This window comes from Pimephales promelas, chromosome 7 (assembly GCF_988280905.1).
Source record: "Pimephales promelas chromosome 7, fPimPro1.hap1.1, whole genome shotgun sequence".
Taxonomy (NCBI): Eukaryota; Metazoa; Chordata; class Actinopteri; order Cypriniformes; family Leuciscidae; genus Pimephales; species Pimephales promelas.
In genome coordinates, this window is record NC_142775.1 from 15,339,018 (window position 1) to 15,471,379 (window position 132,362).

At 36.7% G+C, this 132,362-nt stretch overlaps 3 protein-coding genes and 1 long non-coding RNA gene across 9 annotated transcripts; 1 reads left to right on the forward strand and 3 right to left on the reverse strand.

The window, feature by feature from the left end:
• Window positions 1-13,031: 13,031 nt before the first annotated feature.
• On the reverse strand, window positions 13,032-23,798 carry LOC120489005 (uncharacterized). The gene is made up of 4 exons (XR_005624681.2): window positions 17,714-23,798; window positions 14,714-14,791; window positions 14,493-14,583; window positions 13,032-14,408 (listed from the first exon to the last, which is right to left on the reverse strand). It is a non-coding gene; the product is annotated as an uncharacterized LOC120489005 (long non-coding RNA).
• Window positions 23,799-25,470: 1,672 nt separating this feature from the next.
• slc49a4 (solute carrier family 49 member 4) lies at window positions 25,471-87,722 on the reverse strand. The gene is made up of 9 exons (XM_039685630.2): window positions 87,265-87,722; window positions 84,433-84,526; window positions 73,240-73,514; window positions 71,236-71,365; window positions 65,147-65,255; window positions 54,200-54,267; window positions 46,371-46,498; window positions 43,254-43,436; window positions 25,471-27,235 (listed from the first exon to the last, which is right to left on the reverse strand). The coding sequence occupies exons 1-9, from the start codon at window positions 87,560-87,562 to the stop codon at window positions 27,120-27,122; spliced, it is 1,401 nt and encodes a 466-aa protein (XP_039541564.1). The 5' UTR covers window positions 87,563-87,722; the 3' UTR covers window positions 25,471-27,119.
• Window positions 87,723-87,762: 40 nt separating this feature from the next.
• Window positions 87,763-103,065, forward strand: hspbap1 (hspb associated protein 1). Of its 6 annotated transcripts, none has more exons than XM_039685635.2 (8): window positions 87,763-87,887; window positions 88,175-88,356; window positions 89,663-89,847; window positions 90,841-90,977; window positions 94,022-94,193; window positions 98,216-98,299; window positions 99,697-99,807; window positions 101,632-103,065. In XM_039685635.2, the coding sequence occupies exons 2-8, from the start codon at window positions 88,176-88,178 to the stop codon at window positions 102,109-102,111; spliced, it is 1,350 nt and encodes a 449-aa protein (XP_039541569.2). In that variant the 5' UTR covers window positions 87,763-87,887; window position 88,175; the 3' UTR covers window positions 102,112-103,065. The 6 variants fall into 6 exon arrangements, with proteins under 6 accessions (XP_039541569.2, XP_039541568.2, XP_039541567.2 ...); XM_039685634.2 differs by having other exon boundaries at window positions 87,834-87,898; XM_039685633.2 differs by lacking the exon at window positions 87,763-87,887 and adding an exon at window positions 87,898-87,993.
• Window positions 102,155-118,861, reverse strand: slc15a2 (solute carrier family 15 member 2). Its single transcript, XM_039685629.2, has 23 exons — window positions 118,755-118,861; window positions 118,190-118,230; window positions 117,603-117,690; window positions 117,347-117,488; window positions 117,172-117,264; window positions 116,952-117,051; window positions 116,535-116,625; window positions 116,328-116,405; window positions 115,976-116,058; window positions 115,785-115,868; window positions 115,591-115,680; window positions 113,361-113,405; window positions 112,854-112,889; window positions 112,270-112,358; window positions 111,902-111,983; window positions 111,674-111,799; window positions 106,764-106,934; window positions 106,628-106,674; window positions 106,342-106,449; window positions 106,145-106,241; window positions 103,845-103,988; window positions 103,663-103,767; window positions 102,155-103,583 (listed from the first exon to the last, which is right to left on the reverse strand). The coding sequence occupies exons 1-23, from the start codon at window positions 118,768-118,770 to the stop codon at window positions 103,377-103,379; spliced, it is 2,163 nt and encodes a 720-aa protein (XP_039541563.2). The 5' UTR covers window positions 118,771-118,861; the 3' UTR covers window positions 102,155-103,376.
• Between the last annotated feature and the right edge of the window lie 13,501 nt (window positions 118,862-132,362).

Consider the following 132,362-nt stretch of genomic DNA (forward strand, 5'->3'; position numbering starts at 1 on the left):
AAAAGTGTATCTGTCCATCATAAAAGTGCATCTATCCATCATAAAAGTGCATCTATCCATCATAAAAGTTCATCTGTCCATCATAAAAGTGCATCTATCCATCATAAAAGTGCATCTATCCATCATAAAAGTGCATCTATCCATCATAAAAGTGCATCTATCCATCATAAAAGTTCATCTGTCCATCATAAAAGTTCATCTGTCCATCATAAAAGTGCATCTATCCATCATAAAAGTGCATCTGTCCATCATAAAAGTGCATCTATCCATCATAAAAGTGCATCTATCCATCATAAAAGTGCTTCTGTCCATCATAAAAGTGCATCTGTCCATCATAAAAGTTAATCTATCCATCATAAAAGTGCATCTATCCATCACATAAGTGCATCTGTCCATCATAAAAGTGCATCTGTCCATCATAAAAGTGCATCTGTCCATCATAAAAGTGCATCTATCAATCATGAAAGTGCATCTGTCCATCATAAAAGTCCGTCTGTCCATCATAAAAGTGCATTTGTCCATCATAAATGTGCATCTATCAATCATAAAAGTGCATCTGTCCATCATAAAAGTGCATCTGTCCATCATAAAAGTGCCTCTGTCCATCATAAATGTGCATAAAATTTCATCTGTCCATCATAAAAGTGCATCTATCCATCATAAAAGTGCATCTATCCATCATAAAGGTGCATCTATCCATCATAAAAGTGCATCTATCCATCATAAAAGTTCATCTGTCCATCATAAAAGTGCATCTATCCATCATAAAAGTTCATCTGTCCATCATAAAAGTTCATCTATCCATCATAAAAGTGCATCTATCCATCATATAAGTGCATCTGTCCATCATAAAAGTGCATCTGTCCATCATAAAAGTGCATCTGTCCATCATAAAAGTGCATTTATCAATCAGAAAAGTGCATCTGCCCATCATAAAAGTGCATCTATCAATCATAAAAGTGCATCTATCCATCATAAAAGTTCATCTGTCCATCATAAAAGTGCATTTATCCATCATAAAAGTGCATCTGTCCATCATAAAAGTTCATCTACCCATCATAAAAGTTAATCTGTCCATCATAAAAGTGCATCTGTCCATCATAAAAGTGCATCTGTCCATCATAAAAGTGCATTTGTCCATCATAAATGTGCATCTATCAATCATAAAAGTGCATCTGTCCATCATAAAAGTGCATCTGTCCATCATAAAAGTGCCTCTGTCCATCATAAATGTGCATCTATCAATCATAAAAGTGCATCTATCAATCATAAAAGTGCATCTGTCCATCATAAAAGTGCCTCTGTCCATCATAAATGTGCATCTGTCCATCATAAAAGTGCGTCTATCCATCATAAAAGTTCATCTGTCCATCATAAAAGTGCATCTATCCATCATAAAAGTTCATCTGTCCATCATAAAAGTGCATCTGTCCATCATAAAAGTGCATCTATTCATCATAAAAGTTCATCTGTCCATCATAAAAGTGCATCTGTCCATCATAAAAGTTCATCTATCCATCATAAAAGTTCATCTGTCTATCATAAAAGTGCATCTGTCCATCATAAAAGTTCATCTATCCATCATAAAAGTTCATCTATCCATCATAAAAGTGCATCTGTCCATCATAAAAGTGCATCTATCCATCATAAAAGTGCATCTGTCCATCATAAAAGTGCATCTGTCCATCATAAAAGTTCATCTATCCATCATAAAAGTGCATCTGTCCATCATAAAAGTGCATCTATCCATCATAAAAGTGCATCTATCCATCATAAAAGTGCATCTGTCCATCATAAAAGTGCATCTGTCCATCATAAAAGTGCATCTATCCATCATAAAAGTGCATCTATCCATCATAAAAGTTCATCTGTCCATCATAAAAGTGCATCTATCCATCATAAAAGTGCATCTATCCATCATAAAAGTGCATCTATCCATCATAAAAGTTCATCTGTCCATCATAAAAGTGCATCTATCCATCATAAAAGTTCATCTGTCCATCATAAAAGTTCATCTGTCCATCATAAAAGTGCATCTATCCATCATAAAAGTGCATCTGTCCATCATAAAAGTGCATCTATCCATCATAAAAGTGCATCTATCCATCATAAAAGTGCTTCTGTCCATCATAAAAGTGCATCTGTCCATCATAAAAGTTAACCTATCCATCATAAAACTGCATCTATCCATCACATAAGTGCATCTGTCCATCATAAAAGTGCATCTGTCCATCATAAAAGTGCATCTATCAATCATAAAAGTGCATCTGTCCATCATAAAAGTGCGTCTGTCCATCATAAAAGTGCATTTGTCCATCATAAAAGTGCATCTATCCATCATAAAAGTGCATCTGCCCATCATAAAAGTGCATCTATCAATCATAAAAGTGCGTCTGTCCATCATAAAAGTGCATCTGTCCATCATAAAAGTGCCTCTGTCCATCATAAATGTGCATAAAATTTCATCTGTCCATCATAAAAGTGCATCTATCCATCATAAAAGTGCATCTATCCATCATAAAGGTGCATCTATCCATCATAAAAGTGCATCTATCCATCATAAAAGTTCATCTGTCCATCATAAAAGTGCATCTATCCATCATAAAAGTTCATCTGTCCATCATAAAAGTGCATCTGTCCATCATAAAAGTGCATCTATCCATCATAAAAGTGCATCTATTCATCATAAAAGTTCATCTGTCCATCATAAAAGTGCATCTGTCCATCATAAAAGTGCATCTATCCATCATAAAAGTGCATCTATTCATCATAAAAGTTCATCTGTCCATCATAAAAGTGCATCTGTCCATCATAAAAGTTCATCTATCCATCATAAAAGTGCATCTATCCATCACATAAGTGCATCTGTCCATCATAAAAGTGCATCTGTCCATCATAAAAGTACATTTGTCCATCATAAAAGTGCATCTCTCCATCATAAAAGTGCATCTGTCCATCATAAAAGTGCATCTATCCATCATAAAAGTTCATCTGTCCATCATAAAAGTGCATCTATCCATCATAAAAGTGCATCTATCCATCATAAAAGTTCATCTGTCCATCATAAAAGTGCATTTATCCATCATAAAAGTGCATCTGTCCATCATAAAAGTGCATCTATCCATCATAAAAGTGCAACCTATCCATCACATAAGTGCATCTGTCCATCATAAAAGTGCATCTATCCATCATAAAAGTTCATCTGTCCATCATAAAAGTGCATCTATCCATCATAAAAGTTCATCTGTCCATCATAAAAGTGCATCTATCAATCATAAAAGTGCATCTATCCATCATAAAAGTGCATCTATCTATCATAAAAGTGCATCTATCCATCATAAAAGTGCATCTATCCATCATAAAAGTTCATCTGTCCATCATAAAAGTGCATCTATCAATCATAAAAGTGCATCTGTCCAACATAAAAGTTCATCTATCCATCATAAAAGTGCATCTATCCATCATAAAAGTGCATCTGTCCATCATAAAAGTGCATCTATCCATCATAAAAGTGCGTCTATCCATCATAAAAGTTCATCTGTCCATCATAAAAGTGCATCTGTCCATCATAAAAGTGCATCTATCCATCATAAAAGTGCATCTGTCCATCATAAAAGTTCATCTATCCATCATAAAAGTGCATCTATCCATCATAAAAGGTCATCTGTCCATCATAAAAGTGCATCTGTCCATCATAAAAGTTCATCTATCCATCATAAAAGTGCATCTATCCATCATAAAAGTGCATCTGTCCATCATAAAAGTGTATCTGTCCATCATAAAAGTGCATCTATCCATCATAAAAGTGCATCTATCCATCATAAAAGTTCATCTGTCCATCATAAAAGTGCATCTATCCATCATAAAAGTGCATCTATCCATCATAAAAGTGCATCTATCCATCATAAAAGTGCATCTATCCATCATAAAAGTTCATCTGTCCATCATAAAAGTTCATCTGTCCATCATAAAAGTGCATCTATCCATCATAAAAGTGCATCTGTCCATCATAAAAGTGCATCTATCCATCATAAAAGTGCATCTATCCATCATAAAAGTGCTTCTGTCCATCATAAAAGTGCATCTGTCCATCATAAAAGTTAATCTATCCATCATAAAAGTGCATCTATCCATCACATAAGTGCATCTGTCCATCATAAAAGTGCATCTGTCCATCATAAAAGTGCATCTGTCCATCATAAAAGTGCATCTATCAATCATGAAAGTGCATCTGTCCATCATAAAAGTCCGTCTGTCCATCATAAAAGTGTATTTGTCCATCATAAATGTGCATCTATCAATCATAAAAGTGCATCTGTCCATCATAAAAGTGCATCTGTCCATCATAAAAGTGCCTCTGTCCATCATAAATGTGCATAAAATTTCATCTGTCCATCATAAAAGTGCATCTATCCATCATAAAAGTGCATCTATCCATCATAAAGGTGCATCTATCCATCATAAAAGTGCATCTATCCATCATAAAAGTTCATCTGTCCATCATAAAAGTGCATCTATCCATCATAAAAGTTCATCTGTCCATCATAAAAGTTCATCTATCCATCATAAAAGTGCATCTATCCATCATATAAGTGCATCTGTCCATCATAAAAGTGCATCTGTCCATCATAAAAGTGCATCTGTCCATCATAAAAGTGCATCTATCAATCAGAAAAGTGCATCTGCCCATCATAAAAGTGCATCTATCAATCATAAAAGTGCATCTATCCATCATAAAAGTTCATCTGTCCATCATAAAAGTGCATTTATCCATCATAAAAGTGCATCTGTCCATCATAAAAGTTCATCTACCCATCATAAAAGTTAATCTGTCCATCATAAAAGTGCATCTGTCCATCATAAAAGTGCATCTGTCCATCATAAAAGTGCATTTGTCCATCATAAATGTGCATCTATCAATCATAAAAGTGCATCTGTCCATCATAAAAGTGCATCTGTCCATCATAAAAGTGCCTCTGTCCATCATAAATGTGCATCTATCAATCATAAAAGTGCATCTATCAATCATAAAAGTGCATCTGTCCATCATAAAAGTGCCTCTGTCCATCATAAATGTGCATCTGTCCATCATAAAAGTGCATCTATCCATCATAAAAGTTCATCTGTCCATCATAAAAGTGCATCTATCCATCATAAAAGTTCATCTGTCCATCATAAAAGTGCATCTGTCCATCATAAAAGTGCATCTATTCATCATAAAAGTTCATCTGTCCATCATAAAAGTGCATCTGTCCATCATAAAAGTTCATCTATCCATCATAAAAGTTCATCTGTCTATCATAAAAGTGCATCTGTCCATCATAAAAGTTCATCTATCCATCATAAAAGTTCATCTATCCATCATAAAAGTGCATCTGTCCATCATAAAAGTGCATCTATCCATCATAAAAGTGCATCTGTCCATCATAAAAGTGCATCTGTCCATCATAAAAGTTCATCTATCCATCATAAAAGTGCATCTGTCCATCATAAAAGTGCATCTATCCATCATAAAAGTGCATCTATCCATCATAAAAGTGCATCTGTCCATCATAAAAGTGCATCTGTCCATCATAAAAGTGCATCTATCCATCATAAAAGTGCATCTATCCATCATAAAAGTTCATCTGTCCATCATAAAAGTGCATCTATCCATCATAAAAGTGCATCTATCCATCATAAAAGTGCATCTATCCATCATAAAAGTTCATCTGTCCATCATAAAAGTGCATCTATCCATCATAAAAGTTCATCTGTCCATCATAAAAGTTCATCTGTCCATCATAAAAGTGCATCTATCCATCATAAAAGTGCATCTGTCCATCATAAAAGTGCATCTATCCATCATAAAAGTGCATCTATCCATCATAAAAGTGCTTCTGTCCATCATAAAAGTGCATCTGTCCATCATAAAAGTTAACCTATCCATCATAAAACTGCATCTATCCATCACATAAGTGCATCTGTCCATCATAAAAGTGCATCTGTCCATCATAAAAGTGCATCTATCAATCATAAAAGTGCATCTGTCCATCATAAAAGTGCGTCTGTCCATCATAAAAGTGCATTTGTCCATCATAAAAGTGCATCTATCAATCATAAAAGTGCGTCTGTCCATCATAAAAGTGCATCTGTCCATCATAAAAGTGCCTCTGTCCATCATAAATGTGCATAAAATTTCATCTGTCCATCATAAAAGTGCATCTATCCATCATAAAAGTGCATCTATCCATCATAAAGGTGCATCTATCCATCATAAAAGTGCATCTATCCATCATAAAAGTTCATCTGTCCATCATAAAAGTGCATCTATCCATCATAAAAGTTCATCTGTCCATCATAAAAGTGCATCTGTCCATCATAAAAGTGCATCTATCCATCATAAAAGTGCATCTATTCATCATAAAAGTTCATCTGTCCATCATAAAAGTGCATCTGTCCATCATAAAAGTGCATCTATCCATCATAAAAGTGCATCTATTCATCATAAAAGTTCATCTGTCCATCATAAAAGTGCATCTGTCCATCATAAAAGTTCATCTATCCATCATAAAAGTGCATCTATCCATCACATAAGTGCATCTGTCCATCATAAAAGTGCATCTGTCCATCATAAAAGTACATTTGTCCATCATAAAAGTGCATCTCTCCATCATAAAAGTGCATCTGTCCATCATAAAAGTGCATCTATCCATCATAAAAGTTCATCTGTCCATCATAAAAGTTCATCTGTCCATCATAAAAGTGCATCTATCCATCATAAAAGTGCATCTATCCATCATAAAAGTTCATCTGTCCATCATAAAAGTGCATTTATCCATCATAAAAGTGCATCTGTCCATCATAAAAGTGCATCTATCCATCATAAAAGTGCAACCTATCCATCACATAAGTGCATCTGTCCATCATAAAAGTGCATCTATCCATCATAAAAGTTCATCTGTCCATCATAAAAGTGCATCCGTTCATCATAAAAGTGCATCTATCCATCATAAAAGTGCATCTATCCATCATAAAAGTGCATCTATCCATCATAAAAGTTCATCTGTCCATCATAAAAGTGCATCTATCAATCATAAAAGTGCATCTGTCCAACATAAAAGTTCATCTATCCATCATAAAAGTGCATCTATCCATCATAAAAGTGCATCTGTCCATCATAAAAGTGCATCTATCCATCATAAAAGTGCGTCTATCCATCATAAAAGTTCATCTGTCCATCATAAAAGTGCATCTGTCCATCATAAAAGTGCATCTATCCATCATAAAAGTGCATCTATCCATCATAAAAGTGCATTTATCCATCATAAAAGTTCATCTGTCCATCATAAAAGTGCATCTATCCATCATAAAAGTTCATCTGTCCATCATAAAAGTTCATCTGTCCATCATAAAAGTGCATCTATCAATCATAAAAGTGCATCTGTCCATCATAAAAGTGCATATATCCATCATAAAAGTGCATCTATCCATCATAAAAGTGCTTCTGTCCATCATAAAAGTTAATCTATCCATCATAAAAGTGCATCTATCCATCATAAAAGTGCGTCTGTCCATCATAAAAGTGCATTTGTCCATCATAAATGTGCATCTATCAATCATAAAAGTGCATCTGTCCATCATAAAAGTGCATCTGTCCATCATAAAAGTGCCTCTGTCCATCATAAATGTGCATAAAAGTTCATCTGTCCATCATAAAAGTGCATCTATCCATCATAAATGTGCATCTATCCATCATAAAGGTGCATCTATCCATCATAAAAGTGCATCTATCCATCATAAAAGTTCTTCTGTCCATCATAAAAGTGCATCTATCCATCATAAAAGTTCATCTGTCCATCATAAAAGTGCATCTGTCCATCATAAAAGTGCATCTATTCATCATAAAAGTTCATCTGTCCATCATAAAAGTGCATCTGTCCATCATAAAAGTGCATCTATCCATCATAAAAGTGCATCTATTCATCATAAAAGTGCATCTGTCCATCATAAAAGTGCATCTGTCCATCATAAAAGTTCATCTATCCATCATAAAAGTGCATCTATCCATCATAAAAGTGCATCTATCCATCATAAAAGTTCATCTATCCATCATAAAAGTGCATCTGTCCATCATAAAAGTGCGTCTGTCCATCATAAAAGTGCATCTATCAATCATAAAAGTTCATCTGTCCATCATAAATGTGCATCTATCAATCATAAAAGTGCATCTGTCCATCATAAAAGTACATTTGTCCATCATAAAAGTGCATCTATTCATCATAAAAGTGCATCTGTCCATCATAAAAGTGCATCTATCCATCATAAAAGTTCATCTGTCCATCATAAAAGTGCATCTATCCATCATAAACATGCATCTATCCATCATAAAAGTTCATCTGTCCATCATAAAAGTGCATCTATCCATCATAAAAGTGCATCTGTCCATCATAAAAGTGCATCTATCCATCATAAAAGTGCATCTATCCATCACATAAGTTCATCTGTCCATCATGAAAGTGCATCTGTTCATCATAAAAGTGCATCTATCCATCATAAAAGTTCATCTGTCCATCATAAAAGTGCATCTGTCCATCATAAAAGTTCATCTATCCATCATAAAAGTTCATCTGTCCATCATAAAAGTGCATCTGTCCATCATAAAAGTTCATCTATCCATCATAAAAGTGCATCTATCCATCATAAAAGTGCATCTATTCATCATAAAAGTGCATCTGTCCATCATAAAAGTGCATCTATCCATCATAAAAGTTCATCTGTCCATCATAAAAGTGCATCTGTCCATCATAAAAGTTCATCTATCCATCATAAAAGTGCATCTATCCATCATAAAAGTGCATCTGTCCATCATAAAAGTGCATCTATCCATCATAAAAGTGCATCTATCCATCATAAAAGTTCATCTGTCCATCATAAAAGTGCATCTATCCATCATAAAAGTGCATCTATCCATCATAAATGTGCATCTATCCATCATAAAAGTGCATCTATCCATCATAAAAGTTCATCTGTCCATCATAAAAGTGCATCTGTCCATCATAAAAGTGCATCTATCCATCATAAAAGTGCATCTGTCCATCATAAAAGTGCATCTATCCATCATAAAAGTGCATCTATCCATCATAAAAGTGCATCTGTCCATCATAAAAGTGCATCTGTCCATCATAAAAGTTAATCTATCCATCATAAAAGTGCATCTGTCCATCATAAAAGTGCATCTGTCCATCATAAAAGTGCATCTGTCCATCATAAAAGTGCATCTGTCCATCATAAAAGTGCATCTATCCATCATAAAAGTGCATCTATCCATCATAAAAGTGCATCTATCCATCATAAAAGTGCATCTGTCCATCATAAAAGTGCATCTGTCCATCATAAAAGTGCGTCTGTCCATCATAAAAGTGCATTTGTCCATCATAAATGTGCATCTATCAATCATAAAAGTGCATCTGTCCATCATAAAAGTGCATCTGTCCATCATAAAAGTGCCTCTGTCCATCATAAATGTGCATAAAAGTTCATCTGTCCATCATAAAAGTGCATCTATCCATCATAAAAGTGCATCTATCCATCATAAAAGTGCATCTATCCATCATAAAAGTTCATCTGTCCATCATAAAAGTGCATCTGTCCATCATAAAAGTGCATCTATTCATCATAAAAGTTCATCTGTCCATCATAAAAGTGCATCTATCCATCATAAAAGTGCATCTATCCATCATAAAAGTGCATCTGTCCATCATAAAAGTGCCTCTGTCCATCATAAATGTGCATAAAAGTTCATCTGTCCATCATAAAAGTGCATCTATCCATCATAAAAGTTCATCTGTCCATCATAAAAGTGCATCTGTCCATCATAAAAGTGCATCTATCCATCATAAAAGTGCATCTATCCATCATAAAAGTGCATCTATCCATCATAAAAGGTCATCTGTCCATCATAAAAGTGCATCTATCCATCATAAAAGTTCATCTGTCCATCATAAAAGTGCATCTGTCCATCATAAAAGTGCATCTATCCATCATAAAAGTGCATCTATCCATCATAAAAGTGCATTTATCCATCATAAAAGTTCATCTGTCCATCATAAAAGTGCATCTATCCATCATAAAAGTTCATCTGTCCATCATAAAAGTTCATCTGTCCATCATAAAAGTGCATCTATCCATCATAAAAGTGCATCTGTCCATCATAAAAGTGCATATATCCATCATAAAAGTGCATCTATCCATCATAAAAGTGCTTCTGTCCATCATAAAAGTGCATCTGTCCATCATAAAAGTTAATCTATCCATCATAAAAGTGCATCTATCCATCACATAAGTGCATCTGACCATCATAAAAGTGCGTCTGTCCATCATAAAAGTGCATTTGTCCATCATAAATGTGCATCTATCAATCATAAAAGTGCATCTGTCCATCATAAAAGTGCATCTGTCCATCATAAAAGTGCCTCTGTCCATCATAAATGTGCATAAAAGTTCATCTGTCCATCATAAAAGTGCATCTATCCATCATAAAAGTGCATCTATCCATCATAAAGGTGCATCTATCCATCATAAAAGTGCATCTATCCATCATAAAAGTTCTTCTGTCCATCATAAAAGTGCATCTATCCATCATAAAAGTTCATCTGTCCATCATAAAAGTGCATCTGTCCATCATAAAAGTGCATCTATTCATCATAAAAGTTCATCTGTCCATCATAAAAGTGCATCTGTCCATCATAAAAGTGCATCTGTCCATCATAAAAGTGCATCTATCCATCATAAAAGTGCATCTATTCATCATAAAAGTGCATCTGTCCATCATAAAAGTGCATCTGTCCATCATAAAAGTTCATCTATCCATCATAAAAGTGCATCTATCCATCACATAAGTGCATCTGTCCATCATAAAAGTGCATCTGTCCATCATAAAAGTGCGTCTGTCCATCATAAAAGTGCATCTATCAATCATAAAAGTTCATCTGTCCATCATAAATGTGCATCTATCAATCATAAAAGTGCATCTGTCCATCATAAAAGTACATTTGTCCATCATAAAAGTGCATCTATTCATCATAAAAGTGCATCTGTCCATCATAAAAGTGCATCTATCCATCATAAAAGTTCATCTGTCCATCATAAAAGTGCATCTATCCATCATAAACGTGCATCTATCCATCATAAAAGTTCATCTGTCCATCATAAAAGTGCATCTATCCATCATAAAAGTGCATCTGTCCATCATAAAAGTGCATCTATCCATCATAAAAGTGCATCTATCCATCACATAAGTTCATCTGTCCATCATGAAAGTGCATCTGTTCATCATAAAAGTGCATCTATCCATCATAAAAGTTCATCTGTCCATCATAAAAGTGCATCTGTCCATCATAAAAGTTCATCTATCCATCATAAAAGTTCATCTGTCCATCATAAAAGTGCATCTGTCCATCATAAAAGTTCATCTATCCATCATAAAAGTGCATCTATCCATCATAAAAGTGCATCTATTCATCATAAAAGTGCATCTGTCCATCATAAAAGTGCATCTATCCATCATAAAAGTTCATCTGTCCATCATAAAAGTGCATCTGTCCATCATAAAAGTTCATCTATCCATCATAAAAGTGCATCTATCCATCATAAAAGTGCATCTGTCCATCATAAAAGTGCATCTATCCATCATAAAAGTGCATCTATCCATCATAAAAGTTCATCTGTCCATCATAAAAGTGCATCTATCCATCATAAAAGTGCATCTATCCATCATAAATGTGCATCTATCCATCATAAAAGTGCATCTATCCATCATAAAAGTTCATCTGTCCATCATAAAAGTGCATCTGTCCATCATAAAAGTGCATCTATCCATCATAAAAGTGCATCTGTCCATCATAAAAGTGCATCTATCCATCATAAAAGTGCATCTATCCATCATAAAAGTGCATCTGTCCATCATAAAAGTGCATCTGTCCATCATAAAAGTGCATCTGTCCATCATAAAAGTGCATCTATCCATCATAAAAGTGCATCTATCAATCATAAAAGTGCATCTGTCCATCATAAAAGTGCGTCTGTCCATCATAAAAGTGCATTTGTCCATCATAAATGTGCATCTATCAATCATAAAAGTGCATCTGTCCATCATAAAAGTGCATCTGTCCATCATAAAAGTGCCTCTGTCCATCATAAATGTGCATAAAAGTTCATCTGTCCATCATAAAAGTGCATCTATCCATCATAAAAGTGCATCTATCCATCATAAAAGTGCATCTATCCATCATAAAAGTTCATCTGTCCATCATAAAAGTGCATCTGTCCATCATAAAAGTGCATCTATTCATCATAAAAGTTCATCTGTCCATCATAAAAGTGCATCTATCCATCATAAAAGTGCATCTATCCATCATAAAAGTGCATCTGTCCATCATAAAAGTGCCTCTGTCCATCATAAATGTGCATAAAAGTTCATCTGTCCATCATAAAAGTGCATCTATCCATCATAAAAGTTCATCTGTCCATCATAAAAGTGCATCTGTCCATCATATAAGTGCATCTATCCATCATAAAAGTGCATCTATCCATCATAAAAGTTCATCTGTCCATCATAAAAGTGCATCTATCCAACATAAAAGTGCATCTATCCATCATAAAAGTGCATCTATCCATCATAAAAGTTCATCTGTCCATCATAAAAGTGCATCTGTCCATCATAAAAGTGCATCTATTCATCATAAAAGTTCATCTGTCCATCATAAAAGTGCATCTATCCATCATAAAAGTGCATCTATCCATCATAAAAGTATGTTAAATAAACCTCACATTACCAGTGAATCCTAATTACATGATGTGATTTTTAATTAATGCATATTTTTTGAACACATTGTATCTTAAAATGTTTTATTTAATTAAAATATCTATGTTATATTTTAATGTGCAACAAGTGAACATTGGGAACAAGCTCAACATGTGCTCAACAATAATTTACATAGCCAGTTATGAAAAATGGAGGATATTTATCAAATCGAAAACTAAAGGAGAAAAACAGACTGCCTATATGTGCTTTTTTGGATATTCAGGGTGGCAACCAATATAGCCAGAAAATACATACATGTGACAATATTTCAGGTGGGGATCATCAACATTTGCTTCTTAGACACCCTAAAGACTGTAAAAATACAAAAGTTAGAAAACATATATCAGAAGGGTCCATAGGACAGGAGATCAAGTGATCCAATGTCACCATTTTTTTTTTTAAATTTTTTAGTGTTTATTTGAGTTTTTATGCACTATACATCATCTAATCAAGACAATCCTCATATCTATCAATTCCTCATGCAAAGACGAAGAGAAAATGGGGTAGATTGTGTCTGTAGGATGTATTGTTCAGATTCTATGTAGGTTTAAAGTTTTCATTTTCCGCAGCCAAAAATCAAGCACGGACACAAAAGATGATACAAAAAATCACATATGGGACACAAATTTGCGCGGGGAACATCAAAATTCATTTTCTAGACACCTTAAGGATTACAAAAAACTAGGTTAAAAAAATATATCTTTCGGGTGCAGGTGAACCCCCCCCCCCCTTCCTACCAGACTAAATGTTTGTTTTATTTTTATTGGAATAACATGCACAGACGAATCATGCACTAACTCAACAGCACAACCTAGAACAGTTTTACTCTGTGTTTGTAATGTCTGCACAAAGGAGACGGGCAGCCGCTCGAAGATCGCTTTTGGAGAAAACTGTTGATTTTATACTCAAAAAAAATGTATTACACCTTAAAAATTAATATTACCTCAGAATGAATTGCATTGTTAGCCCACCCCAAAACTTAAACAAAATAATAATATTAAATGCTGACCAATACTTAATTGTATAATTTTTTTTACATACTAAAAATATAATTTAATAAAACAAGCAAATGTAATTTGTTTTGTCATATAACAGTTATGCATGAATACATTTATATGGACAAATGCAGTGAAACATCTCAATTGTCAGTCAATCGATGAATTAATACATACATTAAATAAATAATTATATTTTATATACTGACAACAATAAGAAACATGACTAAATGAGTAAAACAACCAGCACAATAAATAAATGCATATACAAGTCAACAACACATGAAACAAAGCTTTATTCAAGCTACAAGCATGTATTTACAGCCGCTGAACACCACATCCTACTGCCGACTCAACACAGAGGTACCCATTCTGTGGCTTTATTCTGATGAATTCACCAGAGGGGACTGTGCCTTCGTCCCAGAGCTTGTTGCTGTGCTGCGCTTCACAATCTGAAGCAATAAGGGCAGGTGGAGCGATGGAGGGTCTCATCCATGGCACCACTTCCAGGATTCAGCTCTGGGCTCCTCATCCTCAGTGCTCACACCAGTCTGCAGACATTTCAGATCCTACAAAAATGCACAAACATTATACAAAAGCAGTCTTTTTAACAGCACAATGTCATTTGATTTATGTATTAAAAACAACCTTACTTTATATTTGAGTAAAATCCCTAAAACCTTTTTTTCCCCAACAAGTGCTGCCATCATCTTTCCTTGCAGGTCCTGCTCCACCACAAAAGCTCTGCAGCAAATGCACAGAAATCAAGACTCAGAAAAGTGTTGTAAAGTCTCTACTTGAATTTACAATAATTCAAATAAACTACAACTTAAGATTTAATAGATTTTGTTAGCCATTTCTGTAGTATACTCACTCAAAGCCTTTGATGACAGCATTCAGCATCATGAGCCTCTCCACCGGATAAACACACGCGACGCGTGTTCTTCTGTCCCTGTAACATATAGTCAAGATTCACATTACAAGCTCAACACTGCATTTAGCCTACATGCTGAGGTTGATGTGTTAACTCTCTTTTAATCCAACTTAAATGTTCCTCAATATATAAACACTAATAAGGGACAAATTAAATATATATCATGTTTAGTTACTTTATAGATTTGTTTTTTTTGTCAAATGTAAACCGTGTTGACAAGTGACAACAGTGAATTATCCTACATAATAGCACACATAACGTTACACTCAGATGTATTTTTCATGTTGGGATGTGCTCACCTGCAATACTTATACATTATTTTCCTTCCTGATGTAAACAGACATTTTAAATAAGAATTTAAGATGTATGGTTATGTAAATCCACTTTAGAAACGTTACTTTACATGTACTTACTGGAGCTCCCCTGTTCTAGCTATCCAGAATCCAGAGTTTCAAGAAGATCAGAGAAACTCAAAATTTCGACGAGAAATTAACTTTCTCCAATCTTCTCAAAACTATGGATTCTGATAGAGGGCCATGAGACTTAGACCTGAGTGCAAAAATGGAGGCTGTAGACCCTTTCGGAGCTGAGATATTGAGATCCCACGTAGCATTAATGCCATTGTAAATATCTCAATATCTCAGCTCTGGAAGGGTCTAGAGCCTCCATTTTTGCACTCAGGTCTGAGTCACGTGGCCCTCTATCAGAATCCAGAGTTTCAAGAAGATCAGAGCAACTCAAAATTTCGACCCGGAAAAAACAACAACAGTGGTACCCCTTTCGTTTTTTTTTTTTTTTTTTGTGTGTGCGAAAAAACAAGTTTCTCCAATCTTCTTGAAACTCTGGATTCTGATAGAGGACCATGAGATTTAGACCTGAGTGCAAAAATGGAGGCTCTAGACCCTTCCAGAGCTGAGATATTGAGACATTTATAATGGCATAAATGCTACATGGAATCTCAATATCTCAGCTCTAAAAGGGTCTAGAGCGTCCACTTTTTGCACTCAGGTCTAAGTCTCATGGCCCTCTATCAGAATCCAGAGTTTCAAGAAGATTGGAGAAACTTATTTTTTCGCACAAAAAAAACAACAAAAAAAAAAAAAAAAAAAAAACGAAAGGGGTAGGCTACCACTGTTGTTTTTTTTTTTTCCGGGTCGAAATTTTGAGTTGCTCTGATCTTCTTGAAACTCTGGATTCTGATAGAGGGCCATGAGACTTAGACCTGAGTTAAAAAATGGAGGCTCTAGACCCTTCCAGAGCTGAGATATTGACATCCCACGTAGCATTTATACCATTATAAACATCTCAATATCCCAGCTCTGGAAGGGTCTTGAGCCACCATTTTTGCACTCAGGTCTAAGTCCCATGGCCCTCTATCAGAATCCAGAGTTTCAAGAAGATTGGAGAAACTTATTTTTTCGCACAAAAAAACAAAAACAAAAACGAAAGGGTCGTTTTTTTCGGGTCGAAATTTTGAGTTTCTCCAATCTGTTTGGAGTGAAGTGCTGCCATGCTTCTCTTCAAGAGTTTTATATATATATATATATATATATATATATATATATATAATTACTACAAGCAAAGCTTTACTGGCATTTGATTGGATGACAAACGTCCAATCTCATGGACTGCAGGCTTTAAACTAGGTGAAATGCTCCAGAAGTTAAAAAAAAGGGTCTGACATGTGATGTCCATTGTAATGGACACAGGGTCTGAATGGGTTAAAGAATGGGTGGGTGGCCATAATGGTCAGTGATAAAGGGTCCTTTTTCCTCCCAAGTATTCATATTAATTAATGCCGGAACAGACCAAATGATGTTAAATTACCTCACTAAGCCAATATACTTTGGAGCTAAATGGAACTTCTATTACACAGTTTCACCCCCAAAAATGAATAGGACAAAAAATCAGACCAATATTTCTATTAAAAAAAAAAAATCTTAATTTAATCAGTGTCGGCTTAGCGGGGCATTTTTTTTGCCAAAACTTTACTATGTTGTTTAATCTACTGCCTGATGTCATAAAAGCTCAAACATGCTCTGAAACAAACAAAGGAAAACCTCAACAATGTTTTGACTGGAATATAGGCTATCTCTGGCACAAATTTAGCAGTTTAGCAATTGAATACATCTAAATGGAAAAGTATAACAATGTCATTTCAAAGCAAAAACTTTATTCAAACATTTGTTATTAAGAAAGTTTTTCATCATTTAAGAAAGTTACACTGCCGTGCACAAGAAGAACAAGTGACAGAACTGAATTTTTTTATAGCGCTACAAACATTTCCATCAGGAAACATACGGCAAGCTTTTCTCTTTGTCACTGCGAAACAGAAACTGCTCAGCTTTTTTGTAAGAAAAAAAGCACTCGTAACATGAAACTTTAAAACAGAAGAAAAGGGAGACAGATGACACACCAGTCTCAAAGTATTTTTTTCACTAAATAAAGCAACTTTGTCCATGAACTATCAGAAAATGTGCTGTTAGTTTCACACATGTGATGCTAATGCCTGAAGGGGTTTTTAACATTTGAACGTTTTTTTTTTTTTTTTTATAACATTGCAGCAATAAAATTTGTAATTAGGTAATTTATAAATGAAAAAACGTAATACATTTTTTATAATATTATTGAGTTATTTTTTACACATACCAATTATTACAAAACATTGTCACTCTCTGAGACGAATAAACAGAGCTTGAACTGAACTGAAAATAATAATAATAATAATAATAATAATAATATACTCAGAGAAATGTATTAAATCACTGTATTATTGTAGGTAACATGTGTCTAATAAAATCTAAAACATGTGGTAGCTGAAAGTTTGAAGGGTTACAGTGTAGTCAGTGTAGTAAGTCACTTTGTACAATGAGCTACAATCCTCTGACATTTCTAGCCTTTTCCATTATGATTGAATAGATCAAAGTCATAAGTGCTGACCTGTCTGGCTCCATCGAGCCCATGTAACTGCACAGGTCCCCTTTCTGCAAGCTGCTCTCTCACGTTTATGAGGGAACAAAACAATAATCCAGATGTCCATTAGCCGCACTGTTACACAAAGCTGGTGTGTCAAATCCCAATCTTCAACCTGAAAAAGCTGGATGCACAAAATTAAATCATTTTAAGCCACAAATCTGACCTGTGATGCAGCCTGGAAAGTTTATTTGTCCAGAGGAGAATTTGTTCCCTCCTGAGTCTGTTTTCTTCACCTCTGTTACCTGATGAATTTTGGGTTCCCTTCCACTTTTTCATTTGGCTTGCTTAGTTGGGGTTTCAAGGACATTCATATTCAGTAATATTATCAATTTGACAAAACAGACATTATCGCAAGATAAGAAAACTTGAATTGAATTAAGCTGGAAGACGACTCTATTGTAGAGATGATTTATACCTCGAATTCATGATTCCTCGACACTGATTGAAACAAACTGAATCAACATTGAACTGACTTGAGCTGAGTAACGACACTATTGTCACCTGTACATCTGCAATGAACTGGCCTCATAATTGATTAACTTATAAAAAATTATTAACATAAATTAATAACTTATAGTTATTGAACTGAACTGAATCAACACTCAACTGACTTGAGCTTAAAAATGATTAATTTGTCTTGTTAGATCTGTTTTACAGCAGAATTTGAACTTGTCTCATGTCATGTTTGCATCATGGCATATTTTTTTTGTTTTTTACTACTGTGAAGCTGCTTTGAAAAAGTCTGTATGAAGCACTATATAATGGTGACGACACAGATTATTAAATTGTGTGCATTTTATCACCATGTGTTTCATGGGAATTGAACCCTTGACCTTAGCTTTGTGCTGTTACCTTTGAATATATAATGGTTTAAATATATATTATTACATATTACTTATTACAATAAATAGTAAGTTTGGTTTACACCATTGTAGCCAGCATATGCTATAATATATATTAATTCAACAGCCTGTCGTCAATTATTCCTTACACAGTCACCTAAAGAATTATTAGGAACACCATACTAATACTGTGTTTGACCCACTTCCGCCTTCAGAACTGCCTTAATTCTATGTGGCATTGATTCAACAAGGTGCTGAAAGCATTCTTTAGAAATGTTGGCCCATATTGATAGGATAGCATCTTACAGTTGATGTACATTTGTGGGATGCACATCCAGGGCATGAAGAAAACACCACCACCACCAGCCTGCACAGTGGTAACAAGGCATGATGGATCCGTGTTCTCATTCTGTTAACGTCAAATTCTGACTCTACCATCTGAATGTATCAACAGAAATCGAGACTCATCAGACCAGGCAACATTTTTCCAGTCTTCAACTGTCCAATTTTGGTGAGCTCTTGCAAATTGTAGCCTCCTTTTCCTATTTGTAGTGGAGATGAGTGGTACCCAGTGGGATCTTCTAATGTTGTAGCCCATCCTCCTCAAGGTTGTGCGTGTTGTGGCTTCATAAATGCTTTGCTGCATACCTTGGTTGTAACGAGTGGTTATTTCAGTCAAAGTTGCTCTTCTATCAGCTTGAATCAGTCGGCCCATTCTCCTCTGACCTCTAGCATCAACAAGGCATTTCCGCCCACAGGACTGCCGCATACTGGATGTTTTTCCCTTTTCAAACCATTCTTTGTAAACCCTAGAAATGGTTGTGTGTGAAAATCCCAGTAACTGAGCAGATTGTGAAACACTCAGACCAGCCCATTTTGGCACCAACAACCATGCCCTGCTCAAAATTGCTTAAATCACCTTTCTTTCCCATTCTGACATTCAGTTTGGAGTTCAGGAGATTGTCTTGACCAGGACCACACCCCTAAAAGCATTGAAGCAACTGCCATGTGATTGGTTCCTTCATTAGTAGAGCATGGCCATCAGAGCAGAGGTGTTGTGAGATTAAAATGAGATGAGTGCATGATCAAAGAGTCCGCCACTCTCATGACCACTGCGTTTCCGCTTGCCTGGATCTCTTAATTGCTTGAAGTCTCGAGACATGCTGCTTTGGTTTAGCCACGTCTCCGCACATTAGAGCCGCACAACTGAATCCAAACATGCCGTCTGCTCGTTCCATCTCCCGTCTGGTCTTGGAACGAAAGTGACTCACCTTGATGAGATTCAGCCAAGTAAAGTCCCCATCCAAACATGCTCACTGATTATCATCAAGCTCCATTATGTTTTGTTGGACTTTGCTATTGATTTGCTGGAAGTGGGGGTTCCATGCCTAGCTTCTTATTCAGCAGGCTATCACAGTCAGAGCTGGAGCGAGATGGCTGGTAATGCCTCTGTGACCATGTTGCACACATCCCTGCCAGCCATCTGGTGCTTACTGCAATCATGTATCCTTAAAGTCACTGCAATGCACTGAGAAATCTCTACAGCTTCTCAAAAACAGTCACTTATAAACAAATACATTTTTTGTTATTTGTCTTTATGTGTTATTTCCAACATTGCTTGTATGCATAATTTGTTATGATTTTATTTGCTATTACATTTATGTCTTTTTTTTTAAATAATATTATTTAAAGCTGCATTCCGTAACTTTTTTTGGGTTAAAAATAATTGAAAATATTTTTTTAGTAAGTACATAACCAGCCAGTGTTCAAAACTATTTGCTTGCCTTAGCTCGATTCAAAGCGGTAAGCTTGTAATAATGTTTTTAATTCAGTGGTACTGGTGGATTTCCGGTGGAGATTCGAGCATGTCTTTGCATCATTGCGTCACATCTCTACACATAAAGAAGGAGTCTCGGCTAGTAGGCTATATTGCGTGTGAGGATGCTGGAGGTGGAGATTTATAACCTTTTCTCACAGCACTATATAATATAAATATTATTATATATTATACATAATATAATATATAATATAATTAAACTTATCAATTTGATGGTGGATCCAGAATGGTTCAAATGACAATCACCAGTGACAACTGGAGATTTACCCGTTGTAAAATGCAAAAGACTTTGGACTGAGAGTTTGTAAAAAGAGAGTGCAGTCTGCAACAGGGCCCATGTGAAAACAAGGACAAATATCAGAAGGGCATTAAATGTAGTCATGCAATGCTGATGTTGTTAACATTAACAATTTGAGAAAAAAAGTGTAATTTGCACGATTTCTTTCTTTAGATTTAATCAGCTTGATTTACTGCAATGCTTTTTTTCCCTTAGTTGGTCAGAACAAAAGTAGAGGTTACTTACTTGTTCAGATGACATTTACTGCTGAAAATTCTTATGTTGGTCATACTTCCAAAAAGAACAATCTGTGATTCTGAATGAAAGTATGCACACCGGCGCAGTGACTGGCATTCTCCTCAGAACATTGGATTTATCCTCGCTATACCGTGCCAAGGAACAACCCACATAAAGTTGATAATTCCGCGAATATCTAGATCTAAAGCAACTGAACAAAGTGCTTGTGAAATGCCAGTTCAGAATACTCACAACCAGGAAAATCCTCGTGCATAATTGCCAAGGAGACTGGTGTATATCAATCCATCTGAATGAGGTCTTCTGGTTATTTCCAAATACAAATAGCGTCATGTCACAGGTGATTCTTGAGATTCGCCTTCAAGGGCCGAGGCATATCAATACACAGTCCTACCGTTCGGCTTGTCCCAATCACCCCGTACATTTACAATGTGCATGGACACAGCTCTCACACCCCTGAAACATCAGGGCATGCGAGTTTTGAACTACTTGGACGATTGGCTGGTTCTAGTGTAACGGAGGCCAGCTAGTAGTTGCTGTGCGAGTAAACCTCACTCCCCTGATCTCAATAGGCGCTCTAGCGACAGACGCTAGAGGCTACAGTCTTTAGCCTCCTTGTAAGAGTGCCTGAGTCTCATGCCGGAGACCCGGGTTCGAAGCCCGCTTGGAGCGGGTCGAGTGGGACCCGGGTGTAGGGGTTAAATTGGTGCCGTGACCCGGATGAGAGTGAGGTTTAGGGGGGTGAGTGTAACAGAGGCCAGCTAGTAGTTGCTGTGCGAGTAAACCTCACTCCCCTGATCTCAATAGGCGCTCTAGCGACAGACGCTAGAGGCTGCAGTCTTTAGCCTCCTTGTCAGAGCGCCTGAGTCTCATGCCGGAGACTCGGGTTCGAGGCCCGCTCGGAGTGGGTCGAGTGGGACCCAGGTGTAGGGGTTAAATTGGTGCCGTGACCCGAATGAGAGTGAGGTTTAGGGGGGTGAGTGTAACGGAGGCCAGCTAGTAGTTGCTGTGCGAGTAAACCTCACTCCCCTGATCTCAATAGGCGCTCTAGCGACAGACGCTAGAGGCTGCAGTCTTTAGCCTCCTTGTCAGAGCGCCTGAGTCTCATGCCGGAGACCCAGGTTCGAGGCCCACTCAGAGCGGGTCGAGTGGGACCCGGGTGTAGGGGTTACAATAGCTCTATCACACTGAGAGCTCATAGAACAAAGGACCATATTACTCGAACATCTCAAGAATCTGGGTCTCAAAGTCAATTGGGCGAAAAGTTTGCCGTCTCTCAGTCAGAAAATTTATTTTCTGGGCACAAAACTGGATTTGCTGTCAATGATAGCGCGACTCTCAGCAGAGAGCAGACTGAACATTCAGCGCACCATGAAATCCTTCCGCTGCGGCACTATAGTCCCGCTCAGGTTTCAGAAAATGCAAGGTTCTCAGAAAATAAAATGCTCTCACTGAGAGCAGCACATGTGCCTGGTCACCTGAATCTGGGACCAGACAGACTGTCCAGAAACAATGTCCAGCAGGAGAATGGTCTCTGCCCCCGCAGACGGTCCTATTGCTGTGGGAGACATTCGTCAGAGCGCAGGTAGACCTGTTTGTGTCCAAATAAAACGCTCACTGTCCGAAGTTTTTCTCCAAGAGCAGGGATACACTGGCCCACGTTTGGCCCCACTGCCCACTCTATGCTTTCCCCCCCCGTCTCGCTCCTGCCTCAGGTATTGGAATGGATTAGGGAAAACGGATGTCCAGTGCTACTTGTGGCTCCCCTCTAGAAAAACCAAGCTTGGTTCCCTCTTCTGATGCAGCTGACAAGCACTGCCCCATGGCCAATACCAGTGAGGAAAGACCCCCTCTCTCAGGCCAAGGGCTCGATTTGGCATCCTCTCCCGGAACTGTGGTCCCTACATGCATGGGCCATCAACGGGTACCTGCTAACCTCCCGGAGGGAGTGTTTAACAAGATCACGCCGGCTAGAGCCCCGTCTACTAGACGACTCTATTCCTCAAAATGGTCTGTGTTTTTTGGCTCGTGCAAAGCTCGAGGCTTTTCACCCCCTGACTGAGGGGTTCCGGAAGTTCTCTCCTTCCTTAAAGAGCCACTGGATAAGGGCAGAACCCCATCCACGCTCAAAGGTTTACGTGGCGGCCATAGCAATGTTTTCTAAACCAGCGATTGGCCAGTCACTCAGGGAAAAACGAGCTGGTCATCAAAAACAACTTGGTTACTAACGTAACCTCGGTTCTCCTAGAAGAGGGAGCAAATACTGCATATCTTGTGTGCCTGCAACATGCTCTGGTTCGCTTCGGCAATGAAAAAACTGATTATATCAGCCCATTTAGCTGTATTTATAGGCCCAGGCCATGCCTGTTTCGGCGGGACGTGACCTACTAGGTGCAAAGCGCCCCCATTGGATCTAACGTCATGAGGGGCCTCTCTTGATAGGCTGAGCCGCAAGCCGTCTTGCCTTTGTCTGCATGCTGCCGTCATGCGTTTTACATTAATTCAAAATTTAGGATAATTTTTGGCTTCAATATCTCATGTAAAAAGGGTTTCCCCTAGCGTAAGATATTATGCGGTACTCGTTCCCTCTTCTAGAGAGAACCGAGGTTATGTTAGTAACCGAGAACGTTTTCACACTTTGCTAGGCGTTTGCGAGGACATTTTGTCTAAATCTCTCTGATATTCTGTTCCATCCTTAAATTTTCATTGGATTTTTTTCACCTATTTTATTATCAAATGTGAAAATAAAAGGTTATAATAATAATAATAATTCAAAAAAGCTACTTACATTACTTTTAATATTCAATCTTAAAAAACAATTTTAAACTTCTTTATCCATGTGGATGCTGCACACTGGTGATGGGTGAGGATAGACCCTCTTTATGATTGTACTGTAATAAGCACTCTGGGTGTACAAAGTAGCATAGCCTACATAGTAAAGCGGTCACTGTGATTTTGCCAAGTAAAGCATGGTCCTGGATCAACATTCCTGTCCCAAAATGTAGTCCCTACCCCTAAACCTAACCCTACCCATAACTAAAATCAATTTCCCTAAAATCAGAGGGTAATGAAAGGTGAAGAACACTGATGTTAAAGTACTTCATCCTGGTTCTAAGCCTAAACTTGACATAAACCTGTCCCTAAAATCTGATTGGTTGATTGGAAAGTTGATCACCATAAATGCCTCATTCACTCAACTTGTATTCATTTTATGCTAAACAGGCTAAATATAAGAATTGTAGTTTCTGCAAGGGGTGTGTAAACATAAAGGTGAAGCACAACTGTAACCGGTGAAACTGAACCACCCTATATTTTTGTTTTCTATTTATCATAAGACAAGGTTCATCTGTCGCAGAAGAAGTCCGCTGGGAAACGTTTGCCGGAAACATGAAAGGGCATACAGAGCATGTGAGGACTGAAAACTGCAACAGAAAACAAATCAATGGCTATAAAAGTGTCTCCTAGATTGACAGTGAGCACTGTTTACAACAGAGTGTGCGTCATGTGCTGAAGAACAGGAACCATGGCGGAACAGAGCGCATGGAGGATGGAGGGGGGAGGGGAACAAAGCTAAAATGGATTTTATGAAATTGCTTGTCACTGAATGAAAACACCTGTTTAAGACAATCTTCTCCCAGGATGCCTGTTGCTGCTGTTGTCGACACTGAAAAGTAACACTTGAATCGGAGGCTTTTTTATGTGCTGAAAATTTGACGTGACAAGCTTAAATGATCCTTTTTGGTATTCAGCTATGGTGGGATGAAGAAAGGGATCAATGTTCTTTCAATGCTCTGACAGCAGTGCTGTGAAACAAAAAAGAACTTAAGAAACTTCAATACTTCATTCTTTGAAAGTGGAAAGGGTGAAAAAATAAGGGGTGGGGGTATCTTTAAACTTGGTATTCGTGGTTTTCGTGTCTTTAATATTATTTAGAGATTATAATATTTACTTTAGTTTTTGTAATATATATCCAATATATTTATTATATTTTAAATATTATTATTGTCAAGGTTTTTAAAGCCTAAAATGAACTCATATAAGCCCATCGAAGTTAAACAAGACTTTTAAACTGTTCCATGAAAATTAAACTGTTAATCCAAATTTTTATTAAGAAAAATTAACACTGGCAAAATTCAGATTAGAACAATACTCTATAGGCTTGCAAACAAACCGCAGGTTTTTTGGCTGGTGTACCGCACAATATGCTAAACACATACTTGCTGTGTACGCCCACTCTCAATCCTGGTGTCATCAATGATCTCATGCTTTGAAGGGTGTGGAGCATTGTGAAGCGTCTGCAAAATCCAAAAATATGACCTCATACACATAGATGCCCATGATGTGGAAACAAAAAGTTGGCAGCATTCTCTAATGGCTACAATGCCTTTGTACATGGCTCATGCAATCATAATTTAGAGTCATAAATATTTGTTTTATAACTTATTTTCACACTTTCTCGTTACAGAAGCCAGGTCGACATCTCGATGACAGAGAGGAGAATAAGACACAATTCCATTTCAAAAACATCTTTTTAATAAGGTGCTAAAAATCTTTGACATGTATTTGCACACGGACAGGAACACGTACACCCCATCCTGTGCCACTTACCATTAACATTACAGTGACAGAACAGAGCACAAGCACCGACTGCAGCGTGGCACGCACATCACAGTGGAGAGGAGGACAGGACAAAGGTTACTGTTAATTAAGGCATGTTCACAGGTAAAAGAGAGAACCGTTCTGTACAGAGAAACACGGAAAGTGATTCGCAAGCATTTTCCCAGAGGAGAACCGAACTGTGTGTCCAACGTTCTCAGTTGCAAAGCTGTGGAAATGTGAGGGCTGAAAGAATTCAGCATGTCCATGAAATACTTTTCCTTTCCACTGATAACCGTCAAAACAGTTCCACTAAAGTCAATCCAGCCACCAAATTTCACCTTTCACAGGAAAGATGTACACAACCAATGCGATGAAGTAGTCTAGAATCAGATGGGCTCCATTTTTATGGTGATGCTGAAAAATCCAGGAGAGAACAGACCAGTGGGTTCACGGGTCACACGTCAGGGAGAGGGAATATTGCCCTCGTTGACGCATGAGGTTGTGCCACAAATCACGAAAAGGCTACCTAACATGGCTGTTATTGCTGGTGTTTTGCTGTTCTGGCAGTCAGTAATGCCATGTTAAAACGCTAACAATCCCTTATTGTCAATATTAGTGAATTAATCCCTAAAACGAGTTAATAAATTACATTTAAATGCTCTTAAAACGTAATCAATTGCAAACAATTCTGTAAAAAGGCTCAAAGGCTTGTGCAACAGACACCCATTGTGCGCATGCTACAGATAGAGATGAACACAAATGGCTACCTTAACATGAAAATAGCTCATAAACCATAACCTCAGACATCTTGAGGTAACATGACACAGAATCTGACCAATCGCTGTAAAACGATTAGTTAAACCCCACAGAGGAGGATAATCCTTTGCATAATATGGGCTGATAAGGAAAACGATACGACTTGAGGACCACATCACATGCCACTTATTGACAGACCTATCAAAGGTCAATTAAAGCTTGGATCCCACAGGCTATTTACAAGTGACACTACAGCTCTAAGAGGTCCCAGATCCACAGACGGCCATAGCTCCCACCAGGCGGCTAATTGAGCTTGTCTATAATTATCCTTTACACTCCCATTAGAAGTGGTGAGAGCACTAGAGGAGTCATCACCATGGGGCACTGCCAAATCCACGAGAAGATCCGCTTGGGCTTGCATCTCAACGCAATAAATGTCCTTTATGTTGTGACGGTATATAAACACATCCTTTCCATGGATCGTAAAAAAAAAGGATAAAAAAAAATATAAAAAAGGGGATGCATTCAGAAGGCAAAATGTCAAGGTCAGTATCTACATTTCTTTCCTTCTTAGTCAAGTCTAAGTTCCTACAGTTAGTTATGATGCTTACACAATGCACTGCCATCACTGCTGATCATATATTTCACAATTACAACATCTTTCAAAAGAAAAAGCACTGATCCATTAAAGTGAGCAACATGCTGTGTGTCCTTTCTGTGCTCTCAGCTGGAATACATTGTCCATAAAAAGACCTTCAGTCTTCTTCTGTGGGAAAAAAAAAAAAAAAAACTCACACTGTGTGCTCAGACAGAGACAAAGACGTCCAAATAGAGGCGGTCGTACGATTCCCTGAAGAAAAGGAGGAGCAGGAGACTGAAGATGCAGGATCCTGTCAAACACCAATTCAACCAGGACAGCTCTGAAAAACAAAACAGCAAGGTTGACCGAGGTTAGCGATGATAGTGTGAAGAGCGCTGGATACCACGTACATCAATACATGATAGAACAGACATGAGTTTATCATATGTGATGCGATCTGGGAAAACCCGTCGGATGTCGCGCTGGTACGTTTTCAGTAAAGTCTAACTATAGATTGAATGTCATTTTTTTTTTGGTCAAAATTGGGTTTTTATTAAAATTATTATTCTATAACATCTTGTTTATCATCTCTGAATATATCTTGGTAAAATTCAATAGTTTAGTTCAGAAAAAAAAGCGATTTATAATGACTATGTTTCTCTTTAAAAACATGCATGGCGGAGCGGAGGGGCAAAAAACAATATCTCCCGTTTAGCTTTCCTTCTCTTAACACTACAAAGACAGTTCACCTATCAAAATAAACCACATAACAGAATAATGTCCAGTCCTGGGTGAATTACAATGGCACGCAAGTTTTTATTTATTTATTTTTATCCAGCGTTATCGTGTGGTGTGATGCGGAGCACAAGAGAGCAACAGAGTCTGAAGCTGCTCGCTTAAAAGATCTTGCTCGCCTCTCAATCGTCCAATTTCAAAACTGTAAGCTTTCGAATGATCCCTAATCTATGATGATTACTAAAATATGTGATATGAAAAAAAGGCAATAAATAAAGAGTGCCAGTCGTTCCAGGACGTGACCGTTAATTAAACCGTTTTTTCTCAAAATTCCGTTTCTGAAAATAATTGCGATCAGATAACCACAACTTTTGTTACAGAAAAACGATACAATAAATAAAAACAGATTTGGAAAAAGCTTGAACCCAGCTTTAATAGGGTCTCAAAACCTGTAATATGTCAGATTTGGTATATGGTGGGTTTTCCCAGATCGCATTACATATTTCTGGAAATAGCGGGGGGGGGGTTTTTCGCTTTACTGATTGAAATAAATAAAATAAAAGCAACAATCTTTTTCCCCCATAGCACGGCATTCATTTATAGAAGCTTGTTTCTGCCATAGAATGAAAAATATAAAAGCTAATTGCAACTTTTTGTCTCACAATTCTGCCTTTTTTTCTCACAATTGCGAGTTTAATTCTTGCAATTCTGATATAAAGTCAGAATTGCGAGATATAAAGTCGCAATTGCGTGTTGTAAAGTCAGAAATGCGAGATATAGTCAGAATTGCGTGATATAAAGTCGCAAATGCGTGTTATAAAGTCAGAAATGCGAGATATAAAGTCAGAATTGTGAGATATAAAGTCGCAATTACGTGTTATAAAGTCAGACATGCGAGATATAAAGTCAGAGTTGCGTGATATAAAGTCAGAATTGCGAGATATAAAGTCGCAATTGCGTGTTATAAAGTCAGAAATGTGAGATTTAAACTATTCTGAGGGAATTGCCTGAAAAGTCGCAATTGCGAGTTTATATCTCACAATTCTGAGAAAAGATGTCAGAATTTCGACATATAAATTATGTGTTTTAGTCGCAATTGTTAGAAAAAAGTCAGAATTGTGAGATAAAAAGTCGCACTTGTGTCTTTTTTTCTCCGAATTGCGTCCTTATATCTCGCAATTCTGACTTTATATCTCGCAATTCTGACTTTATAACACGCAATTGTGAGATAAAAAGTCACAATTATTTTTTTCTTTTTATTCAGTGGCGGAAACAAGCTTCCGTATTCATTAAATACAACTATGCTAGGCATATGTTCTTCATGTTTGAAAAAGTATCAGGCAAGTTAACACATAATGTGTTTTTTTTTTTCAGTACCTAAAAAAAAGATATCTAGTGGCATCCAAGGATGACTGTGGTTAATGATGACAGCATTTTGAGCACCGAATACCATACTTCACCGGTAATATACAAAAATAACAGTTGTCGCCACGAACAGTTTTTTCACTCCAATCATTTTCCAAGCTGTGTGGATCCGGAACAGTTTAGTTCTACGCTGTACGGACAGATTACTAAACCAGGCTGTAATGCTATATCTAATTAAGCTCTCTTTTTTTTATTATCATAAACCCAAGGTCCACACCATAAAGTGCAACCGTTGTTGTAACCTACAACAAAGATTATCTGCATGAATATTCCATGTGAGTGAATTATCAAAACAGACCTCAAGACATTTATATGAAGGCACCTGTATGATGATTTCATCACAGGCCTGTGATCACCAACTCCTCTAGGGTCAAACACCATCTCCCTTGTCTTATTGACATTCAGAGCTAGGTGGTTATCCTCACACCAGTCTTTCTTTTTCAATAAACCTAAAATTGCAGTATCATCTGAGAATTTAATGACGCGGTTATAATAATACTGCCTTCTACACTCATCTGTATACAAATTGAAGAAAACCGGTGAACTAACGCAACCCTGAGGGGCTCCTGTACTCAACGTTCTGAATTCAGATGATGTACCATTAACACCAACCCGCTGCCTACGATTGGTCAAAAAAGAATAATACCATTTTATAATAAGTGGATGATCTTTAAAATCATTCAACCTTGCAATTAAGAGATGCGGCTGCAGCATATTGAAAGCTGAAGTAAAATCTACAAATAAAAGACGTGCATACGAGCTAGGATCCTCTAAGTGCTTATTTATCAAATGCGTAATAGCTATAACAGCATGTCAGCATCATCTGTACTTCTATTGCTCCTGTATGCAAATTGAAATGGGTCTGATAGACCACTAACCTCTGTTTTTTACAAAATTAATCATCATTTTCTCAAAACACTTTGTTACTATTGAAGTGAGTGCTACTGGACGATAATCATTATTCTCCCTACAGCTAACCTTTTTTTGGGGGGGGGACAGGGATAATAGTACAACTCTTCCAAATTGAGGGAACTGTATAGATTTCTTTTAGATAGGGTGCCAGGATTCTGCCAGCTCTCTACTGCAAGATTTCAGGATCCTCCCGGAAATATCGTCTGGCCCAGAAGCCTTGTTAGGACAGACATGTGAAAACAATCTCTTAACCATATGCTGGTCAATAATTGTTTTAGGAGAATCTAATAAAGACAAGGCATCCAGTGCAGTTTCCTGCTCCTGTGAGAAGTTTCTTACGTCAAAACTCATTTGTCTTTGCCCCCTCATCTCTCACATTGATAGATCTTTTGGCTGGAGCCATATTTGTCATATATTTCATAGAGTCCAATCATTTTCTGAAGTTCATAGTCAAACAATGGGTCTCAAATGTCTCCCTCTCCTGCCTCCTAGCTTTCCTTAGTTTATAATTCGATTCCTTCTGGCATCTTTCATAGCTACAAGCCCTCCTCTCCTAAAAGCCACTTTTTTCGGTACTATGCACTCTTTAATTTCCTTGGAGATAACACCAGGTGGCCAGGGCGATACTGCAAAATTTGGTATCGGTCTGATACCAAATACATATAGGGACAGTATTGCCGATACCGATACCGATACGATACTTTTTACTTAAAAAAAAATACTTTTGTGTAGGAGAGAGCAGTATGTCATTATTTCTGAGGTGAATGAATGATCAATTCTTTAGGCAATATTTTTTGGTAATGCTAATGCTTTTACAGTCCAGTTACCCATGTAAATACTATATACTTATTTTAGTAACTACAATTACTGGGTAATAACTAGTACTAACCCTGAACCTACCGCTAAACCTACCCCTGTTCCATGTACTTACCTTATATTAGCCAGTACTTTCTAAGTAAGTACACTGTAAGTACTGTACTGTAAAAGGAAGCATTACCTATTTTTTTTTTGAAATGTATTTAAGTGCACACGATAATTAGTTATTAGGCACTGTAGAATGAATGCTTTACAGCCTTTTTAAAAAAAGAAATAATAAAAAAAAGAATAACAAAAATCTCTCCCTTTTTTGACAAGGCTACTTGTAGCTTTGCTGCCTTTTATGTGTGATATGCTTATTTTTTTATTTCTGTGTTCTGTATAGCACTTTGGTCTGTCTGAGCGGCTGTTTAAATGTGCTATATAAATAAATGAACTTGAACTTGAACTTTTTTCTGGTTTTAAAATCAAATGAAATAAAGTTAAATAAAGTGCACACAATTATTACTGAAGAACAAACAAAGAACAAATATACCTGTGCAATTACATTCCCTTAATATCAGCCAGATTTCAGCCTTCGCTGCTCCTCTGCGCGTTGTGTCAGTGAGTCATGTGACGACACAACAACGAATCACAGCAGAGCAGCAGGAGGGGGAGGAGGAGCAAATGGATGTGAAAGCAGCGTTTGCTCAGGATTGTAGAGGTAGAAGACACGAGCAAATTATGGTGAACGAACGTAGATATATTTAGATTAAAATATCGATTCAATTACAGTTGTACAGATCTGATACCAATACCAGTGTTGGCATCGATAGTATCAATATTTAGATCAATCCCCCCACCCCTGTCTAACACATTATCTTTACAGACATTTATATAATCTGTCATAGTCTCTAAAGCCTCCTCCAAGTCCAAACTTTGAAAGTGGTTCCAGCCGGTACAGGAGAAGCATCCTTTTAAGGTTTCAATAGGTGGTTGCAGTGACGTGATTGTGTTGACGCGCGGAATGCAGATGGAGGGCAAGGAGTGAAGAGCGCAATGGACGAGATGGAGGAAAATCCGCACTGTACTACTTTAGACGCTATTACAAGAGAAATATATAAACAGAAAATCGAAACATATGTTGGACGTGATCCTTACGTTATGAAGAGGACCGATTTTCAACTGAATTGAGAGATTTGCCTGCCATCGAGGCTGTAGATATCAGCAACTAACTCGTCTTAAGGGGGTCGCACACCGGGCGCGCAGTGCAGCGCCGCGTCGCGTCGCGCCACGTCTAGAACAATTCACAGGTATCGCACACCGGATGCGCACGTTCTATTCGCACGAGCTCAGTTTTTAATCAACTCCTGGTAGAAGTCAAGAGCTGCAAGATGGGTGAGTTTAAACTGGATGTATTATATATTTTTTTATGTTAAGTGAATAAAATAGCTGATGTTTGAACGTTATTAACCAAGTAAAAGTGTCTATCACCTTGTTAAGTCTGTTATTTTGTTGTAACGTTATCCGTTGTCTAGGCAACTACTTCATTGATTACTCCCTACTCCTTCATACTACTCCCTACTTCATTGATGAGTTTTTCTTCATCCATTTAGCTCCGCTGCTACGCTACAGAAATTACCTGAAGTGTGTTGTGACCTGGTAAATCCAATAGGTGGCTCTACACGACCGTGAATGTAACCACGTGAGGCAAACGTTACATCGCCTATGCATTAATATTTTGCGCTGATGGGTTTAGACTGGTAACGTTACTTAATAATAATAATAACACAGTTAGTGTATGGTTAATATGATAGAGTAGCCTATTGAAAAATTGATTTATTTTAATGTTTGTTTTACATTTTTTTCCCCAATATGACTATTCAAGCTGTTAGGAATTAGGAAAATTAGGAATGTTAAATAGGCTTAAATATATATTGCAGCACAGGGTGAAGTCAGTATGTATTAAAGACGATTTGAGACAAATAAATGCAATTTTAATATAAAACTATGCAAATGGCGCTCTGTGGCGCGGCAGGGTTTTGAACACGGTCCTGAGCCGTAGCTGGGCGGCGCGGACAGACGCCGAATGTCGCCGCCGGTGTGTGTACACACATAGAGAATAATGTGTTCGAATTTTGAAGACATGGCGCTGCGCGACGCGGCGCTGTGCGCCCGGTGTGCGACCCCCTTTACAAACATACATTGACTTTACAAAGTTCGGAAACTGGTACGTTACACAAACAGCCACATAAGTGTATTTAAACACCTGAATAATGTAATTATAAGCCACATAAATAATGTATTAACTCACATTTGACAAAGTGATCACTGCACACATACACACGGGCATTTTCCCATTTGGCTCCTCCTGACCGCAGACGTAAGTTTGCAAGGCATTTTTCCTGGTGTTTTTCTGTCAATTTCTTGTATGTTCCCCCCTTATGAACAACAACTTTGGGCACACGTTAAAAACTCCTCGTGGTTTGATCGATTTGAGCAACCATAAACGACGATTTGAGCAACCATAAACTATATTCCTAAATATAGAAAATCACTTCCTGCCCTCCATCTGCATTTCGCGCCATGGCAACGCAGTGGCGTGAGGTCACGTGAAAACAAGCTATACCATCACTGTTCCACACATATACAGTATTAGTTTGTGGTTTACCGCTTTTAAGCAGGGACTTATACAAAGGAATTAAATGCATTATGATTAGAGGAGCCTAGTGGTGATTTAACTTTAGCTGTATAGGCATTCTTAACAGTGCCATAACATTTGTCCAAGATGTTTTTGCCTCTAGTATTACAGTCTACATATTGATGGAATCCAGGCAACACAGCTTCAAGTGTACAATGATTGAAATCCCATTAAATAAAACAAGGTGCTTCAGGGGTACATCTTAATTGTCTGTGTAGGTTTAGCTGCATTTACAACATTCCCACAAGGTGGAATATTAACAGTACATATAAAAATGTTCCCAAACTTACATGCAAGATAAAAAGGACAAAGTCCAATGCCGGAATAACAGACCAGCTCTCTCACCGAGAATTGCGAACACCACTTTTAGTTAACATAAACTCAAAAACCACCCCATTTGCTGTCGTTCTTATCGCATTCCAGATAAAAAAAACACCTTCCAGGGCAACGAGCGAGTCAGTAACCACGTCTCAGTGAACACAAGCAGCCATGAATGCCGGTACTCATGTCGAACTCTGGTATTGACTCTGAGCTCCTCAACTTTACTTCTCAAGGAGCGGGTGTTGTAAAGACGCAATTAGGTTAGTGGTGGTCTCTCTGCCCTTCTCCGTAGTCTTTCATTCCTTCTGACCAAACCATATACATGGTCATGCTCCAATAATCAAAGGCAAATAGACTAGAAGAACAAAATTTACTAATAATTGTTTGAAATCCATCACACTGTGAGAGATAGCAGACACACACAGGTTCCCACAGCGGCTCTGTTCCTTTCATTGGACAGTTAAAGTTACGAGAGGTTTTGCACATGGTTGAGTTTAAACCAGCAATTGGCTGACTTCACACGCGCCGCACATGAATACAAAGATACCTTTTAAAGGACAACACTGAAAAGCGCATGCGAGAGCTGTGCAAACACATTCAGAGTACATATAGTGCTTTGAGCGATTCAATAGATGAAAGCCTCACACCAGCTGCTGTGGCTCTGATAGAGCGCTGGGTTGAATATAACATAAACCAGGTCAAACACACAGACCCTCGAGGACAAAGGAAAGAGCGCAACTTAATTTAATAGAGAAGTGGATTTCAATTTCAAGGCGTCCCGTATCCAGATAACAGGTTGATCAATTGCCCCTGAAGTGAGAGCTGCAATCGATGGCAGAAGGTGAAATGCATGCTGGGTCAGCTGCTGAGCCCATTTGGGATAGATGATATGATTTAGCCATGCAGCACAGTCAACACAACCAGGTACGGCGGACGATAGAGCCACGACGACTCGAAGAGATGGGAAGCGGGGATTCTTTCCAAAAGTCCCCGTCATTAATCAGGCCTTACTAGCCCTTCAGCTGCGCTTGGTATAGCGGCGGGTTAATGGAGTTGTGTTTATCTGGCTATTATGTCTGTGCTGCACGCTCGCCCCAGCCTCATCAATTTAAAAGAGAGAGGTAGCATCACCAGGCAGGATGTCTGCAGCGCATGTTAATGAAGAGAGCGGCTCGGCTCGCCTCAGGTAATCCAATCAGACGCCCCCCAAAAATCCGCGAGTCGTCAACAGTCACCCTTCCAGCGCTAATGGAGGGCAGAACTTTGGACAGAGCGGCCCAACCTTGGAGAATACAAAACTAGTTGGTTTAAAGGATTCGGTTTCTCCCTCCTTCTCTCACAATAATAGGAGCACAGCAATTATATCCTGTCTGTCAGTTTACACAGCAGTCAAACTGTTATGTCGCATTTCCCTCCTCTTAATACCTGACAGCAGAATGCAGAGATGTTGTTATTAAGGGTGCAATTTAGCCTGTCTCTTTCCTGCCATCGTCTCATGGGCCGTAATGTGCTGAAAAGGCCACGGTGGAATGACAGCGTAAACAGGCCACTCACCGTGACACTCAAAATCTCTCACACAAGGAGCGCTGGGACAAAGGCGAGGACAAGGAGGGAGTGATGAGGAAACATCCTACAGCCGCTGTCTCGCGTCGTGACCGGGCGGCCCAATGTCGTCTCTCTCACCCACGGGGCTCCTCACTTCCTGTCAAGCGAGCTGGGGTGTCTGAGATGGTCCTCTTATTGCTGTAATTATTCTTAATCGCTCCCCATTCAGCTGGAAGACTGATGGCATATTTCAGATCAGTTTAATGTCTTGCTCTGGCCCCAGGCAGAATCAAGAGAGGATGACTGACAGTTTGTAGCCTTTGTTTTCTCTTTACAAGATTAAACCAGAATTACTCTTTGCAGTACTGAGTTTGATTTGTTATATACATGTGATTCTAAATATAGATGTTAAAAAAGAGGAAAAATTCAATTAAAAATAAGACAAATTAAATGAAAAAAAAAACGAATTAAAATAAATTATAATTAATATTATAGTTTATTTTCGCCTTTCGCCTTCAGAACTGCCTTAACTCTACGTGGCATTGATTCAACAAGGTGCTGAAAGCATTCTTTAGAAATGTCGGCCTATATTGATAGGATAGCATCTTGCAGTTGATGGAGATTTGTGGGATGCACATCCAGGGCACGAAGCTCCCGTTCCACCACATCCCAAAGATGCTCTATTGGGTTGAGATCTGGTGACTGTGGGGGCCATTTTAGTACAGTGAACTCATTGTCCTGTTCAAGAAACCAATTTGAAATGATTGGAGCTTTGTGACATGGTGCTTTATCCTGCTGGAAGTAGCCATCAGAGGATGGGTACATGGTGGCCATAAAGGGATGGACATGGTCAGAAACAATGCTCAGGTAGGCCGTGGCATTTAAACAATGCCCAATTGGCACTAAGGGGCCTAAAGTGTGCCAAGAAAACATCCCACACATCATTACACCACCACCACCAGCCTGCACAGTGGTAACAAGACATGATGGATCCATGTTCTCATTAAGTTTATGCCAAATTCTGACTCTACCATCTGCTTGTCTCAACAGAAATCGAGACTCATCAGACCAGGCAACATTTTTCCAGTCTTCAACTGTCAAATTTTGGTGAGCTCTTGCAAATTGTAGCCCCTTTTTCCTGTTTGTAGTGGGGATGAGTGGTACCCGGTGGGGTCTTCTGCTGTTGTAGCCCATCCTCCTCAAGGTTGTGCGTGTTGTGGCTTCACAAATGCTTTGCTGCATACCTCGGTTGTAACGAGTGGTTATTTCAGTCAAAGTCGCTCTTCTATCAGCTTGAATCAGTCGGGCCATTCTCCTCTGACCTCTAGTATCAACAAGGCATTTTCGCCCACAGGACTGCCGCATACTGGATGTTTTTCCCTTTTCACACCATTCTTTCTAAACCCTAGAAATGGTTGTGTGTGAAAATCCCAGTAACTGAGCAGATTGTGAAATACTTAGACCGGCCCGTCTGGCACCAACAACCATGTCATGCTCAAAATTGCTTAAATCACCTTTCTTTCCCATTCTGACATTTAGTTTGGAGTTCAGGAGATTGTCTTGACCAGGACCACAGCCCTAAATGCATTGAAGCAACTGTCATGTTATTGGTTGATTAGATAATTGCATTCATTAGAAATTGAACAGGTGTTTCTAATAATCCTTTAGGTGTGTAGAAATTACAATTACAATTAAATTACTGTTTTTAAAATTTTACTTTAAGTGACAAAGTCTAAATCTAAAATGAGGAAACTAGCATGCACAATTAATATATATGCATAAGCATAATACAATATTGATCAACCAGATGGTATAGTGCAGTATATGTGCATTACAACATAAATATTACATCTCTAGGAAATATACTCGAATGAATTACACACCTTAGCTTCAACTCAGGTTTAAGCATGGTGTGAAAAGCCAGGAAACTTGATTTTGCTGAAGGTTTACCTTCACAAGCAATTGAACGTGCTAAATCGAATGCTGCAAAAAGAGTTTAGAGCAGACATACCCCACCAGGAAGTACTCTGGGTCTCTATAAAAGGTTACTGGACCCTTAATTTTATTATTGCCATTTGACAGACGGGCCACCCTCAAACAGTAGGTGACATGTCCTTTACAAAGCCACAATAAAAAAGGCTGACTGTTCAATCTTTACCAGCTATTCACAGCTTTCAGATTTAAGGGTGAATGAAGCAACCTTGCCAATTTAAATGGCCAGCTGGGAAGGACAGCAACGCTCACTCAATGAAGCACATCCCTTTCATTTAGTTTTAAATTAAATAAAAAGAAAGTGTAAGAAATTTGAGAATGTATCATCTGTTACAGGCAGGTGCTATTCTTAAAAGCACATCAATACAACCTTGGGTGGCTGAAAAAAAAAAGAGGATCTGGAATAATAAAAGAACATCGAGGCAGGCTCAATATAAGAGCCCATTTTCAATGCACATTGGTAAACAATCTACACAATAATTCAAATTTATATTACCAATGAATCCAAAGGAAAAAGGGTCATTACAAAAAGGTAAACAAAAGAACTGTCAGGAGTCAAACTTCTTCTGAAGGTCGTGACAGACCAAGCCGTCTACAAAGAACTATAGCGGCGACAAAAGGCGAGTTTGTTATGGCCTGGGACCTTGCTTACCATTTTGAATACCATCATGTTGATCACTTTCTTTATTCCATGCAGTAGGTGGCTCATATTGCTATAAAACTACACACTTATTGGAATCCTCAGGTAAGATGATATGAAATTAGAACAGCCTTCTGTCTGTGCCGTCTCAACTTCTTCGCTCTCCACTTTTATTCTCATACACTCATCCCCTAAGCCAATCAGAGGATCCCTCTCATTCAAATTCATCTATTGGAATCGGGTCCAAATAGAGATGCATGTGGAACACACCACAAAAACTAGCCCAACGGATGCTCACCAGTGCCCAGACATTCTGTTTTAATACATATAAAATGGTATTTATTCCTGTGATGCAAAGTAGAATTTTCAGCATCATTACTCCAGTCTTCAGCATCACATGATCCTTCAGAAATCTTTCTAATATGTGAATTTGGTGCTCAAGAAAACAGTTATCCATGTCGAAAACAGTTGAGCTGCTTGATACTTTTGTGTGTGAAGCTTTTTTATTCAGAATCAATAGGAAGTTCAAAAGAACAGTTTTTATTTTAAACTGAAATACATAACATTTAATTTAATGCCACCTTGCATACTAAAAGTATTCATTTCTTTCAGAAAAAATAAAATCTTACTAAAATCTTAAGCCGAATACAAGCTTTGGTGTTAAGTTTGTCACTACGGCTTGTACAGTGTAAAAATTCCAGTACTTTCAGTAAATTTGGAGTAAAAATGTCTAGAACTGGTGGGTCCACTAGATGGTAACACTTTTACAGTTGGGTCATTACTTCAAAGAAATATATGACGAATAAGAAAAATGCCAATGAAAACAACAGAATAAATGTTACATCAATGTGCAAGGGTGATAATACTAGAGCTGTCATCAAAATGCACCTCTCTAAAGTTATATTCACTAAACTTTTAAGTGGATCTACACCTTTAAGAGGAGGACTTTGAGCAGTTAATCTAACAGAGAACTTATTATGCCGAGAAGGGCACTCTGCCAGTGGAAACAGAGGGAGGTTGCAGGATGGTTCTGATGAAACAAACAGAAATCCATCTATCATCTCTTCAGCACCTACACACCGCTTGGCCTAAACAGAAAGCGTTCAAAACTCAATAGCAATGCCAACGCAATAACCATCTATATATAGAGAGAGAGACCTCATTGTTCCAACATTATTTTCAGCCATGGCACGGTGCTGGCGGGCAACTGCGGCACTGACAGCAATACAAAAACAGAACGAATCTCATGGCTTCATTTGGAACCGATAACCCGATCAGATTTGAAAGGATGAGCCAGTTAAGCTCACTCATCTCAGTTTAATCTTCTCCAAGGGATCAGCAAGAAGACGGAGGAGTTTTCGTAGCCTTTCTTGACACCTGGGAGCCGTCCAGCAACCTAACCGCTCATCAAAACAGAGACCTGTCAGCCGGTCACTCACAGGCCACTGACAGAATGGAGATAAGGATCACAGCGGACATCTGGATTTGACAGTGGTCAGTCAGTGTGAATAGAGGTTGACAGCATTACAATTCGTAACATATGCTAATTTATAAAGAAAATGGGGGAGGTACAGTACCAGGAAGTATGACTATATTAGGCCTGTTCAATCAACAGTGCATTGGCTGACTATTAAACGTCATATAAATTTGAAAATATTGCTGATTACTTACAAAGCACTTAAAGGTTTAGCTCCACAGTATTTGAGCGAGCTCTTAACGCATTATAGTCCTTCACGTCTATTGCGATCTAAAAGTTTTGGCTAGTTGATAATACCAAGAATATCAAAATCGACTGTTGACGGTAGATCCTTTTCCTATTTAGCACCAAATCTTCCGAACAGTCTTCCTACCATTGTCCGGGAAGCAGACACACTCTGTCAGTTCAAATCTAGACTAAAAACACATCTCTTTGACCTGTCATTCACATAATACATTATCGACTTTTATAATTCAATTTTAGGCTGCATAGATTAGGTCAGCCGGAATTGGGAACACTTCCTTTAAAGGGCACCTATTATGGAAAATTCACTTTTACATGGTGTTTGAACATAAATGTGTGTTGGCAGTGTGTGAGCAAAACCACCCTAGAATGATAAAAATCCACCCAGTGGTTTTTTTACAATCTCAATAAATCATATGCACTGCCTCAGAACGAGCTGTTCTGAGATTCAGCTCTTTGTGACGTAGAACGGGAGACAGGGGGTTGATTGACAGTGTGGCTGTGGCCTAGACCCCGCCCTCGGTGATCTGTACACATCATCCTCCATTACCTGTTATGTCTCTTGGAAACATAAGTGTTCTGTCGTGGACTCGTGGGTTAATCCTGTTGTTGTGGCTTAAAAGTTAATCCTCAACTGTGGATCGTCATCTACTGTTTGCGATCCACCGTCACATCCAGTAACAGTAAGTGTGTTTTATGATTTTTGAGCAAATAGTCTTTTCAGTCAATGTCAGCCAATTCAACAACAAATGCGTCTAAAGTTGTTGTCGTCGTAGGATGTCTGTGTAGGCTATATAATTTAAACCTTGTTTGTATAGTGTGTAACCATACGTTTATATATATTTAAAGATATTGTATTAAAAACTGCATATATGTTGTTGTTCTGTATGTTAGCCATCTCCTCACATTTGCCACATAAGCACCCGTATGGCAAGTAAACATGACGCCACAGGTCCCCGTCCCTCGCATAAATGTAATTTCGCTTGTACGTAGCAAACTTTATCACAGTATGTGTATGTAATATCAAAAAAATATGCGCTAGCATTAGTGTTTATGTGTGTCTGTGTGTGTGTGTGTTACATGCCCATCATTTCAAAGGGAACACGATTACAACTCTAAAGTACATAAATGTATCAAATAACCATACCGAGACGTACTGGTCCATTCTCATTTGTGTTTATTCTGCCGGAGTCTCTTCGTGCTATTTATATATTCCGATTCAAACGTACGCTGAATGACATTCAAAACAGCGCGTCTCTCACTCTCTCAGCCCTTCTGCTTACCGACTGCCATAGGTATCAAGTTACGCCCTCATCCAAAGGCAGGGAGGGGATATGCAGCTCATTTGCATTTAAAGCCATATACCTCCGAAACAGGTCATTTTTAAGCAGGCCCCAAAATGACATTTTCAAATGGTTATAATAAATTAACTGTGGGGTATTTTGAGCTGAAACTTCACAAATACATTCTAGGGACACCAGAGACCAATATTACATATTGTAAAAAGGGGCATAATAGGTGCCCTTTAAATCCTGATGTACTCTACGCTAATTTTAGTGTCTTTGTTTATCCCAAGGTCTTCCCACAGCCTGCCGGATCCAGGCCGTTTCCAGATCTGACGAAGGCCCTTGCCTGGACCCGATGACAACGCATTGCTGAAGTAACAACTAGCCTCTTCCTATGAAGGATCCCTATATCACTATACAGATAGAGCGTTTTGGAAATTATGGTTCACGTACCAACCCAGAAGTGATAAAATCATTTAAAATTCTGTATCAAAATTCATAGGCAAGACAAGTACTTGGTTTAGCCATGGTTTGTAGGAAATTACAAACGCACACAACTATAGAATCAATTCTTAACGCGCATGTGCGTTTATCACAGGTTCGCGTTTAAAGTCTACAGATAACGGTTTCATCTTAGCGGCCCCTAATTTAACAACAAATTCCATTTCGACGGAAGTGAATCAATCAAAACTAACTTTAGCTGGAAAATAACATTATTCAAGAACCGCTACAAAACCAAACCAATTTCTGTTACCTTAAATGATATGTTTATCTCTGTAAAGCTGCTTTGAACCAATCTACATTGTTAAAAATGAGGATGACTTGACAGGCAAGCACCACATGTTGTGGGTGGTTTCCTAGACAAGACTGTAGTTTCAGAGATGCTCTGTTCTTAATGTTGGCAAGGTGGTTGCTTACTGGTTCCAATAAAAAAAAATAATAATAATAAAAAAAAAGTAAAAAACAACTATATCATATCGTGGTCCCCATGTATGGCTCACATCACTCCTTTAATATATGTCTGTGTGATTTGCGCCAGTTTTATTGGCCTTTTATTGTATCGGAAGTCTAGCCTGGCAAGCCAGACCTATAAAGATGTTAGGTCTAGGAACTCACAATTGGCAATAGAGTTTGGTTTATCCACTTCGAAAGCCAACGAAGAGTTGCTAGACCACAATAATTTTTGCTGCCGCTAGGGTGAGTCTAGATTTCTAGGCTATCGTAAGTCTGTTTTTTCCCCACAAATCAAAATCAACAAGCAAATAAAATGATATTATGACATTATTTTCAGGAAAATTAAATCATTGTAATGCATAAAAACAGACTTTAACAAGATGACTATATGTTTATATTACTTTGTATATTTTAATAATACAATACTATAAATATTTATATTCTAATATAATTAATAGTATTTAATTATAGCAAAATAAGATTTATATTCTAATATAAATTATAAATTATATTCTATTTATATTCTAATAAAATCAATAGTATTTTTTATAGCAAAATAAGATTTTGTTAAATGTGAACTGGACATTTCCTGAAGAGGATATGGGAGATTTGTCTATACTTGGTGAATGTTTTAGTGAACGCTGAAAACCATTAATAAATAATCATTGAAATCATTGTTATCTACATGTGTATATATGTTATGTTATGTTTATATATGTCATGTATGCGCTATATAGGCACACCAAATAACAAAATGCTGCTTTTTGAATGGAAAAACACATACAGCCTTTGTGTTAACCTGAAAAACAGTGTCCACCAATAGCAAGAGCTAAAATAAAATGATCACGGACTACCTGTCATTCCAAAGAAACCTGTTAGAAAGAGACTCATCAATATTCAGATGGAAGCTTGTATTTACAGAGCAAGACAGGGCAGACAAGTCAATCTCTCTGCACTTTTTTTCATGCGAAAAGCTTTGCACTGAAAGTTAATCATCATTGAGGAGAAGGACATATCTCTGCCTTGTGTTTATTTAAGGCCAGTGGTTCTCAAACTTTTTCTATCATTCCCCATTATGGACAAGGGGGAATTTTCAAGCCCCACCCACCCCAACACAATGCTAAAGAAATGCGCAACAAGCATAAAATCTTCCAATTAATTGAAGTAACAAGTAGTATCATTATAGTAACAAGTTGTATCTAAATACAACTATCTACATATATGTTCAAAAATAAAGAAAATAAAAGTGCAGCACTGCCTATTACACTTGGTGTACACTTTGTTTTCTTTGCTGTAAACCTTGCATTTAAAGAGTTAAAAATATCAAGGTACCTGTAAAGTAAAAGGTGAGGAAAAACAGCAAAAGTCCAGTGAAGAGGTTGCTGAGGAAGGTGACCACTCCGCAGGTGATGCCCTCAGGTACAGGGTAAACCGTCTCAATGAACAGCTCCAAGAAGATGGGCACGCTACTGTTGATGAAGATACCCACCAGGATGCAGGAGGTGTAGAGAGTGGCTAAAGGAGCAAAAAGAGAAAAAAAGTGAGACAGCGGGCTGAATCTCAAATACATTTCTTGAATACAGTTCCTTCTTTAAACAGGAACTGATTGAGTGTAAAAAAAAAAACGTTTTCTTACTACGCTGGCAAACCCGATTTCAGCAGATATTACACTAATCAACTACGAAAACACTTACAACCTCATCTTAAAGTAATGATTATAATGTGCTGAGTTGGTACTACAGAACACTTTCTTATTATCTTAGCAAAGCTGAAATTTAATGACGTGTTGAAATTGCAATAAAATGTATTTTATTCCAATATTAAATACACTTTCATTTCCAAAACCCAATTTTGCTTAAAAAAATTTGGCAAAAGGAAACACCTTGCTATGGAAACTCGTCAGTCTATTGTCATTCTCAGTGATAGAAGCTACTTCATGTGTGGGCGTGCAGGACAGTTTTAAACGAACCCAAACTGGTTCTAACCAGGGCAAAGAGAAAAGGATGGCCCAAATGCACAAAAACAAGAGAAACAGCACATCAGAGCCTCAGCTGCCAGCTAAGTGAAAAGTACATAGCAAACACTAGGTGTCATTACAAAATGGCCAAAACAATGAAAATACTGGGTGGTTAATAAGAAAAGATTATTATAGATTAATAACTCAATACTTGAGGTGTGGGGATACATAAAAAGTGAAATGAACAACATCTATGAGAAATGTTGCAAAAAAACATGGTATTTTTTTGCATTTTTCAGCATCACCATAAAAATGGAGCCCATCAAATTTAAATTATTATACATGGATTTATTGTACACTACCGTTCAAAAGTTTGCGGTTGGTCATTTAAAAAAAAAAATATTTTGAAAGACGTCTCTTTTGCTCCTAAATTAAAATAGTATTTTTTTATATTTCACAATTTTATTTGTTTACATTTTAACACAGTATTCCTGTGATGGCAAAGCTGGATTTTCAGTAGCCATTAATAATATAATTCTAATATGCTGATCTGGTGCTCAAGAAATATAAGCAATGTTGAAAAGGGGTTAATAATACAAATATTACTGTGGATAGATACCAAGATAAAAAAATGACAGAAAAAATGTCTTTTTTAAATAAATTATGTTCTTTTGATAATTTTTGACAATGTAAAAGTCTTTTACTGTCACTATATCAATTGAATGATCCCTTGCTGAATAAAAGTATACCTTTAAAGGGATACTCCACTTTTTTTGGAAATATGCTCATTTTACCACTCCCCCAGAGTTAAACAGTTGAGTTTTACCGTTTTCAAATCCATTCAGCCGATTTTCTGATATTTTGAAGAATATCAGTAACCAGACAGTTTCTGGTCTCATTGACTTCCATAGTAGGAAAAAAATATACTATGGAAGTCAATGAGACCAGAAACTGTCTGGTTACTGATATTCTTCTAAATATCAGAAAATCGTCTGAATATGAAAATGGTAAAACCCAACTGTTTAACTCTGGGGGAGTGGAAAAATGAGCCTATTTCCCAAAAAAGTGGAGTATCCCTTAAACTTACTGACCCAAAACTTTAACAGTGGTGCAATTTGTGACCAATTTAATGCAATATTGGTGAATAAAAGAATCAAGCACATTCATAAACATGTTCATTATGAATGATTCCCAAATTTTCAGTATAATGTAATTGTAATCATGAGAAATATCTGAGATACGTGTAACCAAGAACTGACAATGGCACCACTGCATTTTGAAAAATGTAAGTCAAGGTAGTAATGTGGCCAATTATTCCTTGCATAAATGTTACACAATGAATATCATCATTTCTATATTATTTGAATACTATTTAGAACATTCAGATACTGTACAAGAAAAAATTATTAGCAATAAAGCATAGAAACTTTATGTATAGCCTATAAAAAGTGCTTGCACTGCATTTTCAATCAAATGTGTTTATTCAACCATGCACTGTTGCTTCTAAGCAATGGCAATTCTTGTTGAGTGCTATTCAGAGACATCATGCATGTCGCAGTAACTGAAAGACAAGGAAAAAAAACCTAGCACTGCACAAAACAGGCACATTTGACACGTGGCTGGCATTAATTTGACCCACTGGATGCAAGTACTAATATATGTGAAGAGTTCAGATGCAAAAGCCTCTAAGTGCCATTTGAAATTTTCTTCTAAAATGATCATTTTTATCAAGCTTGTATATTTAAGTTCAGTAATTTCACTTAAATGGCAATGAAGATTACCTATTAATTGTCATTTAAGTGAAATTACTGAACTTAAATATACAAGCTTGATAAAATTGGTCATTTTAGAAGAAAATTTCAAATGGTATTTAGAGGCTTTTGCATCTGAACTCTTCATGTGATAACCATGGTATATTTTGATTAAATGAGAGAGGCACCATTAGATTATATGGACACGGTAGGCGAAAGTCCATTGTCAGTTATTCCTTGCATAATGATCCCATCTATAATAAGTTGTGATGAATTGATGTTGCCACAACATAGTCTTGTCATAGTCTTTTAGTCTTGTATCAGTCATAGTTCATTAGTGAGTTATATGAATCACGACAGGCACGGATGGCAACGGGACATGTGCGTGTGATATACTGTAAAATCATGCCAGATGGAGAGATGGCCCATGAGTCTGAAAGCTCTGTTTGCCAGGAATTCTGGGAGAGAGCATATAAAAAAAAAGTCAGGTGCCAACCATAAAATGATAATTGATGGAAATATCTGAGCTGGCTGATCTATGGGGCATATGTTTGTTTCAGGCCGACTTCTCTAGATACCCACTCCCCGTTTCTCTTCAGTGATCAGGACTTAATGAGTTCCTCTGGCTCCCTATCACAGATAAATTCGCAGCTTGCTGTTCGCCTGGCAGACTCCCCGCGTGCTGACAGTTTTGTGGATGTCCACGAGGCAGAAAAGACTGTCCTTTTCACCACAGCGTACCTTTAGTAGAGGGCAGGTGGGTGAGCCTTGTCAAGCAGGTGAGAGTGAACCAGGTGGCCGCCAAGGATGCACCGGCAAACATCAGCACGAGAATCAGCTTCAACATCCCTCGAATATAGTCAGCAAACCTGAGGGCAAAAGCAGAAAACATAAGAAAGCAGGAGGAGAGAGAGAGAAACTTGAATCTTGAGTCATAGCTCAAAGGTGACAGAACAAGACACACAGACACACACACACACACAAAACTACAGAGGCGGCAAATTATAGGCAAGTGCAGGTGAAACTTTTTCACAGATCTTATTTTCGGCACCTACGTCAGATGCTACGCGCGCACGAAAAATCTTGTCCCTCAAAAACAAGCCTACTGGAGATAGCTCAAAACAAATCCTCACAACATAATATATTTTATAGCTTCTGACTAACTTCTTCACACAGTCTCCTCTCATCAGGCATCAGACACAATTTAGCACCTCTAACATGACGGCAGCAATCCATAGCAATATCACAAGGGCATGCAATTCATCACCTTTCCTCACAACAGAGATGAAAGCCATCATAATAAAAACACTTTATGTTTTATTAGAGTTAGCTGTTATTTGTTGTGTCGGGGTTGCAAGACTTATTTTTAATAATGGCTTATGGGCTTTTAATGCCTTTTAAAGTAACTATTCACCTCAAAATGGACGTTTTGTCTTCCTTTACTTGCAATCATGTCATTCCAAACTTGTGAATTCGTATATTCGGTGGAACACTATTGGGGAAATGTGTCAGGTTGTTCATGCAGCTCAATACAATGGACGCCTATGGTATTCAGAGACAATCTTTACAGCTCTCAAATCTCATTAACATTCCAATATATTCAAATAAAATGTGCCACTCCATGTTTGACATACAGCCCGACCGATAAAGGATTTCGAAGGCCGATACGATACAAATATTTTTGGGTTTTAAAATCCGATATTCCGATATATCGGCCGATATTTTTTTTATTTATTTATTTATTTTTTTCAGAAACGCGCAACAAAACATTAAAGGAGAACTCCGGCGAACAATGAACCTTTAGTCTAATAAAACATCGGTACATAGTCAATTGTTCTCTGAGTTTTGTTTTCATGATAATCGAATGTAAAGAGTTTTATCTCTAAAAACTGTTTAGCGTATAATGCTAGTAATGGGGGCATATAATAAGTAAAAAAAAAAAAATCTAGTTTATACCACTAACAAGGCTCAAAATAGCCCCACACTAACACAGTAACATAATGAGGGTCCCTACATGCAAACCGAAGGATTGAGAACTTTGTAAGTGTACAGACCGTTTAATAAGAAGATACTTTATGAAGACAGTTCACTTCACGTATACAGACAGGAGCCATCTTAAAAAATAGTCTCGATAAGTCGAACCCTGAATGCCGTTCATACAGTTCAGAAGTTCGTTGAACTTCATACAGTTCAGATCACTCAGCACGACGTTCGTGGTTTGACTTATCGAGACTATTTTTTAAGAATAAATAAAATTTCTCCTGTCTGTATACGCGAAGTGAACTGTCTTCATAAAGTTTCTTCTTATTAAACGGTCTGTACACTTACAAAGTTCTCAATGCTTCGTTTTGCATGTATGGACCCACATTATGTTACTGCGTTAATGGAGGTCATGGAGGTCAATGGTCACCACCTCAAAAAGCACGCACAGAGAAGTCCAAATTAAACATGATTTAATGACTCGTAAATGTAAGTACACATTGATGGCCTAAGACAAGAAACGAGCAGTTTGTGTGAGAAAACGAACAGTGTTTATATCGTTTTTACCTCTTGTAACCAGATCAGTTGGACGTGGCTGTGGTTACACGAGGTAAAAACGATTAAAGAGCATATTGCAGGTAAAAAAAAAATCGAAATTTATAGATAACCTTGTATGAAAATACCATATGAAAAGTTAATGCAGGATTTAAAATGTTTTAAAACAACATAAGGACACTAATTTAGAAGATAAAGTGAGCGTTTCTTGGACTGCTAGTAAAAACGGCTTTTTTTTCAACGTCGCGTCATTTGACGTCATAGCAGGGAGCCGCAGCCTCGGCTCAGTGAGAGCAGGCTGGTGTTCAGTGAGAGCGCTCGTCAGTCAGTGTGCTTTCGTTAGTTTTTGCATTTTAATTTATCATCGTCATGGTAAATATTGTGTTTGTGGAGATTGCAAAAACTCCAGCCTGTCAGGACTTCAAGATCGAGTCCACAAGTTTCCATTACAATAAAAGTGACTGTGCTATATAGCCTATCTTTCGTTCCTGGTGCGGTTTGAGCAGGTGAAGAGACGGGATTTCTCCTCTCGGCTCGGAAAACACGGTCGTGTGTAGCGTTCACTTCAGATCAAATGATTAGCATCCCGGCAATATGATGGAGTTCAACATGGTATGCCGAAGCATATTGATCGTCGTATAGCCTACTACCAATGGCATCAAATAGTGTTATATAGGTAACTTAGTCATGTCATGCCCTAAATAAAACTTGTAATTGAAAAACAAAATTGGTTGTTTAAATACTCAAACCTTTAATGTTCTGTTTATGTTATAACCAAGGTGAAAAATATGTATTAAAAATTTACCCGAGTATAGCCTATGCTTTTAGTAGCCTATAGAAATATACTCAAGTAAAGTTTTTATACATTTAATAGCATATAAATCTACCCTAAACATACTAATGTCTGCTGGCCTGTTATAGGATCATAATAATCTGTACAATATTGTGAGCACAGTGTATATCGTTAGCGAACGTGTAAGCACGTCTCTCACCTAAAAGGCACCTGTCCTGTTCTCCACTGGTTCTCCTCACATCACAGCTCAATTTGTCTCTGACCATTCTGTCTGACATTATCCTGGCCTGTCCCTGATCTCTTTAGCATAGCAGGCTCATAACTTTATGGCTTGATCCGTCATACGAGTATTTCCTCAGCGTCCGAAATGTCATGCGATTCATTGTTTTCCTGTTGTGTGAATCGACCGCTCTCCCGCTCATTGCGTCACGCCCGCCACGCCCATTTTCAGACGCGGAAGTAAAATTTTCTCACAAAAACGACTGCAGAAGCTTCTGTGGCGTGTTTATACGTATATTTTAAAGAAAATCTAGTTCCTACATTGTTTTTCTATGCATTGACTCGTTGGGTCCTCTAACCTGCAATATGCCCTTTAAAATACTGTTCATTTTCTCACACAAAGCGCTCGTTTCATGTCTTAGGCCATCAATGTGTACATTTACGAGTCATTAAATCATGTTTAATTTGGAATTCTCTGTGCGTGCTCTTTAAGGTGGTGACCATAGACCTCCATTATATGACTGACAGACACAAACGGTTTGACCTAAAAATATCAAAATTGAAACTACCACGGAAACAAAGACACCTACATCTTGGATGCCCTTGAGGTAAGCTAAAACATACCAAATATTTATTTCAAAGTGAACTATCCTTTTAAATTTAATCGGTTTTCAACCTCACTTTCTTGACTCGACAACATCGACTTCTTCAATCGCAAAATCAATGTCACCCTGCCTCCTGAACTGCTGTCTGACAATTAAAGTCTGGTGGTTTGTCAGGCATCCCAGTGTTTGCCCAACCGATCAGTATACCTCACACCACAAACCGTTAATTGACTTGCGGAGACAGCCTCTTATGATTCACTCATCTAGGATAACTCCACCATAACGGTGAATGAGGACGAGTCTTTGACGAGGCTTGCGGCTATTATATCCTCCTCCGGAATCGCATCATTCAGAATGTGTAGCCATCGCCCCTGCATCTCGATTTTAATGCATCAATTTTTCTAAAGCATGGACTTGACCCAAAGGGATGCGCTCTGCGGCGAATAGCTGGTGGTGTATAATAACTCATGTTAACGCATATGATTCGTGGCACAGGCAGGGCACTGGACCCAGTAACTCACAGGGGCCCATTAACGAGAGATCACTCGCCAAACGAACACTAATAGGGCAGTGCTGCCGTGGAGACTTAGTGGGGCATCTGTTGCTTCTTTCTGCAACCTGTCCCAAATGAACAGTCAACATGAGAAAAAAGCTAACATGTACAAGTGACAAAGAAACTGGCGGGGTGTGTAATCTTTAATCAGCTTTCTCAATCCCCAATCGGCTTGTGGCTCATGACTCGATTTGAATAACACACAATAAGGGGAGCTCAAAAGTCTTTATTGATGTTTTACCCCACTTTGTCCCTCCCTATCTTAATGGTAATGCATGTACTAACCCCAAAACCAATAAAGCAATACGACAATTGGTTAAAAGCAGTTTCCTAATTAAAAGGTTTGCATAATACAAAACCCGACAGTATGCACTGATTTGAGCCTTCCTGCAAATATTTAGTCTTCGGGGAAAGACAAATCTCTTGCTTTTTGCAGACAACAGTTTGCTCTTTCTCTCTTCTCTACGCCAGTGTCTTAATCAGTGCGACGACGTGACCATTTCATTAGCATTTTCACCCACTGTTCATAACAAAAGCTGATTTTAATAAATTAGCAGAAAGAGAATAAATTAGCTTTGGGATCAGGGAGGATCCAAAACACCCAGAAAAAAAAAAAAAGTGGCCTAACAAAGACAGAATAGATGTCTTTCCAGCAAGAGCGTAGGAACAAACTGAAAAGGATGACACAGGTTTGACACTGGTTTATGTGCCTAGTTGCCAGGGATACAGTCATTTCAGACCATTTTAAAGCTAAATAAAACCTTAGAAAGTTTCTAGAAACGTCAGCATTCTAGCATTTTTGTCATGAAACTTTAATAATTAGGCCTAAAACATTGTTGACAAGCATACTTGTGTGAAAAAACAACAACTTTTCTACTTTTGTTCATATTTTCTTTTCGCAGGATTTTTACTTATTTATTTTTTCCTGTCAGTGGCTAAGCACACAAGCTGTGCCAGGCGTGGGTTATATTCACGCGTATGTATTATTTTATGTGACTTTTGCCCAAATTGATTCGCTGAAAGGTGGAAGTTGGTAGCCATTGTAGTCCAGTGCTGGTTTTAAAAGTTATCATTTTACTAGCTGTGAAAAACTACATATTTTTTCTAGGGGTGTGAAACGATTAATCGCGATTAATCGTATCCAAAATAAAAGTTTGTGTTTACTTAATATATGTGCGTGTAGTGTGTATAATTATTTTGTATATATAAATACACACACATGCATGTACATATTTAAGAAATATTTGCATGTATATACTTTATTTATATTTATACAAAACTAATATTATACATGAATATAAATATTTGATATATTAATAACACATTTTTCTATATACATACATGTGTGTGAATTTATATATCCAAAATAGGGCTGTCAGTTAAACGCGTTATTAACGGTGTTAACTAGGGGTGTAACGGTACACAAAAATCACGGTTCGGTACGTACCTCGGTTTTAAAGTCACGGTTCGGTACGTTTTCGATACAGCAAAAAGAAAGAAATGCCAGAGAAATTTCCTATTTGTTTAAAGAAAAAATATTTTTAAATAAGTGTGAGTTTTCCTAGATCTTGAAACTTTCAGGTTTATAAATGGGGGTCATCTTTGAAGGGTGAACAAATAATGTTTTGGTCATCACATTAAAAATAACATTTAAATATATATTTATTTATATAATATTTGAATTTTGAAGTGCTGGTAAAAGATGTGTGAAGTACTTGAAAGCATTTCACCATTCCAGCCAAACTGGTTCCAGTTAGTGTTACTATATTAAATCCATGGTGAATGTTGCTGGTCTGTGGACGTAAAATTCATTCACGGCACAATGTTTCTCCTGGTTTCCATGACAGCGCTGTTTGATCTAATAGAGATCTGCGGTTAATAACGGAGAAATGTGAATGCATCTCACTAGATCTCGCAGCGATGTTATTACCCGAGTGGCGAATTCAAATGTTTTCTTTACCGGATCTCTTAGCGTTGTGTAGTAACAGTGTCGCTTGGTCGAGATCGGCTCGCGCTGCACAGATGTTGCTGGTCCGAACTGATAAACGATCCGTGAAGCACATTTATAGCGCAGTTTCGTTCTGCATTCATTACGCTTGCCATTTGATGTTGCGCAACGTTGTGTTGGCCGCGTCAGCACGAATTTTGCCGGCAGGAAAAATGGTCCAAGCAATCGTTCGGTTTGTATGCGTACCGAACCGGAAGCTTCGAACCGAAACGGTTCAATACGAAAACATGTTACACCCCTAGTGTTAACGCAAACCTATTTTAACGGCGTCATTTTTTTTATTGCGCGATTAACGGCCTTTTTGGCCTAGCAAACTTTGTAGTTTTCTTTCACATGCTTTTGCAACAAGATGCGGCATGCGCGTGCTGCACTATGAAACTCATTCATTTCAATAGCGTGCGCTGCGCAAGGATGTTGCTTCGGCGACCAAAGCGCAAGCAGATTTAGCTAGACTGTAAACAAAACAGGAACGCCGCACACACTCGTTTGGGCTTGCGAGCCGACCAAATAATTGGTTAACGTTATATTTTGAGTGGACAAAGAGCGCGAGATGCCGAAATGGATGCCTATAAGATGAATGGAAAGTTTACTTTTAAAAGTTGCCAAATGGTTCCATTGACAAGACCAACGTGATCGGTGTGTTTTGTCGTGATCTGTGTGTTTAAACACACACAGCTGATGCGAATTCTCATTAATATCAGGACCTCATCAGTATTTCTTTCACCCTTTTATTGATGGACAGTGTTACATTGTGTGAGAGATTATTTGCTCCAAGTGAGAATTTTAGTGTGAATTTGAACACCGTATATGATAATGTTGTTTTCAATAAAAAACATTTGCACAAAGCAAGCCGATCCATGTAGATAAGAGCATTAAAATGAGAAAAAATAATGGGGAAAAAAGAAATCAAGAGACATTTAGAATAGATAAAAATGTGTGATTAATTGCAATTAATCGTGAGTTAACTATGACATTAATGCGATTAATCGCGATTAAATATTTTAATCGTTTGACAGCACTAATCCAAAATAATTATACACACTAAACACATATATTATGTAAACACAAACTTTTATTTTGGATGTGATTAATCGTGATTAATCGTTTCACAGCCCTAATTTTTTCAGACCCTCGCTGCGAATTTTTATGCCGACTTAGAATGTTGAATTGGAGGTGGAGCTTGTCAGTGAGCCTGTCACTCTGATTGGTTGTTCAGCTTAGCGAACCAGTGCATGAAAACAAAAATGGAAGTACCAAAAGCAAGCAAATAATAATATCCAGAGGGCACACAGAGAAAGCTCTTCTCATTTTTCATCTGCATCTCATTTGTGATGATTTTCTTTGAATTTTTCTGTGGAGAGCAAGACTTGTTTGAAAATGGTAAGAGTTACAGTATGCATATCTGAAGCCCTAACTTTCGGTTTCCTTTTTTGAATTACGATTACAGGCTATCAGCTGGTATGGAGAGCAAAAAAGAACAGTGGTCTTGAGACAATTTATTATTCAACTAAGTTGAACTATTTTTTACCTTGATGTGTAACTAAAGGTGTTGAATGAATGAGGCACCTATTGAAACCCCTGAGATGCAAATGTAGGAGTTTAACAATATTTGTTTTGAAATGTTTTGTTGAAGGCAGTGGATTTGCTGTAATACCGGTGCTTTAACGGGGATGAGTTTGGAGAGAGTTTTAGCATCCCAGCAGTTAATCAGTAAAGCTCGCTCATGGATTCTTATGTGACTAATGTTTAAGGGTCTGCTACTTCTCTTTTCCATGTCACTGTACAATACATGTACAGTAAATGTTAACAAGTTCAAATGCATGGCAACATCACCATCATTTCTCAGGCATTACTCACCTCGCCATAGCCACACCAAACACGCAGCCTCCAACTATGGACCAGAACCCAATCCAGCCAGCGTCCACCTATCAGAGCAGAGAAATGTGTGATCATAGGGGATTATTCACTGCTTGTGATGCTGAACATCACTTGTGATGATGCAGCCTAATGGGGAGAGAGCCAAGATCGTCTACAGTCTGAGCAAATGTGTCTATCAGATAGAGGAATAAACAGGCAGACTTCATGCTGTCCACAGATAGATATATATATATTTTTGATGAGCAATATGGTTCAATAGCAGACTTCATAAAACCGATAGGTCTGTGTCAGGCATGGCTGAGGTCACAGTATTGATAAGAACAGGGATACAAAAAAGTCCCTATATGAGAACCAAATAAAAGGCAACATATTGTTTGTCGAAGCAAAGGTGAATTACATTTTTTTTATTGCTTATGAAAGAAGTCTCAAGCTCACCAAGGATGCATTTATTTATATATATAAAAATAGTAATATTGTGAAATATTATTACAATTTCAAATAACCATTTTAAATGTAAAACCATCCGTCTTCAGGATCACATAAGCCTTAAAAAAAATTAAAAATAAATGCTGATTTGGTGCTTAAGAAACATTTCTTCATATAATATTATAAAAGCTGAAAACAGACGTGCTGCTTAATATTTTTGAGGAGACTTTTTTCCAGGATTTTTTGATGAATAGAAAGTTAAAGGAAAATTATTTATTTGAAATAAAAATATATTATACCATTAAACATTTTTTTAATATTATACATTAAAATTTATATTTAACAAAACACACACAAAACGACAGTGCATGTACAGTGTTTACCATTAAATTACAAAGAATAAGGTCTGGGAGACTAAGGTCTCAAACATTTGTGCTTTGTGCTAATGCTTTAGCAAAGTATCTGTCAAACTGAAAGCATTATATATAAAGCATTATATATATATATATATATATATATATACACAGGTATATATATATATATATACAATATATATATATATATATATATATATATATATATGGACTTCTCAAAATCCCAAATCCTTTTTTTTTTTTTGTCATGACAGTGTGAACAGCACAAACCACATGGAATTAATCTTTTTCAGTTCTGATTTGGGCCACCTCTATATGTGGTCCAACATTCGATACAGGTCAGTTGTTTTGCTATGCGACCTCAAGTCTGAACAGTCATATCGGAATTCATGGAACTTATGTCACTGTAGCAACATTCGTCACAATTATGCGCACATTTTATCTAAAGTTATCGCGATAGTTATGTAAGGCAGTCAGTGGAAGGACAGTGATGTGAAAAACTGCTTTCTTTTTTCACACCCTCATCAAAGGGGGGGGGGGGGTGTTGATTGCGATTTCAATTTTTTCATTTTAAATAGTGTGTAATGTTGCTGTTGGTGCATGAACAGAATCTGCAAAGTTGCAGCGCTGAAACTTCAGTGTAAGCAGAGATATAGTCTTTTAAAAATCAGGAAGTTTAATGCCTACAAAAACGACTCTTGGGACTACAGCTGGGTTTTAGACGTCACTAACCCATACATTTGCATCAACCCTCCCTCCGGAAAATGCAAAAAAGGGCATGGCCATATTTCTGCGGCTGATCGAAAGTGTGTTATGTTCACCCAGCTGTCAGGTCTTCTGTGTTCGAGCTGCCCACGGACGCTGTTCTTCGTCAACAATGGATACAATTTATGTTTGATTATCTTCCTGAAAAAGACGATCATAATTTAGCTCTCTGTGCTGCGCATTTTACGAAGACAGCTTCCAGAATCTCCACGAGTTCAACGCCGGATTCAACAAGAAACTGTTACTAAAACGTGAAGCAGTTCCAACTTTAAAACCAGAGGCAGCAGTTGTTGGGCCATTTTAAATGTATTTGCATGTATAATTTCAGACGTAGCCTTGTATTTTATTTTTTTCAAATGGCGCTGGCTTTATAGCCAATAGGCTACTAGTTATGCTATTATGTGTCTATGACAAACGCGTACAAACATTATGGACCCGAATTTTGTATATGTACTAATGTTGTAAATGTATTTTTCATGTATATATACTTTATGACGTTATTTTTCGATTTGATCAAGAATGTAAACCAATACCAACACTGTTTGTGTATATAGTAGCTAGTCAGTTCCATGTTATTTTGTGTAAAACAAACCCGTATAAAGTAAAAAAAAGAAAAAAATATATAGGCAAATTACCATTCAGAATCGTTTAGCAATAGCGGTGTGTGGTGAGGTTCTGCTTGCCTCTCTTCATCGCTGCTTTCTGGGTCTGATTCTGGCTCATACTATCGACACCAGTATCGACACCATTATTTACATTTGACAGGAACAACACATGAAACTTTGCCGGCCCAAAATAACCAATCTGAGCCCATAGCCTGTTTCTGAGGGAGTGGTTTCATAGAATCAGGAAGTCAACCAGTCTTTCAAATGACAGAGGAGAAAGCGGCTTACAATAAAGGTGAAATTTATGAAAAATTTGACTTTTAAAAAAAGAAAAAACACGAATATATGTTATACAGCACCCCATAAACACAATCATGCAAAGAAAAAAAGCAGTAACCACCCCTTTAAGACATTTGCTGGATTCCGCAGCAGATCAGAATAAATAAACGAGTAATTGCTCACTTTAAAGTTCTTCGTCTTTACTTCTCTACGATAGTGTGAAGTGTGTATCATTCATCTGTGCAAGCAGGTCAGTTTAGGATCATGATCTACACTTGAGTCTGATATTGGCTCCATTTAAAACAGCAATGTGAACAGTTAAGAACAGCCTTCGTGTCTCAGAGCAGCTCCGTTACAGTGAATGCAGCAAACTCCATCTCTGCATGTTTGAAAGACCGAGGTCCACCCCCAATAGTAAACTACATATGACCCGTTTATTTATTTATATTGTAAGACTGGAAAACTGGAACTGGTTGATGTAATCAGTGACCAGTGTCTTCTGAAGACAAGAAGACCTTGCTTGAACAACAAACACACACACACACACTTGCAGAGGAAACTCACAAAAGATGGTTTTAATGTGAATGTGATAATCTTTGTGAAGTGTTTGATATCATTTCAAAAGTCTCAGGGTGACTGGTAATAATGTCTCATTTCCAAAGAAGTTAAAGAAAAGGTAATAAGGTTTTTAAGAATATAGAAATATCTTGCACACAAAGGGATGTGTCTTTGAGTTAATCACCTTTGTCTGAATGCAACTTCTCCTTCCCCCAGTAAGATTGGTGGGGGGATTCAGTCCATTGTAGTTTGGTGATTGGATCAGGTAAATTTGGTGATTCGATCAGGTAAGGTTTGGCTCTATTTAAGGGAAATGCACAAGAGTTCAGGGCTGCTATTCTGTATCAGATCAGCCCATGATGCTGTGTCTTCGAGACTCAGCTCATGTAGCTAATATGTTGGGTAAAGTTCCTTTGTCCTAAAACAATTGATGGTTTGCTCTGATTATCTTGTGGAACTGTAATAATACATTTACCTGACATAATAAATTGTTATACTTGACCATTCTAACAGACTTTGACTTTATTTTCATTAGAGTTAAAAGGAATAGTCAAACATTAACGTATTAAATGATATCATTGATAAACCTTTTCATTTTACGGAGTCAGATGAAACGAGTTAATACATAAGATTAAATGTGTCGCATTTAATTAAAAAACACTTTGCTTGGAAAAGACGGAACGCGCTTGAAACCTTCACCACGAATCGGACCCCGCTATTTGGATCGATTTCGTGGCCCTTTTTACAATATCTTCTCTGCCAATAAAAACAGTTCTAAAATACACTCGTCTCTCGTCCACCAAAATATACCATGCAAGGAGAAAAAAGATTCTAGTCAGAAAAAAGTTACAGCATCAGACTTTGATTTGGCTGATTTGTTAGCTAGCGATGCTAACAAGAGCACTGGCTCTGTCTGGGCATCAGCCTTGATCCCCTGGGGGTGGTGATGGAGAGCAGAATGCTGGATAAGCTCTCAGCCATAAGAAACAACATCTCTCACCCAATGCACCTTCAGGAAAACACTAAAAGAACATTTCCTTATGTACTTCTGACCAGTGGCTATCAGGACAAACAACTGCACCCAGAGCTGAATCTCACTGTCTTTGGCTGGGTTGTAATGCCACTATTCAGAGAACACTGGGCTCATGAATATTACTTTGCTCATTGCAAGCTAATCTACCTAGACCAGAGTGTCACAGTAGCTAATTAACATTCATGATTCATGCTAACTCATATAACAATTCACTGTCATTTTGCAATGTAGTAGAGCTCACCTCCAAGATGAACTGAAACATCAACAATTTAACTTCAAGACACGTTCAAAAATCATTTAAATTCATTCCGTTCCTTTAAAATGGTCAATAACACACTGATTGGATATTTCTCATAAATGTAAGGTCAGTCTCGTGCCGTGTGATTTGTGTGACACTTCATTTGTGCACAAATGAACGTGACATTTATTTGACAGCTTCATCGTTCTAGAATACACAAAATCAAACGTGATGCTGATTTTAGCATGTGAGGAGATTCAGCACTGTGCATTTTCTATTTCTCAAAAACCTTCTTAACACTGTCCCTGTCTGGACAAGCACATTCTCACTAAACGGCACCGCTGCTCCAGGGATTTATAAGGTCTGAGGATACATGTGCTGATGAAATGTCTTCCTGCAGGGGTAAACGACATCTTTATCTATTTGAAATAAACATCAAGTGCTTTAACTACGGTGAACCATACCATATATCAGAATGCCATATATTATGTGATTTTAATGCAGGCAGCAGAGGCAGCAGTGGTAGACTTCATAATTTAATATCTGCCAATGGGAATGTGAGCTAAAAGTTTGGGGGGAGTGTTAAGTGGCAAAGAGAACCCTGGTTCCAGTGCCCCTGGATGTATTAATTACCATTTCCCATTCTGTGATTTATGTCTACTGCTGTAACGCTGCAATTTTATACCCTAGTAGGCAAAAAAGTGTAAATCATGTGTGTCCAAAGCCTTATTTCAAATTCTCATTTTGATATAGTGCATTGTGATGGTTAGGACTTGGAACAAGGTGGAGAATGATATTGCATATATCCCAATTACATTGACGTTACTGTTTTATACTGATACAATATAAATGTGTGATGATTTTGTTATATGTTCTGTTTATATATAGAGGGAATGCATTAACGTCACTTTCCCGCCGGAACAACCCCCCTAAAGGCCAATTTATACTTCTGCGTCGAGGGTACGCCGTAGTGTACGGCGTTGGCTACGCACGTAGGCGACGCCGTTGTGAGCATTTATACTTCTGCGTTCAGGTCTTGGTTGCTCTGCAGTACTGCTCCGAAACGCTAGTTGGCGGCGGAGAGTTTTAATGTTCCACTGTGTTTAGATTCCTCGCGGCTAGGTTACTACGACTGAAAGAGAGCTGATCATGTTGGAATTGGAGCTTATTAAGGTGGAAAAACAGTTCACTTTAGTAAAATTACTAAAACTGAAAGGCAGAAATGAGAGAAGACTTCGGAGGAGATGAAACTTGTGGAAATCATAGACAGTGGTGGAAATGCGTGAGAAGGTACGTGCGGAAATGCGTAGGAGGAAATGCGATGCTACCAAGCCAACCAATCACCGATCTTGCGGTCCGCGTCGTCGCGACGTGTAGTTACATTTTTGAGGAGGTGCGCGTCAGGCGACGGCGAAGGGTACGCGGTATGGGACGCGTCTGTGCGTATGCTACGCCGTACCTACTGCGCGCACCCTACGCAGAAGTATAAATTGGCCTTAAGCCTGACTGAGTGGCAAAAGATCTGCTGCATGACTGGATTTAATAGGGGAAACTTCGAGAACGCGACTAAAATGAACAATTTTATCAATTTAAACTAAATGTTGGACTCAATATAGGCTAGTGTTCCTTACAACTTACTAAAGATCCAGTGATCCATGGATATTGACATGCAGCCAGGAATCGTGTTGCCTGACATTTATGTTTGCCTGATTTCGACACCGGGGAAATAAAAGCAATATAGACCTAAACATAAAGCAAATTTGCCTGTGAACGCTTTATGTAAAAACAATATAGGTAGGTCTAAATCTGGGTGATCACTTATATCAATGTTATATATAGCCTATATCATCATATAGTCCAGCCCTAAAATGTTATAGTTTTTTTAAGTCAGTGTTTAATAAAAAAACATCCAAAAATGCAGAATATGCAATGATAAATATATAATTGATGAGTTGTAAATATATATATATAACAATACAAAATATATAGGTATGGTTTTACACCTAAATTCGGCATATTGACAAAATGATAACTGCAAATCCAGCTTTCGCTGACTGGAGTCCAGTTGTTTCTGTGACTTGCTTCTCTTTCTATAGCAGTCTGTAAAAATATACCTCCGATTTTGTCGTCAAATCTAGTTGTACAGTCAATCGTAAAGCTCTTTCCCACTTTATATGTGTTGTGTTTGTTTTTCGCGGCATTCACGCTAACAACAAATACAGCCGCTCAGTCATTTTGCCACTCACTGTGAGTAACTGCAGGCACTCCGGCCGACGGTGACGTCACGCGCATACCCTCTATATTGAATACTTCTGTGAAAGCAAACACTACAGGTATTCAACACAAACAGGTATTCTAGATCTCCATGTTTGATGAGCTTAACACACTGACATGTTTAAACCGCAAGCCTTAGCGACAAAAAAACCCAACATGGCATCACTCACTAAAATGGGTTTTAAAATCGGAAAACCATATTTCTCCCCCTTTAGTTTTAATCAGGGTGAAATAGTTCTACACAAACACCATCACAAAGCAGTTGTGAGCAGTTTGAGGAAGCTTTAATATAACAGTCACTCTTAATGTTGCTCAACCCCAGCAAAGCACTTTGAATTTGATGATAACTTTCCAAGGGCAAAGGGTGTCTGCCTAATCAGTGCACAGCCATTGTGCGCAGGCTTAATGGCCATTCACCATTAATGAAGCAATTAGACAAGATTGATTAATGTAGCGGTGGACTATACACTTGCAGCTAATTATTGTTGTACTGCTCTACATGCTTACTGCCTCAGGGCTCTACCATTATCCACTCACAAATTACTGTGTGCGAACGTGAAAACTTATTTGTTGTGAGTGACTTCTGACACCAATCAAAATGCAAGAACTTAACATCTTCAGAATATAAACTTTCACACCATGACTGGATGCTTTTTTATTGCTAAGTTAACAGAGAAATCATTCAATGTTAAGTAAATTGCTAACACTTTACTATACAATATATACAACCTTATTGTTTTAACAGCAAAGCAAAGGTTTATGAATTCTGCAGTTAATCCTAATTTAGTTTTTCAATGCAAGGTTTTATAAAGTGATTCAGGCTGAGTTAATTGTTGATGTTTAATACTTAAAATTTGGGACTTTAAACAAATCCCCAACCAGAATGTTTAAGAAATATCAATACACTGCTGCCTTTTGAGCACTTCCATTTTTTAATAACAATCTGACTGCTAGAAATCTATATATAATTTCAGTTTGTCTGATAAGACTTATTTCTCTTCAACCAAATTTAAATGACTATGAAAAAAGACTTAACAATAGTGAAACATTAAAATGGGAGAAAGAAATGCTCGAGGCGTACGCTTTCCATTGTTGTTAAAAAAAAGAACTGAAACTTGAACGAGAAGACGAAAAATTCACATTAGTCTCACAAAAGCTTTGGCGGCAGAGACATATTGTGGAAAAGGGAAAAAAAGGCATTCCTATCTTCAACTTGCATGATTTTGTTTCCAATACTGGTTCAAAGACCACTTCGTTTACGTGGAAAAGAAACTGCAAGACCTGAAAACATCATTTTTGTCTCTGCAAGCCAGTAATTCAGCTGGGCCTAGAATGTTGTGTGATTGCTTTGGACCATAACTCTCATATTTCAGATGCAAATGTGAGGAGGCTGGGGAGAATCAGAAACTCTGAGCTGGAGAGCTCCTCTCATCAAGCTGTGGTTGGCCCATCAAAGATGAAGTACTTTTGTAAGTATGCAAATAAAAGCGTCTTGAGCATGTATGTTTGATTAGATTCTGATGAGCTGTTTGGAGAGGGAACGGCTGGAGAGGGATATCTACATGTCGATAGCTTTAGATTTTCAAAACTGTAATTAGATGTTTTTAACAGCTTGTTTTGAACTTCAAAGTCCACCCATTCAGGCCTGCCAGTTTTTTTTTTAAAGAGAAAGTATAGGCAAACAGTTTTTTTGGACAGAGTTTCCAGTCAATACTTACTCTAAATGTGTTTGTACAACAAAGGTTAATAATGAGTCAATAACTGTTTAATTGATGGGTGGTGATGGTGCAGGGGATAAGACACACACTTTTTGTGTGAGAGACCCGGGTTTGAATCCACTGTGAGACACCAATGTGTCCCTGAGCAAGACACTTATAGTGTGCCGCAAACATTTTCATGAGAGAGAGCTGCGAGAAGTGGAGAATGGTGGACTTCTCCTTGTTGACATCCAATCCAAGTTGCGTCTTGCGAGTGATGCGGTACCAAGTCCAGAGGACTTTTCTATCCCTTCAGAGGTGTGTCTAAAATGAGAAGTCATCCACCTCCGCAGAGCCATCTTTATTATGGGGTTCAGGGGGCGCGTAGATCTAGGCTATGCACGGAACGTTTTTTTTTTTAAGCAGAAAATTAACATTTTTCAAATGCATTTATTACGGTGTCTATATAAACCACTATATATTTTATAATGACATTATAATTATACATGTAGCCTACATTAATATGTTTTAAATAGAATTAAGATTACTGTAGGCTAATATATGTAGCAGGGCATTCAGTTACTTTTGAAATCACAATAATAAAGTGACAGTGTATTTCATAATTCTTTTCATTCTTTAACTTTGCCAGCTATATAGAAAAATCTAGCATTTCCTCACGTTTTACATTTTACACTTTTTAGTGACAGTCGATATGCATGGGACATTGACAGTGATGGCCATTCCACACCCATTCCGCTCCCTTCTTCTCACAGCTATCCACGCCCATTTAACTTACATTTTTCAAAAAGATTGTGAGCTAGACTTGAGCTGAATGAGAGGGGTTTCATGAAAACCTTTAAAACTGAAGTTGTTCAAATAAAGAAATGTCGATTATTCAAAAATAACTGATTTGATCATCTTAAAGGGTTAGTTGAACACAAAGGAAGATATTTGGAAGAATGTTTTAACCAAACAGATCTCATTCCCCATTGGAAGTCAATGGGGAATGAGATCTGTTTGATTAAAACATTCTTCCAAATATCTTCCTTTGTGTATAGCAGAACAAATAAACACATAGAGGTTTGGAACAACATTAGGGTGAGTAAATACTGACAGAATTTTCATTTTTGGGTGAACTAACCCTTTAAACGATCAAATAAAAACCATAACATTATATATTTAATTGTATATTCCAATTATTCCTCTGGCAGTAACTTGAGCAGCCTTCAGATCCTTGTTTATCTCATGACTGTAGAAATGCCGGCAGTGCTCTTTTACAAAACGTTGCAGATTAAAATGAAAATGAAATGACCCACACATGGTAGGTTATCATGTGAGGCTAATTAAACCGTTTGAATGCTGATTTCTATTGTCAAGTTCAGCCAATTTAGTTTGATTTTCTTTTCAAAATTGGCAACCGACTGATAATGCAGGAGGAGATTCGATTACGCTACAAACCGAAGCCGGATGTGACAATATGCGGACTGTGATAAAGGCCCGTTTCCCATCTCATCACGTCACATACAAAAATATGTCATTTTAACGATATTATCTCCTTATAACAGGAAAAGCATATCATTTTTATGACGTAATATGTAGTTTTAAACTATATGAGAAAATGTATTGTTTTAACTGGATACTCCACCGTTTTTTCATATTAAAGGGCACCTTTTATGCAAAATTCACTTTTACATGGTGTTTGAACATAAATGTGTGTTGGCAGTGTGTGAGCAAAACCACCCTAGAATGATAAAAATTCACCCAGTGTTTTTTTTTTTACAATCTCAATAAATCATATGCACAGTCTCAGAACGAGCTATTAAAGATTCAGCGCAATGTGACGTAGAATTGAGCAATGGGTTTGATTGACAGTGTGGTTGTGGCCTAGACCCCGCCCTCGGTGATCTGTACACCATCCTCCATTGTTTCAACGACAGCCGGTAATGTCTCTTGGAAACATATATGTTCTGTTGTGGGATGGGATGTAATAATGACATAGTAGTTTTCACTTACTTCTGACATCAGAGCCACTGAAAACACAGTGGATGTATTGTATTTTGGAAGTTTAAGTGGCGCCCTTCCTTCGTAAAAAGTTTATGTTTGAGTGAATCATTTTCTGACTGACTGTTTTGTGAACGAGGGTCAATTCAAAGCAGGTCTTGCTTCAAAGTTAATCATCAAGTGTGAATCGTCGTCTACTGTTTGCGATCCAACGTCACCTCCAGTAACAGTAAGTGTATTTTATGATTTTTGAGAAAATAGTCATTTCAGTCAATGTCAGCCAAATCAACAACAAATGCGTCTAAAGTTGTTGTTGTCGTAGGATGTCTGTGTATATAATTTAAACCTTGTTTGTATAGTGTGTAACCACACGTTTATAAATATATATATATATATATATATATATATATATATTTAAAGATATTGTATTAAAAACTGCATATATGTTCTGTAAGTTAGCCATCTTGTATGAGAAATATAGTTTAAATGACAACATCTCATTCATACGGCATAATTGATTGGAAAAAATGATATGTATAAGGCTGCAATGACCCACCATAGAGACACATGGAAACAACCAAAAATAAACAGGTCTTTGTATATTTGCAATACTTATTTTCCAGGAAATATTGTAACATTTAAACGGGCCCAGCATGGAGCATGTAATATGTCTTACCTGGCTGACTTGAACAGGTGTTAAAATCATGTCCAACACGCCGGCCCAGCCGGCAACAACCCCTGTGGGCACGGAGTAGGCGAGCGCTATCATCAGGAAACGCATGTTGCTGAAAAAAAATAAAAAAAGCAAAGATGTAGACTGATAAAAACTTTTAGAAATAGAACTCTAAGAAAGCACTTTAAGATACTAGGCTGTATTTTGACTGTGTACAAAGCACATTTTTGAAAGCGCAACAGATCTTTCAGAACTGTCATGAAACTGCACATCAAAGCTTGTGCATCTCAAACAGATTGCAGAGTTTCCTTCCTATGCCTTCCAGCCTGTCACCAAACATTTATTCTACCTTGCAGGCCAGTGACAGAGATAAAAATCTCCTTAATAGGGGAAATAGACGAAACTGATAGCAGAAGCACATATCAGGCCAGCACAATGCTAGAATAAAGACATGCCCAAAAGCGGCGCTCGGTCTTACATTGATTTAGCTTCCTCAACTGAATGTGATTTGCCCATTTGAGTGTCCTCTTAACATAATACAACTTTCATCTGAACAAAATGAACTTGAAATTTGCTAATTCAATTGCCATTTTAGAGTAACACTGCCTAATTTAATTAATATGAGATGATAGTGAATTGATTAAATAAAAAACACTATCATGAGAAAAATATTGAAGTGATTTTTTTAATTAATGAGGTCCTGCAGCAACTGAACAAAATGCCACTGAGAATATGCAATGTTAACAGACAGCTTACTAAAGGTAATATAACTTGATATTACGAGCTTTGCCAAGTAGGAATTGTTTTAAGCATCCAATTAAATCTAACTGACCCATTGGGCAAATCTATGCATAAAATCAGTATCTGCATGTTTTTAATAAATCATATAAATGCTTTCATAGCAGTATCTATAAGACTCGCTAACAAATATTACATGCCAACAAATCTTGGACCTTCTTGAAGCAAAGCAACAACAAAGTTGCTCTAAGCATTAATACAAGGACAATGCATGGTTTAGTGTACTGTCAATTTTGTGGTAATCCTGCCCCGATACAAAAATCCCTTGCTATGAGGGATGCTCTTCCTTCATGTATTAGCATTTTTATGAGCATCTATCTAGTCACGGGATTGCTGTAGTCAAGACTGAAACAAGTTGAGAATCCCTTTGTGGAATCAGCCTTTATGTCTTCCTTCTGGCAGGCCTCCAATCACTCCCAACCCAATTACAATCACCGGTCCTTCTTACTCACTTCTCTACCTATTTTCCCTCAAGTGTCTCAAACAGTGTCTCCCAGACTCCCAGAGGAAATGTTCCCCCCATAAAACACCAAAGCATCTGGAACCAATCATGAGGGCTCTCCAAATATGCTTTGTTAATTTTTTGAAGCGGTGTGCATCATGGAATTTACTTGTTGCAGTTTGGTTCTTGGTATTTGAGTCTTCAAGGCTGTTTTCACACTTAGTTTGATTGAACCATCCTCATTCTGCCCTCGATTTGGTAAGCCATCAAGCCAGAAGGATCTTTAGCTAAGTGTCATTTGTCCTTTGCCGGCTTTGTTGGGATCTAATGCCCCCAAATTTTTAACACCAAGTCCATCAAAATACTATTCTATCGTCAATTTTACCTCAATAATCAAATGTTGGATAAGCTCTCTGCAAAAGCACAAACAGATTAGACTTCTCCAGGCTTATTTTTAATATGTACAAAATTTTAATTGAATTGGCCGCACTCCACAGGTAACTGAACTAGAACTTGGATTGAAACTACAGGAAATGGAAGTTACTGAATTGCAATTTAAAAAAATAAATTAAGGGATTCCAGGAAAAGAAAGTTTTTTCCAAGCTGGAATTTCTTCAACGTTTTAATGTTTATTGACACTTGGATTTAGAAACTTCACCGAAAAAAAAGTTTCTAGCACTTGTCAGCTGCGGATCTATAGAGATTTGAATTATGTGAGATTCTTTATAAAGGCTTTTTAAAGAGAAAGTCAGCTATAAAAAAAAATGCTTTATTAAAAGTGACCAGGAGGATGCAGATTAAATTAAAGTAAAAAAAAAAATTATTGGCTATCAAATTAATGCAAATGTAGTTACATGTTTAAGGCCCTGTTTACACGAGAACGCGCGCGGGTGAAAACGTAAAAATATTTTATCGGATGTGCCTTTCGTTTACACGGCGACTGCTTTTTTGGGGTGTTTAAAAACGCAAAAAAGTGAAACCACCCTCCAGAGTGGACATCTGTAAAACGCCCCACCGCCGCGTTCCCGTGTAAACGGTAAAAACGCAAAGGTCTGCTTGACAGTGAAGGTTGTACGCAGGCGCGCGGGCTTGGTGTTGTTGTAGTATGCACTCTTAGCCGCCTGGAGTGCATACTACATTGAATTTCACAGACTTTTGCGTCACCATCTGCACGCGGATTTCACACCCAAAACGCTCGTCTAAACGCAGAATAAAAAGTTATAACGCAACGCCACTTTTGCATTTTCTCTTCAGAATCGTTTCCACGTAAACATAGCCTAAAATTCGATTTGCATGTCATGCTACTCATAATTACCTCCAGGTATGAATTGTTGGATGTAAAGAAAGTTCTACCATCAACATCCATTAACATTAACAGGAAAGTGTGTGGGGAAATCAAAGCTTTCAGTGTCTTACGGTAGCCTTGAAGAAGGCAATAGCAAAAAACAGTGTTGATGGAGAACCCTTTTTCCCAACAGTCCCCCTTTTATTAACCTCACAGCTGGGAGAGATCGATATCCATGCAGCTTTTTTCCCCCCACCAAGAGCTTATTTAGCTTATGGGATATGATGAGAAAGCCTTTCTTTCCATTCTTAGACAGATTTGGGGGAGCCATCAAGCCAGAAGGATCATCAGCTAAGTGCTATTTGTCCTTGGCAGGCCCTGTTGGGATTTAATACCCCAAGATGAGGATTTTGCAAGTCATTTTTAACACACATTTCATAAATTCTAAAACAATTCTATCATCACAGTTAGCGCAGCAATCAAATGCTGGATAATGGTTCCCATAAAAGAACAATGAAATAGTGATGCTCTCTGCAACAAACAAATCAGCCTTAAAAACCTTGAAGCTTTACCAAGTCAGGTGAGCCAAGGACTTAGGAGTTCAGAAACAAGGGTGAAATACAATCATGGTCCATATCCAATGAACTGTCCCTATGGACTGGCTGTTTTACAAAGCTCTACCAATCTCCTGCTTCATTCAGATACAAATGTGAAACGGCTACTGGAACTCTGCCTATCGGAGGGACTCCAGACAGCATTACAGTCTCCGTCCATTCATGTGTGTTCTTCTCTTTGTGAGTGGGAAAGTTCAGGCGTTCCTCGGAGGGGGTCAAACTGCAGACTCCCTGCAAAAGTGGAAGTTCAACAGCTCTTTCCAGTCCACACATTTCAGCCAATTTCTCTAGTGTTGGTGTGAGAACACATTCAAAGCAGGGATGGCTTCCTCTGATCTATGAATATTAACCTCCCCAAGCGCTGCGGGTGAGACTACATCAAGAGGGTTCTGACTAGCTGTAAAAATGCCACTGTGGTCACACTGGCCTTGATGGACTTCACTGTGTTTCTAAATGTACAGCTTAAGATGTTCTGTCAATTAAGGATGGTCAGATTGGGACATCATAAGGCTTGGTAATTAATCTGCAAGGAGAGGATCTTGTCTTTGATGTGTATTAAATGACAACTACAGCATATGGTGAGTGGCAAAATGACAAGACCCTGCTCATTAAGATTCTCTTTTGTAAAAGCAATAGTAAAATTTCAAAGACCTTGCTGAGATCAGGGAGACAGTATGTGGAAGTTACAAAAGGTATAAAATAACAGATGTCCATTTTTATGTCAATGTGCAGATCTACTGCAAAATCTCTTCTGAATGGCAATGAGGAACACTGATATTCATCGTCTGAATACATTTTCAAATACAGTAGATATTGTGTTTGGGTCTTTTTAAATTTTGCTATTTTGGCAAATTGATTTTTAAAAGGCCAGTTCACCCTAAATGTGTAGAATTTTTTTTAATCATTAATTCATTCTTAATTATGCCATTGGGAATCAGCCGGATTGATCAGAGTCAGACTGAAAGTTCGTCCTCAGAAGAACACAAACGCAGATTTTTATCAGAGCATTTCCCATTTGCTTTTTTCCATAGTACATTTAGTGATTCAAGGCACAAAAAGAAAACAAATGTACTATTAAAATATTCAATATGATTTGTGAAATATACAGTACCGTTTTAAAGTTTGGGATCTGAAAGATATTCATTCTTTTATTTAGCAAGGTTGCTGTAAAATTGATCACAAGTGACAGTAACGACTTACATATTTGTTGCTGTTCTTTTGAACTTCCTATTTATCAAAGTTTCCACAAAAAGTTTAAGCAGCATCGTGTTACTGTGTTAAGAAACGTTTCTTGAGCACCAAATCAGCATATTAGAATGATTTCTAAAGGATCATGTGACTCTAAAGACTGAAGTAATGGCTGCTGAAAATTGCTGCTTTATTCATTGATAAGAATAAAATGTGATTTATTTAGAAAAAAAAAATGTCTTGGTGAGCATAAGAGACTTCTTTTTAAATACATTAAAGGACCATTTCACCCATTGCAACATTAATCTTTATTGAAAGTGGATCATGTAGTCGAAATGTAAAATAATTTTTGGATTTGGTGCCCTCTTGACCGAGAAAAGACCCACAATGTTGCATTGCACTGCTCCGCAAGCCACACCCACTAATCCGGAACTGCGCCCACATCAGAGAAATCACTCTTCCGTCTACAAGGCTAACGTTAGCCGTCACCAGAGTTTGAAATTCACTTCAGAACAAAATTTCTAGTTAGTTGGCTGTGGCAAGCAGGACGAGCGAGGGTAAGGGACATAAGAGGTCGGCGCGAGGCCGGTCCTAAAAAATACAATACTTTCGTTTTGTATTTGTTCATTTTACTATTAAAATGTTTAAATCTTCGCCGGTTCCTGCCTTCTTCTTCCCACAACAACAAACCCCGTAGTTACATTGGCAAACTCATTAGTGAATTACTCCTCATTTGTATTTATTTCTATATGGTGAATTACTGCATGATACCTGGATGTTCAATCACAACACAAACGTCCGTGTGCTCGTCTGATTCAGAGATTTCGTCCAGGAGAAATTGCCATCGTTGAAATTCTCTGCAGCAGACAGACTCGATCTGTGTTCGTAGTTCACAGCGAGAGCACATACACTGCAGTCCGCCCAGCTCGAGCCAGTCTGGGCTCCTTGACCGCGACAGGCAGCCGCCTCCTGTTCCTCCATCAGCCTCAGCTGCTCTTCACTATCCTGCGACTCGTAAAGATAGCCATGAACATCGGATTCGAGCAGCAGACTTTCAAAATCCTCTTCTTCCATATAATGTTTAGTTTCTTCCATTATTATCATATTTCCTATCTCCACAGAACTTGCTAGCTTAGCTTCCAAACAAGATGGCGGATATTGATTTCAGTATCTGCAAGTGAAGTCACACCCACTGATCTGCAATAGGCCTTTAGGGTGAGTGGGTCCCACTCCCCTGAATAATAATGAGCTAATGTTTGTAGTTTATACACTTTTTAATGAAATATGACTTCCTGCTTATTATGATGCAAAACGACGATTTTTACGTCATAATAAGCAAGAAGTAAAACAGTTAAACCCTTATTTCTCCCATCTCAGGGTAAAATAAGGGAATAAACCATGACCATTCTAAAGATATAAAGCTTAATGCAAATGGATGAAGTGTCCCTTTAAATATCTTACCAATCCCAAACGTTTTAAATAGGGTACTCAAAACTTTCTAAACCTGCTCAGGGTGAAAAAGATCAAAATTATTATTCAATTGACCAATATAATGTAGTTTTCAGTGCATCTACATTTTAACCTAGGTTGATGTGACAGACACAAGAACCAATTAAGTTTGCGTACAGTTACTTCTTTGTGTAAGTGTAGAAGACTTTTTCTTTGTTCGGTTGAACTATATCTACGTCCAAACCTCCCTTCCTTTAAACATTTATTTTTTTCAAAACAGTTGAATCAGTCTAGTAAGGAAGGATCCGCATTATACCTCAGAAGCCTGCAGATGCTGCTCCTGTAGCTGAGACGTTGGCTAGCCGCTGCCACGCTTGGAGGGATGGGCGGCCTGGAGGGGAAGTAGAACAGCACAGCCACGAAAAGTGCTGCAATCATACCAAACTCTGCAAGTTCACAAAAACACACAACATTTACCATGCGGCCACAGCGTCAACATCAAATCTAAAAAAGATTTTACGGATTCAGACTTAATTTATCTCTAGTAATTAGAACAAGAGCTTAACGCGTCTGGCATTTCAGTGCAATTTTCAGATACTAAATTCAAATTAATGAGAAAGAGAGAGAGAGTGGCATCCAAACCAACATCATTAACGGTCATTAGATGGCTCACATTAATCTAGAGTTAACCATGAGTCTAGCAGATTTATTACAATTCTGTAGAGGGAGGAAATGCACAATGAAACAACTGATCAGCTCATTAACCCTAGTCCACGCAAAGCTCCTGCTTTCCAATGAGCTCATCCAAGGCTGGAATTTGTGACGGTGTGACCAACTTCAGTATTGGCGCTGCTGTAGCCAAGAAAAAAAAAAAATCGAATAAAATAGAAAAACCTGTTGGCACACAGTATCGCAAAACCAGATGCACTGACTCTGCCAGCATAGGATTCAGGTTGAGTTCCTAAATTTTGTGTCCTCCTGGGCGCTGTCGTGTCCACATGATAAAATAGGTGCCGTTTCCTTGGACAGATCCCACTTTTATTCAGCTAGTTAATTTCTATAAAATCGCTTCTATAAACCTGTCCTTTCTGTCATAAAGCACAGATTTATCAAGAAAATCTAACATTACAGTAGTATTAACATATACACTACTATTCAAAAGTTTGGGGCAGGAAGATTTTATTAAATTAATTAATACTTTTATTCAGCAAAGACACATTAATTCGATCAAGAGTGACAATAAAGACTTTTCTATTCATCAAAGATTTTTTTGGAAACAACGCTTCATAGTTTCCACAAAAACATTAATATTAGTATTTCTAACTGTGATTTATAATAATAAAATATAGCTGCAAGCAGCAATTAAGGGGCCAATCACCACAGAGGCAGAACGAGGATCTAAAAATCAAGGCATGGAGCATCAGACCAACTGCAAAAATTAGTAAAGACATTTGGAGATGATCTTACGCAAAATGGTTGAAAGGCCATAATACAATAATTTGTAATGTGCCATAATTGCTTATTACTTATATAATAGCTATTAGGTGGTACTTATACCAAATTGATCTGGTGTGGTCAGTTTTGGATGACAATTACACATATAAATGTCACTATAGAAAACAGCCTCAAATGTAGTTTGGCACTATGTCATCAAATCTATTGATGCGGTACACGACAACAATTTCATCTAGCCACACGAAATCTATAACGTTATGCCAACATGGGCTGAAGATGTGATGCAAAATGGCTGCTATGTTGATATTGAAATTGGGAATCATTCGACTCAGCAGCCATGCAGCACCGACTGGATTTTTCTTCTTCAAGGAGTGTGTCAAAATCCAGTGCATGTGGCTGCATCTTGATGCCCAATGTTGCAAGTGTCACAATGACCTTTAAACTACCAGCAAATCAATGTCTTTTTTGTGTATGAAAGTAAAGGCAACATCTTTCAACTTAAACAGACTCTCTGATTTCTCTCGCGCTCGCTCGCTCTCGCTCTCTCTCTCTCTCTCTCTCTCTCTCTCTCTCTCTCTCTCTCTCTCTCTCTCTCTCTCTCTCTCTAAATGTTGTAATTTTCTGAATCAGTTAAGCAGAACAATGCGAGGCAATCTTTATGGCGAGGTGAACGCAAACTACGGTAAGACGCTTGATTGTGGTATTTGGAGAGCCACCATGGATGGCTTTCTTGTGATTGCTTTTCTGTATGGCAAATGCTTAAAATAATTTAATATTGATTCAGAATCAGAATGAATGCTGTTGCTGGATTGACAGCTGACAACACTATACCTGCGTATAGAACAAACTGCTGAATACACTGTACCTGCGTAAAGCACAAACTGTATCCTGTCTCCTATGTGGTTTTGGGTCCAGTAGATGGTACTTGTGCTTCCCAATTTCTCAGTGTCATTGGGTGCAGGGACAGCTAATGGACCAATCAGAAAGGAGCAGGCTGACCCCAGGTAGCCAATCAGTGATGCAACAGCGGTGGCTGTAGCCCTCTGATCAGGAGCGAACCAAGTAGTAGACAGGAGAGGGCCGGCACTCATAATGGTAGGACCAGCTAAACCATTTAAAAGTTGACCGCCATGAATCAACCTGTAGATTTAAAGAAAAGAAAGAAAGTCACTATGAGTTCAATTTTTTTTTTTTACATTTTAAAACAAATAAAGAAAATACGGCTGTGCTTTTTTCCTGTAAAAGTCACAGTCATGATGCTATATTGCACAATGCTGGATTTCCAGGGCATTGCTATGTGTTGAATAAGTGATCTGAGAGTTTTTAGGATGTTTATATGCAGTAGCTAGGGTTTTCTGGGTGGTTGTTTACTGGCCCAAGTCAAAAATGGCCCATCAAGTATCTATGATATTTATATCTCACAATTCTGAGAAAAGATTTCAGAATTTCGAGATGTAAACTCGCAATTGTGAGAAAAAAAGTCAGAACTGTGAGATAAAAAGTCTCCAATTTTGTCTTTTTTCCCACAATTGTGACTTTATTTCTCAGAACTGCAACTTTATATCTCGCAATTGCGACTTTATTTCTCAGAATTGCGACTTTATATCTCAGAATTGCGACTTTATATCTCAGAATTGCGACTTTATATCTCGCAATTGCGACTTTATTTCTCAGAATTGCGACTTTATATCTCGCAATTGCGACTATTTCTCAGAATTGCGACTTTATATCTCGCAATTGCAACTTTATTTCTCAGAATTGTGACTTTATATCTCGCAATTGCAACTTTATTTCTCAGAATTGCAACTTTATACCTCGCAATTGCGACTTTATTTCTCAGAATTGCGACTTTATATCTCGCAATTGCGACTTTATTTCTCAGAATTGTGACTTTATATCTCGCAATTGCGACTTTATTTCTCAGAATTACAACTTTATATATCGCAATTGCAACTTTATTTTGTCAGAATTGCGACTTTATTTCTCACAATTCTGACTTCATATCTAATTGTGAGATAAACATGAACACGTTATATTGCATACTGTAAACACAATCAAAGCTTCGAAAAAAAAAAAAACATGAAGAACCGGACCTTTAAAAAACAGTTACAAATGCAATCACCCGAGTTTAGTTGGTTTCTAAACACAAATTGCTGCACTCCTCCATGTCTATCAGAATTGAGGTTTGATAGCAGGGGAAACAAAAGAGCTTTATCTGTGAGACAGAATGACTGAGTCCCAGTGGGGTGACTTGTGATAGCCTAACTGCCTGAGTAAACACTGCAGTGCTTGTCCCCAGAATAGATCTTCAGCATTGGCGAAGATGGAGAGTGACTAAAACACTTTTCTATTTTCCATTTTCTACAGCCCAGAAGCACAAAAAACCAGACCGAATTGTTATTTTACCTTCAAGGAAATCACTGTCATAAAGATCAAGAGGTTTCTTGTGTCAAGTTTTTTTCTAGTTTCTTCCTAGCAATTGTTAAACTGAACAAAATATTTAAAGGTCTATTCTTGTGTTAATGAAGAAGTTTGTGAAGTTCTTCACAGTGGCTTCTGAAAGAGTGTCTGAAAGAAGGTAAAAAAAACAAACATCTGAAGATGTACTAAGAGGAGAAATTATAGTATACTTTAAAAGTTAAAACCAGCTCACAATAGCATATACTGTAGTTTGGCCAGTACACATCATTCACAACATTTTAACAGTCCTTGGACCTTACAGTCTGTAAAAGATTTTAGGGTAACAGTTTACTTGAAGGGGTGTGCATAAGACTAATATTACACCTTCATAATCATGACATGATGTTATGAATATGAAGGAAGTTTTATGCATGTTTATGACAACTGTCATTAAGTGTCATTCGCTCAGTTATGACATTTTGAATGCAAATATGACATTGTTTGAGATGTCTTTGTTATGACACCTTGACATAAACCAATACATCATAACCTGTCAGTGTCTTTGTCATGACAACTTGATATTACTAAGACAACACAACCTGTCATAAACATGACATAGCAGATTAATTATCAAACTTAAGAAACCACCTAGCTTTATTGGTTAACATTACATTAAACTGTCAGGTGGTTGGTTTTGACATTGGCTGTTGTAAGGCCATTATAACTTTTTAATGACAAATTCAATTAGTACCACTGTAGTTGAGGTCACAAAAAATATTCATGACACAGTTATAATGCCTCATGACAGCCAATGTCGAAGCCAACACATGACAGTTTAACTTAATTTTATGTCAAGTTGTCATGACAAAGACACTGACAGGTTATTATGTTATGGTTTATGTCAAGATGTCATAACAAAGACATCTCAAACAATGTCATATTTGCATTCAAAATGTCATTATTGAGCGAAAGACACTTGCATAAACCCTACTTCATATTCAAGACATATGTCATGGTTATGAATGTGTCATGTCAGTCTTATGCACACCCCTTCAAGTAAAGTGTTACCAATTTTGGTTTAAACTAAGCCATTGATCATGCAACGCTCTCCTCAATCCCCAATCAAATATTGTGTGAAGGCTCCCTCAACTATTTTTTCCTCTTTTGTTCAAGCATGTTGACATCAGCCTGTAGAGGAGAAGAAAAAACATTATTAATGTTTTAAGGCTGTGTATCTACTCAAGTTCTAAAGGATTTTGGCGCAAACAGAAAGGTCACTTGGTAGCGACAATTCAAGTGAAACCTCTTCTTAACAGTTTCCCTCAAAATTCTGATTTCGGATGTGCGCCCCTTTGTGAATGTTAGCAGGGTGTATATAAATAATTTAGCTAATATTGCTTTTATTTTCCGCTGAATTATGCAATCTGGTGAGAATATTTGCTTTCAGTGCTGTCGCCCCGTATTCTCACTTCCCTGATCGCTGTTATGACTCAGAGGAAGATTATTACAAGAAATCAATGGTGGTTTACAGTTGAGTAGCGTAGTATTTATCTCATCAATTGTCATGTAGCTTGATGCTAATTGTAGCTATAATTCACCTGTTACCCATATGATTATATCTCAGCCAATGTTGTCAAAATAATTCACATAAGGTCATAAAAAACTTGTTTTGTTTTCAAGAGAGCTTTTTGATAATAGGTGGGAATGTATCAGAATCAAAGGGATGCGGTTGGGCAAGCCATGAAATGCCACAGTAGTATACCTATCCCACAACTTGATTTAACAACGGTGTTCTTGTCATCCAAACTACAGTAAGTATTGTCAATATTTCCAGCCACTAAATGTAAGCTTTTCCTTATTCCAAGCTAGCTTGCTGCAATGGTGACGTCACACGCACGAGTCATGATTCGTGAAAGTACATGATTCGGTTGAGGCAACTAAATTAATGTTGTAACAAGCTATTTTATGGATGGGAACTGTAATATTATAACTGAAAATTAGTTACATTACTACTTGACACGAGCACATTAATGAGTGACTGCAATAATAATAATAATAATAAAAGAAAGATACTATTACTGTCATACCATATCAATTTATCATATTGTTCTAAGGAGTTCATGGTAATATTAATACATTTTCATTTTTGATTTAAGGCCAGTTGTGTTGACATTTGTATGATTAACAATTTTAATATCATGTTGGGTCACCGCATGATGTCCTAAAGCAAAGCTTGCTGAGAATCAGTGTTTTATGCTATAATACTTCAGGCGACAATCCGCTAAACCTTTCTTTATATTAAAGAGATAAAAAGGGTGAAATGAGTCTCATGCACAGAGAAACGCAAGGGAAGCAGAGGAGTGCTAATTTAGACTTAGATGATTCCGATCCGGCAAGAACAATATAAGGGAGGATTCTCTGCTTTCTTTAAAAACTGCAGGGCTAACAAGATTCGACTGGAAATTGTATAACCTCCATGAAAGTGACCGAGTAACATAACATGTTTTATAAATGGGGTGCTTTACACTGACAAAACCAATAAATGGAACGGCCAAAATGTCAAGTCAAACTAAACTAAACTAAAAGTCAAATCCAGAATAAAAGAGGGACTAGGGAGAATTTAAACCATACTGCCAGCCTTAAAATCACAGTCAATAAAGACATGATATAATTTTGTCCTTCATTTAATCTACAGAGGGGAAAAGAAATAGTATTCAATAAAAAGCCTGAAACTTCATTTCAGTTTGGCTTGCAGGGAACATTGTGGCTCAAACTAAGTCACTCCTCACCGCCAAAAACTGACAATTGGACAACAGCCTTTAATTTGTGTGCGTCTCCTATTGGACAACATCTGCTCCGACTACAATCACTGTTGATTTGAGAACAACAATTGGCATTTGTAATCAAACGCCATTGTTAAAAAAAAAAATTTTATTGCTGCTTTTTTTCTATCATGATTGAATCTCAGCACAAAGTCATTCCGAGACCAAACCAAAGATTCTAAGATTCAGGTTAATAAAAGTAACTGAAAAATCTATAAATGGGCCGGATTAAAGAAACTACTCACGCAGAAGTTTAAATGATGTCATTGTTTACTATTCTTCTTGTCGTTCCAATTAAACACACATGCTGCTAGAACACACACTTAGAACAATTTGTAAACTGGTCTTTCTTTGATATACAACCACTGTTCATATTACTATCACATCAGTCAAGCAAAGTCTCAAGGCCAAAAAAACAAAAACACAAAAGCAGCATAAAACTGGCCCACGTGACATGGCTTCTGATGCTGTAAGATAACTTTGTTGGAGGAACAAACTGATTGACATTAGTACTCATTATGAACTACTGTATTCAAAAGAGCTTTGCATTAAAGAAAAAAATATTAAATAATAAAATGAATAAAATAAAATATTGAATAAAATATTATATATATATATATATATATATATATAATAAAGAAGACATCATTTTCATTTTTGGGTGAATTTGGGTTTATTTAAACAAAATGTATCATATTTGATTAAAAAAAACATGCTAACTGATAGTGATGTTGTCCAATTTACCCTTAAACCATGAACTCTAAAACAAAACTGCACATTCAGATCAGAAAGACTCTTTCTAGAGTGGCATATCAATGATTACCAGTCACATGCTAGATCACTTGATATGCAAGATGGTTACATTTTAGTGAGGACCTTTTAACAGTTTATTAATGCAAGTGCTGACACCTAGTGGTAGCTCAATGCACAGCAGAAGTCACCACGCCAGGATACAGGTGTATGGCCTCCTTCTACCCAAGTGTCTGTGACCTGAGCTTGACCAGAGGCTTTCAGTAGCACTCCATAATCCCAACTTTTACTGTTAAAACACATGTATCTAATGACGCAGTGTTAAACTCTCAAATGAAGCAGTGTGCGAGTTTGTCACAGATCGGAATTTGTTGCACGTGTGTAAAACATTTTTTGTATCTTTTCTGAGCCACTTTCAAATGTTGTTTTGAATCAGATGCATATCCGACATCGGGACATCTCTGACCTACGTCTAAACATACGTTTACCTGCGTTTGACCTACGTATATTTTATAAATAATAACACCAACAGAATATTTCATTTTATTTTGGACAGGAATTAATGTACACAGCTGTGTCTAAAGTGAATGTAAAAAGGGTGAAAAAACAATAAGAACAACAAAGTACTTTTACAGTTCTACCACCTGTTAATTTTAATAAAGCCTGCATGTGAGATTTAAAGGGATAGTTCACTTTGAAATTAATTTTTGGTATGTTTTAGCTTACCTCAAGGATATCCAAGATGTAGGTGCCTTTAGTGTCCACAGTATTTACAATTTAGATTTTTTTAGGTCAAACCGTTCTTGTCTGTCAGTCATATAATGGTCACCACCTCAAAGAGCATGCACAGAGAAGTCAAAATTAAACTTAGATTTAGTGACTCACGTTGATGGCCTAAGACATGAAACGAGCGGTTTGTGTGAGAAAAACGCACAGTATTTATATCGTTTTTTACCTCTTGTAACCACAGCCACAAAGCGCCCCTGCCCTCAGATCACTTGGACGTGGCTGTGGTTAAAAAAAAAAAAACTACATAAATACTGTTTTTTTTTCTCTCAGAAGCCGCTCGTTTCATGTCTTAGGCTATCAATGTGTACTTATATTTATGAGTCATTAAATCATGTTTAATTTGGACTATTCTGTGCATGCTCTTTGAGGTGGTGACCATAGACCTGCATTATATGACTGACAGACAAGAACGGTTTGACCTAAAAATATCAAAATTGAAAATACTGTAGAAACAAAGACACCTACATCTTGGATGCCCTTGAGGTAAGCGAAAACATACCAAAAATTCATTTCAAAGTTAACTACCCTTTAATCATTATTCTTACACAGAGAGAAGACAGTCTACTTAATGTTTGCTGATGCTGAAGCTGTACTGGCCATCTACAATAACACACGACAGAGTCAAGTCACTTTGTATGAATCAATAGACTCGACACATTAAGTGCCCCGTGTTGAAATCAGCCATTACATTAACAGTCACTTCAGGCAATAGCTGCTTGCAATGTATCTTTGTGTATAAATGTGCTTGTGATACAACAATATATAAATAAATAAAACAATCAACAAAACCTCTGCTTTCACTCTCTCATGTAACCGTCCTAAAAAGCGTTTCCTGTTATATCAAGCAAACGCACATTTTCAGATTATATAACCGAGAAGGTCAATGTGTCACTGTCTGTTCCAGTTTTGTAGGAGCTGTGAAACTAAGCTACAAAGCCTTATTTCAACCAAGTAACTATCAGCAAACATAAAAAAATAAGAATTATCATAATGTTAAGTTGAAAAAGAACGTACTTGTATGGAAATTGGTCCTTCTACATACGTAGAAATTGGAACTACATACGTAGTACATTGTAAAAAAAAAATATTTTCAAGATTTGTTATCACAAGATTTTTTCTTTTGTCAAATCAACTTAAATAATTTATTTAGTTCAGATAATTTATTATTTTGAGTTTCTGATGATTAAATTAAACTGCTTCATTGTATTAACTCACTTTTTCCAGTTCAATCAACTTAAAATTAATTAAGGCAACCAAGTTACTTAATTTTTTAAGTTAAACCAAAAATATTTACGCGTTTTTCCGATGCTTTATTAAAAATGGGACATATCAAATCAGATAGAAATAAGAGTGTCAATCTGCATTATAGTGTGTTTTCAGCAGTCCACAACCAGACCCAACTTCTTTAAATTCAATGAATGAATAATATTCTATATTCCTCAATAATAAATCTGATTTATGCTCATTGATGTCTTATAATGTAGTTTTATATTGTCAGTTAAAAAAATAAAAATAAAAGAACATTCTAACAAAGTTACATGCACCCAACTTGATTTAAAAAGCATGGCTTAAATGTCCATTGGAGTGTAGTTAGCTCTTTCTATTCAAAACTAATAATGATAAAAAGGTTTGTTTCCTTTTCTCGTTCGTGCAATGCTATAGTTCTTTCTTTATGTGCTGATGCTAGCCATGTGTGAATGAAAAAGCTTAAAGAGATAAGCAGCGAGAGAAATTGGAAAGAGGACACAAAGCACAGTAGAGGACATGAACATTCAATTTTACAGGTAAAAGAATCCTAATCTAAAGCAAACAGAGCATAGTCATCCTGTTAGAGTGTGCCACCACTATTTATTTAAACAAATGAAAAGGTCACATCTTTAAAGTAGTACAACCATGCAGCAGTACCCTGCACTTTTGTCAATCGATAACACAATTTCACTTATGCGTGGCGGCGCATTTCAATTTCGGCATAAATATTGTGAGAAAATACATTTATTATCGTTAAGTTGTATTTATACTAATGCAATGCCCATGCAAAATCTGTTTTTAGTAATTGCTGGTTTGGTATGTTTGAGTTGCTGAATAGCCTTTGCTGCTACTATTACACAGGAGTAGAGCCTGACCGATAAAGGATTTTGAAGGCCGATACCGATACAAATATTTTTGGGTTTTAAAATCCGATATTCCGATATATCGGCCGATATTTTTTTTTTATTAAATATTGTTGGATTTCACACACGTGTAAAAGAAAAGCTAACTTTTCTGCACAAGATACGTTTGATAATATTTCTCTATGTCTAAATGTTCACTCCTCGCAAGTATAACTTACATTTTACAATGCAGGGACTGTAACTAGAGATATGCTAGTTATAAATACAGTGGTCATTACTTTATTTAGGCAGAAAAAGTTCATTGTGGTTTCCAAGCTCATTAATGTTAACGTTAGCGGTCTTCCACTGATGATATTGGCATTAGCTTGCTTTGTGGTTAGCTAGTCTATAATAAGCCATAATTTAGCAATAGATAACATCATACTGCAAATTGTAAAACATACATTTTCAATATAACAGGCCAAGGAGAGATAATTGAAGCGTGTTTCATCCGTTTTTAGTTTATTTTTTAAATATTCATTTATGGGCCATTATGACTGCCGATACCGATATTTTGGAAAATGCCTAATATCGGTTGGCCGATATATCGGTCTGGCTCAGGAGCCTAAACTTGAGAAAATGATAATGGTAAGCGCACCAGAAATATAATATTCTGAATTAAACAGTGTATGTGTAAATGAATAAGTGCAACGATTCAGGGAGCAAGCTTCACAGTGAACTCAGAGAAAATCATAAATGATGGCTGTGAATAAAATATAATATTCAGATATTTTTAAACTACAACCCTCTAATGTCAGAATGTTAATTTTGGGCAGTGGTCACTCAATGTGCAGTGTGAGCCAGAGTGGCCAGTGGCTAGAGCGGCAAAAGCCAATGTGCGCTTCTTTTACTGATAAAAAAACAACGTCAAACTAGGCAAACACCCGTCAAGTTTGAAATGCATCGGACTAACTGTTCGAGAGATATGCCCATTCAAAATCAGTTTTTGTTATTGTTGGTTTGGCACAAAAGTTTGGTGACATTTTTATTTTTTTGCATGGTAGAAAGCAAATACTGATACTGACATAATGGCATAAATATGTAAAATGTAACTACATGGTTGCAAAACAATATATAATGGTGATATTAGGTGACATGTATTTGGGTATGTGTGTATAGGTTGCAGGAGTTCAGAGTAGATTAGATTTATATTAGTGTCAATTTTGTTGTCATTGTGCAGATTTAGCCTCGGTTTCCCCATACTGCCTTTGCGCAGCGCGTTTTTTTTCACGCTGCTGGGCAGTCTGGATCATAGCTATCCATAATAAAGGCTAGATGTCTCATCCGCGCTGCTGGCCAATGGAGGTTGACGTCCACACCTGGCGGCCATCTTGTCACAGGCAGCTCGCTCACTCGTAACGTTGTGTTTTAATGGTGAATGTACTTTTTAAATAACCATAACTTGCTAAATTTTCTACCGATTTTCTAACGGGTTGGTTTGTTATAAACGTCAGAGATGTAGTTATGGCACTGCATACTTGTGAATAATAAGTATACGTAGATAAATAATCATCCAGAATTATAGCTATGTTAAATTCGTTCATAAGAAACCAAACCGTTTGTAAATCCGTCGAGATTTCAAAAAGAAAAGAGTATTTGTATTCATGCTGATCTTACATCAGGTACCACAGAGCCCGCCAGAAAACTTGCCTGTGACAAGATGGCCGCCGATGAGGACGATAGAGACTCCGTCGTAAGATATCTAGCCTTTATTATGGATATCTATGGTCTGGATACCATGGACCAAATTTTTGCCTCAGCGGGGGGACCAATCAAAGAATTGGGAGGGAGCAGCAAGACCATGACGACATCTATGCGACACACACTCAAGAAGCCTATGGACTAGGAGGATGCAGGAGCGATCTTAATATCTTAAATATCTTAATTTGTGTTCTGAAGATGAACGAAGGTCTTACGGGGTTGGAACAACATGAGGGTGAGTAAAAACTGACAGAATTTTCATTTTTGGGTGAACTATCCCTTTAAAGCCACTTAATATAAAGTGGGACCATCAATTTGACAGTATATGTAATATGTGCAAAAACAGTTTTTGTGTGTGTTTTTAATAATTGTTGGTTTGGTGTGTTGAGTGCTCATTTTTACAATTAAACAGCAAAAGTTCAGTGACATTTTTTTGAGCATGGTTGAAAGCAAATACTGATACTGACAAAATGACATATGGAATGTCAATAAATTGAACTACATAACTAACTACTGACAACTAACAACTTGTGAATAACTACAATATTCAGAAATAAACAGTGTAGCTGACTTATGCCCCGTTTACACGAAGGAAAGACACAGATGGGATTTGGCCTCTCATTTGGACGAAAACCCTGTTTCATCACAGAAAACGATTATTTCTAAAAACTCCAGCCAAAGTGGAGATTTCTGATAACGCCAGTTATGTGTTGCCATGTAAATTGTGAGAAATTCATATATCTGTGGGATATTCATTTATCCGGCTGTGTGTAAATGTGGCCTTAGTGTTTATCTTTAAACCACAACTTCAATGTGTGCTTCTTTTACAGATATATTTAAAAATATCTTTTGCATTTCTAATCCAAACAACGTCAAACTCGGCATTGTACTTACTCATGCCACGTAGCTAGACACCTGTCAAGTTTGAAATCCATCATACTAACGGTTCGAGAGCTATTTTATTAAAAGACAGACTGACAGACAGACACACACACACACACACACACACAGACAGACATTCCTGTTATTTATAGATTGATAGATATTGGCCAACCTGCTCTCTAGATAGCAGTATTGAACTGATGAAATGTTCTCTTTTCAGAACTACATCTAACCACCCAAATACAGCTAGATCACAAAAGCCATAATTATACAAAACAATATTGGTATTCAATAGGGCTGCACGATTTGGGGAAAATGTCATATTGCGATTATTGTGGTCAATATTGCGATTGTGATTTAATTAACAAATGGTTTCAGGAGTGTCTTGCTTGGTTCTAAAGCAAAATGCACACAGAGATTAGTGATAATTCTCATCTCAACTCAAAATAGCAACAACAACAACTAAAGATGTCCAATCCAGACATCAATAAGGATAAAAATGAATTAATTTTTTTTTTTAACAAAAGATGTTTCACATAGTGTAACTTATTGTGTGAGTCTTACCAGCGTCTGTAGTGCAGATCTTTGAGGGGCACACTTCGAAGCGCTGCGCCCAGCACCATGAAGAACGCTGACAGCAGCAGGGATGCTCGCAAACCTTTTGCACAAGTCAGAGAAGAAGGAAAGAAAACATATCAGACAGATAAAATATCTCGTAAGCTTTAATTAACTGATGAGATTAGTCGTTGATGTAGATCCATCTCTGAGATACTGGATGCATAATGAATTACATTTTCCTGGATTCATTAAACATGTTTTTGAGTTTAAATAATATAGAAGCTGCAAACTGTGGTTTTTGGCAAACACGGTTTTCACAGCCTGAGGCAATTGTTTTCATGTTGAGTACAAAAGGGAAAGTGAAATGTTTACAAAAGAACATGCACTTTCTTATCAAAGATACCAAATAACGAGTATTAATCAGAACTGAAACCTCGACTAGTGTATAATCTAATGAATGAGGTGTAAAAACACGGGGGAAACTGAGAGCTGAAGACATTTCTTTGACATTATCCAGTCTTTCAGATATCTGAAAATATACTTTTTTTCCAGGTAAGATAACGTGAAAGGCAGTGTGGAAGTTAAAAACACAAGCTTTCTGCTCTGTTTGACCAAACGCTCTTTTCCAAATGCAAACCAGGCGATTGTTATTTGAGGAAGGCTCGAAAATGTCAAGAATACTGTTATTTTTATGTGAAACGTAATCTTTATGCAACTATTACCATATAAAAATATGTCCATGTAATAAACACCATAAATGTTGTCTATTGCTGCATTCACACCATGCCAAAATTAACGTAGTCTCAAATTGACAACACGTGACATATTCAGAACTGTTTACATACTCATAATTATGTGTTTGCACTATCAACACCTTAATTAATCATCTGATACAAGAGTCACAGCTCTCAGACAATTCCAATCTTACGAGCTGTGATTACAAGCTCTACAAGGACACGATTACTTTTTACAAGTGAAAAATCATGTGATTGTGGTAATTACGACATTTGGTTTGAAATCAAATGTGAATGCACCTTATATAACATTTGACATCATATGACAACTTTGTGTGAGGAAAAGATTGAAATCAAAGCTGTTGTCTTGTTCTCTGCAAAACCATTTGTGTTTCAAGTTATTGTTCTTAGAGGTTTTCTGTCCTTTTTGTCAGCAATATCTTCGGAGGGTTGAAATCATTGACCGAAATGACTTGCTCTTCTTCAGTGATGTGTTTTGATTGTGTCAGCGTCTATTTTTTGCACACAACATGTATAAGTTACAAAAGGTACACTTGTTAGACACACCAACAATGATGCTAGCTCGAGTAGCAGTGTAAAATGTGTGAATTTGAAATATCGGAAATGGCTTTACATGGCCAGAGGAGAACTGGCCCCCGACTGAGCCTGGTTTCTCCTAAGGGTTTTTTTCTCCATTTTGTCACGTGATGGAGTTTTGGTTCCTTAGCTGCTGCCTTGGCTTTTGGCTTGCTTAGTTGGGGACATTTCATATTCAACAATATTATTGATCTGTGTTGTATTATTTTCATGTTCTCACTGTGAAGCTGCTTTGAAACAATCTGTACTGTAAAAAGCGCTATATAAATAAAGGTGACTTGACTTGGCTTTACTACGACTGATGAACCTATGAACGACAAACTGATTTAAAATACTCAATGACCAAATTTATTTAGCGGTTTCAGTTTTTGGTTAAATTAAAACTGGTTTAGGGAGGAAAAAAAAACTATTTTGGTGTTTCACTATAATTTTCATTTTTGGGTGAGAATCTATTAAATTAGGTGATTTTTGCTGTGGAATCTATCATTTAAATTTGTATGAATAACAGAAACAAATTTAGGTTCAATATTTTCCTAATCATCTTGGTAAACAGCTGGCTCCCCTCAAAATATTTAATTTAAAGTCTACGAAATATCAGAAAGATTTTGATTCTATAAGGTGAAGGTTCCCTAAACATCAACAAATTATGAAGAACAACATGAAGAACATGATAGGACATAGGCTAATTAACTTCCATTTTACTATTATTTATTCTTTATGTCCGCTTCACATTTCATTCAAGGCTTAAGTCTGTAATTTCCTCAACTTAGAAACTCATTAAATTGGCATGGCAAGCATGAATACAAAAACTGCGTCGAATGACACCAGGCTTGCATGATGACTTGTGTCATATGATGTTAGGGAACTGGTTTTGTAGCCTAGCATGTGATGAACTAAACTACATTTTTTTAATGATTATTACTTTATTTCAAATGAGGTAATGAGTCCTTATGTGTGGCATCCTGTTCAGCTAACCCACATAAAGCATTGTAAAAAAAAAAAAAAAAAAACACACAATTATTCGCAGCATTTCTTATTTTTCCAAAAGGGTGTACTTTAGGTTACACATTTAGCCAGGCCACACCAATAAATGTCAGTATAAAATATTCAAAAGGTACTCGGCTTTAACACATGTGTCAGAAATGTATGTTGTTCTAAAAACATAATGACATAAAGGACAGTTGTATGAAATTATGATTAAGGGTTTTTTAAGGTAATTACAAATTATAGTTTGGATATGTCACCTATAAAATGGTTTGAAAGACCTCTCTGTAGTGAACAACATGCATAAAATAGATATAAACAATTGCACAGACATCTCAAATTTGTTAAAACATAAATGTGTACAAATAGACATTTAAATTATGAAATTTGCTCTGGTTATTTACTAAAACACCTTCAGTTATGTGGTATAATGCATAAATCTGTCTAAATAATGGCAAGTTTATCTGTCATCATTTATTTGTATTTACAGATATTGTTGCCATGGCACTAGACAAAAACTCACCTTTCTTATCCATCAACCAAATAAACAGCAGCCAGGGCATGTAGCCCACTGGACCCCACATCACCAGCACAGCGATATCTGTCGATGAGAACTCGAACGCATGTTTGGCTGAGATCTGGATCGGGCCCCAGGTGTTCCACACCAGTCCTTGCATAAAAGCCAACAATGAAAACATGGTGAGAACAAACCATCTTCTCCCATACACCCTGCTGAACACAGGCTGTGTGCTGTTTGTCGCAGGCTGGGCTGGAACCAGCAAAGGTTCCCTTTCCCCCTCGGTGCTTTCCACGGCACCCATTGAACAGACGTGTTATCACGTTTAAAAATGTCTTTATGCTATCCAGCAACGTCTATAACATGACACGTAAAAAAAAACTAGGGCAGTCGCTCAAGTGTCAGCTGCCCATCGAAACAAAAACAACCGATGACACTCTCAGCAGCGCTCCAAACTTTATTGCGCATGCGCTTGCGTCGAGGCGGAATTGACGTAGCGTCTGAAACTGAACGTCTTTGTTCTCCATGTTGGATCATATTTTTGATCAATTTAAGGGGACTTCAGCTCCTCTGTGGAGCCAACATGGCCGTAGTTTCGTGTTCCATGTGTTGTGAGAAAAAAAACACTGGTACGTCTCACGTGAGTTTTGTTTACTAGCTGGAAAATGGATTTTAGTTGAGTTTACATGTGTGTAGATGCAAAAATTTAACTTTTAAACAGATGATGCACAAGTAGTGAGTGTCAGTTCTATTGATTTGACTGTGATTATGGTTTTGACTTTGTGATTGTCTTCATCACAATCAATCACTGTGATATATGTTCATGATCTGAGTGGTTTATTGTTAAACCACTGAATATGTGTTGTAAGACAGAATCTACTTATCTTAATCATCCTCGTCTTATGCTTTTCTGTAGAATGGCTTCGAAACCTTTCACCCCAGAAGAGGCGAGGAGGATTGTCCAGTTTCTACAAAAACCAGCTGTGTTCCTGAACATGACCAAAGACTGGCCAGCATTACACTGGACTGTGGAGCACCTGTCAACTTGCCTTACTGAGAGGGTACGATTCCGTATTGGAAAAAGGAATGAGGATATGGGTAAGCCACAAACATTAAACAGGAAGCTCATAACTGCATTTGTCCACAACATATTTTTTAAACATAATCAGGATATTCAATTTTCTAAATTTAAATGATGGGTAGGTGTTTTAGAAGAGGGTTGGAGTTAAATCCAAGGAAGGTAGATTTCCAGGAATAGGTATCCCAAGAAACACTATAATGTTGTCTAGTTACTTGCGAAGAGACAACACCCATGTAGTATTTCTCAAGAGTATTCCTCCCCTTTGTTTTTACAATCTTTGGTGAGGTAGACAACTGTCTTGAGAAATCACACTATATATGTTCGCAATGTGAATACTTTCTGAAGGTGGTGTAAAAAGCATAATAATTTTGTAAAATAGATAAATGAATACATTTACTTCATGAGTAACATACATTCATTACTATGTTATGTTCCTGAACATGACCAAAGACTGGCCAGCATTACACTGGACTGTGGATGACCTGTCAACTTGCCTTACAGAGTGGGTTCGATTCCATATTAAAAAAGGAAGTGCCAAAAAGGAAGTGCTTGTTCACTACAATGTCAACATAAAACACATTTGTTTCTGTAAGAACATGCCCTCTATCCTAAGGTGCATTTGGAATTTGTGGATTTGGAATATGGTAATAATGTGCCTGCAGAAAATTTTGGTTACAACAGGAATTTTACCATTACATGTGTAAATGCCTTTGGCACTTCTGGCAAACCAATGGCAACAATCCATGAAGGCTGTTTTAGCTTTTTGCTAAAGGGAAATGCAGGTGAAAAGCAGAGACAGGATTGTGACAACACTATAGCTCTAAAACTATTTGGTTACACTTACAAATTAGTTAACTACCTTAGTTAACATGAACTTAGAATGAACAATACTTCTACAGTGCTTATTCATATTTGTTAATACACTGTGAGCTAACATGAATAAACAATGAATAGCATTATTGTAATATTAATTTTATATGTATGTTATATTTTTTATCAACTAATACACTAACAACTGTATTGCTTATTGTTAGTTAATACATTAACTAATTGTAACTATTGTAAAGAGTTACCAACTATTTTAACCAACAATTTTCAGTGATAGTTATACTTGCAGTTTTTTATGACTTGAAATCAAACAAACTGATAACATGCTATAATATGCAAAGTAAACCATTTTAATATATGTTGCCTCTTACCAGTTAATGTGCCTAAAATAATTTCACATTATCAAAGGCTTTTCCAGTTCATGCATTTTGAATAAACCTGCTTAAAATCTCTGTTCTCTTTCTCTGATAGTCTTTTTCACTTTGTTTGCACCAGCTCCTCTTTTTGAAACGGAGTGCTCCTACATTGAAGCAACTGTTAAAGAGTTTCTGTCTTGGACTGCCAATGAGGGTGAATCACTTGATGGGCCATTTTCTGACTATCACTGCAAGGAATTCTGGGCTTATGCTGATTACAAGTACATTGCCCAGCTTTTTCAGGACAAACCTGCCATCTTTCAGGTAAACCTTGTAAATTCCTATTTTCATATTTTTCAGATATTTAATACTACTAATACAACATTATTACAATTATTATTATACAATATATAGTATTATGTATTCGTATAATGGATTAAAAGATACGATTATGATGATACATTTTGCATCACAAATTCTAGTTAAAAAAAATCTAGTTTTCCTAAAGTGAGCTCCATTTGAATAAAATAAATGGATGAGACACTACTCTTTTAGTTTCCTCTCACCATCAATCATGCTCTCAGACCTCATCAAGCACCATATTAACCCATTTCCCTTTTTCCGCATGCCAGTTATGCTCGAGAGCGACCAATTTTTCATGAAGTGGCGCTCTACAGCACACAGGGCACGTCAATGACATCAGCTTTGATCAATAAACACAGTCAAATATTCATTAGTATCTATTGCTTTGTCTCCCGAGGATGATTACCTTTATTTTATGAGCTCTCTGAAACTCTTTATTAGCCTAGAGTTGTTAATAACATCTCATGAAAATGTATCACAAGTTACACTTGTAATAATAACGGATATCAGCAATTCATCAGTACTTGCGGTTTTACCATTTCAGTAAAACATATCCTATGGCACATCATTGTCATTCTGTAGACATTTAATGATATTTTGTGCCAATTTATTTTGTTTTTGTTTTCCTCAGCCAAGGGAACAATAACCTAATGTTTGTTTCTAGCATTCAGTTTTTATAAATCATAATAAATGCTTATGAGGTAGCAATATTCACCCTGCCAGCTAGGGCACCGGGAGCAGACATGGGCCTCTCTTAAATGATGAATAGGGTAATTTAAACATTGCTGAGGGCTTGATTACATACCATCTCATTTACAGTCCTCTGGACATAGTAATGGTTCCATTATCTCCCTTCAAGGGTAGCATCTCTGAGTGTTTCTTGTTTGTTATATTGAAAAGAATTGACATCAAGTTGTTTTCTGCTCTTTGTAAACACAAACATTTTAACTGCAGGATGTGATGTGGTCTGACTTTGGCTTTGCTGGCCGAGATGGTCGAGACAGCACACTTTGGATTGGCACATGGGGTGCTAACACTCCATGTCACCTTGACTCATATGGTTGCAATCTTGTGTTCCAGATCCAAGGGAGGTAAGAACCAGGGTCAGAAAATTTTGTTTTTTAATTTCGTTTATTCATTCTTATATAGCACAGTTTATTGAAACACGGGCTTCACATAGAAGATGCTGACACATAGAAGATGCTGATTCTCTGATCTCAAGGATCTGGGGGGAGTATTGACAATATGTTGGACATGCACAAAGTTGTCTGATTGTAAAAAGCCTTAAAAACAAGTAGAAGAATCTTATACATAAGTCTATACATACAGGCAGCCATTTCAATGTGATTAAAAGGGGCATAACTAACAGAGTAATTTTTTTTTTTTTTTTTAGCTGGTGCATTTTGGACTTTCTGTAAGTGGGCTAGTGATCTAGCATCAATACCATAAAAAAGAGAGTCCATTTGTGTGAAGACCAAAGCAGTAATTGCTTTCTCAAGATTGGACCTGATAAAAAGGTTTAGTCTTAGCTAAAAGCCGTACATAATAAAATGGTTCTCACAACTGAGTTGATTTGCCTATCCATTTTTAAGTTACTTTCTAAAACAAAACCAAGATTTTTTGACACTAGATTTCATAAAACCAGCCAATGGGGTTGATTTTAAAGATTGACTCACAACATCATTGCCATCATTGACATTACCAGGTTTTGTAGCAAACAAGCCTGAGATATTAGCAACGATTCAATTTACTAAGATTATTACATTTCAGTCAGTGTTATTTTAGTATTAGTGAATATTTTGTATTGTCAGTTTTCATGTTACTTATGTGCTTTTGTCATTTTTATTAGTTTATATACACTCTCCTAAAGGATTATTAGGATTTTTTGTCGTTTTAGTGCTTCAGCTTAAACTTATTTTATTCCAGTTAATTGATAAGGCGCATTTCAAAATTTTGTTTGTTTTTCAATTATTTTTTTTTGTATTTGTATTGTATTTTTGTATTTTTTTTTGTAGTATTTAATTTTAATACTAATATTTTATTTTATTTCAGTGTTACTTCAAATAATAAATATGATTTTTAATAGCAAAGACATCCAGTCCATGTTTTTTAAAAGTCAGTCAGAGAATGTTAGATTTAAACCTTTTTTGCTATTTACTGTGACAGAGACAGGTGCGATTTCTCATGATGCCTATTTTAGCAATTTCTGTCATGTACTTGGTAATAGATTCAGTTGAAGTTTTTGACATGTTAGAAACAATATGCCCTCGTAAATGCTCCTCAAAATCAATTATAGTGGGTGAATGTCACCATTTAATAAAAAGAACCCATAACACAACTATGTTATTGTATTTTCCTGCACTTGTATAACCCCTTCTGATTTTATGGTTTGATGTGAGATGAAACTAGTTTTTGATGACCAGCTATCGTAAGCCTCAGGCAAAACTGCCAATTTGGTTTATTCTATGAACATGGTTTAGAAGAACACCATGTGATTTCTACAAATATTGACAAGAGCTGTATCTCATCTTATGTTAGGCTTCCTGATCCAATCCTGAGCTGTTGAAAGAAAGCCATTTTTCTTCTGCATCCGAAAGAGCGAATCAAAGTGTAGTGATGTGAACAGCTATTGAGATATGTTATTTGCTCCATCGAGAGAAGCGAATCTGACAACAAAGAACCTCTTCCTCCATCTTATCTCTCTGTGGAGCTTGTCTTGTCTCTGTAATTTGAGACTCCTCTTGTCAAGATGGCCTGCCACAGAAATCACAATACTGTATAATACCTCTTGCAAGTAGACCCATAACACTTTGAGAAAACTAGCTCATCCGTAAGCATTCCCATTCATCTCAATGGCAGTTGCTTGGCTGTCATCGGTAGCAATGCAACCTACATGCTGAAAATTCCTCTAGAAACTGACGTCCTGACAACTGAAAGCTAACCATTAGAATTCCCATTTGTCTCAATCGCAGTTGTTTGATTAGCACTGCTGTGACATGACAGGCAGCATACAGGGGAAATATAATCTATGGCAAAAAAAAAAAAAATGTGGCTGTGGTGAAACTTTCTATAATACCATGAAAGGTAACACTTTTCTTGAAGGGGTGTTCATAAGACTGACATGACACCTTCATAACCATGACATGACATATGTCTTGAATTTAGTTAAGCTGTCATGTGGTTGGCTTTGACATTGGCTGTCATAAGTCCATTATAAGTGTGTCATGAATTTTTTTTGTGACCTCAACTGCAGTGGTACTAATTGAAAGAGTTATAATGGCTTCATGACAGCCAATGTCAAAACCAACCACCTGACATGTCATGTCATGATTATGAACGTGTCATGTTAGTCTAATGCACACCCCTTCAAGTAAAGTGTTCCCAAATAATACAGTGAAATATAGTCAGACTTTTAATTAGGATCCAATTCTCACTATTAACTAACTATTAACTATGACTTTTGCCTCATAATTACTGCTTATTAATAGTTAGTAAGGTAGTTGTTAAGTTTAGGTATTGAGTAGGATCAAGGGATGTAGAATATGGTCATGCAGAATAAAGTATTAATATGTGCTTTATAAGTACTAATAAATAGCATGAGTTCGTGCAACCATATCTTCCTTCTTAGCCTCTTAGATCTAGCAACGACAATTTACTTGTCGCCCCCAAGTTTATACTATACTGTTGGTGGGCTTTTAGTGTTGTAGGCCTATGGAATAAGCTGCCCCCCAATCTTTGTGCCATTGAAAACGTATAAATCTTCAAATCAAAATGTAAAACTCATATCTTTACCATGCTCAATAAATCTTTAATTCTATTCTTTTGTCGAAATATATATTTTGCAAAAAAGATTTATATGTTTGTCATCTTTGACTTATGTTCATTGTTGTATCCATCCTCTTCTCTTCTCTTCACTTCTTGTTCGCTTGATAGCCTAATAAGCTGACTGCATGTTTCTTTTGTCTGTCTACTATTTGTATTTTATTTTTTTTTTTTTTGTGAAACGACCTTGGGTTCTTGAAAGGCACTATAAAAAAATAAACATATTATCATACTAATAAGCAACTCGTTATTAGAACTCGTTGAGAATTTGACCTTCAACTGAAGTGGAATCACAAAGTCATTCTTTCACCAGGAAACGCTGGCATCTCTTCCCTCCCGATGACACACCCTGCCTCTACCCAACACGTATCCCATACGAGGAGTCTAGCGTGTTCAGCAAGGTCAGCGTGGTCCATCCAGACCTGAAAAAGTTCCCAGCATTCAAAAGAGCTCGAGTCCATACCGTTACTCTGGAGCCTGGTCAGGTAGGCCTGTATGATTTGTTTTTTTTTTTTAAATTTTGTCCAGGCTACTAATTCTTTATTTTTACTAGATTTTGAAGATTTTACTAGATTTTATTTTTACTAGATTTACTACATTTAGAATAGTACTGTATAGCACAAATGTGAAGTGAAATGAAAATTATAAGCTAATTAAATTTAATTAATGTTATAGAAATTATATTAAAATTAGGGCTGTCAAACGATTAATTGCGATTAATCGCATCCAAAATAAAAGTTTGTGTTTACATTAGATATGGGTGTATAATTATTTTGTATATATATATAAATACACATGCATTTCATATTTAAAATATTATTTCTATATAAAATAATTATATATAATATAAATTATAAATAAATCTATATACAGTATATACATGAAAATATTTCTTAAATATATATGCAAGCATGTGTGTGTATTTATATATATAAAATAATTATACAAAGTGCACCCACATATACTGTATTATGTAAACACAAACTTTTATTTTGGAAGCGATTAATCGCGATTAATCGCTTGACAGCCCTAATTAAAATTACACTGGGGTTACATTTTACTCATTATTAAATCATAATTTTATGGCAACATTAATCCAACATGGCGACGTAAAAGGTGCACAATATTTATCTTTATCTTACAACTCTGTGTATACAGCTTGTATAGTCATACGAGACACAATTACATTATTTTACGGTCACAGACACAGTACAGTATTTTTATCCTTTGTGATTAGTACTACATTCACTGTGTCCACTTAAAAAAAATCCATGTCAATCTGTTTTAAGACCACTAATCTTGCCACATTTTTAAAAAAAGTATTAAAAAAAACCTTTTTAAACACTATTAAAGATGTTCTGGACATTTGTTGGCTGCCTTTCCTTTAGCATTCATGCATTAAACAATTCTGATATTTTTAATATTATATTATTTACAATAAAATTACATTTTAATGTATCACAAATTATATTGCCTACAAAGGTAATTTCAAATGTGTTGTCATAAGTTGTTTGCAAGCGAAAGAGGGCTTGTTTAAAGGTGCCATCTAACATCATAAATCAAATCCTACTCCATATTCCATAACAGATGGGGGCAGTATACCTCCAAAAAATGACTTGTGCTCCTACCATCGCGCATGTTATTCAAATCATTTGACATGATAGTAAAAGGTTGGAAGACCGCAGTTTCACGTGGAACATATGGAGATTTTTAGAGATCAGAGACTCAATGAACAAAACACTAGAGTGAACTAAACTAAACACTATGAATCTCAACACTAAATGATGAAGACCGCCTCATAGATCTCAAAAACAAGCTGGTGCATTTCGACGGTATGGGAAAATAAAAGCTTGGGCAATTATTTGAAGTTTATGGTATTCGTTTTGTTCATATTACACTTTTATTGTTAGTGAATTAATTTGACAGACAGCATTCGCTGATGTTGATCAAGCTAGCGCCGTGAATTCACCGTGAGACACACGCAATTGACACTTAGCAAGCAGGTTAGTTAAGCTCTCAGATTCTGTCAATTATATTACGCAATTCAAAGAATAAATACCGTTTTGGCGCTTGTACATGTTACACTACAGATCCCTAGCGCACGTGAACCGATCGTCTCTACTAGCTTGAAAAAGAACACGAACACTGGTGAAAGATACAGTATGCTACAACTTACCAAAATGTATTCCTCATGCATAATGTCGACCAATCATTTTTTGAACTCTTCCCTGAACTGAAATGTAGTAATTGGCTGTATTTCCACACGACTGACATCAGGTTCAAGTACACACAAGCCGGCCGGCGCGAGCGCGACTCACTCGTCTATTGCAGTTTGGCTGGTGCTAACGTTGCCCGTCCGCATACCGCCTCCCATGGCCGGAACTGGTATTACGATACCTGCCGGGCCGGGGCTAGTAATTTAGCATGCTAATTCAGGTTAATATCTCGGCAGCACTATAACTTGTCAGTTTTTTAATGACATCTTTGCACTTATTTCTTCTCATTCTTTTGATGCGTGTAGCTAATTTTTCGTATATTGTTACCTCAATTATTACATATGCCACCTTTAAATCCCAGATATCGCATAGGAAATCTAGTGTGTACAGTTGTGCAATTAAGTCGAGATTTGTCAATAAATTACCATCAAATGATGTCATGGATGGTACGTTTACAAACCGAGTGTCTTTTTGGATCCTGTATTACAACAGTTCTCTTATGTGTACATTTTAACGACGCGTTGATGAATCAGACAGCAGCAGCCGAATAAAGCCGCGTGCATGTTTTGTAGCACATCCTCCTCCTTCAGATTCCAACAGCGTGTGTGAAACCTCTCTGATCAAGCTCTTTGAGAGGCGAGACGGTGGCAAGGCAATTAGTGGCAGTCCAACACTGTGAGCGTACTCTGCGGGAGCACTCACACTTTTCACAGCATACTAATGAAGACGGGAGACACAAACTTCCATTTTGTGAGACCGCTAACGCTGCTCCACTAGCTCTCCCTGCAAACACTTGGGGAAAACAAGGGACTTACAATGTACCTCGAGTTCTGGAATGCTAGAGGTAAAAAAAAACAACATCTTAAACGAACTGAAATCAAATTGAGTTCTATTAAAAGTTCTACTATTACTAAAACTAAAAAAAAAAATTTTAAAAGACAAAAGCTCATAAAATTACTAAACTTTACTGTGATATTTTGTCATTAATAATAAAGAAACAAGTGCCACTTTAACTTATGTTTTTATGTCAGTTTGTTTCATGAACACTAACTCAGTGTTGGTTTTCTTTTTCATGAATCTGATTTTAGCTGAATGTTTGTTGTTATAGAGAGATTGCTTAGATTTAAAAATACTGTATGTGAGAATATTGCTATAAATAATAATAAAATATTGGTAGGATATAGATTTTTTTTTTATGACCCAAATGATGTGATGTTATATAGAGAGCACAGCTGCCACCTTGTGGTAAATAGTATTTCAATGTGCACGTTACAACTGTGCATAGAGTGTAGTTTGGTCCAAATCTCTGAGATGAATATATATATACTTTGTATACACACACACACACACACACACACAGTATATGTGTTTAAATAGATAGCACCTTTCAGGCTGCAAGACAACTCCAAAGTGCTGTAAATTACAAATAATATAAACAAAAAAGAATAAATATAATAAAAAAAGACAACAGAACCACAACCAATAAAACACCCTTCAATATAATGTATTAAAAATGCAGGAGAGAACAGTTGTGACTGTAAAGACCTAACCACAAAGACCTAAGACCTAACCATTATGTTACAAAGACCTAACCATTATGTTCTTGTTCCATAATCTTGGACCAGCAAAAGGTAATTAATTACAAGGATAACCATAACCATGCACTATTTCTAGGTCAAATTTGTGACACTGAGCATGTGACTTCTTTGTAAAGACAGATGATCTTGCTTCCGCTGAATGAAAAGCTTCTCTTTGGATCATTCTCAAATCATGCTGAAGAACATGATCATCAGGTTTTACACACATTTTTGGAGTTGAAGGGATTAGTTCACCCAAAAAATGAAAACTGTCAGTAATTACTCACCCTCATGTTGTTCCATTCAACCCCGCAAGACTTTCGAGCTGTCTCACTTCCCCATAGCCTTCTACGCAATTTCATTCTGCCGCTCCAGAAAAGTTAGTAAAACATTGTTAAAAATTAAATAGTGCAAGTGACTACAGTGGCTCAAGCGACGAGAATACTTTTTGTGCGCAGAAAAAAAACCCTAAAATAACGACTTTATTCAACTATTCATTTTCTTCTGTATGGCCTCTGAGTGAGTTCACGAGAGCGCCATGACACATGCGCGAGAACTGAGAAGATGACGCTCACGATTATTTGATGGGAAAGTGAAAAAATTCATGATTTTTTTTTTAATGATATATGAGGATAAATTATATGCAGGTCATTGTTTGACATGTTATGAATATCGTATATCATAGTATTGACTGACTGCTGTTGTGTTTCACAGGTTCTGTTTGTCCCCAGACACTGGTGGCACTATGTGGAGTCTGTGGATCCAGTGACTGTCAGTGTGAATTCCTGGATTGAAATAGTAAGACACTTTTGCCTTTATGACTATGATTTATTTCTGTTGTTTTTTGTAAGCTTTATAGTTTCCTTGTCAAATTTAGAAATAACATTCTTTTATCAGCGAGTGATGTGTATCAAAGTAATGTCCTTATGGAGGTAATATACAGCTATACTATAGTACATTAGTTAACTTCATGTATGTAGTTAAGATTACTGCAATTATATCTACAATATAAGATCAATATTACAATATCATGATAATATTACAATCAGGGCTGTCAAATGATTAATCGCATCCAAAATAAAAGTTTCTTTTTACATAATATATGTGGGTGCACTGTGTATAATTATTATATACATATATATATATATATAAACACATGCATGTATATTTAAGAAAAAAAATATTTATATGTAAAATATTTATATTTATATATAATATAAATTACATATAAATCTATATACAGTATATACATGAAAATATTTCTTAAATATATACAAGCATGTGTGTGTAAAATAATTATACACAGTGCGCCCACATATACTATGTAAACACAAACTTCTATTTTGGATGCGATTAATCGCGATTAATCGTTTGACAGCCCTAATTACAATACAAGGATATTGTATGTTGATCCAAGTTGTCATCACCTGAAATCATTCCAAAGCTGTATTTGATACGATTTCATTACAGTAGATATAATTGAAGTACAAGTTTATGTGAGGTATTATGTGGCTAAAGAGATTTGTCTTTAATCTAGATCTAAACAGTGCCTGAGCACCAAACATTATCAGGAATGCTATTCCAGAGTTTAGGAGTCAAATGCGTAAAAGCTCTACCTCCTTCAGTAGACTTTGATATCGTTGCTATTATCAAAAGTACAGAACTTTGTGTCCTTAAAGAGCGTGATAGAAGACTGGTTAAATTCAAATAAGCTAGACCATTTAGGGCTTTATAGGTAAACATAGCCTATTTTATAATCGATATGGAACTAAATAGTTAGCCAGTGTAGAGATAATGAGATTGGGATGATATGATCATATTTCCTTGACCTGGTTAGAACTCTAGCAGCTGAGTTTTGGACTAACTTGAGCTCATTTTCTGAGCATGTAGGAAAATCACCTGTTTGTGCATTACAATAATGAAGACAGTAGGTAACATTTTCCATACATCGACAAACAAGGTGGAATATTACTGTATTTGTAACATGGGAAATATGATTTTCAAAAGACAGGCTGCTGTCTAAAATAACACCAAGGTCTTAAATTGTAGAGGATGAGAGATTGCTATCCACTTTGCATTAAATGATCCCATAATGCATAGCAAACCTACTACTCATACTATCTACAATCAGGTTCTTAAGAAAAAGTTACATATTATGTAAGCAAATGATGTGGTTTCTTTTTTTCCTGCTGTAGGACATGGACGATGAGGCCAGAGTTGGAGAAGCTCTCACTAAGACCATTGTGTGTGCCCTGAAGAGCGCCCCCAGCTTAGACAACGACGACCACTGGCTCAATCCCACTGAGGTACTCAGTCCATTAAAGATTTATTGAAGAACTGGCCTGAAATCTCAATAAAACAGTGAAAATTCACCAAAAACCAAGTTTCGCACCAAACCCCTTGAAGATGTTGAAAAAATGTTTCTGTAATTTAATAAGATAAATGTAATGTGTAATCTTTTGTTCTACAGAGGGTTCTTGTGCTCAGTTCATTATTTGCATGTTGAAATAAACAACATGGACATCAACGATATATTTTGTTCACCATCGTATTCTTATAAAAATATTAAGCTCTAAGAAGTATACACCAAATCAGCAGTTTAGAATTATTTCTGAAGAATCGTGCAACACTAAAGATTGGTTTAATGATGCTGAAAATTCAGCCTTAAATTACATTTTAAAATGTAAGAAAATAGAAACGTTTTTAAAAATGTAATTTCACAATATTACAATTTTTTGATGATATATTCTGTAAATGTGAGCATAAGGGACTTCTTTAATAACAATATAAAATCTTACCAACCCCACATTTTTGAATGGTAATGTATAAAAGAAAATGACATTTCGTTTTAATATTTTTAAAATTCAATGGGTCTCATTCATGAAACACGAGCAGAACGAATTTTTGTGTAAATTGTGTGTGAAGTGGTTCTGGCGTAAATTTTCGGATTCATTAAAATGTTCGTATTTTACAAATGTTAGTTGGTATGCAAGAAATCTACACCTGCTCCCAGCCACGCGTAAACGGTACGCTTAACATCCGAACAATTTGCTCATTAATAAGGCTTTAGAAAAAAAATATTATATTGTAATTACATATGTTTTTTCTTTTTACTTTTATTATGAGAGCCAGAAATAGCAGATCTGGTGATCGATGGCGGTCCTTCTCCAGTGTGAATACGATTTTTACGAAGTGAATTAATTCGTTTTTTTTTGTTCGTTTGTTTTTTCCTGTCAAGCTTAATATTGAACCATTTTCTTCTCACTTCTGGGACTGTTCGATTGACAAATGAAACTCCATTAACTGCATCTATAATATGCTTCCTTTTTTAGGACCTTATACACCACTATGTACGCTTGAAAATAAAATGTGGCATTTTGAATGATAATAACTTCTGATAATAAAACTTCAATTTCTGCATCTGAGAAATCTTTCTTTTTCATTCGCATTCATGTTATTATATGCCTATATAGATGTCAGTTGGATATAATGGGCGGGATTTATGGTAATTGAGAATGAACGTGCACGCACATCCCATTTACGTCCGGTTGGAATTCATTAACACACACACACACACATTTCACTATCACATCTGACGTTTACAAAGTATTTGTGAATCAGGAGAAGAGTTTTCGGGAAGGTCTCTTTACGCGCAAATCACTTTCATATTTACTCGTATATTTACGAATTTTTTATGAATGAGACCCTTTATGTGTAAATATTCCATGTAGTTTCTCAGTTGATCTGACCTCATAAAATGTGAATCTGTAATAGGGATCATATGGAAACATTAGGTTTATAACCAAGTTTTGATGGACAAGAGAATGTTAGAAACTTAATTATTTTATTTGATGTTTATCTGAAATTAGTTTTTTTGTTTTATTAAAGGACTAGCTTATGGGAATATTTATGTCATGAATAATGAGTTCATATTTACACATGCAATTTTAAACCCATGAGTTATTTTTAAAATGAGACTATTCAGGGCAGAATGACAGTGATATGATTTGTTAACTCCCAAGTCTTCTGAAGCCATATGATAGTTTTGTGTGAGAAACAGGTTGATTATGGGTTTGGAAGTACAAAAGGTGAAAGAATTACACATTTTTTTTTTTATCTTTGTGTCTTAGGACAGAGTTTCTTCTCATGATGAAAACATGCAGTATTTGAACCTAGCAGTAAAGGCCCATCTGGACAAGAGGACAGACGACTCTGGAGGCCGGTCCCTGTTTGCAGACCAACCTAAAGCAGAGGCGGGAAAACGTGATTCCAGTGGACTGTTAAAGACTCCAGAATCCACTTTTGTCATTCCCTTCGGACCTCAACTCATTCCTGTTGTTTTGGCTCAGAAACCTAAATGCATCTGCCCAAAGGACACATCTTCCTTCAACTACAATGACCCCTCACAACCAGAACAGGGAAGTGACAGTGAATTTTGTCAGAGATCTGGTCAGCATGCACACCAGGAAATAGAAAGCTCAGGATCCGCACATGGAGCTGCTAGTATGCACCTATCCACCAATGACTTGCTAGAGTTCCTGGTACACCCTGATGTCATCGCTCAAGTTACAAGGCTAATCATGTGCCGACAAAGAGAACTTCGGTCTTAATTTATACCAGATGAACAGTATATTTTATAAATAAAAGATCCCATGCTGATTACTTTTTATTAAATGAGTCTTTGTACAAACAATCATATCAATTGTTTAATACTCCATAATCCATTTTAATACTTAAAATTTTTTCCAGACCCAAAATAATTTGTTTGTAAAATATGAAGTAAGATTAGATGTTTACATTTTGCATGCGTTACGCATTTTATATTTTTCATAACACATCGCTTGATTTAATTTGATCTGCATCAAATACTTACTTAATAGCCAAATTTCTCAATTCCTACATAATTATGGATTTTTTTTTTTTTTTGGAAAATAACAGGTAAAATAACAGTTGGTGGGGTGGATCAAATGCTAAAATCTGCTCTGTTGTAATTATATGCATAATTACATCACAAATATTTCTTGTTTATCCTTTCCAATCCCTTCCAAATTAGTACATCAAATCATAGCCATACGATGTTAAACTGTCGTTTAGATTAGAAAACTAATCCCATCTTAATACTGCAAGATTTACAAACATTATGTAAAAAAAAATGTGAGCTTTAAAATGTGCAAATAGCATTGTTGGACTAATAGTTTTAGGCATTGAAATTACTGAAGTTTATACACTATTGTTTGAGGTCAGTAAGATTTAGTTTTTTGAAGAAATGAATATTTTAAGCACAGTCTCTTTAAACTGATCAAAAAATGACTGTACATTCTTTTACATTATTGCAACAACATCAACAAGTGACTGAAATGTTTCTGGAGCACCCAATCAGCATATCAGAATGATTTCTGAAGGATCATGTGACTGAAGACTGGCGTTGCTAAAACATTTGCTTTGCCATCACAGACATAAATTACATTTTAAAATATATTTAAAAAGAAAAGTTTTTAATTGTAAAACTTCACAGTTCTTCCCTTATTTTTAATTGAACAAATGCAGCCTTGGTGAGCGCAAGAGTCTTATCTCAAAACATTAATTATCTTACCGACCCCAAATCTTTCAATGGTTGTCTATGTAAAGTCCATCACATTCTTAGAGATTACGTTTTATAACTGCTCAAAAACAGATACTTACTTTTAGTTAGATATATATAATGTAAAACCATAATAATTCCTTCAACACAGTAAATTTCTCTTAAATCAGCTGGACTACAATCCCTGATCAGTAGAGTTCAACATAATGCCACAAAGACCTTGGAACATATTAAAAGCAGAATTTAGCTTAATCACAATAAATGGATTTGAATCATAATGAAACAGCCATTTTGCTACATCTTGGTTTGCTTTGGCTTGTCAGCCATGGAAAACGCCTCGTTTTTCATACCATTTAAACTTTCCACTTTCTCGTCGTCTGCGTCCTCTCTGAAAATCTTGTCCAGCTGATCTGGATCCACATAGGTGTAGAAATAGGCCATGATGGAAAAGATGATGCTGACAGCCACCAAAAGGGCAGCAAAAAGGAGGAACTCCACCCACTGCATAAGAAAGTGCAGTTAAGAGCAGAATCTATGCAACAAAACCATACAGGCGTTTAGAAGAAAGCCCACAGCTTACCTGTTCCATCCCGGCCCCCTCTGCCACAATCAGTACTATGACATTTCCAAATGCCACAGTCATAAGCCATCCAGCCTGGAGAACAGACTTCATGTTTGCCGGTGCCTACGCACAAAAGCACCAGAATTAGAAATGTACAGTATGCACTCAAGCTAAAAGTACAAGGCATTAGACAGACTTACCTGTGAGTAAGAGAACTCCAAACCAGTGATAGAGAACATAACTTCTCCAGCGGTGAGGAAGACATATTGTGGAATCTGCCAGGCGATGTTAATGTTGTTGGCTTGGATATCCTCCATCGTTGTGAATGTTAGATCATTGCTTTTCTGTAGAAATGAACTGCGTCAAGATATTGATCCATAAAAGCATGTTTTGCTTCCTGTTTGAAATATTGTAAAGCTAGTTGTAGAAATGGGTACTGTAGTCCATTATGACAAAGCTACGATGGACACTTTCCCATGAGGCCACGGGAGAGGGTTTGTGAATGGCAATTAAGTGACGTAACCAACACTGATAGGTCACATGATAATGATAACATGCGGAATTTAGTACGTCTGGAATACATTCATGCTACACACACTCATACTATATAGAACGTGCTTTTTAGCAGCCGTGTAGTAGGGCTGGGTATCGTAACAAAATGTTTGATACCGATACCTTGACTTCGATACCGGTTCCTGAACGATACTTTTTTTCGATACCAATTTTATGTAACCAGTTTTAACAATATAATATTACCTACATTTTTTTTTTCAGTTTGTTGACTTTTTCACGTAAAAAAACAGCAATGCTAAAGTTTTCTAATCATTGAACAACATGTATTCTTTACTTCAATGAGCAAATTGTTTCTGCCTTATCTTAATGCATTGTTTAACAATAAAACTAAATGAAAATTAATTGAAATGCATTACACTGTCACCTCTGATGACAGATCACTCTAAATTGTAATTTAGAAACATGCACTTTCTGTAAAGCTGCTTTGAAACGATATGTATTGTGAAAAATGCTATAAAAATAAATGTGAATTAAATTAAATATGGGCTTCTGGGGGGCAGGATATATGCCTCGCGCTCAGCACACATGAAGCTTGAAAAGTAAAAGTAGCCTAATGATTAAGGATGTATCGGGAAACAACAGCAAGAATATATTTTAATTGTTTATTAATGAACAAGTGTTTAATAAGTGTGCTGGCTGCAAATATGATTATAGCGATGCCGACTCGTCATTCCTGCAGTAGTGAATGCGCGCACCTGTATGGATTAGGTAATCAAACTATTTATTTCTAATTGTTTTGTTTAAAAGTAGACATATTTTGGCCTATTTCTCAAGTCTATGAGGCAAGTATCCTATATACTGAGTTTTGGTTTATTTGTGACGCGCTCCAGTTCTTGTAGTCGAAGAGGGATAATCGTTTCTACTCTCAAGTGTGCCTCAGTGCCTTATCAAATTTACCGTGTTACCTGTCTTGGCGGCAATTATCTTGTCGAAAATATTGCATCGCGTGCTTCTGGCATCGAGTCTGGCACATACTGTAGGTAGACTTTGGATCATTTCCACATATTTTCGATCTATCTGGGTTGGGACGCTTGCACGCACACACACACAACAGTCTCACGTGCGACGAGCTACGTCTCTGGGCAGCCGCGCCACAGCCAATCATGCAGCATGCTTGTTTCACTGACATTGACGAGATTAACCACTTAGGTGTTGAAATTTGGTACCGAAAAACAAGACATGTTTCGATACTCGGTAGTACCTACCGAGGCAATTCGGTCGGTACCTAAAAAGTACCGAATTCGGTACCCACCCCTACCGTGAATAGTCCAATCATTTTAAGCCAAAATGGGGTCAACTTTGAACAAATTGCAATAGAAGCAAACTCAACTGATTTTGTATCCTCAATATGTCCTGAGTGAGGAAAAAAAAGCCCCGAAGAATCCCATTAGGGGAAAGTTTAGAAATAGACTCAAATATATCCCATTCATACGCTTATTTATTCTTTTTCTCATGTGAAACGGGTAAAAATTTTAACCTTTAGATATCATCATGAAAATCACTGAGTTGATTACTTACATCAAGACAAACAAAAAATGTATTACAAGTTTTTTGCAATTGTTTGTTAACATGGACATATTGAGGATACAAAATCAGTTGAGTTTGCTTCTGTTGCAATTTGTTCATCCTTTTTTCATAAAATGACTGGACTAGAAGTACTTACTTAATCTCTTGAGGTTCTTATTTTTAATATGCGATTTCGGACGCAGCCTTAGTCTATTTGGTGACGCAAGTGGCACAGAAACATTAAAAAAATTGAGCTTGCAAAACTGTATGTTACGTTATCTTATTTACCAGCAAAAAAAATAGCCAGTAAATCTTAGGCTAGGTTCTCACTGAGTTGAATAAACTACAGTACATCTTAAACTGTGCAGTAAAGTACAAGTAGCAGAAAAACATTAACTAGAAACTGAACTCTATCACGCACCTGTGTGAGTATAACAGTGTAGAAGGCACCAAAATCAAGAAGTCCCAGATTGACTTCATATCTACTGGAGTCTGTTAAACAAACAACTCTATTGTATCTGAAATAAAGAGTAAATCCAGATGTGAAAAACTGTTGGAGGGGTTGCTTGAAACTATATGGATAATGAAACCGATGTACTGTAGGACTAAAATACTCACTCTCCCCTTGGTACACTTATACTGTGAGAAATCCCATAATTAGCGGTTGCATAAAATTCCTCGTCTCCAACAGTTATGTTGATATTCTCAGTGTGGGTATTGATGAACCTGCAATAGACAAATATTCTAAGACAAAAGAGTACTGGGACCAATTTCAGGCAATCCCAGTTGCTTTGTCAAAGGTTAGCTTGAAGTAGGTAATTGCAGCAAAGCACTAAACTTTAACAAAGCTGTTAAACAGTAACTTGAAACAATATAAAACAATGTTCTGCAAGTATTCATTTACCTTATATACGCATCCCCATTTTCAGATTTGGTGATGTGATCTTCCACCTGAATTTGTTTTAATAATGATAAATGTCAAATTATGTCTAGTAACATAAGCTGGTAGAATCTTTGGTGGTGATTTACTAGTGACTCACCAGTTTGCAGACAGAGCCACCAGGCTGTTCGGGACGGTGCAGGAAGAGACTGTAGGCAGCCCGTTCTGTGAACGCGAGTCCACACTGGTATTCTGCATCATTGTGACTGACAATCACTGTCTGGAGCTGGGATTCGCCAGTAAGTGGAAGACTTGTGTATCCCGAAGGATCCTGTATAATTAAAAAAAAAAAAATCTGTTGTTTACTGACTAAACCTAATCAAATAACACAATAACATGAATTATAGCAGGACTTTCAGTGAGTTACAGCACTTCATGAATTGGTCATAGGCATGTTGTGAAGCTGAGAGACTAAAGCTCCTCGAACCGTGGTTAAATCCCATAGTGCGTGTGATTAGTTCACTTAAAAATGAAAATTCTGTCATCATTTACTCACCCTCAAATTGTTTCAAACCTGTATGGATTTATTTTTTCTGCTGAACACAAAAGAAGATATTTTGAAGAATGTCGATAACCAAACAGTTGATGTACCTCATTGACTTCCATAGTATTTTTTCCTACTATGGAAGTCAATGGAGAACATCAACTGTCCGAAGATCTTCCTTCCTTTCAGCAGAAAAAAAGAAATTCATGCAGGTCTAAAACAATTTGAGGGTGAGTAAATGATGACAGAATTTTCATTTTAAGACAGTGGTCCTCTCTTTTAACACAACGGCACCTCCCCAGCCCCAAATCATTTTCAAATCGCGATCAGTGCACACACACCACAGTTTGTTCCTGTATGCCACTGTAATCATATTTGCCTTGACTTCATCCATCAAAGCTTTACAAGCGTCGTTGTTACGGGGAGTTGAGCGTGAGACTGAGGAACATCGCGTCTCTCTGTATGCAGACGATCTCTTGATCTATGTAAGCAATCCAGAAACTGTAATTGTATCACCATTGAACAATTTGGGGTCTTTTTCTGGCTTCAAACTTAAAGGAGTAGTTCACTTAAAAAAAAACTTTTGCTGATAATTTACTCACCCCCATGTCATTCATCCAAGATGTCCACGTCTTTCTTTCTTCAGTCGAAAAGAAATTAAAGTTTTTGATGAAAATATTCCAGGATTTTCTCCATGTAATGGACTTCATTGGGAACCAAACGGTTCAAGGTCCAAATGAGAGTTTCAGTGCAGCTTCAAAGGGCTTTAAACGACACCAGACGATGAATAAGGGACCCTTTGAGTCATGACTCGAAAAAAAGATTTGTTCATTTTGATGAACGAGTTCGAACAGGAGAGTCAAAATCACTCATCACAGAACAGAGCAAGGCGAGCATTTGTGCTTATAAAACTTAAACTTTATTAGTTATGTTTTAAATGAGCAATCGTTTTGCTTGATAAGACCCTTATTCATCGTCTGGAATCGTTTAAAGCCCTTTGAACAGTTTGCAGTTTGCAATGAAACTGTCTTTTGGACCTTGAACCGTTTGGTTCCCTTTGAAGTCCATTATATGGAGAAAATCCTTGAATGTTTTCATCAAAAACATTAATTTGTTTTCGACTGAATAAAGAAAGATGTGGACATCTTGGATGACATGGGGGTGAGTAAATTATGAGCAAAAGTTTTTTTTTTTAAACTTAACTACTCCTTTAACTATCAGAAAAGCGAATACTTCCCCTTTAATGATTTGGCAATGCAAATTAAACAAGAAGCAACATTACATGTTACTTCACCTCTCTTCTCTGGGCCAATTTTACACCTCTAGGGTGTAACCAAATGAAAGCTGACTTTCAAAGGTGGAGCAGTCTTACTCTAACTATTACAGAGAGGGTACAATCAGTGAAAATGGACGTACTCCCAAAGTATTTGTTTCAATTTCTACCGTTATTTCTGACTACAGTAAATCATTTTTTCAGTCAGTTAACTCCTTCATCGGGAAGAATAAAGTTCCAAGAGTTAACAAAGGCTTACTTCAGAGGGGTCATGATGTGGGGGGATTAGCTCTCCCCAGCTTTATTCACCACTATTGGGCAGCTAACTTGCAGAACATTTTATTTTGGCTTCATGTGCCAAACACCGGCTGGTGCACACTTGAGGCACAATCTGCACAATCAAATCACTCGTCATGCCTCCCTGCTTTGGTATGCTCCTCCCTGCCCACAAAGTGGTCCAGGTTTACCTCCAATCCTATAGTACTGTCCACCCTTAGAATTTGGGCCCAGTTTCGAAATCATTACAAATTCGCCTCTCCCTCCCCCTTAAGCCCTATCTGTAAGAATCATTTATTTCCAGCCTCCTCTCTTGACTTAACATTTACTCAGTGGGGCAGGAAGAAGCTTTCCTGTTTTAAAAGCTTGTATTGTAAAGAGGGCCTTGATAGTTTTGATAATATATGCCAGAAATATGATCTTTCACGCAGTAACTTTTTCAGATATCTTCAAATACGCCATAGTGTCAAAGTACTGTTCCCTTCTTTCCCGGTCCTCCCTACTGAGGCACCATGGGAAGAAATGACCCTTCTCTGTCCAGAAAAAGGACTGATATCACGGTTATATTCTCAACTATTGCCATGACCTTTCAAAAATTAAGAATGGGTGGGAAGGCGAGCTGATGGTGGAGTTGTCAGATAGACACTGGGAGGATGCACTAAAAAGGATTAACTCATCCTCATTCTGTGCACGTTTGGGGCTCATTCAGTTTAAGGTAGTGCATAGGGCTCATTTCAGTAGGTCTAGACTAGCAGATATATATCCAGGAACGGACGGGAGTTGTAATAGGTGCTCCCTCTCTCCAGCCGATTTAACATACATGTTTTAGTTGTGCCCCTGTCTACATCAAAATTGGTCATCTGAAGTTATAAACATTCAAATTAAGCCCTGACCATTGATTGCAATATGTTGTTATTTTGTAATATTTTATATTATTTTATTTGGTATTCCAAGGAGAGCTTAACTTTAACTCGAGACCAATCATACATTTTTGCTTTTACATCACTTCTTTCTCGTCGTAGAATCTCATTGGTTTGGACATCCGCTACTCCACCAGTGGTGGCCACATGGTTAAGGGATGTTTTATTTTTTTCTTAAACTAGAAAAAGTTAAATTCAGGTTGAAAGTGTCAGTCCAGAAATTTTACTTAAAATAGCAACCCTTTGTGACATATTTTGAGAATCTTAAAAGTATTGCCTGAAGCTTGAGGCACCTTTTTATTTTATATTCTACTTTTTCTTCTCTCTTTTTCCTTTTCTTTTAATTTCTTGGTGGTGGTGGGAACTGAGTAGCCTGCCTGACAATTGTGATACTGTGAGTCTAAGCTTTGTTAACCATGTGGGGTCGAAATGTGGACATTTGTGTGTGCTTGTTTTCAGTGTGTAGATCCTTAAACTGTTTTGAAGAACTGTGTAACAAATGGAAAGAGAATAACTGTTTTACCAGAATGTTGTTAATCTATGGGGGCGAGAAGGGTGGGATGACTTTGTTGGGAGGGGGGAGGGGTTTAATAATTGCTAAGCAATTATCATTATTATTTTTAGGGGGGGTTGTATAAGGTTTTGGTTGCTTAAACTGGAGAACTGTTTCCCTTCCTTGTCAAATGTAACATCCTTCATCCTCCAATAAAATATTTATAAAATTAAAAATTAAAAAAAAAAACCTAGGGCTGTCAAACGATTAATCGCGATTTATCGCATCCAAAATAAAAGTTTGTGTTTAAATAATACATGTGGGTGCACTGTGTATAATTATTTTATATATATAAACGCACACACATGCTTGTATGTATTTAAGAAATATTTTCATGTATATAGATTTATATATAATTTATATTATATATAAATATAAGTATTTTATAAATAATATTTTTTTTCTCTTAAATATACATGCATGTGTGTGTATTTCTATATATATATACAAAATAATTATACACAGTGCACCCACATGTATTATGTAAACACAAACTTTTATTTTGGATGCGATTCATCGCGATTAATCATTTGACAGCCCTGGTTTGCTTTAATCAACATTGAGATGTGTATCCTATCCTATGCTAATGCAGCAGTTTAGTGTTTTGAGGTGCCATTCAGTCTGTATTTCACAAAAACAAATCACAGAATAGGACAGTGACTGTTTAAATACATTCGCTTACTGGATCCTTTGATTGAAAACTTTTCAGGAGTTTACGGGTTAAAATGATTTGATCGGAAACAAAGGAGTGGAAACCTAACAACGTCTCTTGTCCAAAAACCTGCTTCTTTTCACAGGTTTTTTCTGCTATTGATTTAAGTTATTGAAATTGAGAATGAAATTATGAATCATTCATTTTTTAATGATAAAAAAATGGTGGTAACAGGAATATGATACAAGACACACATCAAATACCTTAACAGTTGGCAAATAATGTAGCAACTTTTACTGGTGAATTAAGAACATCTTCAATCATGGCTTATCAAATCAGAATTCAGAGTTGGAACTATGTGATTTACAATGATATTCGAACATTTAAGCCGTTTTTTGAAAAATGTTTTTGAAAAAATCTCTTACGCACACCAAGACTTCATTTATTTGATCAAAAAAACAGTAAAACAGTAATATTGTTAAATATTATTAAAATTTAAAATAAGTGTTTTCTACTTGAATATATTTCAAATTTATTCTTGTGACGGCAAAGCTGAGTTTTCAGCATCATTACTCCAGTATTCAGTGTCGCATGATCTTTCAGAAATCATTCTAATATGCAGATTTGGTGCTCAAGTTTTTGTGGTAACCACGGTACAATTTTTAAGATACAATTTTTTTAATTAATAGAAAGTGTAAAAGAACAGCATTTATTTTTTTTTAAATAGAAAAGTATTAATTTAACCAAACATTTCAACACTAGTGTATATTAGTAATAAATACAGAAAAGTAAATAAGCGTGTTGATTATGGAAGCAATACAATGCACTCATGTTTGTCTGTAGTGATATTACCTCATATGGTGTGAGTGGCTCTGAGAAGACAGCATGCCCAGGAAATTGCACTCTGACATCTGAATCCATAAGATTGAAAACCTGAATGAGGCTTTCTTTGGCAGGAGGGGGCTCCACAACAGATTTCTGGCCACAGAGAAATGTCACTTTCAGTTAACTTTCAAGCTATATAAATGTTTTTAGTGGAAGATTACATGCAATATGGTGCATTTTTAGAAATGTACGTACAATGACGTAGATTTCTACGACAGTTGCAGCACAGAAGGCAAGTGCAGCAAGGATCATGCCTGTTGCCATCTTCCTTAGTGGACTGAAAATGAACAAGAATAAATATTTTACTTAGACAAGAAGAGTATGTGATCAAATTAGTGTCATGTTAATGTTTATCTTAAAGTTATACTGTATCATTTTACCCTAGTCCAATGTTTTTTCCTATGGGCTTCCATTGTAAATGCATTACTGTAAATACTTTTTATTGTTGCTGTTTTTTTTTACCATGTTCTTTATATATATGTATATATATATATATATATATATATATATATATATATATATATATATATATATATATATATTTCCATTTACACAGCACTCACGTTAGTTTGATCCGACACAGCCCTATCAGCGGGTATATGCCCATGTCAAAGATTGGAATAAACACCAGAATCAGCAAAGCATTCAGCATCTTAACAACACAGAAACACACACACACGGAATGGCACCATAAGACATTGATTATGAAGGTAATAACAATAAAATTCGGTTACTTGGGTTTTTACAACAGGTCATAAACTGACTGGTCAATTTGGTATGACAGCAAAGAAGAACATGTTTGCGTGAGGCTTTAGAGGTCAAGGTTTATCTGACTTTTTGTCAAATAAACCCTTATAACCATTAACCATGTATTTAGTGTTATCTAAGATTTAAATTGATGTTCTCACATTTCAATAAATATAATCGAAAACAAATGTCATTTAAAGCAAAGCTTCTTGTGGATTTAATCTGTAAATAACAGTTTAAAAATTATGAAAAATGTTAAACAAGATAAAGTTAAAATAGAACATTCACATTGTATAGGTCAGTCCTTAAACAAGACGTATTATATTAAAAATCCAATGATGAAGCATTAGCTTTTGTGTGTGTGTGTATATATGATGACCTTTCTGTCTGTCTGTCTCACCTGCATTTGATCAGGCTTTAGTATAAAGCCTCCACCCTGCAAAACATAAATTAGGAACTTATTATTCTGATTTTTAGCTAAAAAAAAAAATTTGATCATTTTGCGATTAATCTTTCTGGATCACGTTAGCATACAGACATCTTAAAACCTGATATACATGGACTAAAATTTCATATTGTCTGGGATACAGTAAAAAATAAAATATGCTCTTCAACTCTGCAGCATTTGAATTTCTATGAAAAGGACTGTTATAAAGTCTTAGATATTTATAACCTTTGGATACTATTGTGATGATGGCAAAGCCTGAATATTGTTATCAAAAGAAAAATCAGATCAAGGACATCATGTTATCTTATTTTACTTGCTACATTGCTATATTGCTTGCTATATACTTGGCAATTGTTTTCACTGTCCTAACAACCTTACATTCCCAAACGTATAACTACCCAAGAATAATCAAATTCAAATAACTCCTTAACATTGGAGGTCACAAAAGAAAAGACTTACAAAATTCATGTTCATTCGAGTGGCTTGAAGAGTCCAGCGTGAACCCTAGCATAGAACAAAGAGAGCTATTCTTAATTAACTTATTCACAACATTCGTATTATTTAATTCTCTGATCCTTATAAAGTACGTCTCTTCCGAGGCTGTACAGTGCTGTTATCAAGAGTGCCTTTTCCACTGGTTCATGAGATCATTACATTTTCTGGTATACAATGAATTCATGATGTATTTGATGAGGAATCAATACATTTTCCTTGTTCCTTATGACAGAATTTTCATTAGAGCCCGACCGATATGGATTTTTGGGGGCCGATGCCGATACCGATTTAAAAAAAAGCCAGATACCGATATATCGGCCGATATTCTTAACCCTCTGGGCTTCTTCGGTCAAAAATGACCGAAAACTGTTACGTTTTGAAATGTTTAATTTTTTTGCTTGATCGGATCGGGCTGAAACTTGGTGACTTTTGTTGTATTACCTATATGAACACACAAAAAAATCAAGGAGATGATTCTGATTTGTTAAAGGGTCGTAAAAAAAAAAGTCACACTTAGCTTCCTCCCGGTCAAAAATGACCGACATAGGAAATGAATGGGAAATACGAAAAAATAGGAAAACTCAGAGAAACTTTTGGTGGTACAAGCTACAGATCAGTAACTGTGCAGAAAAAAAGTGTACAGCAATGAAGGGGTGACACTAGAACATCAAGAGTGCAAATAAGACCACCCCCCCCCACACACACACACACACACACACACATACACAGATAAACTGGCAAGACTGCACCAGCAAATTTGTAGAATATGAAAAATAAAATCAATAAATGAGAAAAAAATCTTGCTCAAATGCGCACTCACACACACACGCACACAGACATGAGAAATCATGTCTAAACCAACAAAAAGAATCAAAAAGTCTTTCTATGTATTTGAATAGGAAGCTATAGGCAGCCTACAGGCTGTACAGGACATTGCACACATGTAACTATTTTTTAAAGCCACTAGGTGGCGCTCTTCTACTTGAATAATTTTTTTTGTATTAGCTGACACTCTATTTTGATGTGAAATGTTGTATTTATTGAAAAAAAATAAAAAACAATATAAAATAAAAATATGTATATTAATTCTAATGGAAAAATAGCTCATAAAAATTATATAATTAATGCAAAGTATCATAAAAAATTCTAAATAATAATTATAAAATATTATAGAACAAAAATATATTTGAATGGTTATCCTGGGAAGAAGTAAAGTAAAATTTTAAGGCTTCGTCCGTTTTTGACCGGGAGGAAGCTAAGTGTAACCCATTTACGAAGAAGCCCAGAGGGTTAATGTGCATATTATAATAAAGTAGCAATATTATGTATGTGTATTATAGTACAGTACCAGTCAAAAGTTTGGACACTCTTTCCTATTGGTGTGTACAAACTTGGACTGCAACTCGTCTCATAAATGAACCGAAACTCAGTGTATAGACCTAAGAAATATATCTATATTGAAATGTCTAATTTTAAACAGAACAATTTAAAACGAAAAAGAGACTGCTCTCTGCTGTAATCCATATGAAATGTGCATTTCTCTCTGGAGTGTTTTACTGAAAATCACGAGTCAGCGTCGTCAACTTCGCAGCGACACTGACTTTATTAATAAACAATTAAAATGTCTCCTTACTATATTTGATGTATTCTCAATCATTACTTTTGCCAGTTCTTTGTGACAGCAGCGTTTATATGCTTTATTGGCATCGCCATCATTACATGAATCACCGCACCCGGATTTAAAAAAAAAAAAACTTCAATTATCGGCCATTATAAATGCCGATGCCGATAGTTAGGTAATATCGGCCGATAATATCGGCCCGCCGATATATCGGACAGGCACTAATTTTCATTTTGGGTGGACTGTCCCTTTAAATAAGACAAAGACCTATTATATATGTCAAGTAATTATATACGTTAAAGAAATACATATACATAGGCTTCTGAAGACATATCTTTTCATACAAGCTTTTTATAACGTATTGTATTGAGATTTTAATGCACTTTATATGTATGCGGCTTGTTTGTTGTGTGTATTGTCTTATACATAGTGACCTGTATATTGCTTGTAAGGTGACCTTGGGTGTTATGAAAGGTGCCATTAAATAAAATGCATTATTATTATTAAATAAAATACTTTGTTGAGTTGAGTGTTAAAGAATGTAAAGTATATCGACTGAATAAAAGCTTTTACCTGCTGGTCAAAGAGAGCCCAGAACATGGGCAATGGAATGTAGAGTACCAGCACCCTGAACACCATTTTAATTTCCTGAATGAGCCGCTTCTGTAAAAACATCAAAATCATGATTTAACAAAATGTATTTCATTGGTAGATGGAGCAACACAAGGATTTCAACTGGCTAGATTTGTATAGCAATTAAAACATACCGGGTACTTCTCATCTGCCCAATCCAGCCAATGACTACGTTTTGGGCATTTCTTGGAATTCCTCCATCGATTTCGTATAGCGAACTGGACAAAAACAAAGTAAAAGACGGCCGTTAACCTTCTTTTCATGCTCCAAAAACTTCAGAAACGCATTAAAGGAAGCTGTTGAGCTGTTGATAAGATTAACTTACCCCAATACATTTGCAGACTCGCGCCAAGATATTTCCCTCCGGAGGACTTTTCTTATACAGTCCACTTCCAGAAATAAACACCACTACATGAACAGGTGCAGAATTAATTAGATGCCTTATAAGTTAAATGAAGTTGTGAGGCACTATATAATCCAGACAAAGGGTGAATCCCTTCTCCTTCCATAGGGGATTCATGCTACACTGAATGCGATTCACTAACGTTCTATCATAACATACTGGGATTTTTTAAATATACATGCCTACTGAGGACAGTTGGTTTCACAAATACAATCAGATTACCAATTCTTTCCAAATTCCTTCCATTCTTCCAGCTAAAATTGAGGACCCTCACCTAAGGCTATGACCATTAAAATCGCAGGAACTCCAAAGGCCAGGGCGTAGCAGTCTCCTCCGAAGCACTTCACATCACCTAAGGAGTTTGAGTATAATTATGATCTAAGGTTTCTCTAATTGACATGATAATGACACTTTATGGCTGCAATATATTTTTATTGCTTCAAAAGATTAATTGTAGCCAGAAGCTTATCTTGATTCCGACCTCTTAGTATTGGTGTGACAATGGTGGACAAGACACTTCCAGCATTGATTGACATGTAAAAGATGGAGAAGAACTTTCGCCTTTCGTCTGTCTGAATATAAAAAGGGTTAAAAGAAGTTAGATATTGTAAAGACGCAATAGTTGAGTAAAAAGTTCACTCAAACAAAGTTAGGACTCTTTTAGCCCCCATGTCAATTAGGTTTAAAAATCACATGAGTGTACTCCTGAGTCTTTTCTAAGCATTGTATTATGAGCAGTTTTATTTTAGGTTGTGTGAATATTTATTTCTATTATTTTATTTACTATTTCTGCTTTTGGCTCAATCTCAGATTTTACTGTGCTTTATAAAAAATTACTTTTTGAGATATTAAAGAAGCATTATTGACAGGTGTAAACAGCCAGTTGTGCATGACTTACATTCTCCTCATCGAACTGGTCACCACCAAAAGCTGCAACACATGGTTTGATCCCTCCTGTCCCAAAAGCTATAAGGACCAGACCAACCACTGACAAAACTCTATGAGGAAACAACAATTTTTTTTTTTTTTCACTGCACCACTAAAAATGAATTTGAAACATATTTACTGTATGGTCTCACAGGAGAATGGTACAACTAGACTGGCATAAAAAAGCTTACATATGAACAGTGCTGTCCCCTACATCAGGAATGGCACCCACAGACTTGATCACATGACCAATCACATAGACTATAGACAGATAGATGATGGTTCTGTGAATAAAATAAGAAAATGTAATTTTCAACATCAACTTTCCCCATTATTTATCAATTGAGTATTAAGACCAACACTTACTTGAACTTCCCCAACCATGAGTCAGCTATCAAGGCCCCCATAAGTGGAGTAAAGTAGCACAGGCCAGAGAAAGCATGGTACACAGCTGTAGACAAATTCTTGTCCCAGCCCAGGTAACGTATGAAATAAAGCGTGAGCACCGCTGCATAAATAAGATGCACAGTAATTAATACAAAATTAGAAAATATAATAATACAAATTGCAAGATTTCCATGCTTTTTTAAAAAGTATACATATATTTATATAATTTTATTACCTTTCATTCCATAGTAAGAGAATCTTTCACAGAACTCGTTGACCACAATGAAGGCAATGCTAACAGGGTAGTTAGTCCCAAATAATTTCTGTGCATAAGCAAAGTAGCATTTGATTACAAACAGGCATGTCACATTTCCACTGAAAGAAACTAGCATATGGGTCAAATTTTTAATTAGAACTTGGGTCAAAATTTACATCTTTCCTTTGTTAAATGACATCTAAGGAATCATTTGTTATATGACATATAACAATGACATATAACATATGTTTGTTATATTTGACATATATTTGTTATATTTGACATATGTTTGTTATGTTTGACATTTGTTATATGACATATGACATATAACATCATTTGTTATATGACATCTTTGGAATATTTCATAATATTCTACATAGACCTCTGTTGTTATATTTAGTAGTTTGACTTGCAATCATCTCTATTTACTGTCAGACTAAGAAGAAAGTTTTCATTGAGTCTTTAGATAATAGCTTTATTGAATCTTTAGCTAATAGTTCATATTTTACGTATGTTTTTCATGTGTCATGCAAAAAAAAATAAATAAATAAACAAATAACTCTCACCGGTGAGCGCTGTCCTTTTCCATAGTTCTCTTCGTCTTTTTCTAAAGCAAAATAAAATAAAAAAAGAGAATTAACTTAGGTGATAAAAGTGTGGAATTTGTATCATTCTAATATCAACTCAATCATTTTGATCAAAACCAATTAGAAACTATACGGACAGGTTTTACCATAGCCGACAGAAACAGAAAGGCAAGATCATGCAATGCAATTATTTGTTTAGGTATGAAGTTGAAATTCAGCACACAAGTCATACTTGTGTGCATTCTCACTGAAAGCACTAAACACAACATTGTTTTTCCCGACATTGTAATCGATTCTCTTGCAGTGCATCATATTTTAGCGTTGGCATTATCATATAGCCTATGTATGACGCAACGTAGGCTACGTTTGTTTAAAAACTCAAAAGTTAACCCTTACAACTGTTTTAAAGATGCATAAATGTCAGACCACGCCAATTTCCAAAAACATAGGCAAGAGACGACTCCAAAATTTGACGAATAGAGACAACGACATCTATTAAAATAATTTGAAAACAGTTTAAACTTAAAAAAAAGTTCCTCGTTACCCTTTATTTTCCCCATGTTTTCAATGAATCCAAGTGTGCATTAGACACGCAACATCTAGTGGATTCCTGCGCACGAGTCCAAGTCGTCCCTCCACTGAGAGTAAAAACTCATCCGCCTCACGGTGTTGTTAAACCAAAACCGGTTTAACCCTATTGGGTTAATGTTCTACTTCGTGACAAAGAATCGGTAACTCCGAACCGGGCGGGTCGATATGCACACGATGGGTACACATGCATCAGATTATGTGGGAGCTTACCACTCCTAAACTGTTAATATAAACGAATAACGCTGCAGAAGGCTGCTGAGGAAAAGTATTTCACTTAGGTAGTAAAATCCCATGTATTTCCTTCTTTTCCGACTTTTGGGATTGTTGTTGGGGTGGGGTAAATGTGCCTTAATTAGCAAACTTGTGCCCCCTCCAGTGCAGCTCCCACTTCCCTCTGTAACAGGCGGAGGGCGCCGTGAGTTGAGGACTAGTGAACAACAACAACTTTAGTTGAATGGTTCTTCAGTTAAAAATGTTATCCTAACAAAAAAGATTCAGTTGGAAGATAATTATATTAAAGATAATCATATTATGAGAGATTATGAAGACAAAAAATTATTTTTGAAAGAAAAGTACAAAAATGTCTGTGGTCAAAGTTTGTTTTTTAAAAAAACATTCAGTTTATCAAAACTTACAGTACATAATTTACATTGTTACAAATATATATATATATATATATATATATATATATATATATATATATATATATATATATATATATATATATATATATATGAACTTTCAATTAATCAAAGAATCCTGAAAAAAGTATCTTCACCACAATATTAAGCAACACAACTGTTTCCAACATTAATAAGAAATCTTTTTTAAGCATCAAATCCTTTTTTTTTTTCTTTTCTTTTTTTTCTGAAGGATCATGAGCCACTGAAGACTGAAAAGTTAGCTTTCCCATCACAGGAATAAAATACATTTTAAAATATATTTAAAAAGAAAACAAGTTATTTTAAATTGTAATAATTTTCAAAATATTATTGTTTTTACTGATCAAATAAATGCAACCTCGGTGAGACTTTAACATCTGACTGGCATCACAAAAATTCAAAATTACACAAAGAAAAGTGTCATGTATGTCACTGAGCAATAAATAAAGAAATGCTATACATTTCAAATGCAAACAACATTTTGCAATCAGGCATAAACCTTTTTTTATAATTGTATAATAAGGATTTAGTGAGGAATTTGGGAAGATCTGATTAAAGCCACATAAAGATAACTGTAAAGACATTTGAGAAGCAGGTTGCTCTGAATAAGGTTGTAAAGTTTAAAGGTCCTCTTGTTATTTTCTTTTGAGATCTGTCTAAATGAGATAGAGAGAGAAAGAAGAGAGAGAAGGAATACACAACTTACTTTCAATAAATGTCTTTTGAGCTAAGGAGACTTTTCCCCCCCTAAATATAAAATATATAATATAAAAAATATATATATACCTCAGCACAACTGCAGTGACCAACTTAAAATACGTGTGTGCCTTCTTGAAAACGCACTGTAAATGTTTAAACACGTTTAAAATTGTTTAAAATAACATGGGTTGGGCGTTTCTGCGATTGATTAAGGATATACAACAAAATAAATGGTTGTAACTAAGCAAATGTTCAATAGTAATTGACGATTAACAGTTGCAGTTGATTAACAGTAACAGTTGACGATTGATAGCTATTGTCTTGGTGGGGAAAAAAACAACGGAAGTAAAATGACTGGTTACCAGTGGGATTCGAACCATGATCTCCAGCGTGGGAGGCGGATACTCTAACGAGATGGCTTAAAAACTCAGTCTCTTACATCAATCGCTAGAGTGCCTCTTGAGATCAGGGGAGTGAGGTTTACACGCACAGCTCATATTGGCCTACTCAATGACATTTTCACCAACATTCCTTATATATTCTCTATATATATATATATAAATAAATCTTTTGTACTCAACACACCCTGACCCTCTGTACCTGACCCTCCTTGAGTCGCACTTTCTCTGCAACCTACTCAGGTGAGATAGATATGCAATCACCCGTCCCATACCCCATCCATTGCCTTCGCCGCTTTGTACCGCCAGTCTGGCAGGCGGGTCTGTGACCAGCGCCTGAAATGGCTGAAGGACCGGATGGCTGCTTTCCTGTGCTGGGCTACCTCCATCCTCCACCCCTCACCCATGAGTTAAAGGACAACTCCGGCGCAAAATGAACCTTAGGTCTAATTACACATTGGTACATAGTCAACCGTTCCCTGAGATTTGTTTTCATGATTATCGAATGTAAAGAGTTTTATCTCTAAAAACTGTTTAGCTTATAACGCAAGTATATGGAGCATAGAGTAATGAAAATAAAAATCACTAGAACGCCAAGCCAAGTTCTGGCTCGTTCACATCTCACCAGCGCACTTGGCTCGGCGTTAAGTTACTTAAGTTACTGATTTTACTTAAGTTATTGAACAATAAGTTACTGATTTTATATAATTTTTAATATATAATAATTCTATAACTCTATAATAATATAATCTTTATTATTACCCATCACACACTTTGAACCTGTGCTGCTGAGACCTGGGGTGAAGGTGAAGCTGGGGTTGTACCAGGACGACAGTGTTGTAAAAATCACCTCATGGCGTGAGGTCAATCAACAGCTTGGCCAGGACTGCCCGGACATACTGCATGTGGTTGACCTCATCCTATGCATCCCCGCTTCAACAGCTGATTGTGAGTGGGGTTTTAGTGCCATGAAGCTGGTCAAAAGTGACTGGTGGACCTGCTGACTGTACAGCTGTCCCGTTTCCATCACATACTTTGATCTAGTCCCACCCATCAAGTTGTGGCATGTGGAAATCTCCGGTCTCGAATAAGCTTTCATAGAGCACAGAGACCAGCAGAGATAGGATGAAGCTGATGATGAAAGCCAGCCCATTCTCACCCCCAAGGCGTCACCTAACTGACGCCTTGGGAAGCATTTGACCATGCTTCAATATCTGACGCTTTAGGCGCCCTTTAGTGTCAGTTAGATGATGCCCAGGGTGATTTCCGTCATTTTGACAGATTATGAATTGCATTTACCTGTGAAAAAAAAAAAAACTTGAATAGTGACGTGAGGATTTTAAGGGGACTAACGAGAGATTCTTATATCGTAATTAAATTCAGGAAAACAGACCGCAAATGTGCCGTGTCATCATGAGGAAAAGAAAGCAGCGATTGAAAGAGCTTGCCATAGATATTCTTGTTATAACATGTCATGTTAAAATACCAAGTATAACATTATTCTCAAAATGTCTAAAAATGAAGGAAAATTGACAGCTCATCCAGTCAAACTGGAATTGCCACCCATAATTCAAAACGCAGTAACCGTCTTCAGGAAGTTGTCCCGTGGGTGCTTATTCCCGTGACTGCTCGAGCCCCCCTGCTCCTGATGTGAACAGACCTGCTAGTCAGGCTTACAGAAGTGTCACCACATCCGAGAAGAAATTATTAAAGGTACCGAGAACCGTTAGCATGTCCTTCGCACAGCATGGCTTTATGTTACCCAAATTCACTCTGGTCGTGTCTACTCACACAGTTAACAAATTATCTTCTCGATGTTATAGGCCTGTCCTAAACTAACACTCTGATGAATCATAGGGTTAAAAAGAACAATATGCAATATAAAATTAGATATAAAAGATATACAATTAATGCCTGAAAAAAGACAACACTTCCAATTAACTCCATAAGCTAGACAGCTTTTTGTGAGGACAGTCCTCATAAAATGATTACAAAAGATGACAACCCTTATCCAGAAAGCTGTGGAAGGCACGACAATTCATTTTTTAAACAAACAAACTATAACAAACCCTACGTGTTTATATTTCTTTTTTACCCATGTGAAATATTTTAACATTGAAAAAAAAAATATATAGGCTACTTACAGTAACATCCAAACACTAAATACAGTAGGAATTCTGTTTTTGTCAAACAGCGACCCATAGAGTCGCAATGGAGTAAGGTGTGGCCCCTTTAAGAGCTGCCCTCGCCAGGTTAATTCGGTTTGATGCTTCTTATCATATTTTAAGTGAAAGCCGGACTGAGTGAGACTCGTCTGGTTTTCTCACGCGGTCAGTTTCTAATTTTTTTCCTTGACTCTTCCGAGCCTGTGGTCACATGACCTGGCAAAAGACGGTCCGTCTTCTCCAAACTTATTGGTGGTAGTATTTCAAGAGGGCTGCCCCGCTCGGAGCATTGATAGTGTCAAGTGCTGGATATTGGCCTGAGGAATCATTAAAATAACTCATATGCGTCTCTTTTGGCCAAAAGTTACACGGTGTGCTTTTAAATAAATGTATGAAAGAGTTATGGCTATCAAGCGGTATTTCGTTCAATCTAACACTAGAGGGCATCCTGGGATTTGTATTTGGCTGAGCAAACTGACAAAGCGCAATTAACCAGTGTAATGTGACAGCACTGGAAATATCAAGTAAAAAATGTCTCTGTTTCATTTTTCATGTTTAATTTTTTGTTTGTTTCCCTTGTCTAACCACCATTTCGCACCAGTCCAAGAGTAAAGAGGAATTTTATCTAGGCCTATAAGTAGGCTAATTGAAATGTGTTCTGCTCTGATCAGGGTCAGAATAAAGAACAGCAAAATCACAGGATGTGGCAAAAATGCACTATTAAACGCTTAAAAAGCGCTATTTAAAATTATTACATTATATTATTTGCATTATTGCATCATTGCATTATTTATTGTTTTGTAGGCAACAAACATATACAATGTTTTAGAGCCTAGTCATTTTTTATTTCTTTGATTATTTCATTTAAATTAATTTAAGTTAATTTCAATCCATGTTGAAACAAAAGACGAGTTCTCTCAAAGCAAAGCTTGTTTTGGCTGCTTGCCTCATGCTCACTCTGATTGGCTATTACATCTTCTCAGTCCATGACTCCTGGGTCACTAAAGACCTCAAAATGGCCCCTCTGGCCCTCAGCCCATCTCATGCTGTTGATTTGTCTATGAAATTACTATATTTAACAAAAGAAGAAGCTGCCAAATTCAACAGACATAATTAAAAAATTGTTTGAAATCGTTATTTACTGGTTTTATCTTTCTACCTTCATGTGAAATGCTTATTATTTCAAGGCAAGAGATCAGACTTAGTGAAGTGTTAGAAAGATCAAAGACAAACATCTGAAAAAAACATTTGAGATTAACTGGAGATTTCCACAATAAAACTGATAGGCTATAGGCTACTTTGGAACAATGCATTGCACTGCATGCACGCACAGACAAAATTATTGTACAATCTAAAAAATGCTGGATTATTATTTTTTTAACCCAAATGATGGATTCAGCCTAGTTGGGTCCAAAGAAGTTTCTCCTCAGGAACCTATATATAATATAAAGTACATCCTCCCACTTTCAACTGTATTAACATACAAATATTTAACAACTGAGATTTAAACAATTTTCACAGACATTTGATGAACAAAAATGGAATAATGAACCTCTGAACACAGAGTCGGGAGGGGGTCAATCTCAAAAGTAGAAGTCAGTATCCAACCCGGTCTCATCCCAAGACGTCATATAACTGACGTTTTGGGACATCTTTTGACCATACGTCAATATTTGCCTTTTTAGGGCCCCCTTAAACGCCAGTAGATGAGGTTATGGGATCCTAACTCTACCCCAGACCTAAACCTAACCCGTCACCTAACCTGTCACCTAACTGACGTTAAAGGTAAAGCGTCAGTTGTATGACGGCCCGGGATCGCCATCTACCGACGTTTAAGGGGGCCCTAAAAAGGCAGATATTGACGTATGGTCAAAAGACGTCCCAAGACGTCAGTTCTATGACTTTTTGGGATGAGACTGTGTTACAGTATCACACAGGCGATACCAGCAATAACGGCCACAGCAGGGCCAGAGTACTGGCCCATGGCAGGAAAGGAGCTTGAGCCCACTGCAGAGCTGGAGGCTGTGCTAATGCCCACCACACATCCTGAGCTAATGCCAGTGCCCACAACAGAGCCTGATTATGAGACCACACCTGTCCTGGAGCCGAAAGTATCCGGCCAAACTAGTGTGTGCCGACTTCTTCCTGTTGATAATAGACCTCCACTGCCCAGGTGAGTCTGTCCCTCCCACCCTTCAGTCCCTCAGCTCCTCTATTGGCTCTTACCTGCTCGGCTCCACCGTGGACTTCTAGTTTGCTAGCTCAGCCAAGGTGTGATGACTCCCGTGTTTCACCTCAGACATCCAGGCCCGTAGCTCCAACTTACCCCGTTGAGCAGTCGACTCCACCTTGGCTCCACCTGGGACCATCGTCCCCATGCTTCCTTGTCCCACCGACTCTGCCTTGGTCGGACTTGCACTTCACTCCTTCTGGTTTACCTGTGGCGTCAGCAGGATCCTCAGTCAATCTGCCTCAATCCTCCAGCGCCAAGGTTCCACATCGGGACCTCATCGCTGTGGGACCGCAGTGCCCTCCAGGACCTCGGTTGTCACCTAGGTCCCTTCAGTCCTTCTGCTTCACCAGGGTCTCCAGACCTCTCGGCTACACCGCTGGTCGTCGTAACTGTGCAATGGCTCCTCCCACCATTGATTCCACTGAGGGCCCACACATCACCTGTGCTCTGGACGTCCACCTTTTCCATCCCGCCATTGCCTCGTCCTGGTTCCTTCCACCATCAGATCCTTCATGGCGGTGTCCACCATCAACTCCTCCAGGGGTCCTTCCACCGTCTGCTCCGCCCTGGTTTCTCCTGCCTAGTTCTGGTTTTTCGCTTAGCCCTCGTTCGCCTCCAGAGCCCCCACCCTCCCTATCCCTCTGTCGATCTGTTATGGCGGAAACCCACCCGAAGTCACAGGCAGCAATGGGGCTATGATTCGGCTCTGTTTGGCATGGCTCGGTTTATATTTCAATTGCAGTTTAGTACTGCTTAAAAGTGGGTGGGATTAAATGCATCTTTTATAGTTTAGTACTGCAAAAATGTAATTTGTAAAAAGCCTGTACAGTATTGGTTCACCATTATTTCAAAAGGGGTATGTTCTTGCTAAATTCCTCCCAAATTTAAGATTGTTGTATCTTAATAATAGAATGAGTACCCCTTATAGGTCTATAATACTTAGAGTATAAAGTATAAATATTTTTTTAATTCTCCTGTTTGTTACCTCTTTATTCCCAAAACTTTACATATTGTTCCCTTGTAAGTACATGTAAGTACTTTATAGGTACACTATAATTACAGAAAGTAAATTCCTGTTAATTACACAGTACTTTCCGGGCTGTAATCTAATGTGTTTTCCATTATCTATTTTTAATTATATATTATTATCTCAAACAAATAAATAGCCTAAGCAATTTTAACAGTGGCTTTTATCCAGTCATAACATTTGTTAAAGTTTACCTTTTTAATTTTAATAACATAAAATACATATGCCACCAGGAACTGAAGCCTTTTTCTCTCATCTAGGCACTTTGACTCACGTTTGAATAAAAGTCTTTTTTTTCCTGACCCCCACCCTTGTTTTTCAAAGATCTTCTCCTCTTTACTGGCTCAGGACAAGAGAATGTTTTACCCCCCAGAGACCCTGTTCAAACACCACACTTTAAAAAAATGGTTTCCAAGATCTCAGCACACTAATGAACTAATGATACACTCCCTATTCAGGCTGTGGAATGATGGATATCAGATGGTTAATAGCCATCTGGAACTTTATAAGTATGATCATGATGATTAAAAAAAAAGAACTTGACATTGAACAATGGCATTAATATTAACATTGAAATGTGACCCTTGTTATGAGATAACCTGGGCATCAGATTCGGATGACCTGATCATCATGGGCGTAGCCATCATTTCAGAAGTGAGGGGGACAGAAATGTCAATTGTCAAGCTGGTTCACACAGAACTCTTGTTTGCTTGTAAAAACGATAGACACGCACTGTAAAAATGAATATGACTGAATATGTTAATCAATAAATCAATAAAATTGAGGCAACAGATTACAATCAATATTATTAATTAAATTTAACAAATTAGAATTGAGTAATAAGTAACCAAATGAATTACTTAAAAAGTTAACCATTTAAAATGAGCAAAATTTACACATTTTTCTAAACAAAAATATCGGAATAACATACTGACGTCAAAGATGAATTAAGACCTCTTTTTTTATTGCCATCATTGAAGACACCTGATGTTAACACTAGAACGGCCACAACGGTCATTTTGACCATTTTGAATTTTATATCTACAATAAATTTGTTGAAAAAAATAATAAAATCCTGCTGGTACCTGACTTTTCCTAAAATTGTCTGTATTTTCATTTAAAATGCTTTTCATATAAATTAAGTTACGTAAACGTAAGGCAAAACAAAACAAAAATGAACATATATTTCGGCCATAGACGGTCATATTGACCGCACTGAATTTTCCGTTAAATATCCCGCGTTTGATCGTGTTCTCTCTCAACTGTCAACAGAAAGGTCCGTTCGGTCACCTCTGTAGCAGTGTTTGCTATATAATAATTTCTACATTACTTGTTGATCAGAAATAAGCAACAAAAAAAAAAAAAACGGACTACAGTTATCTATAATACTTACGTTATCTATAGGCTATATATATAGCCTATATATTGCTAGGCTAAAATGTCTAAAATGAATGAGCGAATGAGGAGGAACATGACTCGAGCCATGGCCCTGGAGATGCTTCAGAACTTGACGATGATGATTCGGATGCAGGGGAACAATCGTGACAGCGATGTTTCCTGGGTGCAAGTTACATTTCCTCCGTATCAGAGAGTGATTCAGAGTCAGAGTCCACATTGAGGAAAAAGAGACGGCTGCTATCATCAGACACGGCGGATACAGATGTTCTATTCATGTCGGATGATCCTGGTGAGCTCTGCTGCCCTGTCCTGCGCTGTTTGTTTTGCTGCATGGGTTGTTCAATAGTTCTGCTCTATAATTATTATTAGCCTATTGACTGCTTCGCAAATCGTCACTATCTAACGTTTTCGTCACAGTTTTTGTCATTCAAACCTAGTTTTTATTTAGTTATCGTCTCGTTTTCGTCTTTGAAAAAATGTGGTTGACGAAAATAATTACAAAAATTATTCATCAACAAAATAAACACTGTTTTGAATCTAACGGTCAAAATGACCGTTTGTGGCCGTTCTAGTAGTTTTGGAATTCTGGCACTTCTAGTGTTAACAAGCAGAATCACTGAAGGAGTAAACCGTAATTTTTAAGTCACCATTATGGAGATCAGTGTGTGTTTTAGTTGGCCTCTTGACCCTCAACTTGTTGTAGATGTTGTTTGGCTGCTATACGTGAATTATAACCGGCAGATGAACAAATAGAAAACGTGATTTGATGGTGTTGGTTGTGTTTTAACATAATCATTAATTCACAATAATTTGACCTGCATCACTAATCTCTATTTGTTTTTCTGATATTTTAAAAACTAATGTGTTTTTCCGATATTTTTGTTTAAAAAATGTGTAAATTCTACTCATTTTAAATGGTTAACTTTTAAGTAATTCATTTGGTTAATTGTTACTCAATTCTAATTTGTTAAATGTAATGTATAATGTTGATTGTAATCTGTTGCCTCAGTTTTATTGATTAGATTTAACATATTCAGTCGTATTCATTTTTACAGTGCGGGCAGTGGAAGGGGAAAACCACAAAGTCTCACGATGCTTCTTTCAAAAATGTATCTTATTTTAACTTGAGTGCCATGAATGCCACTTTTAGAACGCAAAAAGATGCAAGGCGTAAACGCAACGGTCAAACAGATCCGTCTAGTTCTTTTTTCCATAGAAAATATGGGAAAAGTAGCGCAGTGGAATGGAAAAACACGTTGTGAACAGGCCCTATAACCAATGACCAATAACCAATAAGTTGTTCTATATACAATTTTAATAATATTTCCTGTATTTTTCTAATGACAATTTTTGGTGTGTGTAGGCTAACATTATGTGCATTGTCATCATGGATTTTATACAATGTAATAAAAAATGTTTATTTTATCACAGAATTAGGCAGAAACAAGGCTATATTGTATAGTTTATATAATGTTATACAGGTTATGTCTATTAGCACTGCATTACTTTGTTATGAAAGATGAGATGCGTTGAAAAACAAACTTAAACCATAAATTGTTGCTATCGTTTATCATTTTGCATTGCCTCGTTTTTTTGAATAAAAATCTAATGTAAATCCAGTGAAATGTTTGATTTTTGCATGAATAAATATATGACTCCATTTTGGATTCCTATTGTATTTTTTTTTAAGTGTGCGGACAACTTCTGTTTAGCAAGTTTTTCTTCAAGATATCTTTTGCCTTTCCACTGAAGAGATGCTATGACAAGTACAGAGTTGAATGGATGTTTAGCTATTAAATAAAAAGTTCTTTAACATTTACTTTTGTTAGCAGGCCTAAAATAGTCAACAGATCTCACTTTCCTAGTTGCAGCGCTTGCTTAAAGTCCCAGATCAAAGTGAGGAGCTCTTATTGTTCAGCTCACACTACACACAATGTCACCATTCATGCATGGGTGTCTTTTAAGCCAAAAGCCTCTCATAACCCAAAGTATTGCTGGGTAAGAAGAGGAGGGTACACTTGCGCCCCAAACTCTGACCCGGTCAGACGTCTTTGATCCCGAAGCCTATGTTCTTCCCGAGCATCCTTTGATGGAAAGTATTAACCAACACAATGAGTATGGTAGTTTAATGTGATGACCTTCTCCTGAGGTCGAATTGAGACCATTTTTTAAAGCACTTTAACAGCACTTGAAGCCTTTATGATTCAGGGATATATGATATGATATATCATAAAAGCTGGTGCCAATATTTTGTTCGTCCCTGAAATACTTTTTCGTCTCGGCCTAAAAATGAAACCCCTTAACCGACCTCTACACAATGTCCATGGGACTTTCAAAAGTTTGGGGTCAGTAAGATTTTAAAAATAGAAAAGAAATGTATACTTCTATTCAGCAGGGGCTCATTAAATTGATTTAAAGTGACAGTAAAGACTTTTAAAATATTAAAAAAAAGTTTTTGATTGCAAATTAACACTGTTCTTTGGAATTTTCTATTCAACACACACTCATGATAAATAATGAACCAAGGTTTTCACAAAAATATTACAAATGCAGCTTTGGTGAGCATATAACATTACACGTTAGCATTCCAAAAACATGACAAAAAGACCTAACCAACCCCAAAATTTGGAAACATGTTATACCATGTAATTGCTACTGTTGGACAAACTTTTCTGGCATCGTCAGAGGGGTGCCTTATTATCAGTTGGTAGTCAACTCCACTTTCATGCTATCCTCCTGTTCTTCATGCTTCTGAGATTTACCCTGGGGCTATTTTTCCTCCATCATTTCTCTGAGAGAATAAAGAATTACAAGAGAAATTATTTGGATGTGGATCAAATAAATTCAACAAAAAAATTCTGTAAGGCTGGAATTAAATAATTAAATTAAATTAAATAATATTGAATATTATATGGAATTAAATAATAATGCTCGCTATATCGTATCGTCCCCACGATTCACATCTATTCAACTAAAATCAATCATTCAAACTATAGGAAGTGCTCAGTAAAAATATTTTTAACTTAAAAAAAAAAGTAACCTGGTTGCCTTAAAATTTTAAGTTCATTGAAATTGAAAAAGAGTTAATACAATGAAGGAGATTGATTTAATCACCAGAAACTCAAAATATTATGTTATCTGAACTACATAAATTATTTAAGTTGATTTGACAAAAGAAAAAATGTTGTGAATACTTTTTTAGAGTGATGTATTTAGTTTTTGTTCATTTTCAAATGTTCATTTTGTGTTATTTGAAGAAAAACATTCTTCAACAAGTTGTTCTCATGCATACAAATTTAGAAATAAATGCTGTTATGTTACACATCTACTTGCACAACTACCTCAGCGTTTTAGTTTCCGCACTGTAAAAAAAAAAAAAATCGATTTATCACAACATATTTCTTTTGTCAAATCAACTTGAATAATTTATGTAGTTAATATAACATAATATTTTGAGTTTCTGATGATTAAATCAATCTCCTTCATTGTATTAACTCAATTTTTCCAGTTCAATCAACTTAAAATTTTAAGGCAACTGAACCTGTTTCCTTAATCTTTTAAGTTAAACCAACAATATTTGTTTACAGTGTAGAGCGTTCAGCGCACCTAATCACCTACATAGATGAGAATGCAGATTATCACTATGTTTTATGCCTGCCAATTGATTAAAACAATGAATAAATGATCTCTGTATTAATTATCTCGAGCCTGCTGAAATGTTTTTATAAATATATTTCCTGTCATTCTGAATAATAAATAAGCTAACTCCAAGCAGCAGGAGTCCATGTTCGTCTTCTCATTAACAGTATTGTAGTTGCTGCTACAATATTAAATAAATAAATATTTAATCAATAATGTACACAGGGTAGAGGATAATGACAATCAACAACTTGGAATAGAGTGCCAAAGTTATCAAGTCACTTTGTAGGCCAAAACGCGGAAGCGAGTTAGCACTCCCGGTTCCCTCGCTCATGGAATTTTTGAATGGGTTTTTGCTAAATCGCCTGAAATAAGGTCTGTGGTGAACAAAGCCTCTAAATATTTTCAAGTTTTGATCTATGACATAAAACACACCAGTTATAACCTGCTTGTTTGTTTTTTCAACTTTATATAGGTTTCAAAATGTATAAATTTTGGATTAACTTGTAAAGATTATCTTGATAGACAAAACGTGTAAAGGGTCACAACTCTTTATTGAACACAGGTCTTATTTTTTGCGATTTTCCAAAAGTCTATGGGGTAAAATGCAAAGCTTTTTGATCGAGGGAACCCATGCAACGCTAGCTTCCAAGTTGTCCTACAAAGTGACGTCATCACTTCGGCACTCTATATTATAGCATTTTAGGCGAAAGATTAAAATATTTAATCCAAATAAATAAATGTTTGTACTGATGTTGTTCATGTATCGTTTTCATACACTTCAGCATCATGGTTAATATAGTTTTAGTTGAAAACTGACCAGGGCTGTCAAACAATTAATCGCGATTAATCGCATCCAAAATAAAAGTTTGTGTTTACATAATATATGTGAGTGCACTGTGTATAATTATTTATATATATATATATATACACACACATGCATGTTTATTCAAGAAAAAAAATATTTATACATAAAATATTTATATTTATATATAATATAAATTATACAAAGTATATATATATATATATATATATATATATATATATAAAACTCTATATACGGTATATTCATGAAAATATTTCTTTAATATATACAAGCATGTGTGTGTATTTATATATCTAAAATAATTATACACAGTGCACCCACATATATTATGTAAACACAAACTTTTATTTTGGACGCGATTAATCGTTTGACAGCCCTAACACCAACACCTGCTGCTTTCTCAGGTCGGCTTGGGTTAGATTAAAAACTTAATGTTACAATAAATTTGGAAAATTCTGCACACAGTAAACATCAGAATATTCTCCTGTTAATAAAAAATGCCAATTTTTTTTTA

Excerpts from the sequence above, each read along its gene's own strand:
- slc49a4 (XM_039685630.2), bottom strand. The coding sequence starts at position 87,562 with ATGGGTGCCGTGGAAAGCACCGAGGGGGAAAGGGAACCTTTGCTGGTT. Across the intron at positions 84,527-87,264 it reads TTGGTTGATGGATAAGAAAG|GTTTGCGAGCATCCCTGCTG; the intron begins GTGAGTTTTTGT and ends CTTGTGCAAAAG. Across the intron at positions 65,256-71,235 it reads AGCATCTGCAGGCTTCTGAG|CAACATGCGTTTCCTGATGA; the intron begins GTATAATGCGGA and ends ATTTTTTTTCAG.
- hspbap1 (XM_089133128.1), top strand. The coding sequence starts at position 88,161 with ATGCTTTTCTGTAGAATGGCTTCGAAACCTTTCACCCCAGAAGAGGCG. Across the intron at positions 88,357-89,662 it reads AAAAAGGAATGAGGATATGG|CTCCTCTTTTTGAAACGGAG; the intron begins GTAAGCCACAAA and ends TGTTTGCACCAG. Across the intron at positions 99,808-101,631 it reads ACTGGCTCAATCCCACTGAG|GACAGAGTTTCTTCTCATGA; the intron begins GTACTCAGTCCA and ends TTTGTGTCTTAG.
- slc15a2 (XM_039685629.2), bottom strand. Across the intron at positions 115,869-115,975 it reads GAGTCTGCAAATGTATTGGG|TTCGCTATACGAAATCGATG; the intron begins GTAAGTTAATCT and ends GTTTTTGTCCAG. Across the intron at positions 103,768-103,844 it reads TGGAGTTCTCTTACTCACAG|GCACCGGCAAACATGAAGTC; the intron begins GTAAGTCTGTCT and ends TTTTGTGCGTAG.